At 40.6% G+C, this 144,179-nt stretch overlaps 1 protein-coding gene and 1 long non-coding RNA gene across 3 annotated transcripts; one reads left to right on the plus strand and one right to left on the minus strand.

Moving 5' to 3' along the window:
• Positions 1 to 28,852: 28,852 nt before the first annotated feature.
• CNOT6L (CCR4-NOT transcription complex subunit 6 like) lies at positions 28,853 to 103,274 on the minus strand. Of its 2 annotated transcripts, none has more exons than XM_060187911.1 (12): positions 103,142 to 103,274; positions 85,538 to 85,659; positions 82,194 to 82,380; positions 77,072 to 77,157; positions 64,573 to 64,662; positions 56,366 to 56,434; positions 53,973 to 54,130; positions 50,656 to 50,810; positions 43,208 to 43,359; positions 41,098 to 41,325; positions 38,883 to 39,082; positions 28,853 to 35,858 (listed from the first exon to the last, which is right to left on the minus strand). In XM_060187911.1, the coding sequence occupies exons 2-12, from the start codon at positions 85,647 to 85,649 to the stop codon at positions 35,646 to 35,648; spliced, it is 1,650 nt and encodes a 549-aa protein (XP_060043894.1). In that variant the 5' UTR covers positions 85,650 to 85,659; positions 103,142 to 103,274; the 3' UTR covers positions 28,853 to 35,645. The 2 variants fall into 2 exon arrangements, with proteins under 2 accessions (XP_060043894.1, XP_060043895.1); XM_060187912.1 differs by lacking the exon at positions 103,142 to 103,274 and adding an exon at positions 102,217 to 102,348.
• On the plus strand, positions 102,754 to 106,104 carry LOC132537540 (uncharacterized). The gene is made up of 2 exons (XR_009549007.1): positions 102,754 to 103,150; positions 105,821 to 106,104. It is a non-coding gene; the product is annotated as an uncharacterized LOC132537540 (long non-coding RNA).
• The last annotated feature ends 38,075 nt before the right edge of the window (positions 106,105 to 144,179 follow it).

Below are 144,179 nucleotides of genomic sequence, written 5' to 3' on the forward strand. Positions count from 1 at the left end.
CTATATGACAAGACAACAGCTAACATATTCAGTGAAAAACTAAAAGGCTTTCCTCTAAGATTGAGAACTAAAGGAAGATGCCACTCTCATATCTACTATTCATATTTTTGGAAGTCTTAGCCAGAACAATAAGACAAGAAAAAAAATTTAGAGAGTTGGGCGGCGGCGCAGCGGGTTAAGCGCAGGTGGCGCAAAGCGCAATGACCAGCCTAAGGATCCCAGTTCGAGCCCCGGCTCCCCACCTGCAGGGGAGTCGCTTCACAAGCAGTGAAGCAGGTCTGCAGGTGTCTATTTTTCTCTCCCCCTCTTTGTCTTCCCCTCCTCTCTCCATTTCGTTCTGTCCTATCCAACAACAACATCAATCATAACTACAACAATAAAATAACAAGGGCAACAAAAGGGAATAAATAATAAATAAATATTTAAAAACTTAAAAAATTGTTTGAATTGAGGTCGAGTGGTGGTGTACCCTGTAGATCACACATGTTATCATGTGCATAGACCTGGGTTTGAGCCCCCAGTCTCCACCTGCTCTGAGGGAAGCAGTGGAGACAGTGGGACACAAGCAGTGGGACAGTGCTAAAGGTGTCTCCCCTTTATGTCTACCTCTCCATCTCTCCCTATTTCTTACCAAAAATGAAAGAGAAAGAAAGACAAAGAAAGAGAGAGAAAAGAAGGGAATGAGGGAGGGAGGGAGGAAGGAGAGAAAGAGAAAGGGAAGGAGGAAGCGAAGAGGAAAGGAGGGGAGGGGTGAGTAGGGGAGAAGAGAGGCTGGGCAGTGACACACTTGGAAAACAGTGATAGAGGTGTCTTCTCTCCTTCATTCTCCCTTCTTGATTTCTCTTTATCTCTATCAAAAAATATATAAATATTATTTTTAATTTATTAAAAAGAATGACTCCAAACTCAGGAAATGAAAGCTAAAATAAATGGGATGACATTAAGTTAAAAAAAAAAAAAAATCTGTCATCAGGACCAGGTGGTGGTGCACCTGGTTAAACACCTACCTCACAGTACAGTGACCCAGGTTCAGGGCCCTGGTCCCCACCTGCAGGAGAAAGCTTCAAGAGTGATGAAGTAGGGCTGCAGGTATCTCTCTGTCTCTTTCCCTCTCTACATCCCCTTCCCCTCTCAACTCCTCTGTCTCTATCCAATAATAAATTAATTAATTAAAAAAAAAAGAAACTTTAGAGCACCAAAGTGAAAAATCTCTGGGTTGAGGGATAGGGCAGAAGTTCAGCTTCACTGGTGGGATGGGGGGATGGAGTGGGATGGGATGGGACAGTTTTTGGTGGTGGGAACGGTGTCTATGTACACTCCTATTAATTTGTAGTCATATAAATCACTATTTAATTAATATGAGAGGTGAAAATTGATTGAATGTCTCAAACTTTTTTTTGAATATTTATTTATTCCCTTTTGTTGTTATTGCTGTGTGTTGTAGTCACTATTGTTGTTGTTATTGATGTTACCATTGTTGGATTGGACAGAGAGAAATGGAGAGAGGAAGGGAAGACAGAGGGGGGAGAGAAAGACAGACACCTGCAGACCTGCTTCACCACCTGTGAAGCGACTCCCCTGCAGGTGGGGAGCCGGGGGCTAGAACTGGGATCCTTAAGCCAGTCCTTGTGCTTCAAGCCACATGTGCTTAATCCACTGCACTACCGCCAACTCCCTATCTCAAACTTTTTCTTAATTTTTTTTATAAAAAGGGAACATTGGGGGACCAGGTGGTGGTGCACCTGATTAAGCGCACACATTACAGTGTGCAAGGATCTGGGTGCGTTCAAGCCCCTGGTCCCCACCTGCAGGGGGAAACCTTCATGAGTGATGAAGCAGGTCTGCAGGTGTCTCTCTGTCTCCCTCCTGCACTATTTCCTCCTCCCCTCACAATTTCTCTGTCTCTATTCAAAATAAAGATTTTTAAGAAAAATTTAAAAAATAAAGGAGACATTGACAAAATAAGATAAGAGGGGTACAATTCCACACAATTCCCACCACCAGAACTCTGTATCCCATACCCTCCCCTGATAGATATTCTTTAACCTATTCTTTAACCCTCTAGGAGTATGGACCAAAGGTCATTGTGGGATGCAGAAGGTGGAAGGTCTGGCTTCTGTAACTGCTTGCCCACTAAACATGGGCAATGACAGGTCAATCCATACTCCCAGCCTGCCTCTCTCTTTCCATTAGTGGGGCAGGGTCCTGAGGAATCAGAGCTCCAGGACACATTGGTGGGGTTGTCTGTCCAGGGAAGTCTGGTTGGCATCATGCTAGCATCTTTCCAGATGCTGGTGGTTGAAAAGAGAGTTACCATATAAAGTCAAACAAATTGTTGACCAGTGTTGTTGTGCAGGCTGTGGAGAAGAGAGAGAGGAGGTCCGGAGTGAAGAGGGAACACAAATCTTTATTTGCGCTGGCACCTCAGAGTTGGGTGTTAGAGAAGCAGGTTGGGCCACGTGGAGGTAGCGAAAATGGCCGCCTCACGCAGTAACCTTTCCTGCGTCTGAACACTGAAGTGGAGCACTGGCAAGACAACGAGGTGTGGAAGAAGAAGGGCTTTTTTTTTTTTTAATATTTATTTTATTTATTTATTCCCTTTTGTTGCCCTTGTTGTTTTATTGTTGCTGTGGTTATTGTTGTTGTTGTCGTTGTTGGATAGGACAGAGAGAAATGGAGAGAGGAGGGGAAGACAGAGAGGAGGAGAGAAAGATAGACACCTGCAGACCTGCTTCACCGCCCGACTCCCAGAAGAAGGGCTTTTATAGGAGTAGCTTTCACGAGAATGGGAATGGGGAGGAGTAACCATAGAACTCCAGGATAGGATAATAACTCTCCTGAAAATGGGATGGGGGAGGAGTGACCAAAGCACTCCAAAATCAAGGGGAAATAGACAATGCCCTGAGGGCACAACATGGCGAGAAACAGGCACTCCAAGAATGTCCCAACTCTCGAGGGAACTAGCAGTAGCCTGAGGGGACAACATGGCAGATGTGACTGCATTTGCACAATTTCCCAGCAGACCAGGTCTCAAACTTTTTAATGCACAGACCATAGGCTGAGTCTTTGATATGTTGACTCTCTTAAAAGCTTAGACCAAGGAGAACAGAAACAACTGGTGGCACAGCTATATACAAATAATGTCAAAGGACATAAATTATGTTGATGTTGTATATGACACAACAAATCCTAATAAAGGGATTTTTCAAAGTTAACCCAATTGCCAAATAATGTGATTATAGCAATAACTATCTATTGCCTTCTTAAACCCTAAGATAGCAGGAACCTCCCACTTCCTCTATAGAACCTTTATTTCCCCCAGTCCTGGAACCTCTAGGGTAGGACTCACTTTCCTTCATACTTCTCTCAATTCATACCAAATGATATTGTATCCACTGATCCCAACCTAATCAAGGCAACGAGTACCACCTCAGCATACTTCACTTCAGACTGTGTCCAGAGACGTCAGATGTGGAATGTCAACCCTTTAGCCTCATTACTCAGGTGAGATTTTTCATTTCATAGGATTCTCTAGTTCTATTCCAGGTGGTTCACTTCCTAACAAAGTCCCAAAACCTAGATATAGACTAGGTCCCATGAAATATAATATATGTTCACATGTATCCATAAATTAGGGCAAAATATATACCTGAAAGCAATTTTATCAAATTTTAAAAAAGAAAGAAACTTTTTAAAAAATCTGTCATGTAGGAAAAGAAACCACCACAAAAAATGAAAGGCGATGTATTGCTTAGTTAAGCATAGTATACACTAGAGAAGTGATTAACACTCAAATTCTAAGAGCTCATACAGCTCAACTATGAGAAAAACATGACCCAATTTAAAAGGGGCAGAAATTTTGGATAAACACTTCAAATAAAACATACATATTGTAAACAGGCACAAGGAAGAAGAAGAGGAAAAGAAAAAAAAATTCGCTTTACTTATTATTAGGAAAATGCAAATCAAAACCACAGTACAGTATCATCCCATACCTGTTGGAGAGGGTGCAGAGAATAGGAGCGCTCAAGCACTACTGGTAGAAATCTACTAGTTCTCAATTTAAAATATTTATTCATTTGAGGGGAGTATAGCATAATGGTTATGCAGAGACTTTAATACATGAGGCTCCAAAGTACCAGGTTCAATCCTTTGTACCATCATAAGGCCAGCCTAAGCAGTGTTCTGGTTTAAAAAAAAAAATGAGAGTGAAAACATTGCACTGTTCAACTCTGTCTTATGATGGTGGCAGGGACTGAATCTGTATTTTCTGGCACTAAAGGCTGGTGTGCTACCTCAGCATATCACCCTGAACCCTGCTGGTAGAAACTTAAAGGGGCACATCTATAGACAGCAACATAGACATTCTTTTTAAAACTAAAAATGCGTGGTTATGCAGGGCTGCAGGCATCTCTCTGTCTCTCTCCCTATCTTCCCCTCCCCTCTCAATTTCTATCTTTATGCAATAAATAAATAAATACATAAATATTCTCTTTTTTTTCCTCCAGGGTTACTGCTGGGCCCGGTGCCTGCACCATGAATCCACTGCTCCTGGAGGCCACTTTTTTCCCCCCTTTTGTTGCCCTTGTTGTTGTAGCCTCGCTGTGGTTATTATTGTTGCCATTGTTGATGATGTTCGTTGTTGGATAGGACAGAGAGAAATGGAGAGAGGAGGGGAAGTGTTGTTAAAAATTCGGAGGCTCCAGCTGGCCGGGCTAGCTTCACGGGCGGGTAACAGAGACGACCAGAGACATACGGCTGGGCAGGGAAGCTGTATTTCTTTATTCAGGAACAACGATTCATAAACTAAACCAAACTAATCACCAAACAGAACTCTGCTGCCTCTTTCCCCCGCAGCGGAGCCAAGCACACTCGAACTCTGGAACTCTGGAACCCTCTCGGGGTTCCTAGGGGCGGGGCCAAGCGGGCCATGAAACTAGCAGGACTGATCCAATTTTCTTGGCGGGGGAGAGCTAGAACAACCCAATGTAAAGCATACAACAGGGAAGACAGAAATGGAGAAAGACAGACACCTGCAGACCTGCTTCACCGCCTGTGAAGAGACTCCCCTGCAGGTGGGGAGCCGGGGGCTCGAACTGGGATCTTTATGCCGGTCCTTGCACTTTGTGCCACATTCTTTTAACCCACTGCGCCACCGCCCGACCCCCATAAATATTCTTTAAAAGTCTATTGTGCAAGCGCAAGGACCGGCGTAAGGATCCCGGTTCAAGCCCCTGGTTCCCCACCTGCTGGGGGGTCGCTACACAGGTCTGCAGGTGTCTTTCTTTCTCTCCCCCTCTGTCTTCCCCTCTTCTGTCCATTTCTCTCTGTCCTATCCAACAATGACAACAATAATAATAACTACAACAATAAAACAACAAGAGTAACAAAAGGGAATAAATTAATTCATTAATTAAAAAAAAAGTCTACTGTGACCAGTATATTCTAAGACTCCAGGATAGAAATATCATCACATCTTAAACTTTGATCCTATAGAAGTAGCAGCCACTTTGATGCTCCAAAAAGGTTATTTTGAGAAACTGAGCTTTTATTTTTCCCCTTAATCTACTGTTGAGCAACTCAATAATTGTCTTGTGAACTAGAACAGTTTTGCTTTAGTGCTCATGTTTTTCCAGCTCTTCTTCCAGCAACAGCCAAGAAGACAGTTTGAATCTTACAAGAACCCTTAAAAGCATTAACAAGGATAACTGCATGCCAGAGACTCTGGTCAGCACATTAATTAGGATTAAGCGGTACAATGAGTATATATATATATATATATATTTGTCTCCAGGGTTATCTCTGAAGCTTGATGCCTGCACTGTGAATCCACTGCTCCTGGAGGCCATTTATTCCATTTTGTTGCTATTGTTATTGTGGTTGTTGTTGTTGGGTAGGACAGAGAGAAATCGAGAGAGGAGGGAAAGACAGAGGGGGAGAGAAAGACAGACACCTGCAAACCTACTTCATGGCTTGTGAAGTGACTCCCCTGCAGGTGGGGAGACCGGGTCCTTGAGCTTCCGGCCATGTGCACTTAATCCGGTACACTACCGCCCAACTTTAAACCGTATTTATATTCTTTTATCTCTAATCCATACATCAGAAAAGTCGAGCTTGGAAGGGCTAGATAGCTTTTGTCAAGAGACAAACAAAGCAGATACAGCTGACACTTTAACTGCAAAGTGTATGCATGGTCTGAACTATGCAGATGAGACTGCTTGCTGGGGCAGATGCATTTGATTAGTGACTGTACTGCCCAGTGTTTTGAGCACATAGGCATATAACTCGTCCTCCAAACCAGGACACTTTGCAAGTAAGAGAAACAGGGTTGATTATACCATGTATAAACCAAGACAGAAGTTCTCACAGCCCAGCTGGCAGTAATAGACCGCTGGAATGGTGCCCTCCCTGGCGTCTTTACGCACAGCTGTTGTCCACAGAGGAACACAACAGCTGCAGCAAAGCTCCTCCACAGTGTGTCTCCTGTTGACCTCATTATGTTTGGAAGCAATGTTTCTCTTTCCTCTTTCCTTTGCTTTTACAAAACTTTTTCTGTAAAGAAAGCTCTTATTCCAGGACGCCTTTGCCATAAGAATGGGACGCTATCGCCCTCTGGTGTTGCTAAAGAGTCAGCAAACAGCTGAACCGAAGTTTTAAAAATAAGTAAACCCTTGCATGTGTGACAGAAAGGGAAAGAGACAGAGATTCCTCAGAGTTTCTGCTTTTCTTATATGGCTTCTCTCACCTGTAATTCCCTTCCATATTTGCATTATTTTACTATATTCTTCATAAAAGTGTTTTTTATTTTTTTTAATTTTTTTTTAAATTTTATTTATTCCCTTTTGTTGCCCTTGTTGTTTTATTGTTGTAGTTATTATTATTGTTGTTGTCATCATTGTTGGATAGGACAGAGAGAAATGGAGAGGGGGGGGAAGACAGAGAGGAGGAGAGAAAGACAGACACCTGCAGACCTGCTTCACCGCCTGTGAAGTGACTCCCCTGCAGGTGGGGAGCCGGGGCTCGAACCAGGATCCTTATGCCGGTCCTTGTGCTTTGCGCCACCTGCGCTTAACCCGCTGCGCTACAACCCGACTCCCCATAAAAGTGTTTTTTAGGGGCCAGGTGGTGCCACACTTGGTCAAGCACACACATTACAGTGCACAAGAACCCAGGTTTAAGACCCCGGTCCCGCGTGCAGGGGTAAAGTTTCATAAATGGTGAATCAGGGCTGCAGTTGTCTCTCTCTGTCTCTTTCCCTCTCTATCATCCCATCCTCTCTCAATTTCTGTCTCTATCCAATAATAAATAAAAATATTTTAAGTCTTTTTATTTTTAACTTTATTTATTTGATAGAGACAGGCAGATATCAAAAGGGAAGAAGGAGACAGAGAGACACCTACAGCCCTGCTTCACCTCTCGCAAAGCTTTCCCTCTGCAGGTGGAGACCAGGGGCTCAAATCTAGGTCCTTGTGCATTGTAACATGTGCACTTAACCAGGTTCATCACCACCACCTGGCCTCCCAAAAAAATGTTTTCTTCTGTCTCCCTCGCCAGGACTTTGTCTCCCTCTTGTTTCTGAACTTCCTGCCACTTCTAGCAGTTTTCCTAGACACCTTGTATTACAGTCACCAGTGCCTGTAGTTCCTTCACTCAACTTGCACTACATAAGAAGCTACAGAGTTAGGCTGTCTCTTGCTTTTTTGACTCTTTTCACACCTCTGTTCCACCAAGCACAATGCATCACAAAGATTAGACACTCAAGAGCATTTACAGAACTGCCATGGACATTGGCTACTGTCCTTGTTGATATTTAATTCAACAAGAGAGTAAGAAACAGGATCCTCCAACTTGATAACATCCCCTGTCGCCTCTAGAAGAGTGAACTGGACATGTAAAATACCTAATAAGTTGGCAAGACCAAAGCCCACACACACTGCTTACAACAAAGGGTGGCAAACCATGACCTGGAGGTATGGCCTCCCTCCACATCATAAGTGTGGGAGTCGGAAGGGCAGTGCCCCGCCATCCTCGCTTCTCTCTCCCTCCATTTCCCCAGCCCCTCCTCCATATTTGGTTGCCATTCTGGGCTACCCTAGCACCCTCTACCCTCTCATTCAGTTGCTCCCTTAAATAGAGCACTCTGCTTCTTGCTTTCCCTACATGGTATTCATTAGTCCTGGCTCTGGTGTGTCATCTGTTTTCAGGGAAAAGTGACTAACCTCCTGACCTCTGATTCTGCATTAGACCAGCTGTCTTCACACAGGCCATGTATTAACCCCATTTAAGCAAGTCTTTAAATTCCTGGGACACACAGTAAGCAGCTTCATAAACAGCAGCACCATCTGTTAGGAGTTTAACCCCTGGTTCTCTGGACTTTTAACAGTGGAAATGGATTAGAAATCCAAATTTCCCTGTGTGGTTAAGTGTGACTCATGTAATTTCTTAAAATTCCAATTTCATTCTAAGTGTTAGCAAAGTAGTTTGAATATTAAAAGGGGGAAACTTTAATATATCTATGTTAATTTCAGTAACATATAGTAACAAAACATTAAAAGAATTTATAGTCATGGGTGGGGGTAGATAGCATAATGGTTATGCAAACAGACTCTCATGCTTGAGGCTCCAAAGTCCCAGGTTCAATCCCCTGCATCACCATAAGCCAGAGCTGAGTAGTGCTCTGGTAAAAAAAAAAATATATATATATATATATATATATATATATAGTCATTAGAAATGAAACTCAGCCTCATGAAAGCACAACTGAAACATTTTTTAATGACTACAATATTCTGTGGGGCTTTTTCGTTTTTTTTTTGTTTGTTTGTTTTTTGTTTTTGACAGGACAGAGAAATTGAGAGAGGAGGGGAAGATAGAGAGGAGAGAGAAAGATGCCTGAAGATGTGCTTCACCACTTGTGAAGCAATTCCCCTGCAGGTGGGGAGCTTGGGCCTCAAACAGGGATCCTTGTGCTTCATACTATGTGTGCTTAACTCAGTGTACCACAGCCCAGCCCCTAACATTCTGTAGTTTTGAAGTATATTTATTAAGTAAAAACATTTATGTTTAAAGTTAAGTGGAGAAGTAGGATATAAAAATCAAAAAGAGCAGCCATTTAAATGTATTTTCAGCCAATCATTCTCTCCCTACATTTATGTTCTTTAAAACATAAAGAGAAAAAAAAAACTGTTGTTAGTTTAAAAATCATTTTCTATTTTCCTAGAAATAACCAATCAAATGCAATAGCAATGCTATAGGTACAGTATAAACTCCCAGCCAGCAGGTAGAGTAAACTATATTCATTACTTCAACCAATTCCTGGAAGTTTTTCTCCTACTAACAATTCTTCAACATGATCACCACAAAAGAAAAAAAATTTTTTTTTCACTAATTTTTCTCCTTCTCTTTTCCCCCCAGCCCTTCCCTGGGCACCTCTCTAAAGCACTGGTAAGAGGCGTAAAAAAAACAGAACAATACAAACACTTGTCCTAATTCACATTTTCACCAAGACTTTCCTCTTGTATTCCTAAAGACACAGAACACTATTATTAGAGAACCAGCTGTCCATAAGAATTCCATTAGGGGAGGACTGTTCCAGGACTGCAGTTTTAGACAAGCATGATCAGAATTTGGTATAGTTGATGCCTAATTCTGTCAGAGAAAATATTACAGAGTGGTCCGAGAAGTAGTGCAATGGATAAAGCACTGGACTCTCGAGCATGAGGTACCGAGTTCTACCCCTGGCAGCACATGTACCAGAGTGATGTCTGGTTCTTTCTCTCTCTTCTCCTTTCTCATTAATTAAATAAATAAAATCTTAAAATATTTATTATAGATGATTTTAAAAGCTATAATGTAAGGTGTGCTCCATCTGTGGAGCATATGCTGAAAGGATTTCTTAGTAGTTCTCTCTCCTAAGTTTGTTTTCAGGGTGTGACAAGAGATGCTGAGCATCTATCTGACATAACATTTGTCCCTCCAGACAGCTGAGTATTTCCACAGAAAGACAATGGCATCTACTTGCAGGAATTTCCTTAGTACGTATTTGAATAGCAGGCGCTTAAAATGGCAGTTCAGTCACCCAGCAAAGAGTCATTTCCAGTCATTTCATTCTTATTTAGAATATAATCATGTCAGAGTATCACCCCTAAACAACACTAGACTGAAAGTGTTGGGCCAACAAAGTAACTCCCTGAGGCAGTGTGTCTGCTTTGCCATCTGCATGAGCCAGTTTCCAGTCCAGCCCCCACTGCATGGGGGGAAGCTTTGGTGCCATGGTGGCTCTCTCCCCTTTAAGTGTGTGTGTGTGTGTGTGTGTGTGTGTGTGTCTATGTGTGTATGTCTATGTGTGTCTTTCTCTGTCTCTCTCTCTCCATATAGATACCTAGAAAAGCCAGCCTGGTGCAGTGAAGCCCCAGCAACAACAAGAAGAAATAAAGTGGGAGTCAGGCAGTAGTGCAGCGGGTTATGGGCATGTGGCACAAAATGCAGGGACCAGAGCAAGGACCGGCGTGAGGATACTGGTTCCAGCCCCAGCTCCCCACCTACAGGGAAGTCACTTCACAGGCAGTGAAGCAGGTCTGCAAGTGTCTATCTCTCCCCATCTCTGTCTTCCCCTCCTTTCTCCATTTCTCTCTGTCCTATCCAACAACGATGACATCAATAACAACAACAATAAAAACAACAAGGGTAACAAAAAGGAAATAAATAAATAAATATTTTAAAAAATTTAAAAGGAAGAAATAAAGTGTCAGTATAGGTTAATAAACAAGTCCATCTGCTGAGAACATATACAGAGTAGAGGAAGAAGAGAAAGAGATTCAAGCAATTTCTTGATAGGTTTTCCATATTTATGAATTCCCACACTTATTGAGTTTTTCACTGTCCTTAATTATTCTAGCAAGCACACAGTACACCAACTTCAGCTGTGGAAATAAGCTCCAAAATGGCCACAAAATGGCAGAAGCTGAATTAGAGAAACTTAGTAATACAGTAAGGGTTGCAGACATTGCCTAGTATTTTACTTTTAGAAGCCCTTATAAATGAATGTTTAAAAAAAAAAAAAAAAATCTAGGGAGTCGGACAGTAGCACAGAGGGTTAAGTGCAGGTGGTGCAAAGCACAAGGACCGGCGTAAGGATTCCAGTTCAAGCCCCCAGCTCCCCATCTGCAGGGAAGTCGCTTCACAGGGGGTGAAACTGGTCTGCAGGTGTCTGTCTTTCTCTCCCTCTCTGTCTTCCCCTCCTCTATCCATTTCTGTCTGTCCTATCCAACAACAACAACATCAATAACAACAACAATAATAACTACAACAATAAAACAAGGGCAACAAAAGGGAATAAATAAATATTTTAAAATATATAAAATATATATCTAAAGAAAGGCTAACTGTGACTTTTTCTATGACTTAAATTAAATAATGAGTCTTAAATTAGTAATAATGAGTCTGTAGTTCATAAAATGAAGAAATGTATTAGCTATAAAATACCTTGATCTGTAACATATCTGATTTACCTCCCCAGCCCCCCATGGCTTCCAATCCTTAGATTACTTTTGACTTTTACTCACTCTCCCTAAGAAACCACAGGAGAAAATAGAATCAGTGATGGAAAGAGCTATTTACTTTTGGAATGCAGTGAAATTAAATAGGCCCAAAGAGGCACTCATAAATGAGAGATAAAAACATTATAATGGAAGTTGTAGCTAGAAGAATTAAGCAAAAATAAAATAAAATATAAAAGTAAAAAAAAAATTGGAAAGAGGGAAGTGAAATTATCTCTACAACAGTAACCTTAAATGTATGAAGTCTAAAAGTCCTACAGAAAAACTGTTTAATGAATGGATTCAGAAGAATAACAAAATACAGTAACAATGAACAATCTGAAAAGGGAATTAAGAAAACAACTTCATTTACAGTTGCATTAAAAAGAATACAATGTTTAGGGATTAACTGAAAAGGTAAATGGTTTAGATAATAAAACATCAAACTATTGCTGGCAAAAATATATAAAAGAATATTCCAAAAAAGAGAATATTCCATAGTCATTGATTCTAATATTTATATCATTAAGATGCCCTTACTACCCAAAGTGATCTAAACATTCAAAGCATTCCTACCAAAATTTCAATGGTATATTTTACAGAAATATAAAAATGTGCTGGGGCCAGGCAGTGGCACACCTGGTTAAGTGCTCACATTACAGTGTGCTAGGTCCTGGGTTCAAAGCTCCTGGTCCCCACCTGCAGTGGGAAAGCCTCATAAATGGTGAAGCAGAGCTGCAGGTCTCTCTCTGTCTCATTCTTTCAGTCTCTTTCCCTCTAACTTTCCTCTAACTCCTTTCCCTCTAACTTTCAATGTCTCTGTCTCTATCCAATAATAAATATTTTTAAAGGAGATTTAGTAGAGAGTATGGGGATAATATTAAAAATAATAATAATAAAATTAAATTTTCTAGTTTATATGAATATTGAGCAATATCAAGTAATCAAAATAATCTTTAAAATGAGGGAGTCAGGCAGTAGCGCAATGGGTTAAGCGCACTTGGCACAAAAGCGCAAGGAACAGCGTAAGGATCTGGGTTCCAGACCCTGGGTCACCTCACAAGCGGTGTCTATCTTCCTCCCCCAACCCACCCCCGTCTTCATCTCTCTCCATTACTCTCTGTCCTATCCAACAATGATGACATCGATAACAACAATAATAATAACTACAACAATTAAAAAAAAGGGAAAATAAATAAATAAATACTTTTACAAAAAAACTTTAAAAAAGGGAGTCTGGCGGTGGCGCAGCGGCTTAAGCACAAGTGGTGCAAAGCACGAGGACCAGCTTAAGGATCCAGGTTCTAGCCCCCGGCTCCGCACCTGCAGGGGCGTCGCTTCACAAGTGGTGAAGCAGGTCTGCAGGTGTCTATCTTTCTCTCCCCTTCTCTGTCTTTTCCTCCTCTCTCCATTTCTCTCTGTCCTATCCAACAACAATGACATCAACAACAATAATAACTACAACAACAATAAAAACAGCAAGGGCAACAAAAAGGAAACAAATAAATATTTAAAACAAAAACTAAAAAAAAAAAAAAATGAAAGGACATGGGCAGACGACCTCACCAATATATCCTGGAGCCCGCCTCCTCAGAGCCCTGCCCCACTAGGGAAAGAAAAGAGAGAGACAGGCTGGGAGTATGGATCCACCTACCGACGCCCATGTTCAGTGGCGAAGCAATTATAAAAGCCAGACCTTCCATCTTCTACACCCCATAATGATCCTGGGTCCATACTCCCAAAGGGATAAAGAATAGGAAAGCTATCAGGGGAGGGGATGGGATAGGGAGTTCTGGTGGTGGGAACTGTGCAAGAATTGTATCCCTCTTATCCTATGGGTTTGTCAACATTTCCTTTTTATAAATAAAAGGTTTTTTAAATAATTTATAAATAAAGCAAAAAAGAATGAAAGAAAAAAGTAAAAGGGCCAATTTATAGTACCTAACACTTCCTGATAACAAAATCTACTACAAAGCTGAAATAATAAAAATCCAGTAGTACTGGAATGCAGCTAGACAACGGACCAATGGAAGAGGAAACCCCAGAAGTGAAATCTTATATATGTAGTCAAATGATTTTAAGGTAGTGTTTTCAATAACTAGTACTGAGGAAATTATCTAATGTAAAAGAATAAAGTTGGATCTTTACCTAATTTAAAAATTAACTCAAGTTAATGAAATAGCTCATTTGGATAGTGTGCTGCTTTACCCCCCAAATATATATATATCAAAGTGGATTAAGGTTCTACATATAGGACATACAGTTTTAGAAGAAACACGGAACAAAAATCGTCATGACAGGGCTGGGGGAACTGGTATAGTGGGCTTCATGCCTGAGACACCAGAAATACCCAGGTTCAAGCTCTATCACCAACATAAGCTAGGGTGAGCAGTGCCCTGAAAAAATTTTAAAAAACAACTTCAAGACACTGAATTTGGCAATCATTTCTTGGCTATGTTGGGTAACAGAATGTTGGGCAACAAATGTAAATGTAAAAATAGACAAATTGGACTTCATTAAAGGAAAAATCTTCATGTACTAGAAGACACTACTGATAAGACAAAGACAATTCAGGTAGGAAAATACATTTGCAAATCACATATCTGATAAGTCATTGATAATCGGGATATATAGAGAACTCCTAAAACTCACTGCCACTAACAAATATATATATATATATATATATATATATATATATATATATATATATATTAAAAGGGCCGGGGGCCAGGTGGTGGTGCACCTGGTTGAGTGCCCGTGTTACAATGTACAAGAACCCAGGTTCAAGTGCCTTGGTCCTCACCTGCAGAGGGAAAGCTTCGCAAGTGGTAAAGCAAGTCTGCAGTTACCTCTCCGTCTCTCTCCCACCCTGTCTGCCCCTTCCCTCTAGATTTCTGGCTGTCTCTATCCAATAAATAAAGATAAAAAATTTAAAAGGGGAAGGGAGGCAAAGGACTCAAAAAAAAAAAAAAAAAACAATGATATACAAATGACTAGTAAGGTAATGAAAAGATACTCAAGATCATCAGTAACTAGGAAAATGCAAATCAAAACTATCCAGTAATCAAACCACTTCTAGTCAACAATTTGTTTGGCTTTATATGGTAACTCTCTTTTCAACCACCAGCATCTGGAAAGATGCTAGCATGATGCCAACCAGACTTCCCTGGACAGACAACCCCACCAATGTGTCCTGGAGCTTTGATTCCCCGGGACCCCACCCCACTAGGGAAAGAGGCAGGCTAGGAGTATGGATTGACCTGTCATTGCCCATGTTCAGCGGGGAAGCAGTTACAGAAGCCAGACCTTCCACCTTCTGCACCCATAATGACCTTGGGTCCATACTCCCAGAGGGTTATAAGAATAGGAAAGCTATCAGGGGAGGGGATGGGATATGGAGTTCTGGTGGTAGGAACTGTGTGGAGTTGTACCCCTCTTATCCTATGGTTTTGTCAGTGTTTCCTTTTTATAAATAAAATTAAAAGAAAAAGAAAAAAGAAAACCACCTCACACCCATTAGGATGGCTACTGTCAAAAAACAATTGAGCCATGTGATAGCTCACCCAATAGAGGACACACCCTCCCATACACATTACCTGGAGTTACATAGGGAAGTTCCAAGGATAGCAGAGTGGTTACGTGATGTCTTTTTCTCTCCTGTCTCTCTACCTCCCCAGTCCCCTTTTGGTGCAGGCTCCGCCATGCAAGCTGCTTGACACAGTATCTGCTTCACAGGAAGTTCAGCATGACTGGACTCTCCAGGCCAAACTGAAACCATCTTGCCTTTTGCCATGTATAGGGCTTGGGATTAAGCTCTGTGTGGTCTTAATATGCTTTACCTATGGCCAGGCTCAGAACCTGATCAATAACAAATATAATGACAAAACCTGCACTGTACTCTGTAAGATTGATCATAATGGAACAAGTAATATCAATAATGCAGAATTTTTCAGGAGACCCCCCCCAAGAGGAAGAAATGCTTCCCCCTTTATCTATACCACTTTCTTTAGTTTCCCACTAAAATATAGGGAAAGATTGGTGGTTCCCACAGTGGAGGGGCCACCTTACATAGCATAATTAATTAATGGAAAGTTATGGTACCCGCCTAGATATAGTGGGGCTTTTAATCTGCCACCCACCATTATGCACCCACTTCCTTATACAGGAAGGAATAGTACACGAGAACCTAGGTCACATAGTGAGCATACACAGAAGTTAGAGAGCTTAACTTTATGGAAAGGTTGGACAGGTCAGCACCACCCTGGTGCCTTCTCAGTAAGGAATGAAGTAAAACTCCTTGATCTAACAATGGAGCAGATTTTATGAAAAATGGGCTGCTCAGTTTGCTTAAGGCCCCCTAGAAACATAACAAGCTTGAACTTTCTATGAACCGTAGCTTCTGATGCGTAGCGACAAGAGGATGGCATAAACATACCGGTAGAATATTAATCTTAATCAATAGGACATTTGCTAGCACACAGGTACAGGAATAACAAAAGACATAGAAACTATGTTGTGATCTCTAGGGAGAAAAGTGCCCATGGAATGTGAATGTTCCACAAAGCAGGAAGTGTTCCCTACCTATGCTGTTCTTACTTGGTGATTTGTATATTAATAACCAAAGCCTTAGTGATTTATGTATTAGTGGCCAAAGCCTTGGTGATTTTTGTTTTAATGATCTAAGCCTTATGAGACTATAAAAATAAAGTTCTGCCTGAGCATGGCAGAGGTGCCTCTCTCCTGCTCCTGAAGCAGTTGACGTGTCTCTCATCTCATTCTCGCCAACGCCCCTAGTCTTTCAGGATACCCTAATAACCTGGTGGGGCTGGCCCCCGGCACCCTTTAAAATAAAATGAAAGAGCAAACTGGTCCAGGGAAGGCCACTCAGAGGCAATGTTTTGTATACATGAATTTACAGAGACACCCAGGAAGTACCAAGTGTCAATGTGAAAAAATAATCTCATGCCTACTAACAAGAATGTGAACTGAAACCACCACTGTAGGAAATACTATGGTGAACCCTCAAAAAAATAAAAACAGAATCATTATTCATATTGCTTCAGTAACTCCACCTGTAGGCAGGACTGAAAAAGAACTGAAGGGTGGTCCGGGAGCTGGCTCAGTGGATAAAACAGTAGACTCTCAAGCATGAGGTCTTGAGTTCAATCTCCGGCAGCACAAGTACCAGAGATGTCTGGTTCTTTCTCTTGCCTATCTTTCTCATCAATCAATAAATAAAATCTTTAAAAATCAAATATTTTTAAAAATAACTAAAGGACTAGAAGCAAGGTCTTGTAAAGATATCTGTATATCCATGATCACAGCGGTGTCACCATAGCTAAGATGAGGCAGTAACTTGAGTGTCATCAACAGATGAATGGATAAGCACAGTATGAATACGTGAAGTGAAATATTATTTAGCTTTAAAAGGAAGGAATATTACAATCTGCATCTACCTTGACTTCATGCTGAGTGAAATTAATCTCAAAAATAAAAAATACTGTATTCCACTCATCTGAAGTATCTGAGTAGTCAAATTCACTGGAACAGAAAACAGCAAGTAGCCAGGAGGCTTTGGGGAGGAACAGAGAGAGTTGCTGTGTTATGGGCATGCAGTTTCCGTTTTGCAATATGAAAAAGTTCAGAGATCTCCTGCACTCTAATGTGAACTAAACAATGAAAGGTTTTTTTGTTTTGTTTTATTGCCACCAGGGTTATTGCTGAAGCTGAGTGCTGACTTTATGAATCTACTGCTCCCAAAGCCATTTTCTTTCTTTTTTTCTTTTTCCTACTTTATTTGATAGGACAGAGAGAAATTGAGAGGGCAGGGAGGAGCTAGAGAGGAAGAAAAATAGAAACCTGCAAATTGCTTCCCCACACATAAGTATCCCCCTTGCAAGTGGGGAGCAGGTAATTGAAGCCGGGTCCTTGTATTCCACCAGGTACACCACAACCCAGCCCCAAACTAACTAACTAACTCTCTCTCTCTCTCTCTCTGCCTCCAGTCACTGGGGCTCAGGGCTTATTGCCTGGCACTAATTATTCATCACTCCTGGAGGCCATTTTTTCTGTTTTCCCCTTCTATTTTATTCAATAGGACAGAAAGAAAGTGAGAGGGGAATGGGATGATATATATATATATAAACAGATAGACAACTGCAGACCTGCCTCACCACTTGTGAAGCATCCCCACTGCAGGTAGGGAGCAGGGGCTCAAATTTGAGTCCTTGAACAGATCCTTGCAAATAGTACTATGTATGCCACCACCCCGCTCCCAATTCTGTTATTTTCTACAAGAAGAAATGACACAAGTGGGGCCATGTGCACCTGGTTGGGCGCACGTTACAATGCACAAGGACCTGGGTTCAAGGCCCCAACCCCCACAGTCCCCACCTGCAGGGGGAAAGCTTTGCAAGTGGTGAAGCAGTGCTGCAGGTGTCTCTCTGTTTCTCTCCTTCTCTATCACCCCTCCCCTCTCGATTTCTGGCTGTTTCTATCCAATTAAAAAAAAAGATAATAAAAATTTTTTTAAAATGACACAGGTAAAACTCATAATTTTTTAAGTGGTTGGAATCACAGAAAGTCTGTTGAATAGTAGAAACACCACTGTTTGCTGTTTGCTTGAGGCTTTGAAAAGTTCCCTCCCTCCATCTATTTTGAATGTGGCAAAGTAAGCAGCAGTTTTCAGACCTCTGAGTTAGGCACTTCTACATAGGTTCAGTGAAGGGCAATATGGCGGAAAACTGGAGGGAAAGTCCAGAGAAGTCTTTCTCCTTCTCTCACTGATGCTGATAGTGTTTCTACAAGATCCTGGGTCTTTTCTGTGGTCCCAACACACACACTCCTCCAAGACAGTGGTCCCTTCCTTTGAGATGCTAACCCCCCTACCACGGTTCTACGTCCTGATAGCAAAACCAACCTTTTGGAGCTGATGACCCCATCTCCTTCTTATTTCTGGTAACTTAAAGGTCACAGTTGGGGGCTGGGCATGACTCACTTGGTAGAGTATACACCTTACCATAAGGGAGGATTCAGATTTTTCTCTGGCCACCACACAGGAGCTCCACACAATATAAAGCTTCACAGGCTGTGGGGCTATGGTGTCTCTCTTTTGCCCTCTGTGTTTCTCCTTTATCTCTCACTCTCTGTCAAAAAAAAAAAAAAAGTCCACTAGGAGCATTGGAATCATGCAGGTATAAAACCCCAGCAAAGCCCTGGTAAGGAGGGGAAAAAAAATTACAGGGTTGTTGGTTGTTGCTTATCTTTGGTTTGCGCCACCATTCCTTGTTTTCCTCCATTTTTTAACTCGCTTCCTATAGAATATTCATCTTGACAGAAATAAAGTAACTTCTGACTTTTCAACAGAATCCTATCCTAGTTAATGCATTCTCTTATTTTAGACATTCTCTTATTTTATTTTAAGCCCAATTCATATGAGACCACAAACCCCACAGATCTCACTACTAGGTCTACACTGACCCTATTTAAAAAAAAAAAAAAAAAGGCTGTGGGGAGTCGGGCAGTAGCACAACAGTTTAAGTGCACTTGGTGCAAAAGCGCAAGGACCAGCGTAAGGATCTGAGTTTGAGTCTCTGGCTCCCCAGCTGCAGGGGGTTCGCTTCACAGGTGGTCAAGCAGATCTGCAAGTGTCTGTCTTTCTCTCCCCCTCTGTCTTCCCCTCCTCTCTCCATTTCTCTCTATCCTATCCAACAACAACGACATCAATAACAGCAATAACTATAACAATAAAACAAGAGCAACAAAAAGGGAATATTTAAAATTTTTAAAAGACCTTATCTTCTTTTTTGTTAAATGGTCTTAAGTGTTATACCTAAATATACATGTTCAATACATATACAAACATACAAGAAATATATACTATATGCCAAGTACTAGTTTTCCCCAGCAAGATTTCTATAATCGAGGAGCGCTAGTGTAATTGCCTGAAAAGAATGCAAAAACAAACAAAAAAAAGGTATAATTACCTGTAGTAAAGATCCCTCAGGAAATAGACGCTGAGATGAAGGATGTATACTCAGGATCAAACTTGAGAACTGAGGAAGGGGGACCTGGCGGTGGCATGCCAGGTTAAGTACACATACAAAGGCCCATGCAAGGATCCTGATTCGAGCCCCCAGTTCCCCAACTGCCTCACAAGAGGTGAAGCAGATCTGCAGGTAACTTTCTCTCTCCCTCTCAATTTCTCTCTGCCCTACCTCCCCCCCCAAAAAAAAAACTAAGAAAAAAAAAAGGGGCTGAAGGAGCAGAGCAGTGGACTCCTAGTGTAGGCACCAAGCCCAGCGATAATCCAGGAGGCAAAAAAAAAAAAAAAAAAAACAGGAAGCAATTCAGTCTCAACAAAGACTCCCCACTCCCCTGGGGGCTCTGGAGCTGTCCTGTCCCTTCAGAATGGTCACAGCTCTGCCCATCACTGGCAGCAGAGAAGCATTCTGCCCCGAATGAACTATAGCCCAGGATCAGGCAGCTGTCCCCACCTCCCCAGGCTACGGTAAGTCTCCGGTTTCTCAGGCAAGGGTCCCGCTCCCACGCTCCCACGAGAAAACCAGCAGTTCTGATGGGGTAATCTAGGCCGTACACCTCACCACCTGCGCCGCTTATCACCTGCGTCCTGTAACCCATTCTGAAAGTGTCTCCATTGCCGCCACGACTTGCAAGGGAGGATTAGTGAGATGAACCGCAATTCAGGGTTATAAATGATCTGTCTCCCTCCACTTTCCATTTAGGCTAGGCTTCTCATTTGATCTTGGTGGCTGATCTAGTCTAAAACTAGGTCATCCGAGGTCTGGCAGTAGCGCTGCGGAGTAAGTGCACTTGGCGCAAAGCGCAAGGACCCGCGTGTAAGTATCTCGGTTCAAGCTCCCAACTCTCCGCCTGCAGGGGCACCGCCTCACAGGAGGTGAAGCAAGTCTGCAGGTGTCTGTCTTTCTCTCCCCCTCTCCCGACTTCTCTCTGTCCTGTCCAACAATAATAGCAATAGCAACGACAACAATAATAACAGCAACAAAATGGGAAAAGATGGCCTCCAGGAACAGCTGATTCGTAGTGCAGGCACCAAGCCCCAGCAATAACCCTGGAGGCATAAAATAAAATCTAAAACCAGGTCATCACGCTCCTTGCAGGCCATGATTGTGGCATTTGTTAGCTTAACAGCAAAATGGACAAGGAGGTTCCAAAGAGTCGTCCAAGTGTGCCTCTGGGCTCCAAGCATATACCTCTTCCCTGTTCCCTGCAGCTGAGACTCTGACAGGATAGTTCTGTAGGGTCCCCATGGACCAGTGGGGAAGATCATTTTCTCTAGAGCCAGCTGTAGAGCCCTTCCTGTTTCCTGCTCCAACTTCATCAAGACCACACAACTATTTGGTTTCTTTTTTCTCTAGTATTTTACTCATTGAATAGATAGAAACTGAGAAGGAGTGGGGTTGAGACATCCACTGCACTGCTTCACATTTGTGAAGTTGCCCCTGTGCAGATGGGGACCCAGGGCTCGAACCAAAGTCCTTGCACATTATAACATGTATGCTCTAACAGGTGTGCCACCATCTATGCCCTAATATTGTGTTTCTAACCTGTAATATTAATTTCATCACCTGAATAATTAAGAATTATTGTGTGTTGTATGTTTATTGGGTTGTTGTGAAAATGAGTTATTCTATGCAAATAAAGCATATAAATAGTTCCTGGAATATAATATACCCTCTAGTAGTAAATTCCAGCTTTATATTGATTTACATACTTGATACGATCTACAAAAAAATAAAGGGATATATTTGCAGTATATATACTACACTGAGAAAACAACATTTGAACTTTACTAAGAATACCATCTGCTATAGTAATTTTTTTTTTAGATAGAGAAATTGAGGGAAAAATGGGGAAAGACACCAGCAGATCTGCTTTACCGATTGTGAAGCAACCCCCTACAGAGGGGAGGGGCTCGAACAGGATCCTCGTGCAGCTCCTTGTGCTTTATGCTATGTGCACTTAACCTGGTGCGCCACCACCCAGCCCCCTCCCCATTGCTATAGTAATTTTAAGTGTAATTTCCTTCAGTAGAAGTTCAAGATCTCTCAAGAAGTCAAATCTGAAACTTTCAATAAAAGCTGATTTTGAAGGTATCAATAAAAGTTCATTGTAGACATATGGATGAGTGACCTTTGACTTAAGAGGCTTTGGGAGTCATCAGATAAATCTCTTCTAGCCCTCAGATGGATGCCCTGTGAACATCTTACATGGTTCTCCTTAGGGTTCTGGGCAGGATCAAGCCTCAATTATCCACAAAGGTGATCAGCTTAAGAACTCACCTCTAAACTTGGCCTGTTTTCTTTCTGTTTGACTGTTCTCTGTCCCCATTGTTGTTTCCTGAGTTCACATGCTAAAATAAACTACCAGCAAAGAAGCCCTTTCAGCTCTTTTTTTTAAGTAGTTTTTTAAAATATTTATTCCCTTTTGCTGCCCTTGTATTTTTTTTTATTGTTGTAGTTGTTGTTATTGATGTCGTTGTTGGATAGGACAGAGAAATGGAGAGAGGAAGGGGAAGATGGGGGAGAGGGGGAGAAAGACACCTGCAGACCTGCTTCACTGCTTGTGAAGTGACTCCTGCATGTGGGGAGCCGGGGCTCGAACTGGGATCCTAATGCTGGTCCTTGCACTTTGCACCACCCCACTCCCTCAGCTCTGCTTTTTGGGGGAATAGACTAAAGTCAACAGACACTTGGAGTGGGGGGGGATAGGGAGAGGGAGGCAGAGGCTTAAGCAAAGCATAATGCTAAAGGACTGAATTGTCTGGTTCCTCAAAATTAACATTAGACACATTGAAAAACTGCTTGCAGACTCAGATCAATCAACTCAAAATATACCATGAAAGTCAGATATGTCTCAGACAGTGTTTAATGGCAAACAATACTAGATTAGGCTAAGGATCGCATTGAAAATAGCAGACCCATAAATAGTTTTACACACATAGTTTATTTAATTGCTCTTCAAATACTGCATTGTTGTTCTAACAAAGTGAAGGTTTGTAGCAGCTGTGTGTGTGCTCAGTCCCTAGCTCGGTCACAACTAAGGTGTGTACATTGTTTTTGTTTTGGGGGTAAACATAGCTTTTATAGTGGGAAATAAAGTGTTATGACTTGCTTTATTGCACCATTCACTTTTATTACTGCAGTCTGGAGCCAAACCCACACTCCGTGTGCTTGTTTACTTAAAGGTTGTGCATTCAAAGAGGGATTCAAACATAGGATGGGAAACATTTGGGTAGGAAAGATGGAGAAGCTTCAATCCCCATATGCCCTTAAGGCCCTCAGGGACCACTCCCTTGCTAGGGAGGCCTCCCTTTGCAACAAAATAAATGGATGGGACTATAAGTGATAATGCTAAGAGTACTAAGAATTGAAAGACAACAACCTAATGGTTTCACTTCTATGAATACAGCTAAGTAGCACAAAAGAACCTGCAAAAAAAAAAAAATCAAATTGTCTAAGACTGTGAGAACTGTGGTAGTTATGAGGTAGAAGGCACAGACTTCAGTGGGGAGTATGGTGAAGACCACATGCCATATTTGGGTGATAAACTATCCACTGAAAACTTAAAAGTTTAATCATTAGTAACTATTTCAAAAAAAATAAGAAAACTCTACCTGAATAACTTATAAAGTTCTAACTTGGGGCAGATGCTTGAGAATGATACTTACCCTTCTTAAGACCCACCCTGCCTCCTCTCAATGAACTCAAGAACAATAGTGACAACTCAAGATTAGTGACAACACAGCCTTAGAGGAAGATAGCACCTACACCAAAAAAATATAGCTCTTTCACTCAAAGAATTCGAAGGCCTCCCTTCATATTAGCCAGGAACCAAGAAAAAGCAAGGGTGAGTTGATCTTGAAAATACAGAGCCAAAGGCCTTAACAAGATTGCATAAGGGACAACTCAATGACATAGTGGCACTCCCTACAATTCAAGATTGAAGCTGTAGCAAGGAGCCCTACGGACAGTCTTAGTACACTGCTGGTCTGACACCGTGAAACTTGGTGTGACAGGTTGTTTTGTTGGAAAGCATACTTCTAAATGGAAATTAACGTGCAGGAAGCGTATTAGCAAGATCTTGGAATTATGGAATGGAATCAGGACTGGACTGAGGGAGTAACTGGACTACAGTGCAGTTTCAGTCAGAACAACTTGGGGGACTCGAGATGAGAATGACCTGTTAGACTTGCTGAAGTGGACTAAGATGAGGCCTTCATAGCCACACACTATCCAGGCACTGGCTGTAAGCTGCATCCACAGGGGTCATTTAGGGCTGACAATGCTGGCATAGAGTCATCACACACACCTGAGAAGGTAGAGTTACTGTTAAACAAAGAAGTGTGCCTGGAGCCCAAGGGATTCACTGGGCAGTTCTTGGTCTTTTCATGTCCAGGACAAAATGGGCAAACCTTCTCACAAGGACCTTGGGTCCATACTCCCAGAAGCTTAAAGAATAGGAAAGCTATCAGGGGAGGAGATACGGAGTTCTGGTGATGGGAACTGTGTGGAGTTGTACCCCTCTTATTCCTATGGTTTTGGCAGTTTCCTTTTTATAAATAAAAAAATAGGCAAACTTGGAAACCACAGTCCAACAAGCATAAAACATCTTGTTGGGACAAAGGTCTGAGTCACAGGGTCCTAAAGAAGCAACTTAGATCCAATGGTATGCTCTGGAATGGAAGCAGGAAGATGGCAAACACTAACTTGAGTCTCAGAGCCAGAAGTAGTGCTGAACCATCCCTTGTTCCATTCCGCTACTTTCTGAGGTTACAGCTTATGGTGACTGAAAATGAAGACATACAACAGTGGCCCCAACATCCCAGTGAATAGGCACCCTGGTCATACTCGTGCTTTGCCCTACATCCTCTCTGCTCACTTCCTTAACGCTCACCATTGTTTTGGCAACTAATGTTTGGGGCACACGTGTAATAGTCTTTACTTCCACAAATACTGCTCAGCTTTTGCACATACGTATGATTCTCCACTATTATTGCATGGGACATCTACCGAAATGAACTTGTTAAACTTGAAAGATGTAAAACTATGGATAGGAAAAGACATCAACACTTATGAAGTAACCTTTGTCTTATGGGTGGTGGGCGGTTAAGTCTCCCATCCTTAAGGGAAAAACATCTGAGATGCAATCTACTTGGCTGGTTTGTAGCTCAGTCAACCAAAGATGATCAGTAGAGACATGTGCCCTTGAGAAGGTCTTTCCTCCTTCCCTAGTTTATTCTAGTCCACTACTTTGCGAACACTTCCCCAAATGAGTTGCCTGCTGCAAACCCTTATGATGCAAACTCTTACTTTGCTACCTACTTGAGAGAACTATTCACGCACGGGGTTTTGCTCCTTACACTCGGGGGATTAATGAAACAGAAGGGGTTTTTAGAAGCATACCAACAGTGTTTTTCTAATTTTTTAAATATTCCCTTTTGTTGCCTTTGTTTTGTTGTAATTATTGATGTCTTTGTTGGATAGGACAGAAACTGAGAGAGGAGGGGAAGACAGGGAGAGAAAGACACCTGCAGACCTGCTTCACCGCCTGTGAAGTGATTCCCCTGCAGGTGGGGAGCCAGGGGCTCGAACCTTAGTGGATCTTGAAGAGACCAGGTTTCAGGGACCCTTACTGAGAAGTCTCTCCTAGGATATGACAATCAAGAAATTCACCATGTGTGCTGCATTCTCCTATCTTACCTTGGACAAGAGGCAGCCTGCTCCGCCCCCTCTCCTTGTCATACCCTGATTTTCACCAGTCACTTTTCTCTCCACCCTCTCTGTGTGCATCCTGTTCCCACCCTACTGGGCTAGTATATTTATAAGGACAAAATTGTTTGTGGTTAGTCTAGCTTAGCTTGGTATAGATTGTGCTGCGTCCTATATGAATAGATACTGCGTACAACCCAGCCATGAGTCCCGGGTCGTCTGTTACCCACCCGTGAAGCCAGCCCGTCGAAAACAACATATGGTGCTTACAACGTGGGACCGGACCTGCGCAACTCCCAGATAAGTAAAGACTTTGCCTACCTATGCACTATGGTCTTCTCTTCTGCTTATGAAGAGGTTTGCCAAAGCCTCTACTGTTTCATCATGAGACAGTTACTCTGTCTCTGGAACATTTTGCTCTGGGCCACACTTTGTTTCCCTGACCGGGAACTTTGGTTTCTTGTGTCCCTAATCATAGAGCTTGGGAGATGCATGGAGATTTCTCCTTGGACTATCTGGATTCCCTCTCCCAGGTTTCCTGAGGAAAAGGACTACATTTTGCTCCGGGCCACAATTTGGTTCTTTATGACCGTGATAGTAGACCTTGGGATATGCATGGGGATTTCCACTGGGACTTTCTGGACTTCTTCTCACATGTTTCCCATGGAGAAGGACTACACTAATTTGAGTAACGTTCTCCAGTACCCTGGCAGTCCCCAAGAATGGAGACGCATGGTTAGTTCTACTCTCCTGATTGGATTCTTTCTTCGATGGGAAGACACTTTCAAAAATGGGTGCCTGAGGGATTCGGGCGGTAGCGCAGCAGGTTAAGTGCACGTGGCGCAAAGCACAAGGACCAGCATAAGGATCCTGGTTTGAGCCCCCGGCTCCCCACCTGCAGGGGAGTCGCTTCCCAGGTGGTGAAGCAGGTCTGCAGGTGTCTGTCTTTCTCTCCCCCTTTCTGTCTTCCCCTCCTCTCTCCATTTCTCTCTGTCCTATGTAACAACAATGACATCAATAACAATAATAATAACTACAACAATAAAACAAGGGCAACAAAAAGAAAAAAAATGGGTTCCTGAAACAATCCAGCAGGAACAGTCAGAAGCACCCTAAATGGAATTTCGAGGAGCTTTTTGGACTAGGACACCCTCCGGGGACTCTTGATACTACATGGTGAGATCTGTTTCGTAAGAGAGTGATTTGAATGACTGAATTTTTGTTTGACATTGACTTAAAAAAAAATGCTGGACGCAGCCATGATTTCTAGAGACATCCAGAAACAATCCAAAAAATTGTTTTTTCCCTCCTTTGATTTCTTTTTTACGTCTTGGCATAAATCTGAAACGTTTAATCCTGAAACGGTATGAGTTATGGGTGGGGCAGATAATGCAATGATTATGTTAATTATTCTCATGCCTGAGGCTTCTAACCATGGTTCTTCTGTTTACCTTTCCACATTTTATTGAGTTTAAACTGTTTAAACCACCTTAAAATCATACTAGAAAGGACTTCCAATTATAATGGAGTTATCAATTATAGTAAACTTCTAATCTGCTACAAGTTTTATTTGACAAGTAAGTGAATTTCAGCTGTCAAGTCTTCACATGAAAAAGCATCTACTCAAATGGAATTCCCGGAAATCCATTTGGATCCTGTTCTCTGACATCGCCCACAAGATGGGATGACTACAACACACCCCCAGAAACCAATGATGTGACCTGGCACGACCTGAAGAAACAGATTCACAGACTCCAAAGATCACTCTCTACAGAAAAGCAGAATTCTGGTGGCCGACATTCCCCATCGAGACAGACATGCAGTGTTTCATCCCTTGGCATTTTCTTCTGTGGTCAGCTACTTTGGACTGACACCTCCATCGGACTTACTGGTACACGCTGCTGTGTTTCTCAAAGACTAACTTCAGCCTATTGCCTTGAGACTTTATAGACCATGTCCCCTCGCCCGTAGGCTCTGCCCCCAGAGACAGAAAACTCTCCCTCCTTATTAGGTTATGCCCACAGAGGCAGGAAACGCCCTTTGAGGCAAGAGATGCCCCCAGAGGCATGAAGCGCTCCCAGAGGCAAGAAATGCCCTTTCGCCTGCTAGGCCTTGCCTTTGAGGCAAGAAACGTTCCCCTTGGCATCACACTGGTTATTGCTGCTCGCCTATTTTGTTTTCCATGTCTTATGCCAGTTTTTTTGAAAACGCCTGTACCATATAGGTTTCTATATAGGTTCACCCCACAATTCTGATACTATGGCCATTAGTTAAAAAGAAAGGGGGAATTGTAGGTATGCTTCTAAAAACCCCTTCTGTTTCATTAGTTTAATCCCCCCTGCTTAACACTATTCTATTTACATAACCACTTCATGCTAGTTACATAACCTGTTAACAAGCACCATCTTCCCTCCAGGGCATTGGTGGTTTAATGGTAGAATTCTTGCCTGCTCCGCCCCCTCTCCTTGTCATACCCTGATTTTCACCAGTCACTTTTCTCTCCACCCTCTCTGCGTGCATCCTGTTCCCACCCTACTGGGCTAGTATATAAGGACAAGATTGTAGTGTAGAGTTCAGTTTAGCTTAGCTCAGTATAGATTGCGCTGCATCCTGCATGAATAGAGATACTGCATACAGCTCAACCATGAGTCCCTGGTCGTCTGTTACCCGCCCATGAAGCAAGCCCGGCGAAAACAACAAAACACTCCAACTCCCTTCTACCGCTCCCCCCCATAAATGACCTGGTCTGGTTTTTGGCCAGTGAAAGCCTATCTGTTGTCCCCTAGTGCCTTGTTCATACTAGATCCCTGAACGTTGAATAAATTCTCCAGGTATAGCCACTGAGTGGTTCCTTCAGTAACTCAGATTTGTGAGATACTTCTCTTTAGGATGGGCCAGATTGTGTCATTTATTTATTCCCTTTTGTTGCCGTTATTGTAGTTACTGCTGTCATTGTTGGATAAGACAGAAATCGAGACAGGAGGGGAAGACAGAGAGGGGGAGAGAAAGATACCTGCAGACCTGCTTCACCGCTTGTGAAGCAACTCCCCTGCAAGTGGGGAGCCGGGGGGCTTGAACCAGGATCCTTACTCCAGTCCTTGCACTTTGCGCCATGTGCGCTTAACCCGCTGCACTACCACCCGACTCCCCATATTAAACTTTTACTATGTTCAAGTCGATTTGGGTTTGGTCTCTCCCTCCCACTACTTGCCCCACAAAGGTCAGCAGAGCAGTCCTGTTCACAACATCACTCAAGGATCTTGTCACTCAACACCCTTCCAGGATGGCCAAGGAATGAATTACGGCAAATTGTAACATGGCTCAAATTCCTACTCAGAAGTGACACCTATCCCTCTGCTTAGATTTCTGCATCCAAAGCAAGGCTTATAACTATGAACATGTGAATCTAGTTAAAGCCAAATACCATTTAAGTAGTAGTGTGGTTTTTGTCAGAAAATGTTTAAATTTGTGGGTTTTTTAATTACTTGGACTCCTTCCATCACTTTGAGATGCACTGCCTTAAGTGTTTATTGCAGAGATGAGGCAAAAACCAAGACAAAGGTATGCAGTTGCAAAATGGCCATTTATTGCCTACAGGGAAAGGAAAGGGAGAGAGAGATGGGGAAGTACACAGGTGCAAGGAAACAAGCATATATTTAGCCCTATACATCATGTGTGAGCAGTACCCAATCTCCACAAATGAAAAAAAGTATTGTCATCTGACATAGTAGTTAAGGTTCTTAAGCACCTCCCTTCTGAGCTGCCATAAGGTTTAAAAGGCAGGACTGCTTTGTTTAGTCAATGTTCACATTAATGAAAACTACTACTCAATAATGTTCATTTGCACATTTTGTACAGTGTCTACTGTGAAAGCATCTCAGATGAGCAGCTGGTCAGGATTCAGACCTCATCAACTGTTTTTAATAAATAGGAAAATAAAGCAGCTGGTGATTTTGTCAGAGAGAATGTGTTCAGTAAGAGTAGAAATCACTTTCTCCAGGGATGACAGTATTAAATGATTAGACCACCACAAAACCAGGCTATTAAACATTAAACACCAGTAAGCTAGGATAACATGGCACTTCATTAAGCTCTTGAGTTAAAAAGAGTATCTTAAGATTTTAAATTTATTATTAGAACACAACAAATTGATTTAGTGCTTGGTGTTTCCTTAGGACACAAAAGCAAGGTAAATACACAACCTAAAACAATCTGTTTCGGAATAGTAGTATCTACCAAGTACTCAAGGAGACAATGAAAACATCTTACTCCGTTTTAAACTCATGTGCTTTGCTTTCCAACCATATTAGAATTACAAAGACAAAGGTCACACAGAATAAGTCAAATGTATGCAAAATAATGATTAACTTAAAGCCAAGATAAAAATATGTAACCTCCCCTATTCAAATGGAAAGGTAGATGGTCTCAAACAGTAAGCAACACTTGTGTTATGCTTAAATCACTATATAAAAGGGATGAATTAATCCATGGTGAATTTGACTAACACCTTGCCCTTTCAGAGAAATGCCGTATACACATTTTCTCTTTAAAAAGATTTCATTCCACACCATTTCACCCTCGAGACAAGAACCAAATATAAAACATTTGTTGTCCTTGAAATATTCCACACTCCAGAACTTCAAGTCCTCAGCTACTCCTAGATGAAAGAACTGCTTTGCATTTGGACAACTGTACGAATGCCCACAGTGCACTTCTCAGTGCTGCTGGTGTTTAAGATACTTGCCACTGACAACACTGAACAATTCCAGATCCAGTGTGCAGTAAGTTATCCAAATCCCTCCCTCCCCCAAAAGTTGGCAGAGCACCGCCCAGGAATTTCACAGGTAGGGAAATATATTTTTAGCAAGTTAATCACAGAGAAAAGGACAGTACAGTTGCTGAGCGAACACACACCCAGACTATTGCATTACTTACAGTATCAAGACCGGAGTAAGTAGCAGGAAACAGCCTGTTCAGTAAGAAGCAAAGCCACTGTTTAACATCAACACTGAGCCAACTGAGTTAAGATACCTAGTCAAATGGGATGCATATAACCACTGACAGCTTGAAAGTCCTAACAGATCAATATTAGAAAGTAACACAAAACTGAAATGAGCAAGGACTACTTCTGAGAGTACTACCACCATGACTCTTACACTTAATAAGTAACAGACTTACAAGCTGGAAAATTATCTAAATGGGGGGTTGGGGGGAACCTAATAGGTACCAAACTATGCCTCCTGAAAGTTTCTGAAGCTGAACATACCATGCCTTCTGTGCCAAAATCTCACTTGGCATTTGGATACATTTTCCGTGATATGATTTCTGATGACACTTCTCATTTCAGCACAATGCTATTGTGTATGCTATGTGTCATGAAAATGTTAATAGGCAGAAATGTCATTTCATATGCTTTGAAGGTGAAAGAGACTGTAAAAGCATTCCATTACTTCAGTGTCATGTGTTTGTTGACTAAAATCATAACATACTTGTTTTCCTTTGGTTCCAAGAATAACTGAAATTTAGCTAGACACAAACATCAACTGAAAATATTAACTAGGTTAATAAACCTTGCTTTTCCTAGTATCCCACCATTTCCTGCTGTAGGACTTGTGATTTAACAGAATTTTACATAAAAACTGAAAATTTTGGTTAAAAGAAAAAGGTTTACTCTCCCTTAATACCTTCCTTTAAAAAAAAGGTTTTAAAATTTTCTTTTTGTCAATCTTGTTTTAGAATACCCTGTAGTATAGACATTGGGGCTTTTTTTTTGCTTTTTTCAAGATATGCAGATCATTCTACAAAATAAAAATGCTTTTAACATCCTGCTTTTAAACATATCACAACTTTGGTAAATATGCCAGTTAAAGATGTTTTCACTTCCATAATTTTGAATTCAAATTTTGGTGGCCATGATGCTATTAAAGTTCAAATCACACAAAGCAATCCTAAGTATAAAAGTCCTCATGTGTCTACAAAGCAAACCTTAAGTTCTTGGTTTTGAAAATATTCTAGTTTTCCTCCTTAGAAAATTCCCAAAGTTTTAACAAGCATGATACAATTCAAAAGGAAAAAGCTAAAGCAAATCAGGAATATATCAGGAAGATGGTTGTGTTAAGGGGAGGGGAGGTGGAGAAGAATACAAATGTGAGGTTAACTTTTTGGTCAAAATTTAAATGTCAAGTATTTTTTAAATGAACCGTTAAGTTTTAGCTTGCTATAAAACCATTCTCATGGCCTGGCAACTGTATGAGAAAATCTGGTGTTTCTGGGGGCCAAAGCTACTGATCAGTCAGTGCACTCACTTTACAAAACTAGTAAAATCCCTCATACACTCTAAATGTAAGACCTTAATAACAAGTATTGGGGTGCTGTCTATTTCTACTGATTTAAAGCAGCCTTGTGTTAGGAGTGACAAACCTTATGCCCATGGTTCTATCAAATTACCCATTTTATACCCACTTAATCTGTCCTTTCTTGTGCTTTCTCTACTCCTCACTATTTGATTTTAAAGTATGGATGGCGTTGATTTTCGGAAACTTAGAAATGTAAATATGATTGTTTACCTATTGAATAATACATACTTAGGAGAAAACATTTAAAATGGAACACAGTATGTTTATGTGGCAAGTTGAGTGTGCCACATCCTCGATTCTGATGTGACCAACCCACAGTAGAATCAAGTGATGAGCTTTTAACTTTCCCTTGCTTCTCTGTAACTTAATATATAACTTTTAAAGACCAAACAGGGATAAGAGATGAAGCTTTATATTTCTGCAAACTACAACACTAAACCCAGTGGCTTCTTTAATACATTCACACAGGATGCTTATTAGTAAGAATTAAGTATCTGCCTATGAATATCAGAAAAGCAATCTGAAAAGAGCTTGGAGCAAGGCAAATGGGAGGGAGGAAAAGCTGGTCTCAGAACCCATTGTGCCATACCTGACTTTAACATGAGATATTCAAAGGAACGTTCACACGCCTTACATCAAAGAAAACGAAAATACTCAGCTACATTGTACAAAATTCTTTACATAAAACATCATAAATCTTAAACAGATGTACTACATCTGAATTCTAAAAAGTTGCCTATAGAATGGTGCTGGGGTTCTGTTCTCTGCTTGCTTTTAGGCAGTGCTGTTGCTTAAAAGTTGACACCAGGCACAATATTTTAAAGTTACAAGTAAGGAGCAGTAAGTGGATTTGAGCCTTTCCCAGATGTCAGTCCTGAGGATGCTGCAATATTCCCCATCAAAAATGTATAAAGCTATGAGGTGGATACTGATGCCTGAGAGAGCGGGTGAGTTGACATGCACTTCTAAGACTGCTGTAATGGCCAACAGTACAATTTTCCCTTCCTTAAACACTGTTAATAAATTTAAAGAACAATCCAGTTCTTAAGACAAATATCAGAAATCATATTTAACAGTAAAAAGTAACATCACTCTAAAAATGCCCAAATTTTCACCTTCAGGTAATATGCAGCAGCCCCTGGTATAAAGCTTATTAGCTTATTCTGAGAACTAGAAAGCATATGAGCATAAACATTTACTTTCGTTGAATATATAGACCATATGTCATTCACCTCTTCATTTTGGCTTCTCACTGCCAAAGTTCCAAATGGCATGCGGTTTAACAATACTGAGGAGAGCAGCATTTCTGATCATCTGAATTGGCAGCTCAAAACAGATACCACTCCTTTTACAAAGGGAACAAGGGGTGAAGGGTGTGTGAAATTTGGGCAGTTAGGTTAAGGGGAAACCGTGCACATGAAAGTTGGGTTACCATGCCCCAAGTGTGTGCGCCACTCAAAACATAACGCAATTACCTACTTCAACAGAGCTACTACCAACATTTACTAAAACCACATAAAAATACACAGGATAATGGTGTGAAAGAGTGCATTTGGAAGCAGAGAGAACCCAAGTACACACCTTCTTGCAACAGAGTGCCTCAATCATACACAAAATAAACTTAAGCTGTTTACAATGTTTCCCAATTTTTTTTATTTTTTCCCTCTACATTTAACTATTAAAAAGTTTTTATTAATAAATGGGCTCCTCTGTGGTTCATATACAATCATAAGTGAACTTTAAATTCCATTTTATACAAACATCTCAAAAAATATTGGGAGTGAAGTATGGTAGGAAATATTGCTCACACTGCTAATTAACATGCGTATATGAAAGGAGGAAAATGTTTTGTTAGTGCATATACCTCCAGAGCAGAAAACCCACCTAAAACAAAAGATTTAAAATAAAGCATACAGTAGCTGATTATTTTTTTAAAAGAGGGGAAAAAAAGGTGATGTCCACAAAATTAAGTTTTTCATGCTATTCTACTTTCCAGTACTATGCTTCAGGTAATCAATTTGCATGGCTAGATGTTGAATGCTTGAGGTATATAAGAAGGGATACCTGCACATTGAGGAAAATCTGTCATCTTAAGGGTTGTCTTTTATTTACTCTGAAACTTGAATGTGTTTTAAAAGACTTTTATTTACATCCAACTTCACTCAGCTACAGTGACATTCCAACTATAGTAGATGACAAAACGCCTCTATCACTAGGCACTTTAAAAAGGAGTTTAGGCTTTACAGAATCCTTCTGATGCAATCCTCTCCGATATCACATCATCCCACCACCCTCTTCCCATTAAAATTACCATTCAGGGGAAGTATCTTATATAGCCTGATTAATTCACTATGGAAAATTAGTATAAAATGACCAAAGGAAGTGTATCAATTAAGACTAATAAACAGCCTAACATGTCAGGTTTGAGGAGAAAAATTGTATATACTTAAAACTAATTAAATAATTTAAATTTGACCTGTATTTTATATATTACTGAGACACAAATATAGGCTATTTTCTTTTAAAATTTCATTCACATAATGGAAAATTTCTTGTTTATTAAAAATATCACATTTTGAGACTAGAAACAGTAAAGTGCATGAAAAGTTTAAAATATAAATTTCAGAAAACTCTTATAGCAGCAAAAAAGCAGAATAAAGAAAAACAACACAGACACAACCTTTTCCTGTTACTGTGTCATAATTAACATCAAGCAGCCAACCAATTTTTCCCCCAGAAATTGATATGCCTCAAGTCAGATTTTCAAGTGGCCCCTCGCCTGGGCAAAAAAAGAATTCCAACATATTTAAAGAGCATCATCAGTTGGGAATAAACCAGTAGCTTCTTAACTCAACCCTGACAGACAACTGAAAGATTAAAAGCATAGAATGGCCATTTGGCAACTAGAATCAGGAAAAGTTATCCAAGGTTGTCAACTAATCCCTGTTCTCCCATTCCCCCAAACCCTTACATTGTCTCCTCAAAAAAAAAAACACAAAACCACCTGACCTACTTTAGAAATAAATGAAAATTTGTATAGTTTCCCACCCCCACCCCCAAAACTTTGATTAGGGCCTTTTCTTTCACTAAACATTTGACCATAATAGCAAAAATATAGGACATAAAGTATCTGTTTTTCCAGCACAGCAAGGCAGATGGAGATAATGAAAAATACTGGACACAAAGTTTGTGGGCATCCTAAAATATACCAAATTCTATTTTCAAGATGTGTGGCAGTGGAAATTACCTGGTTACCCTATAAATAAACTGGAGACTGACGTAGAATTAATACTTCTAAATAAGATAATAACTAATGGGGGAGAAGGCAAAAATAGAGTGATTCTTCCAAAAACAAAACAAAACCAACAAAGCAATTGCCCAACAAACCCATGTGCTGTTAAATGCTTGATTTTGAAAGCATCTTGTGCAACCTTCTTTGATTCCTCAATTTTTCTTACTAAGGCTAGAGGCTATATCATAGTCTATGTACAAATCTAGCAAATTTAAGTGCTTTGTTAATGTGCAAATAACTTGGGGATGCAAAAATTTTGTTACAATGGAAAACAAAATTCAAGAAAGTTTTTCCTTCAAGGTATGCCACCACTCAGTTTAAAATCTTAAAGAGTTTTTAAAAATTGTCTTTTACAAAAATGGTTGGCTCACTTGAAATCACTTGAAAATGTTCATTTTGAGAAACATACACTACTGTTGGGCCTCAAGTGGGTGATTTTCAATTATGAATGTTGACTTCAAATATAACGGAGAGGGTCTAATTTAAAAACATGAAATTAAAAGTCTGGGAAGAGTAATACTTTGGTTCCAGCCCTAGTGCCAAATGATACCAGTATGCACACAAATGTACAAAATCTTATAGCAAACACATAATGAAAGGAACCTGAAGAAGCAGCTTAAGGATGGCCATACTTCACTCCTACATACTCTGATTTACAACTGTACAGGTCCATAGCAACAGATCCCCGTCTTTGCGGGGCAGTACTCCACTACCTCCGATTAGGCAAGTGAACACCATTGACAAGAGGCAGGAGTGGAGGGTGGAGTTCAAGTTGTGTTAACAGTGAGAAGTGGTCTGAAGGGATGTGAGGGTGTGGACACCCAGTGATGTTGTTCTCAGCCAGCCATTGAGGATCTAAAGGCCCCATGACACCAAGCACGTTCATATGAGTCTTGGAATAGAAAATGTAGTCAATCACGCCCTGGAAAGAGATTGGGGGTTGGGGAAGGGAGGAAGTAAATGCTTAGAAAAAAGAAATTCAAGATAAAAACAATCGTAACTTGCCAAATAATTAAATAATTAAACAACTTATACTTCTGGTACCTGTTGTCTTAACAGGTCAAGGAGGGCTCAATGGGTATTGCATGAAATAAAGGTAGCATAACAGAAACAGTACCCTATTTAAATCATAAAGCCTTGCAATTCGAGCCTAAGTACAAAAAAGAAGCTAAACAACAAATTATGTCTATTCATCTTTAGAATTTGCAATGTAAAATCAACAAACTCAAATCTAACAGTATAAACATAGAAATAACATTGTTGGGGCCAGGTGGTGGTGCATCTATCTGATTGAGCGCACATCTTAATGCACAAGGACCCATGTTTCAGCACTTGATCCCCAACTGCATGGGGAAAGCTTTCCAAGTGGTGAAGCACTGTTGCAGGTGTCTCCCTCCCTCTATCACCCCCTTTCCCTGTCCATTTCTGGCTGTCTCTATCCAATAAATAAAGACACTAAATTAAAAAAAAAATCACAGCTACAAGTTAGCAGAATAAGAATTTTGTTAAGTACATATGTAAATATATGATTCAAATTCTTTTTCATGATAATTATTTTTTAAATATTTATTTATTCCCTTTTGTTGCCTGTGTTGTTTTGTTGTAGTTATTATTGATGTCGTCGTTGGACAGGACAGAGAGAAATCAAGAGAGGGAAGACAGAGGGGGAGAGAAAGACACCTGCAGACCTGCTTCACTGCTATGAAGCAACTCCCCTACAGGTGGGGAGCTGGGGCCTTGAACTGGGATCCTTATGCCAGTCCTTGCACTTTGTGCCACCTGTGCTTAACCTACTTCACTACTGCCTAACTCCAATTAACATTATTTTTAAATATTTGTATTTCAAGATATCAAACACATTTGAGCAAAACCAGTAATGCTTATTTTCAGATTTGCTAGCCCTAGGTTCTGTCTTCAGATTTGCAATCCAAAGCATACCAAATACAATAAATTGATACCTTAGTTCAGAATACTCATTTTCACAAATCTTAGTATACAGCAAATCTGGATTCCAAGCTCCATAACACCTTAATAAAAGTCAGTCAACATCTCAGGTAGATGATTTGTACTATCTATAAATTTCAAAGTATATTTTTCTTGTTCCAGATTGTGTGTAAGGGTAGAGTAAAATTTCTTATCCAATTCCAAGAGTGAGTTCAAACCTCTGAGTGCCTATTGGCAATGAGTTCAAGCTAATGTTTTAAATGATTCTACAGTGAAATTAAAAACTTTAAAGAAAATTTTATAATATGAATTTTTTTTAAATACCTCACTATGCTGATTTTGACATGACCAAGACCAAAACTACAAAATAGCTGCTCTTTTGAGGAAGAGGGCCTTTTCTAATATTACTTTACCACAAATTACAGAACTTATTTAAATACAGAAAAGGACTTTCTTCTATTAGTATTCCAAGTCCAAGTAATCAAGAAATGATAGTGATATAGTTTACATTTTGGAAAAGAGTTAATGTGGTCAGGGTAGTTTTACTTTTCTTTATGAAATTACTCTTTGCTTGAATTACAAACACAAACTAAATATTCTCACTACTTACATGGAATAAAACCTTCTGTATTTTTTTCACTACTAGATTTTCATTAGGTATATCAGCTGCTAGAGCTATAGATCCTTTGCAAAGATATGCCTTCAAAAAAGTCAAACACTCCAAGAAAGTACGACTTTATAGGAGACATCACATGTAACTATTTTCTTGGTTGAAAAGTGTAAAACTTTGGAATATAGAAGTATTTTGTGGAGCTGGGTGGTGGTGCACCCAGTTGAGCACACACATTACCATGCTCAAGGATCTGAGTTCAAGCCCCTGCTTCCCAACCTGCAGAGTATGTTTTATAAGTCATGAAGCAGTATTTCAGGTATCTTTCCCTCTATCACCCATTCCCCTCTCAAATTTCCTCTGCCTTATTAAATAAGAACACTTTAAGTATGTACTTCATAGTATAAAACTCTACTTGGCTATGAACTGCTCAAATACTAAGGGAAAAAATGTTTATGCTCAGGCAGAAGTTGAAAAACAAGATCAGAAAAGAAAACACAAGTAGAACCTGAACAGGAATTGGCATACTGCACCAAAGTAAAAGACTCTGGAGTGGGTGGGTGGGGAGAATACAGATCCAAGAAGGATGACAGAGGACTTAGTGGGGGTTGTATTGTTATATGGAAAACTGGAAAATGTTATGCATGTATGTACAAACTATTGTATTTACTGTTGAATATAAAACATTAATTCTCCAATAAAGAAATTTTAAAATAAAAAATAAAAATAAAAGTTTATGGAGCTGTGTATAAAGTCTGAACAATCAAGTTTCCCACCTTCCAGCCCCTTACATGGCATCTTGTATTTGATGTTCCCTATCCTTTTTAAGACTGCCTTCGCTACTGACTTGTCGCTAATTATGTGAAATGCCTTGTATCAAATCACAAATTTACTATCCAATATTTGGAATGAAATTTCAATTATATGTAGTTAGGTGGCCTTAAGTTTGTTCTCTGGAAATGCTTTTTCCATTCTAGTCCACAATCTCATCCCATCCATCTTATCTAGTCAGTCTATTTCCCACACTTACCTCTCTGATAATTTATTACACTCCGTTGAATGCACACATTACCAAGTGCAAGCAACCAGGTTTGAGCCCGTCCCACATCTAACAAAGCCTTGCTAAAAATCAGGAATGTCATTAACAAGTCAAAATCAACTATATTAATATTGCTATGACCAGTATAATTTGAAATGTAAACAAATGAAGTGTGAAAAGAATTCTCCAGTCAACAGTAAGAATCACTAAAAAATAAGCTTCCTTACGTTTAAGTACAAACTAAGCCAAAATATTCTGAAAGTCTTAAAAATTTTTCCCCAAGAGTACATATACATATTTCTTGTCTCGTGTCTATTAAAAACAAATTTTCCAGCCTAGTGGCTGCTACTCACTTTGAAATCAAAGGTGTAATTGGTGTAAGGCATCAAGTTTTCATAGGCGCTCTTCAGTTGGAAGCCATGTGTGATTCTCCCTTCTGAGCTTCCATTCTTTCCATTGCAGCTGAAATTCATAAGACACTCGTTGTATCTTAGTTCCTTAAAGTCTTTGTGGTTGTCAGCTACTCCTCCACTGCTTAAATATTCCACAACACCTAGTAAAATGAAGAAACACTACCATTTAGACCTTATACAAAACTTCACAACCCAAATCTAACCTTGAAGCAGATGCACCAGATTCAGTGGTTTCATTACATTGGGTCATATGAAAACTGTCTTGTTTCCTTCCACCACATCCACCCCACCCCCGAAAATCAAGTATCAACAATCTCGTATGATTTGGTCAAACTGAAGGATATTAGTCTATTTCAGAGTAGTGTATCTGGAGCACCCAGAATACCCACTTTTCTTAAAGGTTCTTCATATTTGAAATTATTCCTAAGGCCATTTTAAGATAGTGAGAATGTTTTCGGTTTAACACTAAAATGAATGTGATATGCTACAGGTATACTACTTGGTCAAAAACAGGTAAATCTAAAGCACTTTCTGAAAAGAAGAAGCATTCAAGCCCACTTAATATGGAAAAAAGTCACTGATTTGTCTTTGTGACTAAAAAATAGCGGCATATTTTGAGTAAATGATGGATGTAGTATCAAGATTTGTGAGTAGTTGAAAAGGAGCTATCATTTGCCTAGCATTTATTATCTATCTGCCAAGTGCTATTTTAATTGTTTTACCCACTTGAACCTCACAAACAATTCTATGATGTGAATAATTATGAGTAACAGTCACAAATATTACAGCTCAAAGGTGGTGAAACCAGTGTCTAACCCTGATATTCTGACTCCAGAGTCAGATCACTATGCTATGTTGCCAAATAATAGCTCAATGGCTTAAAATGAGATGTGAAGAAATGTATTTGAGAGCAACTAAGAAAGGCAAGACTTGGTTAGGGTGATAGAGAAGCTTGATAATGAACTCAAACTTCTGTATAAGAATGATTTTTACATCTACATACTGAGGCAAAAAAGCAAAGATGATTTATAGCTTCATGTTTTTGATTATAGGGTTATCACTGGGGCTCTCTGAGAGCACTATGAATCCACTGCTCCTGACAGCCATTCTTTTTTTTTTTTTAATTGGACAGAAATTGACAGGGGAGGGGAAAAGAAGGGAAGGTACAGAGGAAGAGACACACCTGCAGACCCGCAGGTGGGAAGCCAAGGGCTCAAACTGGGATTCTTGTGCTTCTTACTATGTGCGCTTCACCATGAAGCTAGGGGGCTGGGCGGTGGTTAAGCTTCATGGTCTTTAAGAACAGAAAGATTTTTAAATTGTTTTAGAATATAAGATTGTTTAGGAGAATTCAAGAAACAATGTGGAATGCTAGTTATGTTATTCCTTTGTACCTAAATAGCTACTAATTTTATGAATGCACTGAAATTATCAGCATTCAACTAAATAGATAGCTGTGCTAATACTATGATGTGATACCTTTGATCACACTTCACTGCACTTTGTCCCTCAGGAGACTGGCTGACCTTGCATCATTTGTAAGCCAAATTTCTCCCTCTAGTTGTATTTGCTTAATAGCAAGCACAGGTAGATCAGAGAACAGTAGAGTTAGTAGGGATATATTCTCTGGGCTCCCTTGAGCCCACTGGTCTTCCTGCATAACCCACCCCTTACAACTACTTCTCCCAAGTTCTTATTGCTCCCACCACAGTCCCTTACAGGGGGGTAAGGTGAGATAAAGGGTCCTCAACTCCCCTACTGGCAAACTGCTGTAAGTAATTATTCTCTGTCCCTTAACAGAGAATAATTACTTTAATGGGTTCTTTGATAATAGCTCTTTATAAAGGCCCCAGTTTTTATCCAAAGCAGGCACCTCCCTTGAGGACACCCTCCTGTTTCTTTGTGGGAGCCTCTCCTCACCTTTCTTCCTAATCCTCTCCTCCCAGGGAGGCTATTCTACTAATAAGCTTGCCCTGTAAAACCTAAAAAAGGAAATAGCTGTTTTATTAAACTCTGCTCAACTATGCTATGGCCTATCCCTGGGACTCCTACGGGCATACTCCATGAGTGAGGATAATTCTCACTGGGAATCAGCAAGCCTTTCAACTAGGAGTAAGAGTAGGATGGAAAGCCAATAAGGGAATGTTATAAATACCTGAATCTGGCAATGAGTTAAGATCTGCACATAGCACCAGCGGGATGGAATTAGGATCTGCAGTTGGGCTGCCAGGCCTACAAGAGGCTTTCTCCAGAATGTTTTTAACTTCTGAGACAAACATCATGGTCTGGATGAGTTTCACATCAGAATACTCAGGGTCCCAATGCATGTGGGCATTTGCCACTATAAGCAGCTGTTTGTCTGCAGCATGAATAGGCTTCATACCTAAATTTAACATTAAAAAAAAGAAGTTATATTTTTATTTATGTTTTGTCCCCAAACCCTCAGTCACTTTATTCTTTTCCATTAATTTATCTTCCAATTTATGTCATATAAGCTAGTGTTCAGTTTCTGATAATCCAAAAATAAGAACTACTCTTTGTAGATTGAGGTGAACTGCAGCCCATGGACTAAATTGCCTCTCAGATGTTTTTATACAGCCCATGGGCTCACAGTGGCTCAACACTTTTAATTAAAGGAGGTCTATAAAAAAAAAAAAAAATGTTGTCTACAGAGTCTAAAATATATCTCAACTCTTATAAAAGGGCGATGGATAGATTACGTAATGGTTATGTAAACAGACTCTCATGCCTGAGGCTCCAAAGTGCCAGGTTCAACCCATAAGGCAGAGCTGAACAGTGCTGGGGGGGGGGGGGGGGCACGCGGATGGGAGTCGGGCGGTTCCCCACCTGTAGGGGAGTTGCTTCACAAGTGGTGAAGCAAGTCTGCAGGTGTCTTGTGAAGCAAGTCTGCAGGTGTCTATCTTTCTCTCCCCGTCTTCCCCCTTCCCCATTTCTCTGTCCTATCCAACGACAACATCAATAACTACAACAATAAAACAAGGGCAACAAAAAGGAAAATATTTAAAAACAATTTTTAAAAAATGAGAGGGAAGAATAGGAGGAGGAGGAGAGCACACAGTGATACAGAACAATGTTACCTCAAACACACATGGTCAGCAAATAAATACATAGAAAAGTTAAAACTGGGAGGTGGCAAAACTGTTATAGAAGTTTACTATTTCTATTCTACATGCCCAAATTAGAAATTATTCCATAATTTAATCAATGTTTGATTGGCGTATCTTAATTTGATGAGTAATGGGGGCTGGGAGGTGGCGCACTTGGCTGAGTGCACATGTTACAATACACAAGCACCCAGGTTTGAGGCTCCAGTCCCCACCTGCAGAGGGAAAGCAGGTCTGTAGGCGTCTCTGTCTCTTTTCCTGTCCATCTCATCTTTCCTTTTGATTTCTGGCTGTCTCTATCCAATAAAGATAATTTTTAAAAGTTAAAAAAAAAATGAAAAATAAGAAAAGGAGGTTTGATACTATTCATTCGCAGAACTTTCTCAGCTGTTAAATACAGGAAAATAAAGTAAAATGAAACCCCTGGTGAGACTGATTTAAACTTTTTCCTTGGTTCTTGCCTTAAAAATAGTTAAATAAACAAAGGTATGCATTAGAAGGTAGGCAGCCTGGATATGCAAATTATGCAAGTTTCTGACTTAAAAGGAATCTATAAATAATCTAAAATGCCAAGTACAAGGCAGATAATAGAATCTATTCCTAATCTAACAATGACTGGGATATAACAAAGGAATCAGAATATGTGTCAAGTACTTAACCTTAAAGACAAAAAGATTTCATATTCAAGAAGCTAAAAATATAGCTAAAAAGAGAACCAAGTCATCATAATTTCTAAATTCAACCTAACTAAAACATTTCCTATTTAAAATAACCTTTTGAAACTAATGGCATGCTCCCTTCTACACATTACCTGGTAATATCCTAAGAAATATTTCAATGTTTTACATAATTATAGCTATTTTACTGCCATCTCTCCTAACTTTCCTCAAAAAAAACAATAACTATACACTAATGCCAAGGGTTGGAGAGATAGTTAACAGGCAAAAAAAAAAAAATCTTTCAAGCCAAAGTCACTAACGGTCCAAATCCCTGGCACCACCACAAATTAGACTTTAGAGGTGCTTCTGGTATAAGGTTAGTTTTAAGTAAAATAGAAATAAGTAATGCCAAGTCTGCGTTTGACAAGGGAAAACTTGGGTTAGTGTTACCTTTTAATAAAATATTTTCTAATACACTCACCTGCTCCAAATAATTCTTTGTGGACCTCTAATACCACAGCAACACCAATATTATCTTTTGTCATTACTCTATTCAGCATAGCTTCGGATCCATCTGAATTAGCCATTGCCACTTGGTTAAATTCTACTGTATGCTTCTGCACCAATGTAAATCTAAAAAAGATCAAGACTTCAATTATTTCAATATTAGGTACTTGAACTACTATTCCAAAAGGCAGTAAGTACAGGGAAAATAAGATTCAAACACTATTCTCTTTTGTTTTCATTATCTTTCCAGCTGTGGTATAGTTCATGTAGGGGGGGGAGCTGATCACTGAGAATTCTCTTGGAAGCAGCACCTAGAAAGATGGAATAAACCCCTTCATTTATACATTTGTCCACATAGACAGCAACATGAGAGAGAAGTCAATTCACTATATATGAGGAAGTAACTGAGTCAGTTCTAAAATGCCATTTCTGGGCTTCTTGTGAGAAAATTAGCCTGTTCCCATTTGTGGAAACTATTGAGATTTTCTAGTATTTAAACACAACAGTAACTTAGTGATAAGAACAGAATGGTATCTACCTATCCTTTATATAGTTTCATTCTTACCAAGAGTTTCGTCAAAAAAAATGGGAGTGATACACCCTTCCTTTGCTAAAACAGTAATTTGTGCATTTGGTTTTTTTACTATAAAGCTAAAAATCAGGTGTATATAAGTATATAGAAGAAAACATTCTATAAGAATGGTGGGCCAACAGAGAGCTCCAATGGTAGTGAAACACTCATGAATGAGACAGATCCCTGACACCACTGGTCAACATTAAGCAGTGCCCTAGTTAAGTAAGTAAGTACACTGCAACACAACAGGTCCAAGAACTCAGAAACAGTAAGGTGGATGTGGACAGAAAGGGAACTCAGATTATCCAACAATGATGACATTAACAATAATAACTACAACAATAAAACAAGGGCAACAAAAGGGAATAAATAAATATTTTTAAAAAAAGGGGCACTCAGAGCAATCTGGTGGAGGAAAACGTCAGTTGGTGATGGGTAGGGTTTACAGACTCCTAGCACTAGACTAAAAAAAAAAAAAAACTACACATCACAAAGCCTATCTTATAAATTATTTCCCCAATAAAAAAATAATACCCTCACCAAAATAATTTGCCAGCTAAAGGAGCAGTGTGTAGTCTAGTATACAGAAATAAACAATCAGTTTTTCTAAACCACATCTCAGCACTCTTAAATCTAAGCCAAATAGATTTTAATTTTATATTCAACATAAGATGCTGAAAAATGTGTTCTTGAGTCCATATCAGTAATAACAGCATCAAAAAGGTCAACTTAGAAATAGGACAACAGAGGCTGGGTGGTAGCGCAACGGGTTAAGTGCACATATCGCAAAGTGCAGGCACCGGCCCGGCGTAAGGATCCGTTTGAGCCCCCAGTTCCCCACCTACAGAGGGTCGCTTCACAAGCGATGAAGCAGGTCTGCCTGTGTCTTTCTTTCTCTCCCCATCTTCCCCCTCCTCCTCTCTTTATTTCTATCCTATCCAACAGCAATGACATCAATAACAATAAGAACTACAACAAGGGCAACAAAATGAGGAAAATGGCCTTCAGAGCAGTGGATTTGTAATGCAGGCACCGAGCCCAGGCGATAACCCTTGAGGCAAGAAAAAAGAAAGAAATAGAAAAAAGAAGGGGAGTGGATATTCACACACTACTCTGCACAACTGTTTTATTTTCTGAGATAGTTTCACATCCTTGCTTATTTTTGCCCTGTAAGAAATCTCTGAAGTTAGGTGGAATCATTAAAACCCATGAGAAATGTTAAGAACTGTGTCCAAAGCAAAACTTTTATATTCAGCGTTAAATTAAGGTCAAAAATTAATATTAGAAACCAAAAATCTTTGGTGTATTGCACCAACCAAGTAAAAGACGGGGGGGGGGGGGGGGTGTTTCAGATCCTGGAACATGATAGCAAAAGAAAACCTTGAGGGGGTTGAATTGTTATGTAGAAAACAGAAATGTTACATATATACAAACTACTGTATTTTACTGTTGATTGTAAACCATCATTACCCCAATAACGGGGGGGGGCACCAAAAACATCAATTTTTTAACAACAATTAAATTCTAAGTGCAATCACTGCATATGGCAGAGAAATAACTGAACAAACCAGAGAAAAAATTGCAAGAAATTATTTTGGAATGACATTGTAAACTGTAAGTGCCTTCTTCTTAAGCCCAAAACTACCTCTAACAATACAGAAGCTAAAAAGCAAGGATCTGACTTGACCTGGTACTTCTGAAACTGAAAACAAGTTATAAATAGGAGGCAATATAGCAATGACTATTCACCATGGCAATTTACTTGCCAATCCTGCAAGTGACTGTCCTTTCACAGTGTAACAAAGACAGCTCTAAAACTGTTCTCATCTTTCCCTTTCTCAATTTAAGACAAAGCAAAGCAAATCAAATCAGAATTGCAAACACTAGAAACAAAATATAGTGTCCAGGTCTGCTTTTATCTCCATTTCTTTCCATTCTGGATTTCTTCAAATTGTATCTAAACTCAATATACAATTTGTACTAACTGAAGTTAACAAGAGAAAATATGGCAAAAAAAAAAAAAATCAAATTTTTGTCTCAAAACTTAACTGTAATATTTTTTGCACACAAACAAAACGTATACATTATGAATTTTATAAATTGAAACTTCTTGGAACTTCTGTTTTCTGGCACCTTTGTACATCGAACAACCCAAGAAAAATTATGTTCTTAACAACCAAAAAGTATCTTTCAAGTGCTTTCTGAATATAATGCCACAAGGGTATATAAAAAACCCTACAGTATGATGTATTTATCTTGTGTACACCAATTATCTGAGTATTGATGAATCTATATCCTGGTCTTCCTTTATCGTGATGTGTAAGAAATGATTGTACAGGGATGGTAGATAGCACAGTGAATTGTCCAACACACTGTCATGCCTGAGGGATTAGAGATCCCAGGGTCATTGCCCAGCACCACTATATACCAGAGCTGAGCGGTGTGCTGGTTAAAATTTAAAAAATAAAAACCACAGTGTTAACAATTCACTCTTATGAAAATGTCATATATCAGAAAGAACAGTAACAACCAACAATGGAAAAGTGCTAGGAGTAAAGGAACCCTTTTACACTGCTGGTGGTAATGTAAATTGGTCCAAGCACTGTGGAGAGCAGTCTGGAGAACTCACAAGGCTAAAAATGGACCTGCCCTATGACCCAGAAATTCCTCTCCGAGGGATACAAACATACTCATCCAAAGGGATCTGTATATACCTATGGTCACAGCAGCACAATTTGTATTAGCCCAAACTTGGAAAGAATCTAGATGTCCAACAATAGATGGGTGGATAAGAAAGTTGTAGCATATCGGGGGCTGGTGGTTGCGCACCTGGTTAAGCGCTCACATTACAGTGCACAAGGACACCCAGGTTCAAGCCCCTGGTCCCCACCTGCTGAGGGAAAGCTTCATAAATGGTGAAGCAGGGCTGCAAGGTATCTCTGTCTCTCTCCTCTATCTCCCTCTCCCCTTCTCAATTTCTGTCTCTATGCAATAATAAAGAAAAAAAATGTTTAAAAGAGTTGTAGCATATGTGCAGAATAGAACATTTGATAGCTACTCAGCTATCAAAAATGTCACGTTCACCTCATTTTAGATGGTGCTTGAAGGAATCATTGAGTTAAGTCAGAAACAACTCAATGGGATCGAATATGGGATGATCTCACTGATGGGCAGAACTTGAACAGAAAGGGAAACACGAAGTAAAACTTAATACTGGGTTTGGTGTATTGCACCAAAGCAAAGGAATCTGGAAAAAGAGGACAGAGAAAAGAAAGAGTAGGGAGAAGGAGGCCTTTGAGGCTCTAATAAATGATGATGGAAAAGGGCCTAAGCTGGAGATGAGGTTGTTTTGCAGACACCATATGACAAAACAGGAAACTGTACCTATGTGCCAATAACTGTACTGTAAACCATTAACCTCTCGAAAATAATTCAGGGCTTAGGTAGGTAGTATAATGGTTATGCAAAAAGACTGACGCCTGAGGCTCCAAGTCCCAGGTTCAATCTCTCGTACCAACATAAACCAAAGCTGAGCAGTGTTCTGGATGTAAAAAAAAAATTACACTTTACTAAAAATAGTTCTACTTTTCCATTTTTTGCTATTTACAATTTTTTTCCATTACTTTTTTCCACAGCCCTGTTCTGCTCTGGCCAATGGTAGTGTAGGGGATTTAACCTGGGCTCTTGGATGCTCAGGCGTTAAGTCTTTTTGCATAGCTACTATGCTATCTCCCCTACTACTATTTCACTATTTTCCATGAAGGCAGAAGTGTCATCAATGAAGATTAGAAATTATCAACCCCTTTTTTTTTTTGAAGAATGAAAGACTAAATTTAGAAAATAACTGAAGTACTTTTTCACAACTATCTCTAGATTTTCTAAGTTTTGGAAACTAAGGAAATTACCTTAACAAGCTAATATAGAAATATACACAGATAGGGCTGAAAGAATGACTCATATCCAAGATTTTATAGCTACAGAAGAACCACATGGTTTCTAAATGATCTTTTCTTTGTATATTATCACTCCATTCTGAATGGGGAAAAAATAAGTGGAGGGTAATATACCTTGTGTTATATTACAAGTAGTGTGGCACTGGACAATTACCTAATGATAACAAGGGTTTGGTAATCTTTTGTATAACACTCCAGGTCTTTGTCTTACTGGGTCCATGTAATTGGGCAAAAAGAGTTAAGAGGGCCAGGTGGTGGCACACATGGTTGAGTACAGGTTACAATGCACAAGGACCTGGGTTCGAGCCCCAGATCCCCAGCTGCAAGGGGAAAGCTTAGTGGAGTGGTGAAGCAGGACTGCAGGTGTCTCTCTCCCTTCTATCTCCTACTTCCATCTTAATTTCTGGCTGTCTCTATCTAATAAAGATAATTTTTTAAAAAAGGTTAAGGAAGGGGAAAAAATTCAAATGATACAGTATTTCTCATTTATTCACTTAACTATTTTACAGAATTGTTAGTAATTCCTTATCAGTTTCCAACTACTTACTATTAAAGTTTCTTAACTGAAAGCTTTAACTGCTGGATCTAACCTTCACTAATGATAGAACACTACTGAGGAATTCTAGATTTTCTCACAACATTCAAGGAAGACAGATATTTTCTGTATTATCTCTTTCAGAAAGAAACAATAAAAAGGGGATGGAGGAGATAATATATAGGTTATGCAATTAGACTTTCATGTCTGAGGCTCCAAAGCCCCAGGTTCAATTCCATAAACAACTATAAACAGCTGGGCAGTGTTCCAGTTTAAAAAAAAAAAAAAGCTTACTGTTAGATGCCTAAATGTCATCAGTACATTTTGAAAATCAGAATTCTTCTAATGTGTACCATTACTATTAACAAGCTCAAACAAGAAGACTAAAGAGTCCATTTGCTATTGTGACTGAACAGCAATGACTATAAAGCCAGCCACTCTCTATCTTGGTTTACTAGTCCATTAAGAGAAATGAAGGAAAAGCTCTATCCCTGAGAGTTCCTTTAAAACTGAGTATGTTCTGCCCTCAATTAGTGCCCTTTACCACTAACCAAAATGAAAGTATCTCTACTAGAAACTGAATGTGTGTGTGTGTGTGTGTGTGTGTGTGTGTCCGTCCTTCCATCAGTCTCTCCGCCATCCCCCCCAAATATGTTTACAAACTCACAGGAAGTTAAGCATAAATAAGTAGGCCAAATACTAGAAATATGCCTGTATTAGTAAAAACACATAACACTGGTTGTAATATAGTTATTAAATATTGCAAAACTATCAAAAAAGTGTGCTCAACAGAAGTAGGTGACTCCCTATTTAATGTGTCAAGACCAAGTAATTAATAGGATTCATTATCAGATGTCATGTGTTTCATTCTGTTGGATTTTTCTTTCAGTTTTCTATAGACTGGTATTCTCTCCTGACACAATTTCAGTCATCAATATAGAAAAAAATTTTAAGTGGTAAATATGCTCCTCTATTTTCCTCAAGATAACCACAAGAATCTCTCTCACCATTCACTCACATGCAGGTAGCACTAAGAGCCTCCCAAACATGTTATAGCTGCGTACTACTCAAAAAGGAAACAGTTCCTAATCCAGTGTACACAATGCAGTAAACCCATTGATGAGAAATTCTGACATCACAAAGGACCAACTGGGGAAACAAATGGCAGTAATATATTCCCATGACACTTGTTTATAAAGTACCTCTACACTCATTACTTCTCTTAATTGCTGTAACTACCTCTGAGGCAAGTTACCTGGACAGGTACGTTTTCCATGCTATACTTTAGGAGAGTAAAGCACAGAGGCCTCTCTACAGGATTATTTAAGTATGTTAGTAAGCGTTCATAATATTCTTATCCCTGCGCTGTAATTAACTATCTTAACAGTCCAAAAAAAAAAAATTAAATGAGTCATTTTCTGTATGCTTGATAATGGTTGCCTTTTATTGTCCTGTCAATCATTTAATTCCCCAACTTCCATAACTACCTCTTCTGATATGTAAGTATCTTTCTATCTTAAACATACTGTGCTGTGACTTACATGCCTACTTCATCTTATTAGACTAGAGCTCTGAGATTATAAATCATGTCTATCTCTGTTACCTACCTTATCATTTGTCACAAAGAAAATGCTTAGAAAATATTTACTGGGAGTTGGGCAGTAGCGCAGCGGGTTAAGCTCATGTGGCGCAAGCGCAAGGACTGCTTTAAGGATCCCACTTGGAGCCCTGGCTCCCCACCTGCAGGGGAGTCGCTTCACAGGCGGTGAAGCAGGTCTGCAGGTGTCTATCTTTCTCTCCCAATCTGTCTTCCCCTCCTCTCCCCATTTCTCTCTGTCCTATCCAACAACAAGGACATCAATAAAAACTACAACAATAAAACAAGGGCAACAAAAGGGAATAATTAAATAAATGAATTATAAAAAAGAAAATATTTACTGAACAAATGGCTAAATAAATGAATGCATGGACTGCTAACAGATCTAGGGCAGGGATAGACAGCATGATTATGCAAACTGACTCTCAACCCAGGTTCAATTCCCCAACTCGACCATAAACCAGAGCTGAACAGTGCTCTGGGGAAAAGATCTGAAATGATTATAAAGTGAATTGATACAGGAGGTCAACTATTAAAAAAAAGTCATCACAGAAATTCAGACCACTTATTTCTAAGCTTTAAGGCAAATACCTTAGTTTTCACACCAAAATTAGCATTTTACAAAATGAAAATGTACTTAGAAATATGACTGTAACACCATATTCACTTTAATTTCTCAGGATGAAACCAAAGAATTTCTTGTCTAGAATGTGGGAAGTGAGAAAATAAATATGTACAGTAATATGCCATTTTCTCAACTCACTTTTCTGTTTTGAAGAATATTGCACAACCATCCACATGCTTTCTCTCCTGCTCAGACATGATTTTGGCACGTGACTTTGGAGAAAAAAATCCATCATATCCACGCTCCTTCAACGCTGGCAGAAAGAGAGTAAAATATTGCTCTGTTTCCACTTCCTGATATGAAAAAAAAAATTGTCAACATGACATGGGAAATTCTGCTTAAGGAAAAAAGCTCAGAATTCAGAGTAAGACATAGTAACAACTGACTGTGGCAGTTTTTTAAATTTGAAAGAATCAGAAATGATACATGATTTTTCTCTCTCACTTAAGTCAGCTTAAGTCCCAGGTGGTTTGCCTACTAATTTAGAATTTATCCCACTATAAGTATTTTTTTTTCTTCATTACTACCTCCTGATAACTATACAAGGAAAAAAAATAAACAGATCAGATAGGGAACAGTGAAATTTATGTATAAAGTAATATATATGACTATTATCTTTCTCAGTTGTGGTGAAAAGGAAGGATATCCAGAAAAACTAAACAAAAACTGCTTTAGGATTTTTTTTTATTATTGGATAGGACAGAAATTGACAGGGGTGAGGGAAAGATACAGAGACACACCTGCAGACCTGCTACACTGCTTGTGAAGTGACACCACCCCCCCACTCCCCCACCCCACCCCCGCCATAGGTAGGGGAAACCAGGAGCTCCAACCAAGATCCTTGCAAGTCCTCTCACTTTATACTATGTAACCTGGTGTGGCACCACCTGGAACCCAGCTTGAGGAATTTCTATGTATCTGAATAACAAGCATCCAATGGTCTCTAGCACTTACTGTGTTAGACTACTCCATATTAGTATGTTAGACTATATTACTATCTTAAGACTATGTCCAATTACTATGTTAGACTAATCCATAAAATATTTTGAATCAGTCCAAATGAAATTAAAGTGTAAAGATAATCACCTTAGACTATGTCCAATTACTATGTTAGACTAATCCATAAAATATCTTGAATCAATTCAAAGGAAAAATGTGAAGATAATCATATATGTATAATACAATACATGATGTTGTAAGAGTAAAAACTCAGTCTAAATATCCAACAGTGAAGATGTTAACGTAATATATATTTATATAATTAGCTTTGAAAAGTTTTAACATGAAAAGCACATTAAGTACAATGAACACAAATATGTAAAAAGTATCTCAACTTTATTGTGAAGATTTATCAAAGCAAATACATGAATGTTTCAAATGTGAACAGGAATTTTAAATAAATAGCTATCTCTGGAGTACATACTAAGTATTTTCCTCCACTCTTCAGATTTTTCTCAAAATTTAACTTCTCTAGAATAAGCATTTACTATACAGCATATAAGACAAGAAAATGTTTTAATTGTGATGTTTTCATACTTCAAAACACCATTAGTATGAGTGTAAGATTACTGTTGTTACAAACACTAGGTCAAAAAGAAAGCAATTAAGTAACTATAAAAGGACTTTCTTTTGTTTCTTCCTGCCCATATTGTTAGTTCTCGGGGTTTAGAAGAAAATTAAGATTTTTGAAAAATTTAATTTGTTATATTCCAGGAAATTATATAAGCAATGGACAACAAAAATAATTACCAACCTATTATTATAAAAGAAAACTTTCTACTAAAGCTGTTCTTTAAATAAGTAGTATGGAGAGTTGGGCGGTAGCACAGCGGGTTAAGCACATGGACCTGAGTAAGGATCCCAGTTCGAGCTCCAGGCTCCCTACCTGCAGGGGAGTCACTTCACAGGCAGTGAAGCAGGTCTGCAAGTGTCTATCTTTCTCTCCCTGTCTTGCCCTCCTCTCTCCATTTCTCTCTGTCCTATCTAACAATGATAACATCAATAACAACTACAACAATAAAAAAAAAACAAGAAAAGGGAAAATAAATATTAAATTCTTTTTTAAAAAAGAGTAGTATCAAATTATGATTTCAAGCTTTAAAACACCTTTAAGATTTAGTAGGCCTAAAAGTTGCTAAGGAAAGCGATTATTTAAATCTGCCCACTAAACCTGGGCTTTTCATTAACAGGTTTGAGGGGTGAGGAAAAGCAATAAAACATGTACTTTAATGATAAACAACTACTTGTATTTAAGGCATTAAAATCAAGTATTATAAAACTGAAAGTCTAAATTTCAGGTTGCTTTCTAGAAAAAGGCAAAAATGCATGGATCCCAGATGGGAAGGTCCAATAGATTTAAAAAAAAAAAAAAAAAAAAAAAGCCTGGAACTCTCAAAGCAAGAAGTGACAAGTTCTATCCCTGACATGGAATATGCCACTGTGGTAATATGGCTTCCTCCTCTTTCAGTAATAATTGTGTTTTCTTTTAATTACAAGCATGGTTTATCATATATTTTTCAATAGTTAAAATGCTTAGCAATGTAGCCTGGGAAATAGCTCAACTGGTAGACTACAGCACTTCTGTGCTGTAAACCCAGGATTGAATCCCTGCTGTAGTTCTATCAAGCTTCTTTCTCTCCTTCTGTCTTTGAAATATCTCATCTGGAAAAAATATTTAAAATAAAGTGTTTATCATAAAGAAACAGTGTGCACTTTTACAAGTTCCATTAAAATTAAATTAATATTCCTCAAAGAGGGGGCGGAGGATAGATAGCATAATGATTATGTAAAAAGACTCTCCAGCCTGAGGCTCCAAAGTTCCAGGTTCAATCCCCTGCACCACCACATGCAAGAGTTGAGCAGTGCTCTGGTATACAAAAAATATATATTCCACAAAGGCAAAAATCATCTATAGTTTTTTCTTTTAGGAATATCAATGATTTGTTCATACTGTTAATATGAATAATGAGTAAGACTTTTCACTTTAGGGAGTCGGGCAGTAACGCAGTGGGTTAAATGCACATGGCACGAAGCACAAGGACCAGTGGAAGGATCCTGGTTCGAGCTCCCAGCTCCCCACCTGCAGGGGAGTCGCTTCACAGGCGGTGAAGCAGGTCTGCAGGTGTCTCTCTCCCTGTCTTCCCTTCCTCTCTCCATTTATCTCTGTCCTAACAATGATGACATCATCAACAACTATAAAAAAAACAATGAGGGCAACAAAAGGAAAAAATAAATATAAAAAAAAATTTTTAAGATTTTTCACTTTAGTAATGAGTCTACATAGATTGCTTTATTAAGCAAAATAAATTCTTTTCATTCAAAGTGCTTATTAAAATTGACTTTGTACGTTAAAGAGGAAACAATTCTGTTGTTCTGCTTTGAATAGATTCTCTCCCAATGGTAAAAATCACCTTAAGTTCACCTTAAGTTAAAGATCATTTAATTTCTAATGTTACCTGAAGACTAATGATATCTGCATCACAGTTAACAATTTCTTCCATAATTCCCTTTTTCCTGTATTCCCAGTTTAATGCCCAGGATGGACAGTAGCCATAGAGCTGCCGGGTGGCATATTTATCACATAACACATTGTAACACATAACCGTGAATGATGCTATGAAGTGGGAAGAAAAATAGACAAATGGAAAAAATTAGCCACACATTTTACAAGCCCTATTTTTTATCAGTAATTCTGTGTCCTGGTTGCCCATTAGAAGCTTTTTTTTCTAAATTAAGTTATACCTCTACATGAAACTAAAGCAATATATTACGGTGTGGGTATTAATAAAAATTACCTCACATGATTAAAATGAGCAGTCATGATTGAAAATTATGTTTTAAATAAAGAGTGAATAATTCCAAGTAATGAAGCTAGCACTTGATTGAAGCTGTTTAGACACAGATGAAAGGGAAAGGTATTTCTGGGCACACGATCTCACCCATCACCTCTGCCGAGCCCTACCCCCACTAGGGAAAGATAGAAATGGGCTGGTGGCGTGGATTAAGCTGTTGACATTATGTCCAGAGGAGAAGCAATTACAGAAGCCAGACCTTCAACCTTCTGTTCCCCATAAAGATCTTTAGTTCATATTCCCAGAAGGATGAAGAACAGAGAAACTTCAAGGGGGGGATGGATGGGACATGGAACTCTGGCAGTGGTAATTAAATTGTTTAAATTAATTAAATTAATTGTTTGGAATTCTACCCTTCTTGTCCCACAACCTTGACAATCACCATTATATCACTAACAAAAAATGCAGAAGAAAAGAGCAACTCAGCTCTGTAGCCCGAGTGGGATGAGAGCTGTATTGTGTGCTGGAATTTTTTTTCATTTTGGCTATCTGGCACTGCTTCTAACACAATGTAGTCATCATTGTAGTTTTGTGACTAGAAATCATACTCAACTATTAGTCATTATATATGTCCCTATCCATTAGAAGTAAAGGCATTTTTAGTATCATTTTTCAGTACTCAAATTCTACTCTGGGAAGTACCACATACTCCAAGAAAAGGCATCACTTGTTTGTCTGTAACCCAGTAACATATTACATTGAGAATCTTTCTTTTCCCCTTAAGTGAAATGTACGTATGCAGTATTAGGGAAGCTTTTCTTCACAATTACGTTCACTCATGCTCAAGAAGAGAGATTACTTCAAGAAACTACAAAGTGGTGTTCTTAAGGAAAAAAAATCAATTTATTACACACTAGGGAAAGTTAAATATAAAATACACCTAACTTAAGGCTGTACAAAACAAAACACTTGGTATTCATTTTACTCAAAATGTGCATCCCAATAACAGAAGTATTTATCATGGTAAATACACTGGTACTGTGGCTCCAGAGTGTGGTGGTTTGTAATTATTGTTACCAAAAAATAAACATTGCGAATGACAGTATTTCTGATGTTTACTATGCATAAATTTTCAACATTACAGTAAATCATTTTAAGTGAATTTCTTAAACACATAGAAGGGTCTTGTATTGTGATACAGTACAATAAATTGAGGCTGGATGGTAGCACACCCAGGTGAGTGCACATGCTGCCATCCTCAAGTGCTGTGGTTAAAGTCCCCAGTCCCCACTTGCAGAGGGAAAGCTTCGTGAGTGGTGAAGCAGTGTCACACACATCTCTTTCTCCCTCCCTTTTTTCCTTTAAATTTCTGTTTATCAAATAAAATGTTTAATTAAAAAGGTGACACTATCCCTTTTTTAAATAAAGCCACAGTACAGTAAATTTTATGTACTATATTAGTACTCAGTAATTTGTTTAATCTTTAAAGAATAAAACTTCTACTTGATATTAAAGTGAAAACTATTAAATATATTAAAAAGAAGGCATCGGGAGAATTAACAACTCATGCAGAATTCTCAATCATTATGTCTAAGTAGTAAGAAGTCCTATAAATGATGCCTATCTTCAGAGTTTTTTCATATTACTGAAGCTTTATAATGATAAACCATAATATCCATTAAATTGTTTAAATACTCACCTGTACTACATATTTTGTTTCCAACATAGCAAATAGACTCAGATTATTCTTTCACAAGTGTTATCAGTCTACCTGCTCAAAAAAAAGTATCTAGGTAGTTTACATTTTTTCAGATGAAAAGTCACTGTTAGTTTCTTAAATCACCTAGTACCCTGTGTGAAGACTCCATCTGGAAGACATGTTTGCATGACTGAAGTATGCAAGATTTTATGTACAAGTCTTAATGTGGATTTTTAAGCCTATATATGACTATCATTAAACTCATCTATCCACTGGACAAGCAAAGGCCTGTTCATTACAAAATCCAAATGGTATCTCTATGAGTGAAAGAAGTCAAAGGAGAATAAACACTACCTACCTGATGGCAGAATTTGGTCTCGTTCTTTTAATGTAATCCATGGCCTCTGAGGAAGCTGCTCTGGATGAACTGAAAAGTTAACAAGTTAATGTCATGTGTGTTTAAAATCAGTAGCCTTTAGTTTAAGTCAACAACTTCCTCAGTTCACAAAGTAACTTTAAAAGTTGAATAATGAAATAAAATAACTTTAGAAGCTGAAGAAATCCTAAAAGATCTAAACAGGAATCATGTACCTAATACTAAGGGGAGAAAAAAAAGCAGGGGGTGGGCATTAGTGCAGTGGGTTAAGTGTACAGGGCACAAAGCACAAGGACCAGCCTAAGGACTAGCGTAAGGATCCTGGTTCAAGCCCCCAGCTCCCCACCTGAAGGGGAGTTGCTTCACTAATGGTGAAGCAGGTCTGCAGGTGTCTATCTTTCTCTCCTCTGCCTTCCCCTCCTCTCTCAATTTTCCTCTGCCTATCCAACAACAATGATAGCAATGGCAACAATAACCACCAACACAACATGGGCAACAAAATGGGAAAAATAGCCTCCAGGAGCAGTGGATTCCTAGTGCTAGCACTGAGCCCCAGTGATAACCCTGGAAGCGCAAAAAAAAAAAAAAAAAAAAAAAAAAAAGCCAACCATTAAGATACTCATGCTAATTGGAAGGAAGGAAGGAAGGAAGGAAGGAAGGAAGGAAGGAAGGAAGGAAGGGAGGAAGGGAGGAAGGGAGGAAGGGAGGAAGGGAGGAAGGAAGGAAGGGAGGAAGGAAGGAAGATAGGAGGAGAGAGAGATAGTAAGAGGAGAAATATCAAGCACTGCTCTACTGTTCATGAAACTTCCCTTGTATAAATGTGTCAATGTAGTGTGGTTGACTGCATCTCAATTTTGAAATGAACCATTTTTGAATTTGTCATTCATAAATTTACCCCTAACTCTTAAAATACAAAAAAAAAAAAAAAAAAATTCATGCCACTAATACTTACACAGTACTTCTAGAAAAGTACCTTTTTTAAAGGACCAGGTGGTGGCAGAGCCAGTCAAGCACACACATTACCCGTGTGCGAGGACCCAGGTTTGAGACCAGGCCACCATTTACCATCCTCACAGGAAGTAGGTGGATTGCTATTACAGGCACCAACCCCCAGTGATAACCCTGATGGATGGAGGAGAAGAGGAGATGGGAGGTGAGGGCTTGTTTTTCTTTTTATTAAATAGGACAAAAGTTTGAGGGGAGTAAGGAAGACAGAGAGGGAGATATAGATACCTGCTTCCCTACAATGAAGCAACCCTGCTCAAGTGGAGAGGCAGGGGCTCAAACCAGAGTCCCTGCATATGGTACTAAGTGTACCGCCACCCAGCCCTGGAAGAAGCTATTTCAAAGATGGCTGTTAGGGAGAGGAAGATAACAGAATGTTTATGCAGAAGACTAACGCCTGTTGCTCCAAAGTCCTTAATTAAATCCCCCACACCACTATAAACCAGAGTTGAGGAGTGCTCTGGTAAAAATAAATAAAATTCAAGAATATTGTCATATCTTAATTATACATGCAAACTGGGTTAGTTCAGCCTTGTTTCCTACTTTAAAAAAAATGTTTTAACATACTGAACAAAAATACTCTAATACTTTTAAATAGAAAATAACCCATATGAATGCTTAATAATTTTTGTATTTTTTAACTATTTATTCATGAGAAAGGAGGAGACAGAAAGAACCAGACATCACTCTGGCACATGTGCTGCCAGGGATTGAACTGAGGACCTCAGTATTGAGAATCCAATGCTTTATCCACTGTGCCACCTCCCAGACCACAATTACTGGATTTTTAACATTAGGCAAAGGAAACCCCAATAATCTTTTATAATTTCAATGCAAACCTAGAGATTAAAATGACATACCACGAGTGGTCCGGGAGGTGGGGCAGTGAATAAAACATCGGGCTCTCAGGTATGGGGTGCCAAGTACGATCCCTGGCAGCAGCACATGTACCAAGTGATGCCTGGCTCTTTCTCTCTCCTCCTATGTTTCTCATTAATAAATAAATAAAATCTTTTTTAAAAAATTACATGCAGAAAAGCAAAAAGATACTGATTCAACAACAATTGCTCAAATACAATCATCAACATTATGGGACCAAATGTTATCTAATTATTACAATAACTACCCCTCTTATATTCCTCCATTTAAAACAACATCTGAGGTGGGGGTATATAGCATAATTGTTATGCAAAGAGACTCTCATGCCTAAGGCTCCAAAGTCCCAGTTCCAATCCCATGCGCCACCATAAACCAGAGCAGAGCAATGCTCTGGTAAAATAAAGAAATAAATAAAATAATAAAACAACATTTGAGAGTAACACAACAGCTGAACTATAGAAAACAGCAGAGGGAAGAGATAATACAATAAATGAGGCAGAAAACAGAATTAGCAAGATGGAGGACAAATCAGAGAAAACTAAAAAAAGAAATCTCAAAGAGATTAAGAGATACTGAAAATAACATATGGGATGACTTCAAAAGAAATACCATACACATCCATCCAAGAGGATTTGTGTGTATCTATGTTCACAGTAGAACAATTTATAATAGCCAAAATCTGGAAGCAACCCAGGTATACAACAACAGATGAGTGGTTGAGCAAACTGTGATGTATATACACAATAGAATACTACTCAGCTACTAAAAATGGTGATTTCACGGTTTTCAGCCCATCTTGGATGAAGCTTGAAGAAATATTGAGATAAATCAGAAACAGAAGGATGGATATAGGATGATCTCATTCACAGGCAGAAGTTGAAAAACAAGATCAGAAGTGAAAACACTAAGCAGAACCTAGACTAGAGTTGGTGTATTGCACCAAAGTAAAAGACTGAGGTGGGGGAGGGGGTCAGATCCTGGCAAAGGATGACAGAGGACCTAGTGGGGGTTGTATTGTTATGTGGAAAACAGAAATGTTATACATGCTATTACAAGCTATTGTATTTTTTGTCGAATGTAAAACAATCCCCCAACAAAGGGGGGGGGGAGAAAAAAGCTGTAATATCTGACTTTCAAAAAAAATAAAACATCTGCAACTACAGAACAATTTGACCCAAGATTATGAACTTAGTCAAGGTGTTAGATGTTGACATACACATTCCTTGAAAGCAAAAAGCAACTTCAGTCAAAGAAATCATAAAAGTTGACTTACTTGTTTATTCATTTATTAAGACAAACCTACTCTAGATATGTGTTGTGCCTGGGATGAAACCACAGTTGACCATTCACTCTACTTTTAGAGCCACTTTTCAGACCCTCACTCACATATTTTCACAAAAAGAATCCTAGATTACAGGGGCTGGGATACAGCTTCAACAGTACAATGTGTGTATCACCATACACTAGGCACAGGCTCAATCCCCACCACCACAAAGGAACAAACCACCAAAGATTAAGTCCACTGCTGTGGTGTTTCTCCCACCCACCCCACCCCCCAATATTTACAGTATGAATTAAAACCAAAGAAAACGTCATTCCAAGAACTGAATATGACGGAGTTCCTGGCACTGCAAAAGTCTATCTTAAAATATTCCACTTTACTGCCATTGTCGTGTTCCAAACACCTATGGATATGTTTTGGCAGCCATCCTGATCATAAATCAAAACAAACTATGTTTCGTATTTCTGTATGTTGCTGGGAAAGGAATGAAGCTTACCATGAGATAACATCCATGCAGCTGACTTGACTTGTTGGATCCTGGACAGTAATTTTTTTTCCTTTTTTTTAATATTTATTTTCTCTTTTGTTAACCTTGTTTTTTCGTTGTTGTTGTAATTATTATTGTTATTGATGTTGTTAGACAGGACAGATAGAAATGGAGAGAGGAAGGGAAGACAGAGAGAGAAAGACACCCGCAGACCTGCTTCACCGCCTGTGAAGCGACTCTCCTGCAGGTGGGGAGCCAGAGGCTTGATCCTTAGGCCAGACCTTCGGCTTTATGCCACATGTATTTAACCCACTGCGCTACCACCCAACTCCCCCTTGGTCAGTAATTATGCCTGTTTGGAATGCCATGCCAGAGCTACAGCAACTATCTCAAAAAATGGGATGCCCAATAGGTAAGTATAATAAAAACTAAGCGGGGAGTGTGGGGGGTGCAGGGCCGCGGGTGGCAGCACACAGTGCGAAGCACAAGGACTCGCCCAAGGATGTTGGTTGGAGTCCCCGGCTCCTTCCTGCAGGGGGAGTGGGAGGTCGCTTCACAAGTGGTGAAGCAGGTCTGCAGGTATCTGTCTTTCTCTCCCCCATCTTCCCCTTTTCTCAATTTCTCTTATCCAACAACAACAGAAACAAGATGGCCTCCAAAAGCAGTAGATTCATAGTTCAGGCACTGAGCCCAGTGATAACCCGGGAGGCAAAAAATAAAAGCTAAACAGTTGTTTCTAGCTACTGGCATTCCTATTGGCAAATAATTAAAAATTAAAATAAAGTTAGCAAGATGGTATCAATGTATGCATGCTCATTAAATCTTAACTTATTTAATATTTTAACTAATAAAACACTATCATTACATAACAGTCTATGGTATAGTAGGATGACAGATTGGTGGAAGATGATTAATACCGGCATTTATCTTGAGGAAATGTAAAAATTTAACAAATCAGTATTCGCTCAATAAAGTAATACTGAAAGTCGGAAAACATAACAAAAAAGAAATACCACAGAGTAGTCGAAGAGAGTAATCATGAAATAAAGTTATATGGAAAACTTAAGACAAATATGAAATAAGACTAACAATAATAAGCACAAGGATGGTTAAGTATCCTGGTTCGAGCCCCCGGCTCACCACCTGCAGGGGAGTCACTTCATAGGTGGTGAAGCAGGTTTGCAGGTATCTACCTTTCTCAGGTGTCCTATCTAACAATGATGACATCAATAGTAACTACAACAACAATTTTTTAAAAAACGTAGTGCAGCAGGTTAAGCACACGTGGTGCAAAGCCCAAGGAGAAGCATAGGATCCCGGTTCGAGCCTCCACTTCCCACCTGCAAGGAAGTAGCTTCTCAGGTAGTGAAGCAGGTCTGCAGGTGTCTGTCTTTCTCTCCCCATCTTCCCCTCCTCTCTCCATTTCTCTCTGTCCTATCCAACAACGAACGACATCAACAACAAGAGTAATAACCACAACAAGGCTACAACAACAAGGGCAAGGGGGGGGGGGGAGGGGGGAGAGATGGCCTCCAGGAGCAGTAGATTCATGGTGCAGGCACTAAGCCCCAGCAATAACCCTGGAGGCAAAAGGGGGGAATGGTGCAACAAAAGGGAAAATATAAAAAATAAATTTTAAAAAACCAACAATAATAAATAGCAAAAGACAATGAAAGGACAGTCTAAGTAGAAACAACAAAGGCTGGAAAAGCTGTGTAGCACTGATAGGAATATAAACTGCTGCAGCCTCTATGGGAAATTATATACACTTCTTTAAAAACAAACAATGAGGGGGTCGGGCGGTGGCGCAGTGGGTTAAGCGCATGTGGCGCAAAGCGCAGGGACCGGCGTAAGAATCCCGGTTTGAGCCCCTGGCTCCCCACCTGCAGGGGAGTCGCTTCACAGGCGGTGAAGCAGGTCTGCAGGTGTCTACCTTTCTCTCCCCATCTTGCCCTCCTCTCTCTATTTCTCTTTCCTATCCAACAATGATGACATCAACAATAATAACTACAACAATAAAAACAAGGGCAACAAAAGGGAAATAAATATTTTTTTAAAAAATTGCATCTTTCTATTCCTAGCAACATGATTCATTATAGATTTAGATTCTAATAAATGCCCAGCCAGCAACAGATGATAGACCAAAGGCGATGTAGAATAAGGTTGGGGACATGGTTAAACAAGTAGAAAACAAGTTTTCCATGACCTCTCCATTCTGCTTACCTCCTCCTTTCCCTCTAGAAACTCTTCTCCCTTACCCCCACCACACACACACACACACACACACACAACCTAGTGAAAGTCTAGGCTCATTTCTCAACACTGCGTAAGTGCACCAAAAACAGAAATAAATAGCGGAAAGGTGCCTGGGGGTGGGTGTATTATCAAAATTAAAAAAAAAAAAAATGAAAAGTGGGCCAGGGAGGAATCTCAATAACAGAAATAACGGTAAGAGGCATTGTGTTCAATCCTTGACACTGAAGAGAAAAAAGTAGTTTTGGTAAATAAATTCAATGATTGCTAATTAGTTTAAACAAAAGAACTAGAATGCATATGCTAAGTATGAAAGTAATGGTTCTAAGAAGTGGGATATAAATGACCCAAGTAAATGAACTGTCAGAACAATGAAAGTAACTCTTGGACTGGGGGGAGGGGTAAGGGAGAGGGGAGTTTCTAGAGGGAAAGGAGGAGGTAAGCAGAAGGGAGAGGTCATGGGTTAATAACCAATTAAGAGTTATACACAGGGGAGGAGTAGATAGCATAATGGTTATACAAACAGTCTCCCATGCCTGAGGCTCCAAGGTCCCAGGTTCAATTCCATGCACCGCCATATGCCAGAGCTGAGTAGTGCTCTGGTAAAAAGAAAAAAATAGTGGTCTGGGAGTGGCGCAGTAACTAGGGCACTGGACTCTCAAAGCATGAGGTCCTGAGTCCCATCCCCAGCAGCACATGTACCAGAGTGATGCCTGGTTCTTTATCTTTCTCATTAATAAGTAAATAAAATCTTAAAAATAAACAAAAGATTTATATACACAAACACCAATTTCAGTGAAGGTTATTGCTCTAAATTTCCCAAATAAAAAGCAAGTTTTTAAGTACCATAGGAGAATACATGAATGACCCTGGAGTAGAGAAAAAAAAAACCCTTAAAGCTGACAAAAGCAGTATAATGTAGTAGAAAAGATCAATATGAGCCAGGTGGTAATGCATCTGGTTGATCACACGTTACAATGCGCAAGAACCCAAGTTCGAGTCCCCAGTCACCGGCTGCAGAGGGAAAGCTCTGCAAGTGGTGAAGCAGTGCTTCAAGTGTCTCTCTCCCATTATCTATACATTTTGATTAAACTCTTCCTGACTGGGGAGATAGCATAATGGTTATGAAACAAACCAATGCCTGAGGCTCTAAGCTCCCAGGTTCAATCCCCTGCACTAACATAAGCCAAAACTGAGCAGTGCTTTCATAGCTATCTTGAATGCTCCAGCTAATTATATATATTTGTTGTGGGGGTGAGGATATAATAATGGTTATGCTAAGGTAAGACTCATGTCTGAAGCTCCCAAGTCCCAGGTTCAATCACCGTTACACCATAAACCAGAGCAGATCAGTGCTCTGGTAAAAAGGAAAAAAAAAAAAAAAAAAAAAGATATTCAGCTTCAAGCAAAAGAATTTGTCAAATCTTCAATCTTCTAGTATAAAGAGATTTTCATATCCCAATTACATCACAGTAAAATTGGAAGTTTCCCATCAGGAACAACTTTTAATCAAATTAAACTGGCATTACAAATTAAAATCCAGCTTGCACATTTTCCAAAAATATGTAATGGATTTCATTTATGAAAAAGCATGTACAGTAGATGCATTTCAAATACAACAACTGAAACTATGCATTCTTGTGCTTTAAGAGCATGATAATCTTAGGTTCTAATCTCTAGCATTAATCAACTCTACAACTTTGAAAAATGACTGTGTTCCATCTCAGAATCTATCTGTACAATAATGTTAGCAAATATTCCTACTCTTATTCTTAAAGATTAAAGGAAGCAATGTAACAAACTCCTTGATAAATAAAAACAAGCAGTATATGAAAAGGATACTTCGGGAGTCGGGCTGTAGCACAGTGGGTTAAGCGCAGGTGGCGCAAAGCACAAGGACCGGCATAAGGATCCCGGTTCGAACCCCGGCTCCCCACCTGCAGGGGAGTCGCTTCACAGGCGGTGAAGCAGGTCTGCAGGTGTCTATCTTTCTCTCCTCCTCTCTGTCTTCCCCTCCCTCTCTCCATTTCTCTCTGTCCTATCCAACAATGACAACAACAATAATAACTACAACAATAAAACAACAAGGGCAACAAAAGGGAATAAATAAATAAAATAAATAAAAAAAAAAAAAGGATACTTCACTACCATAGGACATACTAATACCAGGAACTACAATCCCATAAGCAGATATACAAAAAGTAGTCAGATGTCCTTCTGTATGTGTTGTATTAGTCAATGTAATTGTCTTGTAAAGTTTACTGCTTTGTCATTGGTAATTACCTGCAAGATTGTCAAGCATGAAGTTCAGTAGCTTTCGGGTTCCATCTGGGTCCTGGTATAAATTGAGAATATCCTGTGACAAAGGATTGCCTAAAGCAGAAGACATGAATAAAATTGGTAAATACAAGACAAATGTACAGTGTGCAATAAAATACTAATTTTAATTTTCCTGCCTTCAATTTGCTACAAAAATTTAAAGGCATGGGCTTAAATACTCCAGCAAGTTATTCATAGAAAAACTTCAAAGATTGCTTCTTCCCAGATTTCACTGACAATACTGTCCACTTATGATTTGGCCTTATCAAAATCACTTCTTTGCATACATGCAAGAACATATCAATCTTGGTGAACTCTGAAGTAATATCATAAATTGGCTACTTGAAGTAATCCTATATTCTACATTTATCTTTGGAGACAACATTCTAACTGAAGGACAACAGCCCTGTGCAAGGGGGGGAAGGGGTGTTGAGTATTTCTTTAAAAGGTCCATCCTAGTTAGAATATTTATTGTAATTATTCCATATGGAAAAGAGACAATACATCAAATAAACAAAATCTATTATCAAGATGAGTTAACATAATATGAAAGCAATATGTTTTTACAGTTATCAAGTCTAAGAATACAGACTTAAGACGAAAAGGGGGAGTCACGTGGTGGTAGCGCAGCGGGTTATGTGCACATGGTGCAAAGTGCAGGACTGGCGTAAGGATCCTGGTTCCAGCCCCCTGCTCCCCACCTGCAGGGGAGTCGCTTCACAGGCAGTGAAGCAGGTCTGCAGGTGTCTATCTTTCTCCCCCACCCCCGTCTTCCCCTCCTCTCTCCATTTCTCTCTGTCCTATCCAACAAGGACAACAGCAACTACAACAACAACAACAACAAAAAAAAAAAACAAGGGCAACAAAAGGAGGAAAATAAAAAATAAAATAAAATAAAATAAAATAAAAAGGAGAAAAGGGGCAGTGGATGACACTCAGAAGTACCAGGTGAGACTTGTGGAGAGAAGGCAGGACCATAGAAAAAAATGGGCAAGTATATATGAATATAGTTACAGAAATAGTCATAGGGCACAGGTAGATAGCACAATGTTTTTGCAAAGAGACTCTCATGCCAGAGGCTCCAAAGTCCCAGGTTCAATGCTCCACACCACCATAAGCCAGAGCTGAGAAGGCCTCTACTTTAAAGAGGAAGCAAGGAAGGAAGGAAGGAAGGAAGGAAGGAAGGAAGGAAGGAAGGAAGGAAGGAAGGAAGGGAGAGAGGGAGGGAGGGAGGGAGGGAGGGAGGCGGGCGGGCGTAATAGCCAACATATCAACACATATCTTTGATCTTGTGAGAATTAATGCTATTTCCAATGGAGGCATAATGGGGAAACAACTCTGGTGGTGGGAAAGGTGTCTCCTGTCATCTTACTGATTTTGTAAATCAGTAGTAAATCACTAATTAAAAATTTAAAAGAATACAGATTTATGATATATTAAATGCACAAGCTCTTCCATGATGGTTATCTTTGGGAGGTGGGAGGGTAGGATACAGAACTTTGGTGATGGATGTGGTGTGGAGCTATACACTATAATCTTACAATCTTGTCAAACTTATCACAAAAAGAAAAAATTGAAAACAATCTCCTATAAACAAGGAAAGAATTCATTAAAGCAAGTATGTCATAAGACTTGTAAACAAATTGTGAAAATATGGAAATGAAATAAAACAAATCTTTATTAGTATTTTATGATATATAGATCGGGCAATCAAGACCAGAGCACTGTTCAGGTCTGGCCTAAGGCAGTGCTAGAGATGGGATATACAACCTTTGGAGACTCGGACATGCAAGTTTTGGGCTCTAACTTATCTCCTTGATCCCAAACAACTCAATGCTAAGATTCATAAAACATTACAGAGCTTAAAGAAATGTGGACTCTTACTAAGTAAGTGGTAAACGCATGAAATGTTACTACCTCTATCAGAAGCCAGACCTTCCACCCTCTGCAACCCACAAGGACCCTGGGTCCATGCTCCCAGAGGGATAGAGAATGGGAAAGCTATTGGGGAGGGGATGGGATATGGAGATTGGGTGGCGGGAATTGTGTGGAGTTGTACCTCCCCCCATCCTATGATTTTGTTAATGTCTCCTTTCTTAAATAAGTAAATAAATTTAAAAGAAAAGAAATGTTGACTCTTACTAAGTGGTAAATGCATGAAATGTTACTACCTCTATCCAGGCTTATGCACTGAGGCTTCTGTTTCTATTGGGCACTGCAATCTACTAGAAACCTGTTATGTTTAGGGCAGCAATTTACTTATGACCTTTACAAACTCTTTAAAAGCATTTTCAAAGTTGTGCTTTTTTAAAAAAAAAAATTTTTTTTTTATTATCTTTATTAGATAGAGACAGCCAGGAATCAGGAGAGGAGGAGGAGACAAAGACACAGCCCTGCTTCACCACTCACAAAGATTTCCCCCTGCAGGTGGGGACTGGGGACTTGAACCTAGGTCCTTGTGCATTGCACATGTGCTCTCAACCAGGTGAGCAACTACCCAGCCCCCCTAAAGTTTTTATTCTTTATTAATGAGAGGCACACAAGTCAGTAGCATTTGAGCACATGCAATGTCAGGGGTAAAACTCAGGACATCATGCTTAAAGGTCCAGAGCCTTATGCAGAGCGCCACCCCAGCAGCAGTTTTCTGTTGGTTGTTTGTTTTGTTTGTTCTTTATCTCTTTTTTTTTTCGACACCAGGGTTATCAGTAGGGCTCAGTGCCTACATGACAAATCCACCAGTCCTGGAAGCCATTTTTTCCTTTTTCTTTGATAGTATAAAAAATGAAAGGGTAAGGGAGAGGAGAGACGGACACCTGCAGTACCTGCTTCACCACTTGTGAAGTGCTCCCACCCCTTGGGTGGGGAGCAGGAACCCCATGGTAACATGTGTACTAAACCAGGTATGTCACAACAGGGTACCGCCAAACAGTTCAAATTTTATAAAAGTTCTTTATTCTCTTAAAGTGAAAATCTGGCAGTTCCAACTGACTTGAGAGTTAACCAGATTTCTGCAGCTTACAGAATATCCATCCACTTTTATTTCTTCAGGAAATATATACAGGATAAATTTATGGTATTCCTGGACACTACTACTAGTAGATTAGTTATATACGAAATACTAAAGGGGTTGTTTTAGGCTGAAAAGGCCACTGAACTGTAGTTTTTTTATGTGAAAATTACAATGTGACAGGAAGAAAAAGAAGCTATGTTGAGTAAAGAAAGACCAGTCCTGACTGTCTAACTCACTTCTAATACATGGAACAAATGCAAGTAATTCCAAGTCTATACTGATTAGCACACAATTATGAAGATAACACTTGCAACAATAAGAGAATCAACCCAAATCAAATTGCTAAAAACTAATGTGTAACCTCTAGATTAGTCTAACAAAATAACTCATTTAATTTAAAATAAGAAATATGAAATTTAAACTGATACAGTAGGAAATGTACCTCTACCAAAAAGGAAGGCAGTTATGGAAAAACAGAAAACATAAAAAACAAAATGATAGACAAATTCTACTTTGTCAGCAAACATACTAAATGAACAGGACAAAAAACAAAGCATGAGTCACTCACTATATGCTATCCAAGAGATCTTAATAACCATGATGTGAGAACAAGTTTAAAATTAACAGAAAATCTAAATGTAAACTCCTGCATGGACTTGAATTTAGTTAAAAATTTAAAAAAACATGTAACATAAAAATACTTATACCAAAACAGTAATAAAAATGTTTTGAATTTTGTCTGGGAGGTGGTGCTGTGGATATGGCATTGGACTCTCAAGTATGAGTGAGGTCCCAAGTTCAATCCCCCGATACATATGTAGCAGAGTAATGTCTGGTTCCTTCTCTTTCCTATCATTTCTCATGAATAAATAAAATAAATAAAATCTTTATAAAAAATTATATAGGGGTCAGGTGGTAGCACAGCAGACTAAGCAGACTTCGTTCAAAGGGCAAAGATCAGGGTAAAGATCCTGGTTTGAGCCTCTGGCTCCCCACCTGCAGGGGGGGTCACTTCACAGGCAGTGATGCAGGTCTGCAGGTGTCTTTTCTTTCTCTCCCCATCTTCCCCTCCTCTTGATTTCTCTCTGTCCTATCCAACAACACCATCAATGGTAACAATAATAAGAACAGCAATGGTAACAAAATGGGGAAAATGGCCTCCAGGAGCAGTAGATTCATAGTGCAGACACCTAGCTCTCGCAATAACCCTGGAGACAAAAAAAGAAATGTTTGATGGGAAAAAATTTCTACATCGGCAGTCAGGCAGTAGCGCAGCAGGTTAAGCACACACGGTGCAAAACCCAAGGGCCAGCTTAAGGATCCCTGTTCGAGCCCTCAGCTCCCCACCTGCAGGGGAGTCGCTTCACAAGTGGTGAAGCAGGTCTGCAGGTATCTGTCTTTCTTCCCCCATTTTCCCCTCCTCTCTCCATTTTTCTGTCCTATCCAAGAAGGACAATAAACTACAACAATAAAACAACAAGCGCAACAAATGGGAATAAATAAAATAAATATTTAAAAATCAAAGCTGTGGGGTACAATAACAAAACAAATCAGAGCACATAGAGCCTCAAATGCTTATATGTAGAAATAACTAAAATTATGAATAAACCATATACCTAACTTTAAAAAGGAAAAACAAATTCAGGCTAACAAAAACAAAAAAGAACCAGTTTAAAAAAAAATAATGGGGTCAGGGGATAGCACAAGGCCTAGGGTTTGAGCCACAGCACTACAAGAGACCACCATGAACAGTAGCCGTGAAGTTCTTTGGATGGGAGAGCCATGATATCTCTTCTCTTTCCTCACCTTCTCTTAACAAAGAATAAGGAAGTGAGCCAGGAAGGACACTCAAAGCTATTGTGTACACTGAAGTACTCGGTTCTTCGTCCAGAGCCAACATAAAAAGTAGCACTGATCCATTTTCTTTTTTTTTTTAATATTTTATTTTATTTATTTATTCCCTTTTGTTGCCCTTGTTGTTTTATTGTTGTAGTTATTATTGTTGTCGTCGTTGTTGGATAGGACAGAGAGAAATGGAGAGAGGAGGGGAAGACAGAGAGGAGGAGAGAAAGATAGACACCTGCAAACCTGCTTCACCGCCTGTGAAGCGACTCCCCTGCAGGTGGGGAGCCAGGGTTTGAACCGGGATCCTTATGCCGGTCCTTGTGGTTTGCGCCATTTTCTTTTTTTTATCTTTATCTGATAGAGACAGCCAGAAATTGAGAGGAAGGGGGAGACAGAGAGACACCTGCAGCCCTGCTTCACCACTTTTGAAGCTTTCCCCCTGCAGGTGGGAGCCAGGGGCTCGAACCCGGGTCCTTGTGCACTGTAACATGTGCACTCAACCAGGTGCGCCACCATCCGGCCCTGACAAAATAGAAAGTAGCGTTGATTCATTATTTAAAAAATAAATAAACCAGGGAGTGGACAGTGGCGCAGTGGGTTAGGTGCAGGTGGCGCAAAGCACAAGGACCGGCATAAGGATGCTGGTTCGAGCTCCCAGTTCCCCAGCTGCAGAGGAGTCACTTCACAAGCAGTGAGAAGCAGGTCTGCGGGTGTCTATCTTTCTCTCCGTCTTCCCTTCCTCTCTCCATTTCTCTGTCCTATCCAACAACAACGACCTGACATCAATAACAACAACGTTAAACAAGGGCAACAAAAGGGAAAATAAGTAAATATTTTTAAAAATTTACGAAAATAAAATAAACCTAAATGATAAAATTTCTAGTGAAACTAAATCACATCAAAAAATGAGTAATAAAAAGAATGTGGGGGTGGTGGTGGTGGTACACCCAGCTTAAGCATGCATTAACATGCACAAGGACCCACATTCAAGTCCCACCCTGCTTCCCACCTGCATGGGGGGGCGGGGGGGTAGGTAATAGCTTCATGAGTTGTGAAGGTTTGCAGGTGTGTCTCACTACCTATCTTCTCCCCTCTCAATTTCTATTTGTTCTATCAAACAGAAAATTTAAAAAAAAAAAAAAAAAAGGAAAGAAAAATGCTCCCCAACAGTGGATTCGCTGCGTGGGCACTGAGAGCTAGTAATAATACTGACGGCAAATTAAAGAAATAGACAACAATAATCTTAGGAAGTGATATCACTATAAATAGAAAACACTACAAGATATCAACAGTTTTGAAAACAAAAAGCTGATAAATTCTAATAAAGTAAATACAATCCAACAAAACTTACCAATAACAATTAGTATTAGGCTCAACAATTATTATAACAATATATTAAGATTCTGATATATTCAAGGTGAAAATAGTTAAATACCTTCCACAGAAAGAACACCAGACATGGATAATTTTATAGAGATGTTCTATCAAAATTTCAGTGTGTGGATTTTAATCTTTTAATATGAGCTCAAAGAATTGAACAAGAATAGCACAGATCTTAATCAAGAACTTATGAGACAATCTTTGTAAGATAAATGAATACCGGTAACTAAAGAAAACAAATGGGGAAGAGAAGGCCAATAACCACAAACTTTTCAGACTTAGTGAGAACTATGGTGGTTATGGGTGATGGGAGCACACAGGACTTTGATAGTGGGTGCAGGGATGTACATACATGTGTACTTGGGATGAAATGGTACCTCTGCAGCAATTTTCTAATTAAAAATTCTAAAAATAAATCTGTCAGGTGACTTGAGTAGATGGATCAGCTTTTAGAATGCAGAATTTACAAGCCTTGACTCTCCATCTGATCCCCAGCACTGTGTATGCTGCCTCAAAATGCGGAACTAGGTTATCATGAGAGGTTGGGAGCTGAGGAAGGGGGTTGCCAGGGTAGAGAGCTGGGTCCAGTAGTGCTTTGGTAAGAGGTAAGGTGTGGTTAACATTTTGAAGATGCAGGAAACTTTTTGAAATACAGTCACGTAAACCAAGGTTACATCAAAAATAAAACTCTTAAAAAAGAATTTCTTGTGGTCCAGAAGGTGGCGCGGTAAAACGGCTTTGGACTCTCAAGTGAGGTCCCGAGTTCAATCCCTGGCAGCACATGTGCCAGAGTGATATCTGGTTCTCTCTCCTATCTTTCTCATAAATAAAATATTAAAAAAAGAAGAAGAACTTCTAATGGAAGTTTAAGGGAAAAAATTGCTTTTAAGTATTAAAAAAGAAATATGGTCAAAAATGTATTAAAAGTTATCCAATCATGTTAAACAGGGAGAAAAATACAAAAAATTTAAAAATGTAGTATGCAACCTGTTTCTGAGACTGACAACTATCATTGAGAGGGCAGGGACATTTAACTTTGGTGATGGTGCAGTACAACTATACCCTGTCATAATCTTGTAAGCCACTATTAAATTACTAATAAAAAAACTGAGAAATTTTATTAAAAACAAAAACTTGTTTTTACTTTGTAGAGTATTTAAGGCAGAAGAACTCTGGGGTTTCCTTGTTTCTAAACAGTTTCCTGTTCATTTGTACTGGGTCTCCTGAATATAAAGTGTCATCTGTCAGACAGATTCTCATAGAAAAGGATAGCAGTTATTATCCAAAGCACAAATTGCCGTTTAATGAAATGAAATTTACCCATATGCATGAACACTTATGTTGACACAGAGCTGGTGTCTAATCTGAAAGGATAGAGATCTAAGAAAAGATTTTAACAAGTATCAATCAGTAAGCAAAGGACACTATGATGAAATGCCATCCAAAAATAGTTTGGAAGATGAGCATTTTAGTAAAACAGAATGAAGAACTAAGGAGATAAGAGATAAATACTCAATGATTCATTCTGTGGATACTTAGTATAAATATTCTGCTAACAAGTCTTTACAATGCTGCATGAGAATTAACAGTAAGATGTGTCAGATTTGCTTTTTCAGCAAAGTTCTAGAGTAGAAAGGGTAAGTAAAACCCAGTGTAATAGTGTATTTATAATGGATATGTTTCCCAACAATGTATGGGGAGGGAAAGCATTTTCTAGTAGATGTTGATTATGGTTATTATGAGACAAAAATATGCAATTTGTTTTTAGTATGGAAGTGAATATCCCATGTCTTGAATATAAGATTATATTTTAAAAATGACAACCAATGCATAATTTTTTCAAGAAAGAAACAGATCTGTCATTGCGTCAAGTTTCACTATGGAGCTAACTGAATGACTGTACAGTAATAGGATTTGCTATGTAGAGTGTAAGATGAAATGTTCAATAGCTAAATTTCTTTTTTTTTAATATTTATTTTATTTATTTATTCCCTTTTTTGCCCTTGTTGTTTTATTGTTGTAGTTATTATTGTTGTTGTCATTTTTGGATAGGACAGAGAGAAATGGAGAGAGGAGGGGAAGACAGAGGAGGAGAGAAAGAGACACCTGCAGACCTGCTTCACCGCCCGTGAAGCAATCCTCCTGCAGGTGGGGAGCTGGGGTTCGAACCGGGATCCTTATGCCAGTCCTTGTGCGTTGCACCACCTGTGCTTAACCGGCTGCGCTACAGCCCGAATCCCTAATAGCTAAATTTCAAATGCCCTCAGTTACTACTTAAAAAAAATATTTTAGATATAAGTATCCCTCCCTCTCTATCAACTTAATATGATAAATCAAACTTAAAAAGTCAAAAAGCATGAGAACTACATAATTTATATAATCAAATCTATGAAGGGTCAGCTGTATAATGCCAAAACATTTCAACTAGTCATGTCAGCACTTTTTCTATTTTTATTTTCAAGTTTAATTCTTAAACAAATGTCACACTATATGACATAAGCCAGTGTAAACAATCATTCATGGAAGCAGAAAATACAAAAGTATATACCTTAAAATGCTTAATACTTTACAAAGCTTTCAGCTATAATCACAAGCACAGAACAGAAATGTTGCAAAGGTAGAGATAGTATAATGGTTATGCAAAGGCTTCAAAGTTGCAAGTCCCTGCAGTACCAGAAGCCAGTGCTGAGCAGTGCTCTGGTGGGAAAAGAAAAAGAAAAAGGGGCCCCACACCTATGGGCATCTAATCTTTGATAAGGGGGCCCAAAGCATGAAATGGAAGAAGGAGGCTCTCTTCAGTAAATGGTGCTGGGAAAACTGGGTTGAAACATGAAGAATGAATTGAACCACTTTATCTCACCAGAAACAAAAATCAACTCCAAATGGATCAAAGACCTGGATGTTAGACCAGAAACAATCAAATACTTAGAGGAAAACATTGGTAAAACAGTTTCCCACCTACACCTCAAGGACATCTTTGATGAAATAAACCCAATTGCAAGAAAAACTAAAGCAGAAACAAACCAATGGGACTACATCAAATTGAAAAGCTTCTGCACATTCAAAGAAACTATTAAACAAACAAAGAGACCCCTCACAGAATGGGAGAAGATCTTCATATGCCATACATCAGACAAGAAACTAATCACCAAAATATATAAAGAGCTCAGCAAACTTAGCACCAAAAAAGCAAATTCAAAAATGGGCAGAGGACATGAATAAAACATTCACCTCAGAGGAGATCCAAAAGGCTTAACAAACGTATGAAAAACTGCTCTAGGTCACTGATTGTCAGAGAAATGCAAATTAAGACAACATTGAAATAATACCTCACTCCTGTAAGAATGGCATACATCAAAAAGGACAGCAGCAACAAATGCTGGAGAGGCTGTGGGGACAGAGGAACCCTTTTGCACTGCTGGTGGGAATGTAAATTGGTACAGCCTCTGTGGAGAGCAGTCTGGAAAACTCTCACAAAGCTAGACATGGACCTTCCATATGATCCAGTAATTCCTCTCCTGGGGTTATACCCCAAGGACTCCATAACACCCAACCAAAAAGAGGTGTGTACTCCTATGTTCATAGCAGCACAATTCATAATAGCTAAAACCTGGAAGCAACCCAGGTGCCCAACAACAGATAAGTGGCTGAGAAAGCTGTGGTATACATACACAATGGAATACTATATAGCTATCAAGAACAATGAACCCACCTTCTCTGACCCATCTTGGACAGAGCTAGAAGGAATTATGTTAAGTGAGCTAAGTCAGAAAGATAAAGATGAGTATGGAATGATCCCACTCATCAACAGAAGTTGAAGAAGAAGATCTGAAAGGGAAACTAAAAGCAGGACCTGACTAAATTGAAAGTAGGGCACCAAAGTAAAAACCCTGTGGTGAGGGGTAGACATGCAGCTTCCTGGGCCGGTGGGGTGGTGGGATGGGACACAGTCTTTTGGCGGTGGGAATGGTGTTTATGTACACTCCTAGTAAAGTGTAGTCATATAAATCACTAGTTAATTAATATGAGAGGGGAAAAATTAATTGTATGTCTCGAAGTTTTTAAAACACAGACTGAGTCTTTTTAATATATAGGCTGCGTATTTGATATGCGGACTCTCTCAAAGGCCTAGACCAAGTAGATCAGAAGCAACCAGTGGCACAGCTACTTACAAGATACTGGGTATTATACAGCAAACCCTAACAAAAGGACTTTTCAAAGTTAACCCAATTACCAAATAATGTGATGATAATATTAACTATCGATTGTCTATTTGAACCCTAAGACAGCAGGAACCTCACATCTCCACTACAGAGCCTATATTTCTCCCAGTCCTGGAACCTTAGGATAGGGCCCACTTTCCCGCATGCCTCTCCCAATCCATATCAAATAATATTGCATCAGCCAATTGCAACCTAACCAACACAAGGATTGCCACCTCAACATGCTTCAGCTCAGACTGTCCAGAGACTTCACGTGTGGAATGACAACCCTTCAGCTTCATTACTCAGGTGAGACCTTTCATTTCATAGCATTCTCTAATTCCATCCCAGGTGGATCACTTTCTAACAAAATCCCAAAGCCCAGATATACTCCAGGTTCTGTGAGAGAGAGCATATGTTCACACGTATCCATAAACAAGTGCAAAATATATACCTGAAAGCAGAAGTACACTAGAGTTTGCAGTGAGTACCCCCCCCCCAACACTTCCTCTCCACTATTCCAACCTTTGGGTCCATGATTGCTCAACAATGTTTGGCTCTGTATGTTAACTCTCTTTTCAGCCACCAGGTTCCAGATGCCATCAGGATGCCGGCCAGGCTTCCCTGGACTGAAGACCCCACCAATGTGTCCTGGAGCTCCGCTTCCCCAGAGACCCACCCTACTAGGGAAAGCGAGAGGCAGACTGGGAGTATGGACCGACCAGTCAATGCCCATGTTCAGCGGGGAAGAAATTACAGAAGCCAGACCTTCCACCTTCTGCAACCCACAATGACCCTGGGTCCATGCTCCCAGAGGGGTAGAGAATGGGAAAGCTATCAGGGGAGGGGATGGGATATGGAGATTGGGTGGTGGGAATTGTGTGGAGTTGTACCCCTTCTACCCTATGTTTTTGTTAATTTATCCTTTCTTAAATAAAAACTAAATTAAAAAAAGAAAAAAGAAAAAGGGGGGGAATATTTAACGGTACACCTATATTTATTTAGTCCTCTAAACAAAAGTAAGTATTTCTTCCTATACTATACCATAAAATAAAATTAAATGGGAGTTAGGCGGGTTAAGCACATGTGACGCAAAGCATAAGGACCGGCATAAGGATGCTGGTTCGAGTCCCCGGCTCCCGACCTGCAGGGTGGTAGCTTCACAAGTGGTGAAGCAGGTCTGCAGGTGTCTATCTTTCTCTCTCCCATTGTCTTCCCCTCCTCTCTCCATTTCTCTGTCCTATCTAACAATGATGACATCAATAACAATAACTAGAACAATAAAAACAAGGCAAAAAAGGGAAAATAAATAAAACTTAAAAAAAAATAAAATTACACAAGTCAATATTTATCAGAGTCTTACTTTTACCCCAAACTCATTGAAGTAAGATTAGAAAACATACACTTTGGGCTGACATGTATTTAAAAATTATACTTTCTAGAACAACTCTATTGTTATACTTCATCTCAATTATAATAACATGTTAATACTATTCTACTAACTATCCAAAGCTGACATGGTACATCCTTACTAAGGTTAAGGTCTATTAAGTTAGGTGATTCTTTAAAAACAAAAAAATTTCAGAGGGTAGATAGCATAATGGTTATGGCAAACAGACTCATGCCTGAGGCTCCAAAGTCCCAGGTTCAATCCCCCACACCACCAAAAGCCAGAGCTGAACAGTGCTCTGGTTTTAAAAAAAAAAATTAAGGACAATGGGAAAACATTAAAATATTAGCTTAAAAGGACTCTAAGGAACATCAAGTCATTTTTTAAAAAAAGCAAAAGGTAAAATGATACCAAAGCAAAATGAACATTTTTCACCATACAAGACTTAAAATAAAGGTAGCAGAAATTCTGAGATACATTTGTGAGCAAAGAATCACTTTTCTTTCTAGAGGCATATAATCAGTCTCACAATAAGTACTAAAACCCTACTTATGTTACAACCAAAACAGGCTTCAGAGACTCTGTATATCTTAATACTGAATGTTAACACTATTGTCTTAAAAAAAAATCACTTACCTTTCAAACCTAGTGTTTGCAGCTGGAAAAGCCGACCAAGTTCATAAGGCAAAACCCGTAACAAATTGTTATTTAAAAGCAATTCCCTGTTAAAAAGAAAGCATATCTCAGATCACACAAGTATCTAAAAGTGTCTATAGTGTCATAAAGTTTGCCAACTGCCATAATTGTTAACAATGCTCCAACTTATTCATTCTCTAGTATAACTTATTAATGGATTAAGAATTGCTTATGGACTTCCGGAGGCGGAGCTACGAGCAGCAGATCGCTTTCTCTCCTCTCCTCTCCTCTCCTCTCCCGGATCAACTAGGAATACCAAAGGAGACCACCCGAACCGAAACAAGACAGGACTAGAATGACCACAGAAACCCAGTAAATCACCCGTGAGTACAAACACGTGTGGCTGGTGACAGAGAGGAGAGAGGGGCCTAAGGAGAGATTAAGTGACTGCTAACAGTTCGACAGTCTGTCAGTGGAGACACCACCTCCAGTCTGCTCCACCAACAAGGGGACAGCTGAAGGGAGGAAAGGACTCCCCAGAGACTCACCAAGTACAACTCTGAGTCTCCATTGCTACTACCCTCAGAATCTGGAGCAGCAACAGGGAGGGACACCAGGGCACAGAGATCTAACCGGGAAACTCAGGAGAAGACCTATACCTCGGTGGCATAGCTAAAGGGCTGTGAAAGTCTCTTTGCATAACCACTGGATTATCTCTGCCACACCCTGCTTTATCTCTTGGTCAGGAGTCATTGATTAAGCCAAGAAGCCTATTGATAGTTTAAAAGCCCTCAGGCTACCATAGCCTACAGGGGAAAAAAAAAAAAAAGGCTTTTACACCACTGAACTCCAACTCAGGGATTGAAAAAACTGTTAACTTATATAAAATGGTTAAAACAACAAGAAAAAATAATGGAGACTCGAACCAGGACAAGAGTCCAGCTAAAAGTCCTCCAGAGGGCGAAGCACAAAACAACGAGTTCAACATCCAAACATTAGCTAAGGAAATAATAACAGGAGTGAGTAAAGAATTTGAAAAAATTGTAATCAGAACTGCAGGAACAACAAATGAGAATATGGAAGAAAATTCTAATAATCTCATGGTTATTAGAGAGCTGAAAGTTGAAATTGCTGAGCTAAGAAGGCAACTAGCTGAACAAGCTAAAACAGTATCAGAGCAGGGCAACAAAATAGATGAACTCCAGAAAGCAGTAGAGGGCAGAGAGAATAGAATCAATGAGGCTGAAGACAGAATTAGCAAGATTGAGGATGAATTAGAGACAACTAAAGAAGAAGTAAGAGATCTCAAAAAGAGATTAAGAGATGCTGAAAACAACAACAGAGTCCTATGGGATGACTTCAAAAGAAACAATATACGCATTATTGGCTTACCAGAGGAAGAAAGAGAAGGGGAGGAAGAAAGCGTTCTCCAGGCCATAATAGCTGAAAATTTCTCTAGTCTAGACAACACCAAAGACATAAAGATTCAAGAAGCCCAGAGGGTCCCAAACAGAATTAACCCAGACCTAAAGACACCAAGACATGTCATACTTAGATTGGAAAGGAATAAGGATAAAGAAAGGATCCTCAAGGCTGCAAGAGAAAAACAAAGAGTCACCTACAAAGGAAAACCCATAAGATTAGCAGCAGACTTCTCCATACAAACACTACAGGCCAGAAGAGAATGGCAAGATATCTATCGAGTGCTCAATGAGAAAGGCTTTCAGCCAAGAATACTCTATCCTGCTAGATTGTCATTCAGACTAGATGGAAGCATCAAAACCTTCTCAGACAAGCAACAGTTGAAGGAAGCAACCATCACCAAGCCTGCCTTGAAAGAAGTTCTGAAAGGTTTCCTATAAACAACCAGACCACCACAAATAGAACACATATCAAAACACTCTAAAACTCTACAAGAATGGCGTTAAAATATCTTCAATCTTTGATATCAATAAATGTGAATGGCCTGAATTCACCTATTAAAAGACACAGAGTAGGAAGATGGATCAGAAAACACAACCCAACAATATGTTGTCTACAGGAAACTCACCTAACGCAACAAGACAAACACAGACTTAAAGTGAAAGGATGGAAAACTATCATTCAAGCCAATGGCCCACAAAAAAGGGCAGGAACAGCTATTCTCATATCTGACATGATAGACTACCCTATGATCCTGCAATTCCTCTCCTGGGGATATATCCTAAGGAACACAACATATCTATCCAAAAAAAATCTGTGTACACATATGTTCTTGGCAGCACAATTTGTAATAGTCAAAACCTGGAAGCAACCCAGGTGTCCAACAACAGATGAGTGGCTGAGCAAGTTGTGGTATATATACACAATGGAATACTACTCAGCTGTAAAAAATGGTGACTTCACCGTTTTCAGCCAATCTTGGATGGACCTTGAAAAAATCATGTTGAGTGAAATAAGTCAGAAACAGAAGGATGAATATGGGATGATCTCACTCTCAGGCCGAAGTTGAAAAACAAGATTAGAAAAGAAAACACAAGTCGAACCTGAAATGGAATTGGAGTATTACACCAAAGTAAAAGACTCTGGGGTGGGTGGGTGGGTGGGGAGAATACAGGTCCATGAAAAATGATGAATGAAATAGTGGGGGTTGTATTGTTGAATGGGAATCTGGGGAATGTTATGCATGTAAAAAAAAAAAAAAGAAGTAGAAACGCAAAGCAGAAATTGACTGAGTTTGGAGTATGGCACCAAAGTAAGAAAGCAGAAGTACACTAGAGTTTGCAGTGAGTACCTCCCTAATACTTCCTCTCCACTTTTCCAAGCTTTGGGACCAGGATTGCTCAACAATTTGTTTGGCTTTGTATGTTAACTCTCTTTTCAGTCACCAGGTTCCAGGTGTCATCAGGATGCCGGCCAGACTTCCCTGGATTGAAGACACCACCAATGTGTCCTGGAGCTCAGCTTCCCCAGAGACCCATCCTACTAGGGAAAGAGAGAGGCAGACTGGGAGTATGGACCGACCAGTCAACACCCATGTTCAGCGAGGAAGCAATTACAGAAGCCAGACCTTCTACCTTCTGCAACCCTCAATGACCCTGGGTCCATGCTCCCAGAGGGATAGAGAATGGGAAAGCTATCGGGGGAGGGGGTGGGATATGGAGATTGGGCGGTGGGAATTGTGTGGAGTTGTACTCCTCCTACCCTATGGTTTTGTTAATTAATCCTTTCTTTAATAAAAAATTAAAAAAAAAAAAAAAAGAATTGCTTATGTTTCCAATATATCCACCCTTGTTTCTGTCACTCAAAATGATCAGTTACAAATCAGTGATCTTCATTCTTGCCACTTTTTTAAAGGTTATTTATTAATTTGGCAGAAATTCGGAGGGAAGGGATAGAAACAAAGGGTAAGAAATATCCATAGCACTGCTTCACTGCTGAAGTTTTTTCCCTGACAGTAGGGTCTGAAAATTTGATCCCACATCCTTGTGCATTATAATGAATACACTTAAGCAGGTGCGCCACTACCCAGTCAGTCCAGAGATATATTCTTAATAGTGAAAGATAGTAGATATATCCTATTTATTCTAATTCACAAAGTAAAAAAATTTTTAGACTTTAGAATCAAAAATTAAGTTATAATGTAAAGGGCACTCAAATTTCTATAACTGATCACAGCTGTAATAATCCAATCGACTTACAATACATGATATCTAAAACAGAACACAGACATTAAATAAAGCACAGACAGTACAGACAAAAGTCTAATTTGTGAAATGTTGAGGACGAAGAAGCAAGCCACACTCATTAAATAACCAAAAAAAAGGTTTAGTTTTTCTTGTTTTTAAAAGAATCAACAGGTTAAGAAAACTTTCATGGGAGTTTCATAATGCAGTGGGTTAGGCACACGTGGTGCAAAACCGCAAGGACCAGCCTAAGAATCCCAGTTCAGTGGTCCAGGAGGTGGCGCCGTGATAAAGCTTTGGACTCTCAAGCGTGAGGTCCGAAGTTCGATCCCTGGCAGCACATGTGTGCCAGAGTAATGTCTGGCTCTTTCTCCTATCTTTCTCATAAATAAAGTCTCTTTTAAAAAATGAATCCCAGTTCGAGCCTGCAGCTCCCCATATGCAGGGGAGTCGCTTCAAAGGTGGTGAAGCAGGTCTGCAGGTGTCTTATCTCTCCCCGTCTTCCCCTCCTCTCTTCATTTCTCTGTTCTATCTTACAAGAGCAACATCAATAACAATAACTAAAACGATAAAAAGGTCAAAAAAAGGGAAAAATATTTAAAAGAAGAAAAAAAGAAAACTTTCATGCCTGAGGCAAAGGTTCTAATTTCAATCTCCAGCACCAACATAAATAAAGCATATAGTAAGGAAAGGGTAAGAACAAGATTCTAAAACAAAAAAAAAAAAAAGTTAAAGAATTTTTTTTTAATTATTACTCAAAGTACAAGAGTAATCCTTGTTTTTCACTGGGAATATTTACATAAGCCATAATAGTCTTAACATTTTTCTTCTATGAAGAAATTTTTGAAGAGGTCTTGAACTAGAAATAAATATGACAGGACTTTATGATTTCTTTAGGGAACAATGATATAAATGTATACCCTGCCCTATTAAACAATTATTAAATAAAAGGTATTCATTTATTTAATAAATAAATTTTTATAAAGTTTTATTTAATCATATTGTGACAGGGAGGCAGCATAATGGTTACACTGAAGACTTCCATATCTGAGGCTCTGGCTCAATCCCTATCACTATAGACCAAGCTGACCAGTGCTCTGGTCAGGGTTTCTTTCTGTCTCTCTCTCATTAAAAACACAGTATTTAAAAAAAAAAAAAAATCAAGCCTTTCCCAACAACTTATGAACATTCTAAATGACAGCAGTTAACCCCTTTGAGCCTAAAGTGAGACTTAGCCCCAGTCCAATTCAAACCTGTCAGAAAAGACTACTACTACAAGCACACATTAAATTTAAAGGAAGAAATGTTTGATAGACACCAACTTAAGCACTTGCTTTACCAGTTAATATCCGGTGATTTTCTCATACACGGAAATCCTGTATGAGTAACGTCCCATAATCTTTTCATTTGGCAAATTTGGGACTAAATATAGTGAGTCATCTATCATATTTACTCACCTGAGAGACACCATGTTTCCTAGTTCTGCTGGTAAACTTCTGAGTTTATTGGATGACAGATCCAGGTAAACCAGATTATGAAGCTTGGCAATATCAGGTGGAATGCGACTAAGGTAATTGTCATTTAGGTGCAGCGCTGTCAAGTGTGTCAATGACCAAAGTGATGTACTTAAACTCCGCACTCTACCTAAAAATCAAAATAGTAAGCATTAAACTCTCAAGTCTAAGACAAACACTAAACAAGGACTAAAAAGAGGTAAAAGACTATGCAAAATTAAGGCATGTTTATATAAATACATCTTTAAGATTTTTAATTTTGTATTTAATTCCATTTGTTTGCTTCCAAAAATGCCTAGGGTCCATCTTTAATTTCAAGTCACTTTTACCTGACAACTATTCTTTCTCAAGGGCTGTCCATGTGCTAATGAGATGTGGCATAATGAGAACACTAATACTTAAGAGTTAAGAGTGATCTTATGATGTCTCAAGGAGAAAGTGTGGGATCGAACTGAGCTTCTGTAGCAGAATAGTCTCAATTGTTTTTTTCTAAGGTATGCTCCTTTAACAAAAACAATTCTGGGAATCGGGTGGTAGTGCAGGTGGCGCAAAGCATAAGGACCGCATAAATCCTGGTTGGAGCCCCCGGCTCCCCACCTGCAGGGGGGTTGCTTCACAAGCAGTAAAGCAGGTCTGCAGGTTATTAACCTTTCTCTCCCCGTCTTGCCCTTCTCTCTCCATTTCTCTGTCTTATCCAACAACAATGACCAACAATTAAAAAAACAGTTCTAATACACTGCATGAAGATAGCAAAAGGAAAGACTGATGGTAAAACACCTGGTTAACTACACAAATTACAGTTTGCAAGGACTCTGGGTTAAGTCACCTACAGAAAGGCAGCTTCAAGAGTGGTGAAGTAGTGCTGCATCGCTCTCCCTTCCCTTGTAGGGCTCTTCTCCCTCAATTTCTCAAGTCTCTATCCAAAATACGTAAATACTTTTTAAAAATAAAATAGTGCAAGGTTTATGTATTTTAAAATACTTTTAATATTTATTATTTTTAAATAAAATATATTTAATATTTATTCAGACAGAAATCAAGAGGGAAGAGAGATAGGGAGATAAGACACCTGCAGCCCAGCTTCACCACTTGTGAAGTTTTCCCCGTACAGGTGTGTGGGGGGGGGTGTGAGTAGGATCCTTGAGCACGGTAAGGTAACAGGTATACTCGACCATGTGCATCACCACATAACCCCCACAAGGTTTGTGTATATTGAGGATCTGAATTCGTCTATAAATTCAAAGTAGACTAAAGTAATTACTATGAATTAGAACAAACCTTAGATCAGCTACCAAGAAAACCTTTTATTTTTGCCTCCAGGTTTATCACTGGGGCTGGTTGCCAGCACTATGAATCCACTGCTCCTGGTGGCCATTTTTTCCATTGTTGTTGCTGTTATTGTTATTGGATAGGACAGAAATTGAGGGAAAGGGAGTCGGGCGGTAGCGCAGCAGGTTAAGCGCAGGTGGTGTGAAACTCAGGGGCTGCAGTAAGGAACCCGGTTCGAGCCCCCGGCTCCCCACCTTCAGAAAGTCCCTTCACAGGCAGTGAAGCAGGTCTGTAGGTGTCTGTCTTTCTCTCCCTCTGTCTTCCCCTCCTCTATTTCTCTGTCCTATCCAACAACGATGACATCAACAACAACAACTCCAACAATAAAAAACAAGGGAAACAAAAGGGAAAATAAATATAATTAAAAAAACTTTTAAAAAGAAAAAAGAAATTGAGGGAAAGACTGAGTTGGGGGATAGAAACTCAGACCTGTTTTTATTTATTGGATAAGAACAACCAGAAATCAAGAGGGAAGGGGGTGATAGGGAGAGAGACAGAGAGACACGTGCAGCACTGCTTCACCACTCACAAAGCTTTCCCCCTGCAGGTGGGGACCAAGGGCTTGAACCCGCATCCTTGCGCATTGCAAAAATTGTGGTGGCTCAATCAGGTGCACCACCACCTGGTGCCAAAAACCATTTTTTATATCCCATTAAGAAACCAGCTCTGGGGTGGAGGGTAAATAGCATAATGGTTATGCAAACAGACTCATGCCTGAGGCTCCAAAGTCCCAGGTTCAATCCGCCGCACCACCATAAGCCACAGCTGAACAGTGCTCTGGTTAAAAAATTAAAAATAAATATTTTAAAATAATAACAATATTCAGAAAATCTTGTTCAGAGTTTTAATTTTTATGTGTTTTGCTATAATCCTAGATAAATAAGTCTCAGCTTTTTTTAAATATTTATGTATTTATTCCCTTTTTGTTGCCCTTGTAGTCTCAGCTTTTATAAAATAAGGCATTATCCTAATTTACAAGACATTTTGTAAACTTTACAAAAATTTCCTCTAGTCTGAGACAATTTTAGTCTTGTTTTCATTTACTTGACACATTCAAAGATTGTTAGGTATTTTTATAAAGCTTCCTTTTAGACTGTTAAAGGGTTTTTGTATTTATTTATTTATTCCCCTTTGTTGCCCTTTTTATTGTAGTTGTTATTGTTATTGCTATTGTCATTGTTGGATAGGACAGAGAGAAGTGGAGAGAGATGGGGAAGACAGAGGGAAAGAAAGATCGACACCTGCAGACCTGCTTCACCGCTTGTGAGGTGACTCCCCTGCAGGTGGGGAGGAGGGGGCTCAACCCGAGATCCTTACTCGGGTCCTTGTGCTTTGCGCCATGTGCACTTAACCCACTGAGCTACCGCCTGACTCCTTCCGTTAAAAGTTTTTAAAAATCATATTCTAAAATCAAACCTTAAACATGTAATATCATGTCACATAGTTAACATATTAGCTAGAATAAACTAGATAGTGTCTGGGTTTCCTCTCCTCAGTACTGGCATGGCAGAGATTGTGGTTTTCAAAAATTAATCTGTGTGGTCCAGGAAGTGGATGATAAAAGCACTGGGCTCCCAAGCATGAGGTTCTGAGTTCAATCCCTGGCAGTTCATGTACCAGAGTTATGTCTAACTCTTTCTCTCCTATCTTTCTCATTAATAAATAAAAATCTCTTAAATTAACCTGCAATAGCTAACAAAATCTATTATATCACAGAATGTTTTTTTAACTTAGAAACTGAATTCCCAATGTCCTCAACTACAGATATCTGGCTCAAGGTATTAATATAAAGGTACAAAAAATAGGAGCATTTAGTAGCTGATATAGCCGAGTGTGAGAACTATAGCAATTCATTTTCTTGCTTAATTTAATATGTACAAGGCATATCTATTTATAGCAATATTCAATATCAAAGTCTTGCTCACTATTGCTGGATTAAGCATTCTTATTTCACTCACCCGAGATTTCTAATTCTGCCCAGTGAGATTTTTTCCCATTGGCTACCTCCTCTGCTGACATGATGGTATAAACTCTGCGAGGATCTGGAGGATCATATTTTTCCTTTGGCATCCCTATTAGTCTGTTAAAAAAAAAAAAAATTCAACAATTAATACAGCTTTGTAGAAAAAAATAGGATGTTATATTTCTTTTTCTCTCATCCCTTGCCAGGTTACCCATTTTACTACAGGTTCTCACAAGGAAAACACAGCTGTAGTATGCTACACTTGTAGGACCTCGGTGACAGATGCCCATGGAACAATGCAAACTGGCAACAATGGATTTCACAGTGAACAGTGACTGGTTCTTGATCATTTTCTCCTCCCCTTTCATTTAGGTGCCATTTTTACCAAGAGTTTTTAAAAATCGTATTATAACACATCAACTCCTAAACATGCAATGTTATATAGCATGATTATTAACACATTATGCTAGAATAAAAGATTGCACATTTGCCGATTGGATTCTGACTCGTCTAAAAGAAGCAAAGCATCCCTATTCTCCTTGATTGATATTTAGGCACAAAAAATACACACTGTAAATGTAGCAACAGTTTTCACAACTATTCAAATATGTAAGCAACTCCTGAAAATACATAAATGGTGAAACTGATATTTAAACACTATTAAACAGACAAACACTATTCAGCAACAAACGGATTGAGTTACTAATGCACACAACATAGGACATCAAATGTGAGGCCAGGTGGTAGCACAGTGGGTTAAGGACTGGTATTTAAGGATCCCAGTTCAAGCCCCCAGTTCCCCACCTGCAGGGCATCACTTCACAAGTGGTGAAGCAGGTCTGCAGGTGTCTATCTTCCTCTCATCCTGTCTTCCCCTCCTCTCTCAATTTCTGTCTATCCAACAACGATAGCAAGAACAATAAAACAAGGGCAAACAAAAGGGAAAAAGTGGCCTCCAGGAGCAGTGGATTTGTAGTGCAGGCACAAGCAATAACCCTAGAGGCAAAAAAAAGAAAAAAGAAAAAAAATCAACTGCATTGTGATAAATTAAAGACACACACTCAAAAAGCTGTATACAACACAGCTCAACATAATTAAGGCAAAGCATGACAAGAACACAGTGAATAACCTTTTAACTGATGAAAAGTTCAGTACAAAAGGATGATCAGTACAAAAGGATGACCACTTTTCTTTAAAACTAGAACACTGCTCCATTCTGGCTTGTAGTAGTGTCAAGAATTAAACCTGAGACCTCAGAGTCTTATTAGTATTGTGGTTATGCAAAGACACACATGCCTATCTCCATGGCCCAGAAGGAGTAATTGTTACAGAAAAATGACGGGGGGGGGGGGGCAGCTCTGAACTCCAATTCCATCACGATTCAGGGGGGGGGGGGGATGAGATCACTCAGAAGAGAAGGCAGGACCACAGAAAATATAAATATTCCCGGGCCCTAGTCAGAGAATCCTGGGATTCCCATACCAACATGATGGGCCTAGACCTCTAACAGATCCCTCTCTCCACTGTCACTGGTCATCTCTATCAGGAACAACATAATGGACCCCTTTGTGGGCCCCTATAGGACCTTGTTCTCAATGTGGATCAACAATGGTAGGGAATGTTCCACTCCCCAAAGGGAGGTTGGGCTCTGCCATATTGAGAAAGATGGGTCCTGAAATCAGTGCAGCCTAGAATGTCCCTAGGCCATGACCACAGAAGGCAAGCTCAGATCTACAGGGATGCAGAGGTTACACAGGCTCCTGTGACGAATATGGGTCCAAGATCAATCCATGGGGTTTACAGTTAATAGTTATATATGTTTCCCATATTTGGGAGCAACTCTTCCCTGATCAGCTTTCTAGTCCTATTTCCAACTCTGACACCACCTCCCCCCTGCATGTTAGCTGCTGGACTCAGGCAAAAATTAGTAAAGTCATGGGCTTCTTGGGATATACTTAAAATAGACCTACTAGCCTTTTCCAAAATGGAGACCAAATCTCATCTGCTATATATAGTCTTACCTTTAGATTCCTGATTAAAACTATTTGTTTATATCTTAATGGTTTTTCAGCCACCAAGTTCAGATGCTACCATGACACCAACTTGACTTCACTGGACAGATGACCTCACCAATGTACCCTGGAACCCCACCTTTCCACAGCCCTACCCTCTAGGTAAGATAAAAACAGACTGTGATCCAGGATGTGGCACAGTGGCTAGGCACTAGACTCTCATGCATGAGGTCCTGAGTTCAATCCCCAGCAGCACATGTACCAGAGTGATGTCTGATTCTTTCCCTCCTATCTTTCTCATTAATAAATAAATTAAATCTTTGAAAAAATAAAAATAGACTAGGAATATGGATTGACCTGCCAATGCCCATGTCTAGCAGAGAAGCAATTACAGAAGCCAGAACCTTCCACCTTCTGCAACTTGTAATGATCCTGGGTCTATGTTCCTAGAGGGATAACGAATAGAAAAACTTTCAAGGGAGGGGATTGGATACGGCGTTCTGGTAGTGCGAACTGTGTGTACCCTCTTATTCTATGGTCTTGTCAGTATTTCCATTTTGTAAATGAATGTTTAAAAAAGAAAATATGGGGGGGGCAGGTGGTGGCACACCTGGTTGAATGCATGTATTGCAATGCGCAAGGACCCGGGTTTGAGCCCCCCCGCCCCCCGTCCCCAACTGCAGGGGGAAAAGTTTTACGAGTGATGAAGCAGTGCTGCAGGTGTCTCTCTGTCTCTCTTCTTCTCTATCACCCCCCTCCCTCTTGATTTCTGGCTGTCTCTATCCATTAAATTAAGATTAAAAAAATTTAGGGAGTCAGGCGGTAGCGCAGCGGGTTAAGCACACATGGCGCAAAGCTGGAGTAAGGGTCCTGGTTCGAGCCCCCGGCTCCCCACCTACAGGAGGTCACTTCGCAAAGTGGTGAAGCAGGTCTGCAGGTGTCTATCTTTCTCTCATCCTCTCTGTCTTCCTCTTCTCTCTCCATTTCTCTCTGTCCTATCCAACAACAACAACAGCTATGACAACAACAACAACTACAATAAGAACAACAAGGGCAACAAAATGGGAAAAATAGCATCTAGAAGCAGTGGATTCGTAGTGCAAGCCCCAGCAATAACCCTGGAGGCAAAAAAATAAAAAAAAATTAAAGGGGATTCGGGCAGTAGTGCAGTGGGTTAAGCTGTAGGTGGCGCAAAGCACAAGGACCAGCATAAAGATCCCAGTTTGAGCCCCCTGCTCCCCACCTGCAGGGGAGTTGCTTCACAGGCACTGAAGCAGGTCTGCAGGTGTCTATCTTTCTCTCCTCTTCTCTGTCTTCCCCTCCTCTCTCCATTTCTCTGTCCTATCCAACAACAATGACAATAACTACAACAATAAAAAAAGAAAAAAGAAAATATAAATATAAGTAGGTATAGAAATAATAGTGAATCTATATTTGTGGTCTTAGGGGAACTACTGCAGTTTCCAATGAATGGAATGGAGACACAGAACTTTGGTGGGAAATGTATGGAATTATACCCATTATCTTATAGTTTTGTAAATCAATATTAAATCGCTAAAAAAATTAATAGTGATTACAATGTTGTGTGATCTCCATTTTTAAAATGTCATATAGTTTTTCAAAACCTGAGGTATACCTACAAATACAGAGGGAGGGTGGGGGAGCAGCCATAACACGTTAAGTGAAAAAGCAAGTTTTTGAAAAACAGTATATACCCTATAGTATGGAAATACTATACACAATCTGTCCATATGATCCTCTGCTCCACAACCTCATTATCCATGTTTTAAAAATGTAATCCTTTCCTGCCCCCCCCCCAAAAATGTAATCCATTGCTGGCATATTAAGCTGCAGTTTTCTGACCCTTGAGCTAGGAGATTTACATGAATTAACTTCTTAGAACCCTGATAAAACCAGTAGTAATACAACTGAGGAAACAAACTTGGAGAAATTTGAGGAACGTCATAGCCAGTAAATGACTGAAGTACAGATTTTGGTCACTTGAGTTCCTAAACATGTGCTAGTCCCACAATATCCTAGTTCTTTTTTAAAATAGTTTATTTGGGTAGAGACAAATTGAGGGGGATGAGGAGATAAAGAGGGACAGACATACACTGCAGCACTGCTTCACCACTTGTGAAGCTTTCCCCCTGCAGGTAGGGGCCTGGGGCTTGAACGTGGGTCCATGTGCATTTTAGCATGTGCTCTCAACCAGTGCGCCACCACCTGGCCCCAGAACATCCTACTCTTCACAACTTTTAGAATAAAATGGATTATGTCTTATGAAAAGTCCTTCATAATTTGTCTAATGAAAAATCAATAATCTTCTCCCAACTGTCTTCACTTTCTGAAGTATTTTAAAATAAAACCTGTTTGAACACAAAATGTGAGTGCTTAAGGTTCCAGAGGATGCAGGTTCAATCTCAGGCACCAGCTTACACTAGAACTTGTCCGTTAACTGGCATCAGTGTCTGTCCATCTTTATCTCTGTGCCTCTACCCTTTCTCGTGTGAAAAATGCCTAGGATCCAGGAGGCTGTGTAGTGGATAAGGTGTTGGACTCTTAAGCATGAGATCCTGAGTTCAGTCCCTGGAATCACATGTGCCAGAGTTGACACTCTCAGTAATTAATCAAAGGGGAGGTGGGAGGAGGAAGGAGGCAAGAGGAAAGAGAGAGAAAAAAAATGGGGGCCATGTTTGCATCATGGTTATATAAAATATTTTCATGCCTAAGGTACTAGAGGTTCAATCCCCAGCACCAATCAGCCAGAGCTGAGCAATATTATGATGAAAGAAAGAGGAAGGGAGGGAACCTGTCAACTCCCACACTTGGCATATACATAGTAAGCAATCAAAATACAACCACCAGGGTATGGAAGATGGTTCACCAAGCTAAGTGTACACTTAACCATGTGCTAGATCCTCAGAGCCTCCAGATTCACATGGAACACCATGTAATAGAGAAGCTTCTGAAATTTAACAAGAATGACAACTCGATTCAATGTGGAAAGAAGTTTCATGAGCAGGGAAAACTGTTGTGGTGTCTGTGTCTGTCTCTATCCCTGTTTCTTACCTGTATCTAAAAGAAAAGGTTCTAGTAGTACAGTCCTTGGTGGCAAGTAAAAAAAAAAAAAAACTAAAATTAAAGGATGTCAGGTAGGGAATTTAAGTTGTGTCAAATTACACAAAGGAACAAAAGCTAAAGGAGCCAGGGCAGGGAGTTATGGTAGAAGAGAGCCCCTCACCATGTGTGAGGCCCTGGGTTCACGCTCCAGTTAACACATGGGAGCCCCATGGACAGTACTGGGGGAGCTCCATGGATAATGGAGTGGTGTGAAACATGACCTCTCTTTCAAAGAGATGGGGAAGGTGGGAGAGAGGGGTGAAGGAGGAAAGGAAAATTATTGAGTGGGAGGCTGCTCAGCAGTATCACACATGCATGAGCCCCAGCGTAGCCCCCATAGCCATATCGCCCCCCCTCAGCTGTACCCCCCCATAGTATTAAAAATGGGCATTTGGGGTGGGCAGTAGCGCAGTGAGTTAAGCGCACATGGCGCAAAGCGCAAGGGACCAGCTTAAGGATCCCGGTTCGAGCCCCCAGCTCCCCACCTGCAGGGGAGTTACTTCACAGGCAGTGAAGCAGGTCTACAGGTGTCTATCTTTCTCTCCCCCTCTCTGTCTTCCCCTCCTCTCTCCATTTCTCTCTGTCCTAACCAACAACAAACAACATCAACAATGGCAATAATAATAACCACCATGAGGCTACAACAAGGGCAACAAAAGGGGGAAAATAGCCTCCAGGAGCGGTGGATTCATGGTGCAGGCACCAAGCCCAGCAATTACCCTGGAGGAAAACAAAAATGGGCATTTGGGAGAAAGTTACAGTAATACTTTTCCTTCCTTCTCCAAACCCACAAAGATCAAGTCAAATTCTAGCATCTATATCCCTAAAGATTACATACATACTCCAATGTAGAACTTTTTAAAGTCTGTTTTTGGGGTCAGGTGGCACACCTGGTTAAGTGCACACATTACAGTGCACAAGGAACCCAGGTTCAAGCCTCTGGTCCCACCTGCAGGAGGAAAGCTTCAGAAGTGCTAAAGCAGGGCTGCAGATGTCTGTCTCTTTCCTCTCACTCACCTTTCAGTGTCTCTATCCAATAATAAATAATAAAGTAAATAAGAATTTAAAAAAGAAAGTCTGTTTTCACTTGTTTGCTATTTATCCAGGCTTAAATCCCCAAAGTAAATAGTATAGGGATCAACAGACCCTGCTTTAAATATATTTAAAACTCGCAGTAGAACATGTCTAATCATAAGAAATACAGCAAATATTGAATTTCCCAGGGTTTTTGTTTGTTTTTTTAATATTTACTTTATAATAGGGCAAGGAAGTACTGCTCTAGAAAATGCAGCACCTGGAATCGAACCTGGGATCTTAAACATGCAGGACCTGTGTTTTACCTGCTAACTCACTAGCCTGGCTATCAACTACATACTGTTCTAGATTCTTTTTGTCTACAACCATACCATCATGAATGTGTCATATTTCCTCTGATCTCAGAGGCTAAGCAGAGTCAGATCTGGTTAAGTATTTGAATGGGAGACTGTTTTAAGCATTTTGTATTACATCATGTAAGTCTCCTAACTCTAGGACCACAAGTATGTTCTAGAGGATGAAGCAAATTAAAAAATTAAATGAAAAAGCAAGAAAAGTTAAATAAATTTAAGAGCTAGAAAGTAAAGGACCCAAGGCTTACAGAGTCACGGGGGGGGGGGGGGGGGGGGGGCCCAGGTGGTGGCACACCTGGTTGAGCACACAAGTTACAATGTGCAAGGACCTGGGTTTAAGCCACCAGTCCCCACCTGCAGGGGGAAAGCTTTGCAAGTGGTGAAGCAGGGCTGCAAGTGTCTCTTTGTCTCTCTTCTCCATCTCCCCCTTCTCTCTCAATTTCTGGTCTAGATTTCTGGCTGTCTATCCAATAAGTAAAGACAATTAAAATTTTTAACTAAAGAAAAAAAGGGTAGATAAAAATGGTTATACAAAGAGACTCTCATGCCTGAAGCTCCAAAATCTCAGGTTCAATCCCCCACACCACAAGCCAGAACAAAATCTCAGGTCCAATAACCCTCACCACAAGCCAGAACAAAATCTCAGGTTCAATACCCCTTACCACAAGCCAGAACAAAATCTCAGGTTCAATATCCCTCACACAAGCCAGTGCTCTGGTAAAAAGAAAAAAGTTACAGCAAGGGCTACACTCCTCTGGGTTAACTTTTACAGACAGAAACAGATGAGGCAGGTGGGGGTAGATAACATTAATGGGTATGCAAAGAGACTCATGCCTAAGGCTCCAAAGTCTAAGGTTCAATACCCCTCACCACCGTAAGCCAGAGCTGAGCAGTGCTCTGGTGAGAGAGATAGAGAGAGAAGAAAAAGAGATGGAGGAACAGATGGGGCCGGTGAAACAGTGAGCTATTCTTACCACGTATGCAACTCAGGTTCAAGCCCAGCCCCACCACACTGAAGGAAACTTTAGTGCTGTGGTCTCTTTTACTCTCTACCTCTGCCCTGTCAGGAAGGAAATGAAATACCAAAGCTTCCTCCAATGCAGTGGGGTGCCAGGTTCACTGAAGCTTATATTTTTTGTTGCCAGTTTTGCTTTTGTTTTGTATCATTTTATTGGCATGGATTAGTGGTTATTAACAGTACAGTTATTGACACATAGGTATTTTTCTCATCTTTCCCTGATAGGTGTCTGTAAAACACTCACCCCCCACCACTGGTAGGAGGGAAGTTTCATGAGCCCCCAGTCCCTAACTGCAGGGAGAAAGCTTTGAGAGTGGTGAAGCAGTGCTGCTGGTTGTCTTTGTCTCTCCCCTTTCTCTTTCCCTCTCAATTTCTGAATGTCTCTATCCAAAAAATACATTTTAAAAAATTTAAAATCTTTAGGTTTCACAGATGTCCCTTCTACTTTCATATTTCTCTTTATAACTGAGCATGATGGGTATTGAATAAACCCTCAAATAAGTTTTTTATTTTCAATATACAAAATAGTATTAACCAGGAAGAGAACGGATTGAAAAAACTTCCTCTTGGGAAACAGTTATAGATATATACACACACAACTGGGACCAGGTGGTGGCACCCCCCTGGTTGAGCGCACATTTTACAATGTGTAAGGACGTAGGTTCGAGCCCCCAAGTCCCCACTTGCAGGGGGAAAGCTTTGCAAGTGAAGCAGGGCTGTAGGTGTCTCTGACTCTCCCTCTCTATCACCCTCTTTCCTCTAGATTTCTGACTGTGTCTACCCAGTATAATAAATAAAACATACACACACCCCAGACCCCTATCCAAAGTCACAAAGTAAAGGCGGACACAGATCCGAGCTTTCATACTTTAACAACCCTAGGCAATAAAATAAGCGATTCAAGTTGGGTACAGAGATATCATTTAATGTATTCGAGTTTCAGTGGTACAGCAGTTTGTCAAAGTCATAGTATTTTCAACATGAAACACAGCCACAAGTTAATAATTATACTTCTGTTTACTTGATGGCTTTATTGTTCTTTCTGAGTTGAGGCTCACATATATTAACTATAGTAACTTTGTAATCACAAAAATAGCAACAAAACATAAAGTCCACCAAAATACTTTTAAGTATCTATAGTAAGAATGCTCTATCCCAAAAAGAAAATTCAAGAAATGTCTTCTGTAAAGTTATCACAGTAACTGAAATCTTAAACTCAACTGATTTCAAAGTACAAGGAGAAATAAATGCCAGAACCCAGAAGACCACAATGACTCCACAGTAAAGAAACACTGTAAATTATAAAATTCAATTGGAATGTCCTGTACAAAAGTTAATCTTTAAATAGTTTACTTGTCATTCATACTCCCATTTAAGAGGACTCCTCTCCAGCACCCTTCCCTATTTCTTAGTCTGAAGTTTTTTGTTTTGTTTTTTTTTTAACCAGAGCACTGCTCGGCTCAGGCAGTAGGGAGTATGGGGAGTAGGGGGTACCCTGGAGCCTGTTTGCATAGCCATTATGCTATCTACCCCTGCCCTATTCTGCAAGGGTTTCTGTTTGTTTGTTTTTTAGTATTTTATTTATTAATGAGAAAGATAGGAGAGAAAGAATCAGATTATCACTTTGGTACGTGTGCTGCCGGGGACTGAACTCAGGACCTCATGCTTGAGAATCCAGTGCTTTATCCATTTTGCCACCTTCTGGACCACCTGTAGGTTTTTTTGTTTGTTTTTTAAGACTATATATGTGGAGAGTAGAGGAGTGAGAGTACCAAAGCATTACATTAGCACGTGATGCCAGGGACCAAACTCAGGATGGACTTCATACTTAAATCCTCAGAACTCTAGCCTCTGTACCACCTCCAGGGTAACCTCTATAAAGATTTTTAAAGCAATTTTCAATTACATTCACCTTTTGTCAAAATTTTATACATATATATATACATATATATATTATCATTAAGTGTCACAAACTGTTCACCATCCCACCTCTCTTACATTCAAATAAGGTTCTGTGGCAAATTATCACCAATGAAATAGGGGCAGATGTTTATCATTTAAGTCTAAGAATTTTTTTAAATTTTTTTAAATTATCCTTATTTACTAGATAGAGATATTCAGAGAGGGAAGGGGGTGATAGAGAGAGACAGACAGACACCTGCAGCCCTGCTTCACCTCTAATGAAGCTTTCCCCCTGCAGGTGGGGAACAGGGGCTAGAACCCAGATCCTTGCACACTATAATGTGTGAGTTTAATCAGGTGCGCCACCACCCGGCCCCAAGTCTAAGAATTCTTAAGTGGCTTTGTGGGTAGCTGGCAGAGCTCTAAGGCCCTGGGGAATAGTGAAGTCACAAGATTGAAGGATCCTTGGACTCAATCACTACATTACATGAAATCCCGTTTGCTAACCAGAAGCACCAAATCAAACTGTTAAGGTGGGCAAAATATGAAATATGTAATAAGTCACTGATATTTTAAGTATATTTATTACCCTAATTAGCATTCCAAAGTAATGCATGCAAAGTCTTAACTATTTTAATCCCCCCCCTTATTAAAGGGGTATATATAATGGATGTTATGAAAGACTAAAAATCCATTTAACATTACTAGAACCTAGCAACCTTTTTTAAGATTTTATTTTTATTTGTTAATGAGAAACACAGGAAAGAACCAGACTTAACTCTGGTACAAGCTGCCAGGGATTGAACTCAGGATTTCATCCCTGAAGAGTCCAATACTTTTAACCACTGAGAGCCACCTCCCAGACCATGAACTTAACTTTCCACCTTTGATTCTGTTGTACCAGTTCTGTTAGCTTAGATAATGACAGCATAAGCAATTATAACATCTAAAATAAATTTCACTGTACAAATATCCTATTAGTTCTCTACTACCTATTTTGAAACTAATAGAGAAATGTTTCCTCAGTTTCTCCAAATCTAAGTGTTTTTAAAATACTGTTAATTCAGAATGTCTAATGAAGATATTTAGATAAAAACATTTTTGGTTTTGAAATATTTATATTATTTACAGTTGTTAGAATTTTTCCTTTAAATACCACAGAAAATCCTGATTATAAATGTACACGTACCCATAAAACACCCTAGCATAATCCTGACACTTTGCTTTTTTTTTTTTTTTTTTTTTTTTTTTACTATTAATGACCAGAGAGAATGTGAGAACCACATCACTCTTGGCATATGCACTGATGGGGACTGCACTCCAGACTTGACACACACAAGTTTAGGATCTACCCACTGTGCCACCTCCCAGAATAAGACACCACATTCTCAAAAAGTTCCCTAGTGTCCTTCATAGATGTGATATTTTTCATAGTTTATTACGTTTTATTTTCAAGTTTAACATTGACATCAAAATGACTATGGTCTAACTGGGAAATCTAGCATCAATCAACAGACACTACAAACAAACCAATAAAAAGTCTCCCATAATAACAACAAGGGCAATAAAAAGGGAAAAAAGTCTCCAGGAGCCATGGATTCATAGTGCAGGCACTGGGCCCCAGCGATAACCCTGGGGGCAAAAAAAGTTCCCTATAGTCTCTTCACCCTGCCATTACCCAAAAAGAAAAGAAAGAAAAAAGAGGGTAGGGAGGTAAATAGTTCAACTAGCAGAGCACCAAAGTTGCATGCCTAAAGTTCCTGGTTTGGCCCCTGGTACCATAAGAGCCATAGTAGTACTCTGGCTTGTGTCTCACACCTCTCCTGTAGTAAACTTATGTCTATATGAAAGAAAATAGCTGGGCAGAGGAGATAGCACAGTAGACAAAGAGACTCATGCCTGAGGCTCTAAAATCCCAGGCTCAATACCCTACACCACCATAAACCAAAAATAAGTAGTTTCAAAGAAAGGAGGAAGGGGCAGGGGGGCATCAGGTTGGGGAAGAAAGCGTTAACAGTTATGTGAAGAGGCCAAGTGGTGACACACCTGGTTGAGGGGTACATATTACATTGGACAAGGACCACCCCTGTGGAGAACTCTCAGAAGGCTAGAAATGGACCTACCTATGACCCTGCAATTCCTTTCTTGGGGATATAGCCTAAGGAACCCAACACACCCATCCAAAAAGATCTGTATACACATATGCTCTTAGCAGCACAACTTGTAATAGCCAAAACCTGAAAGCAACCCAGGTGTCCAACAACAGATGAGTGGCTGAGCAAGTTGTGGTATATATATACACACAATGGAATACTACTCAGCCATAAAAAATGGTGATTTCACCGTTTTCAGCCTATCTTGGATGGAGCTTGAAGAAATCATGTTAAGTGAAATAAGTCAGAAACAGAAGGATGAATATGGGATGATCTCACTCTCAGGTAGAAGTTGAAAAAACAAGATCAAAAGAAAACACAAGCAGAACCTGAACTGGAGGTGGCATAGTGCACCAAAGTAAAAGACTCTGGGGTTGGTGGGGGGGGGGGAGGGTGATGGGAATACAGGTCCAAAAAGAATGATAAAGGACCTAGTGGGGGTTGTACTGTTATATGGAAAACTGGCAAAAGTTATGCATGTAGAAACTATTGTATTAAAAAAAAAAAACTATTGTATTGACTGTCAAATATAAAACATTAATTCCCCAATAAAGAAATTCAAAAAAAAAGAAAACACAAGTAGAACCTGAACTGGAATTGGCATATTGCACCAAAGTAAAAGACTCTGGGGTGGGATTGGGGGTAAGGGGAAAATACAGGTCCAAAATGGATGACAGAGAACCTAGTGGGGGTTGTATTGTTATATGGAAAACTGGGAAATGTTATGCATGTACAAACTATTGTATTTACTGTCGAATGTAAAACATTAATTCCCCAAAAAATTTTTTAAAAATGGACAAGGACCCAGGTTTAAGCCCCCGTTCCCCACTTGCAGGGGCAAAGCTTTGCAAGTGGTGAGGCAGTGCTGCAGGTGTCTTTTCTCTCTCCCCCCTATCTTCCCTTTCCCTCTCAATATCTGGCTCTCTATCCAATAAAAATAATGAAAAATTATAGTTATGCCGGGCAGGAGTAGACAGCATAATGGTTATGCAGAGATTCTCATGCCTGAGGCTCCAAAGTCCCAGGTTCAATCCTTACCACCATAAACCAGAGCTAAGCAGTGCTCTGGTTAAAAAAAAAAGAAAGACTCCCCACCTGCAGCTGCAGGGGAGAAGCTTCACAAGTGGTGCAGCAGTGTTGCAGGTGTCTCTATCTCTCTCCCTCTCTATCACCCCCCTCCCCTCTCAATTTCTTGCTGTCGCTAATAAAGGTAATAAAATTTTTTAATAGTTGTGAAAAGACTCTCATGCTAGATGTATTCAAGGTTCCAGGTTCAATCCCCAGCACCTCCAAAAACTGGAGCTAAACAATGCTCTGGTGGAGAAGAAGAAAGGGAAGGAGGAAAAAAATCTTGCAACCTAGGAGGCATAGTGAACTACATTAGAACCTAAAGCATGGGGAGGTAGATAGCATAATGGCTATGGAAACAGCTCCCATGCCTGAGGCTCTAAAATTATTATAGATTCAATCCTCTGCATCACTGTAAGTCGGCTATAAAAAAAAGAAGCCCGAGGTCAATCCTAGCATCACATGTGCCAAAGTGATGTTCTCATTCTTTCTTTCTCAGACAAATTATTTCAACTTCTGTTGTCTACCAAAATATACTAAGATTCAATGGACAGCTCACTAAACACAGAAAATAAAAATTAATTGTTCGAGTTTTTCCTTCTATTGAAGAAAAAACATTCCAAGAGGTTTTCTTTTTACTATTATTTATGTATTTATGAGCAAAATAGAGAGAAAGTAGAGATCACTCTGGTACATATGCTGCTGGCGATGGAACTCAGGACCTCATGTTTGAAAATCCAATGCTTTATCTACTGTGCCACCTCCAGGGCCACCCAAGAGGTTTTCTTTACCAGAATTAGTCAACATAAGCTAATAATTGTACAGCAATCCTTGTGACACTTATATTTTGTGGAACTATGTAAACTTTTTTTTAACCAGAGCACTCATCTGGCTTATGGTGGTGGGGGGGGGGGGTTGAATTTACTACCTCAGAGCCTCAGGTATGAAACTCTTTGCATATCCATTTTTTTAATTTTTTAATTAATTTATTCCCTTTTGTTGCCCTTGTTTTATTGATGTAGTTATTATTGATGTTGTTGGATAGGACAGAGAAATAGAGAGAGGAGGGGAAAAGAGGGGGAGAGACACCTGCAGACCTGCTTCACAGTTTGTAAAGCAACTCTCCTGCAGGTGGGGAGCTGGGGGACTCCTGACTTAACCTGCTGTGCTCCTGCATATCCATTTAGTATCGACCCCTGCCCTCCTTAGACCTTTTTTTAAGATTTCATTTATTTATGAGAAAGACAGGAGAGAAAACAACCAGACATCACTCTGGCACATGTGCTGCCGGGGAATCGAACTTGGGACTTCCTCATGCTTGAGACCAAAGCTTTATCACTGAGCCATCTCCCGGACCCACCTTAGTCCTTTTTAATGCTTCATTGTATTGGAACATACTTTTGCATTATATACATTTTTTTCAGGAATATATAGCAAGAATTTATGAAAAGAGTAATAAAAAGATAACCTAGTCAAGAATTTGGGGAAAATTTTTTAAGTATGACAATATAAAAAACTATATACTCTAAAAAAATATAAATAAAAATAACATATACTCTAAGTTATCTAAGTTTTACTCCTAGAAATACATTAAAACAGGTTTATAACTCACTAGTCTTGATTTTGTTGTTGGGTTTTTGTTTTATGCTGGAGCTTCCAACCCAGGGTCTCACACATGAGAAATCAAGTTGACTAGTCTTTTAACTCGGATAATGGTGTCAGTGAATTTTTGTAATTAAATGTTTTTCTAATCCCAGCGCCACCATAAAACAGAGTACTAAAAATAAAACCAGAGTACTGCTGAGTTCTAGATTATGGTGGTATGGGACATAGAAGCTGGGACTTCAGAGCCTCAGGCATGAGAGTCTCCTCGCATAACCATTATGCTATCTTCCCTGCTCTCCTCCCAAAAAATGTTTTTCAGCATCCACAGTCAGAGGTGCAAGAGGAATATTTAAGCATCTACTACATAACATTGTTTGCTCATTCTATCTTCACAACAGGCTAACTGTAAAGCTATTACCTCCTTGTTACAAATGAGGAAGAAAGTCTTACACATATTAAGCACCTTGCCTAAAGTCAAGAGAGTTAAGAAAATGGCACCTTAACAATGTCAACAAAAGGGAAAATATTAAAAAAAATTTTTCTTCAAACAAAATAAACAGAAAATGGCACCGAAGTTTTGAGGTTTGCAAAAAGTTCTCCATGGTCTGAAAGGTGGCGCAATGGATAAAGCACTGGATTCTCAAGTATGAGGTCTTGAGTTCAATCCCAGGTAGCACATGTACCAGAGTGGTATCCGGTTCTCTCTCAATATATAAAATATTGGCTTTTATTAAAAAATGGTTTCTCATCTCTCCTATTCTCCCCGCAAACTTCCCTGCAAAAGATTCTTTGAGACAGGATTCAGAAAGGATTTTCTTGTCATAACTTGGCCTGCAAGGCCGGCATCTGCCTCGAGTTTGTTAGAGGAGCTAATTCGATGCAGATGGCAAGAGGGCACAAGTCACGTCCTCGACAATTACCCAAACACCAGAGGTTCTGAAATGCATCCGCGGTTCTGGAGGTAGTGGGTATGTCTTTCCAGTCCTTTGAACTCTACATTCCGCAAGGTGAACACACTAAAATAATAGAGGCTGCCTAATTTAGCTTTGGGAGTTCTAAGGGAAAATGTGTTTGCTAGTGCAGGGCTACCTTGATTGACAATTAAGATAACGAGGGGCTCCAGGTAGCAGTCCTGCTTCCTGGTGTGTACACACAGCCCAGCTCGCACCCCGGCCGAGCGGATGACAGCTCCAGGACTTCTTCCCCGCGACCTCCCAGCCCCGCGCCTACTCGCCGTCCCCTGCCAGGAGACAGGATGCAACCATTGCACAGGCACAAATCCATCCAATCCCGCCACCGCCACAGGCCGGGGAGCCCATTTCCACCCTCCCCCGCCCTCCCCCCGCCCCGCGGAGACACACAAAATGTCTTGAGAAAAATTGAAAAATTGCAAAACAGCTTATGAACGAGGATGTGCTTGCGACCAGAAAAAATAAATAAATAAATAAATGGAGATGAGCACTTCAGCCGCCTCCACACGGTCCAGAAGGCTCCCAGGCCGCATCGCGTCCTCAGCTCCCGCCCCCGCCAGCCCGGGGCCAGGCACCTGGGTCCCCCAAAAGTGCGGCCGCGCCCCGCCCGGGCCCCCGCCGCCGCTGCCGCGCGGGACGCCAAGTCCCGGGAGGCGGGAGACGGGCGCCGAGGCGGTTAGGCCGCGTTGCAGGCCGGCGCGCTTCCTGCCGCGGCCCCGACCTGCCGCTCCCCAGGCCCGGCCGCCGCCGGGGGCCGCGCACACCTCCCTCCCAGCCGCCGCCGAGCAGCCCTCACCGGCGGGGCGGCGGGGCGGCGGGGCGGCGGGGCCTCGGCCACAAAGGGGCCCGGGACGCGCCACTCGGCGATCCGGGCCACAGGGAGCCCGGCCCGGGAATCCCGGGGCCTAGGGAGCCTCTCCCCCTCGCCCGACACACACACACTCAGACTCCGGAGCCCGACGCCGCGGCGGAGACGCGGGGTACGCCCCGCACCCCACACACACCCACTCGCCGCGGCGCCCAGGCCGCCTCTCCGCCCGCCAAGTCCCAACTCGCACACCCACACGCACGTCCGTCCCGAGCCCGCCAGCTCCCGGTCTCCACACCCGCCCCGACTCGGGAGCCACGACGACAGCGTCTACCTCATTCCCCTCCTCGGGCCCAGAGGGAGCAACAGCAGCCATTTCCCCGCGGCCGCGGAGACGCACGCCCCGCGCGCGCGCACCAGGCCCGCAGATGCTGCCCCTCCGAGCCGCGGCCGCAGACGCAAACAAACACCCACGGGCGGGCCTCGCTCGCAGCTCGCTCCCTCCGCCCGCCCACCCGCCCGCCCGGGAGCCGAGAGCCGCGAGCCGCCGTGGCCCGGTGGCCGGCCGGGAGGGCGGGCTCAGGCCGCCGGGCCGGGATCCCCGCGGGCCCGCGCCCCCTCCTCACCTGCATTCAGCGCGCCGGGGTCCGGGCGGCGGCGGCGGCGGCGGCGACGGGGCGGCTGGTGCTGGTGCTGCGGCGGCGGGGGAGGCGGCGGCGGCGGTGGCGGCGGGGCTGAGGGCAGCAAAGACATGCAGGCAGCCCGCCGGGGGGAGAGGCACCGGCCGGAGGGGACGCGGGGCGGGCGGGCCGGGCCGGGTCGCCGGAGGGACAGCAAGAGGCGGCGGCGCAGAGGGCGATCGAAGGGGGCGAGAAGAGGACCGTGGAAGGGCGGGGAGGGGGCAGAGGACCGGGGACCCCGGACGCGCTGGAGAGGACCCGCGGCCGCCGACGCGAAGACCCCCGCAGGAGCAAGCTGCGCCCCCGCAGCCGCCGGAGCCGCGGCTGTTACTCGGAGAAGCACGCAGAGCCTGGCCTTGGCCTTGGCCTCCTGGCGCTCGGGCTGCTGCCGCTGCGGGACTCGCTGCTGCGCCTGCTGCTGCCGGGGCCCAGGCTGCAACACACCGACGCCAGCTTTCGGTGCCTCTGCGCTCGCTCACACACGTTCACGCCCCCCAGGGCCGGGGGAGAGAAGTCCGAGAGATATCGGGATTGAGATTAATAACAAGGTGCAGAGTACGAGAAGGAGGAGGAGGAGGAGGAGGGCTGATTGACGTGGAGGGGCTGGCGGGAGCCGGTCACTCCCCTGCGCCGAGGGGAAGGGTGAGAGAAGGGGGCGGGGCTGCGGCGGCGCGCCGAGGCCCCGCCCCCAGGGCGCTGCGCTGCGCGTGCGCGCGCGCCCGCCAAGAACCTTGCCTGTTTGTCTGCTTTACGCCTGCCTTGTTCTCTTCGCTGGGCTGGAGTGAAGAGCCGAGCCGGGACGGCTGGCGGCATCTCAAAACCCCACATCCCACCCAGCCACGTGGGGAAGAGACTGGGGAGCCCGCCTCACCCTCTGTCGGTGCGTTGACCGGGAATCCCCTGCGGCCTCGCTTGGAAGCCCAGTACTCAGAGCAGAGGCGGCGGGACCGGAAGAAATATCTCCGGACGCCTTCCTTGGCTCTCCCTTTATAACCTGTAACATCTGTATATGGGGCCGCGAAATGTAAATGAAAAAAACCTGTGGCGCTCTCGGCCTAGTTCCTAATTCTCCTTCTCGCGATAGGATTACGTCTGAGGAACTGGGCCAGCTGCGGGATGGAGACGTCAAAATATCAACTAGAAATAGTCCTTCCTGGGTGAACGTAGCCTCCGCATTTTCAGTTTATGGGATTCGTTTTTATTTTTTGTTTTGATATGGGTCAGTTTAGCGTTTACCACAACAAAGTACACTACACCAGATCTACAGGTAGCAGACTGCTGTCGCAGTTTTTCAGGGTTTAGTCTCAATGCACGCTCTAGGTTTGTGTGCTTAGCAGTTGGTTAAGGAGGTAACAGCAGTTTTCAGTAATTACCACACACACACACACACACAGAGGGTTGGCGCATTAAGCTTGTTTTGTTGATTGTAGTTCATCTGAAAGCCTATTACTGAATGGTAAAAGATCTTCACCTGGGAGGAAAAGTGTGGTAAAAATGTATCTTTTTATCATTCAGCCAGAACTGATCAGCTATTAAGAGACCACTTAAATCCACTGCAAAGTTGTTCTGCAGAAGAACAATTGCTACTTTGATCTCTAATGTTTTTTTCTCTTTCCTTCTTCCTTCCATCCTTCCTTCCTTACTTCCTTCCTTTCTTTACTTTTACCAGAGCACTTCTCAGATCTGGCTTATGGTGGTTGAGTGACAGAGACATAAGTGAAAGGGAGAGAGGGCAGCCCCTCAAGACAGAGGCCCCTCTGACTGCTTTGTTAAATTTCCATTTTCTGTGGTCTGAGAGGTGGCAGTGGATAAAGCATTGGGCTAAATTAGGGAATGTTATGCATGTCCAAACTATTGTATTTACTGTTGAATGTAAAACATTAATTCCCCAATAAAGAAATTTTAAAAAATAAAATAAAAGCATGAGGTCCTGAGTACAATCCCCGGCAGCACATGTACCAGAGTGATGTCTGGTTCTTTCTCTCTCCTATCTTTCTCATGAATAAATTATTTTTAAAAAAAAATTCCATTTTCTGCACTAGGAATACCATCCTTTACAGTTTCTAATCAATGTCCAAGTAGCTTTAACTTTAGCAGAAGTCCCACCCATTCCTAATGATCTTGAGTAAAGGCTGACATATAATGAATAATTAATTAGTCAGTCTTTGACTTTGTAAGCAACAGAGCAAAACAAATCATTTCAGGAGCCCAAAAATAGTAAACCTGCTTCAGTGGCATCTTGCCACAGCAATTCTCCTTGGCAAACAAACACTCTTCCCCAAGGAGAAATAATAACAGATGTTGAGGAAAAGAGGGATAAACACCTGAAAGGTATCTTTAAGATACCTAGATTCAGGCTTCCTCAACACCTACAAATGTATAGATTTCTGACTACACATTCATATATAATAAACAACCATGGAAGGTGAGTTAGGCTCCAGACATTCTATTTGGCATCGGAGATAAGCACAGAGCAAAGCACTGGTAGGCTTCTTAAGGAGCTCGCAACTGTTGTATGGGAAATAGACACATAAACAGGAAATTCTCACAGAATAAAACAGAAGTGAAAGTCTGAAAGATGACACATAATTAATAGTCACAACAATGCTGAGGAGGATAGGGTTATTGGCTCTGGCATCTTCCTTTGAGCCATTTATCTGCCATACTCACAACTACTAACAGAAGGAAAAGGAGAGAACCTTTGTGGATGTGAGAGAAGCACTAATAAATGGTGAGGCATACTAGTTTTAAGGCTTTTATAGGGGATGTTTATTGTGAACCTCTAGACCTTAAGTAATTAATATGTCTCAATCCATCGATAATAGTAATTGAAACATTGAGAGTTGAGAATAGTGGGTTTTACTACTAAAAGTTCAAGTAATTGCAATTTAAGCTTAAATCTCCACTCTCAGGAATGTTCTCTTTAGACCACAGCAAATAAATTGACTCACTGAGAGCCAGAAAGATAACATAATGATTATGCAAAAAGATGTTCACCCCTGATTCATTCAATCCCCTGCACCACCAAGAACTAGGGCTGCTCCAGTAATATATATATATATATATATGCGTATGCGCAGGGGTAGACAGCATAATGGTTATGCAAACAGACTGTCATGCCTGAGGCTTCGGAAGTCCCAGTTCAATCCCCATCACCACTGTAAACCAGAACTGATCAGTGCTCTGGTAAAAAAAATATATATATATATATATATATATATATATATATATATATATATATATCAGGTGGTGGCACACCTGGTAGAACACACACACAAGCGTACACATGCATTACAGGGACAGGGACCCAGAACCAAGGTTCAAGCCCCCAGTCCCTATCTTCAGGGGGCAATAGTCTCAAGTGGGAATGAATCACTGCTACAGGCCTCTCTCCTACCCCCTCCCTCTCTCCCATTTCCCTCTCAATTTCTCTATCCAAAAAAAAATAAATAAATAAAATATTTTTTAAATTGATGGTTGACAAAGTAAATTTTTGTATAATTACAAGTATAACTATATCATCCAAAACTTGTTTTTCTCGGATGTGAAGGTGATCTGGCTGCAACATCTGTCACCCAGATGATCGCCAGGGTTGATTCAGCTGATCTGGCTGGCTAGGCCAGTGTCCCCTTCCTCCCTCACCACTCCATGAGCGTCCCTCCCAAAGCTTCACACTCAGTTGAAGATGATGGCCTTCCCCCAATAGAGAAGGACTGGTCTTCGGTTGAGGGTATACGAGTAGCTGCGCTCCCCTGCTAGAACCTCCAAACAAGCTCTCGAAATTTTTTTTCTCATTTGCACTAAAATTATGATTAAAGGAATAATTTTCAAATACTTGGCACTGTATAGTTACTGGAATTTAAGTCTTCATTAATACCAAAATAATATTTCAGGAGGCCGAGCGATAGCACAGCGGGTTAAGCGCACATGGCGCAAAGCGCAAGGACCCAGGTAAGGATCCGGGTTCCAGCCTAGGCTCCCTACCTGCAGGGGTTGCTTCACAGGGGTTTAAGCAGGTCTACACGTATCTTTCCCCATCTCGGTTTTCCCCTCCTCTCTCCATTTCTCTCTGTCCTATCCAACAACAGTAATGACAACAACAATGATAACGATAAACAAGGGCAACAAAAGGAAAAAAATGGCCTCCAGGAGCAGTGGATTCCTGGTGCAGGCACCAAGCCCCAGCGATAACCCTGGAGGGAAAAATAAAATAAAATAATTTAAAAAAAAGAAATATATATATTTCAAAAGCCTCCCCCATAAGATTCCAAAAGACAGTTCAACAAGTGGTCCAGGAGGTGGTATAGTAGGTAAAGCACTGGACTTTCAAGCATGAGGTCCTGAGTTCAATCCCTCACAGTACATGTACCAAAGTGATGTCTGGCTTTTTCTCTCCCTCTCCTCCCATCTTTTTCATTAATAAATAAGATCTTTCAAAAAAATTAAAATATTTATATAAAAAAAAGACTTTCTGAGCAGGGATAGATAGCATAATGGTTATGCAAACAGACTCCTATGCCTGAGGCTCCAAAGTCTCAGGTTCAATCCCTGCACCACCATAAACCAGAGCTGAGCAGTGCTCTGGTAAAAAAAAAAAAAAAAAAAGAAAGAAAGATAAGACTTTCCAACAAGAGTAGTATTTACATCCATTTTCACAAAAGAGTTTTGTAGCAGAGTAAATTTTTAAAAATATTTTATTTTAATTTTGAGAGAGATCAGAGAGAGAGACACAGAGAGAGAAAGAGAAACACCAGAGCACTGCTCAGCTCTGGGTTATGGTGGTGCAGGGGACTGAAGCTGGGACTTAGGAGCCTCAGGCATGAAAGCCTGTCTGCATAACCATTATGCTATCTCTCCCGCCCAGTAGAGTAAAATTTGCAAGTGAATAGTAACCTGTTTTTGGAAATTGTTCTTGTTTGTTAGAGGGTTTTTTCTTTGTTTTTGGGAGGTGGGTGTTTGTTCCTTCCTTTGTTTTACTGGAGAAACACCTTGTGTATGTTCTATTTCATTGTTCCTGTGCCACTTCCCTTCTTTTTTTTTTTTTTTTGGTACCAGTACCAGAGCACTGCTCAGCTCTGGTTTATGGTGTTGCAAGGGATTGAACCTGGAACTTTGGAGCCTCAGGCATGACAGTCTATTTGCATAACCATTATGCTATCTACCCCACACCCACTTTCTCTATTGAAATCGAGACAGGGAGAGATAGTCTGGGAGGTGGCGCAATAGATAAAATATTGAACTCTCAAGCATGAGGTCCTGAGCAGCACATGTACCAAGTCTTCTGTCTGATCCTTTCTCTCTCTCCACCTATCTTTCTCATCAGTAAATAAATAAAATGTAAAAAGGGGGGGGTCGGGCAGTAGTGCAGCTGGTTAAGCACACTTGATGCTATGCGCAAGGACCTGAGTAAGGATCCCAGTTTGAGCCCCTGCTCCCCACCTGCAGGGGAGTCACTTCACAAGCGGTGAAGCAGGTCTACAGGTCTCTCTCTCCCCATCTTCCCTTCCTCTCTCCATTTCTGTCTGTCCTGTCTCACATAGACAACAGACATCAATAACAACAACAGTAATAACTACAACAACAATGGAAAAAAAGGGCAACAAAAGGGAAAATAAATTTAAAAGAGAGAGAGAGAGAAAGGGAATGGGGTAAGCTTCCTACATGATACTGTGGTTTAATTCTGGGCCTTGTGCATGGCAAAGCATGCATCCTACCCAGTGAGTTCTCTCTCCAACCCAGATACTGCAATTTTTAATTAAGGTGAAAATAATAGAACATTAAGAACATCTCTTTAAAGAAGTGATTTATTGGCCAGGGGTAGATAGCATAATGGTTATGCAAAGAGACTTTCATGCCTGAGGCTCCAAAGTCCCAAGATCTAATCCCCCACCCCACCATAAACCAGAGTTGAGCAGTGCTCTGGTTAAAAAAAAAAAGAAAGAAAGAAAGAAACGTCCTACTAGCTAAGCACCACTATTGTCAATAAGTATCTGCTTCAATTTACCAAAGACTTGCGGAAACCTACTTGATATCTAGTCAATTACATCAATTATGTTAATGCTGCCTTTTATAAAGTCTAATTTGGGTCTTCAACAATTTGATTCAAAGTCCACAGGGTAAGGACTTGGTTGGTGGCACAACCAATAAAGCATATAAATTAACATATGTCAGGACCCAGGTTTGAGCCTCTGTATCTACCTGCAGGAGGGAAGCTTCACAAGCTGTGTAGCAGGTGTCTCTCTCTTTCTCTCTCTGTCTCCCCCACTGGTCTCAGTTTGTTTTTGTCCTACCAATTAAAAGCAAGAAAAATAATAATAAAGCTGGGACAGGGAGTGGGGACGTAGTATGGTTATGCAAAGAGACTCTCATGCTTGAGGCTCCAAAGTCCCAGGTTCAAGTCCTCATATCACTGTGAGCAAGAGCTGAGCACTGCTCTGGTCAAAAATAAATAGTGACTGGGTGGTGGCACATCTCATTGCACATATTTCAATACACAAGGACCCATGTTCAAAGGTGGTCACCCACCTGCAGGTTGCGAGTGGTTAAGCAGGGCTTCAGATGTCTCTCTTCCTCTCTTTCTCCCACTTCCCTCTTGATATCTGCTGTCTCCTTTCAATAAATAATACATAAAAATAATTTTAAAATAAATATTTAATATTTTCTCATTAAAAATTTGAGGGTGGAGGGTACATAGCATAATGGTTATGCAAACAGACTCTCGTGCCTGAGGCTCCAAAGTCCAAGGTCCAAGCCCCTGCACCACCATAAGCCACAGCTGAACAGTGCTCTGGTATAAAAAAAAAAAGAAAAAGAAAAATGCATACCCATCCAAAAATATTTGTGCATACCAATGTTCATAGCAGCACAGTTTGTAACAGCCAAAACCTGGAAGCAACCCAGGTGTCCAACAACAGGTGAGTGATTGATCAAGTTGTGGTATATATACACAATGGAATACTACTCAGCTATTTAAAATGGTGACTTCACCTTCTTCACCTCATCTTGGATGGAGCTTGAAGGAATCATGGTAAGTGAGATCAGCCAGAGAGAGAAGAAAGAATATGGGATGATCTCACTCATAGGCAGAAGTTGAAAAACAAGAAAAGAAGGGAAAACACGAAGTAGAACTTGGACAGGAGTTGGTGTATTGCACCAAAGTAAAAGACTCTGGGGGGGGAAGGAGGGTTCAAGTGCTGGAACATGATGGCAGAAGAGGACCTAATGGAGGTTGAATTGTTATGTGGAAAACTGCAAAATGTTACACATATACAAACTATTGTGTTTTATTACCAGATATAAACCATTAAGGAAATTTAAAGGGGACAAGCAGTGGTGCACCTGGTTAGGCACACATATTATACTGTGTAAAGACCCAAGTTCAAGCCCCTAGAACTTTCCCAGAAGCTTCAGGAATGGTGAAACAGGGTTGCAGGTGTTCTCTTTCCCTCTCTCCCTCTCTATCTTCCCCTTCCCTCTCAATTTCTCATTTATCTTTTTTTTTTTCTTAACAGAGCACTGTTCAGCTCTGGCTTATAATGGTGCAAGGGATTGAACCTGGGACTCAGGCATGGGAGTCTGTTTTGCATAACCTCTATGCTATCTACCCTCCGCCCTCAATTTCTGTCCTTATCCAATAACAAATAAATAAATAAAGTTTAATAAAGAAAATATAAGTAAAAAAATTAAGGGAGGGAGAATGGGCCAAAAAAATTAATTAAAAAAAATTTAAAGGAAAAAAGTGTAATGGCTGTTGGGAACAGTGGATTCACCATCTAGTAACCAAGCTGCAATGATAACCCTGGTGGCAAAAAAAAGGTTACAAGGTATACTAAGTAGACCAATAACGTGTTGCCTCGACTAGAAAATCCCTATCTGGGGGCAGGCGGTGGCGCACCTGGTTGAGGGCACATGTTACAGTGCTCAAGGACCAAAGTTCAAGCCCCCAGTCCCCACCTGCCGAGGGAAAGCTTTGCAAGTGGTGAAGCAGTGCTGCAGGCAGGTGTCTCTTTTTTTCTCTCCCTCTCCTCTCGATTTCTGTCTCTATACAATAAGTAAAGATAATAAATAAAAATGGGGCCAGGTGGTGGCGCACCTTCGTTAAGCACCCACATTATAGTGCACAGTGACCCAGGTTCAAACCCCTGGTCCCCCCACCACCACCTGCAAAGGGAAAGCTTTACAAGTAGTGAAGCAGGGCTGCGGGTGTCTCCTGTTTCTGTCTGTCTGTCTCTCTCTCTGTGTATCTCTGTCTCCCTATTTTCCCCTCAATTTCTATCTCTATCCAATAATAAATAAATAAATAAAATCTACTCTTACCAAATTAAAATAATAATAATAATAATAATAATAATAATTTTTTAAAAGAAAGTCTGTATCTCAGGGGCCGGGTGGTGGTGCACCTGGTTGAGTGTATATGTCACAGTGCTCAAGGACCTGGGTTGGAGCCCCTGGTCCTCACCTGCAAGGGAAAAGTTTTGTGAGTGGTGAAGCAGGGCTGCAGGTGTCTCTCTGTCTCTCACCCTTCGGATCACCCCCTTTCCTCTCAATTTCTGTCTCAATCTAATAAATATATAAAGATTTTTTTTAAATCTCATCTTTTTACATGTTAGCCACAATTTTGTCTGCCAGGTAACTACTTTCCCTCCACCTCCTCCTTCTTTTGAGATTTATTTATTTATTTATTTTTCACAAAAGAGAGGGTGAGACATGAGAGAGAGGAGAGTGTCATAGAAAACAAACAGAGGGGGGCCGGGTGTTAGCTAAGCGGGTTAAGTGCATGTGGCGCAAAGCCAAGGACAGGCGTAATTATCCCGGTTCAAGCCCCGGCTCATATCCCAGTTCGAGCCCCGGCTCCCCATCTGCAGGGACGTCTCTTCACAGGCAGTGAAGCAGGTCAGTAGGTATCTATCTTTCTCTCCCCATTTCTGCCTTCCCCTCCTCTCTCGATTTCTCTCTGTCCTATCCAACAATGAACGACATCAACAATAACCACAACAAAGCTACAACAAGGACAACAAAAGGGGAAAAAAAAAAACCAAAAACCCAGAGTTCTTCTCAGCTCTAATATATGGTAGTGCCAGGGAATGAACCTGAAAATTTTGAGTTGCAGGCATGAAAATCCTTCTCAACCTTCATAAGTAACACTACTTTCAAATGAAATTATTTATTATTATTATTACCTTTTTTTTTTTTTTTTGACCAGAGCACTGCTCAACTCTGGCTTACATTGGGGGAGTGCAGGGGGATTGAACCTGGGACCTTTGGAGCCTCAGGCATGAAAGTCTCTTTGCATAACTTACCCCCTGCCCAATAATGCTACTTTTCCTTTTTTTAATATATTTTCTAAAAGATTATATTTAATCCAGCAACACATGTACCAGAGTGATGTCTGGTTCTTTCTCTCTCTCTTCCTATCTTTCTCATTAATAAATAAAATCTTTAAAAATATATATTTATTTATGTATTGGATAGAGACAGCCAGAAATCAAGAGGGAAGAGGAGATAGAGAGGGAGAGAGATAGAGAGACACCTGCAGCCCTACTTCACCACTCCCAAAACTTGCCAGTGGGGACCAGGGGCATGAACCCGGGACCTTGCGCACTGTAATGTGTATGCTTAACCAGCTGCACCACCCCACCTGGCCCCTTTTCTTTTATTCCTTCTCTTTTCTTGGAAAACCATTCCTTCCTGTACTCTATTATCTATTTATTTTCAATAGAGTCATAGAAAAATTGAGAGGGGAGAGGGAGAGAGAGAGTGAGACACCTGCAACACTGCATCACTGCTTATGAAGCTCGTCACACACACCCCCATCACTCCACAGAGGAACCAGGGGCTTGAACCCGGGTCCTTATGCACTGTAATTGAGGGCTTAACCAGGTACACTACCACCTGGCAACTCCTCCTTCCTGTATTTTATACAAGTGATTTTGCTGACAGCTGCAGTTCAAGAGAGTGCCCAAACTCACTAGACCCAGGGTGGGTAAGATAACTCAAGCATAGACAAGCAAAGTTCCCCACACCCACACCCACCCTCATCAGAATATGGACCATAGGGAAGAAAGACTGTTCTACCCTATTTGGCCAACTGAGACAATAAAGAAGGTAGGAAATAAGAAACTCTTGAGAGGGATTAGTGACCACATGCCAGCTTGTGTGGAATAAAGCCATGACACAGAAATGAGCAGGTTGTGGTGGGGACTGGCCTAAGGGTACAGCTGTAGACAATGCTGTCTTGCATGTAGACTAATTCAACTTAGACCTCTGTAACCAAAGCATTCAAATATAGTGTATGTCTAATAGATTGCATAAAAATTCTTCTAGAGACAGTTCACAGCTGCTAAGGATGTTTGCAAATGAGATAGTGAACTACAATAAAGCATTACTATTGGTTGAATCCATCTACAAAACCTTGAAGGTCACCTGATGTTTACTTCCTTGTTTCCCACATGAATAAACCTAGGACAGCGTAACTTGCTGAATATCATCCAGGAAGTCATTTGCAAAGTCAGTATTCAAAACTGATCTCTAGACACCTATAATTCTGTTTTCTTCATTACACTAAGTCATCACTTTAACTCCTCCCAGTGGTATTTTAAAAGGCAATCGCTTAGAGATACACCCTTAGCCTAAAGGAATAAATCACAATGACGGTGATTTTAGACACTGACTCCCCAGTGGGAAAATATTTGTTGGCAGAGAAGTCATTGTAGACCTATTTTATTTTTTTTTAATTTTTTATTATCTCACTTATTTGATAGCGACATCCAGAAATGGAGAGGGAAGAGGGGTGATAGAGGGAGACTCCTGCAACACTGCCTCACCGCTCACAAAGCTTCCCCTTGCAGGTGGGGACTGGGCGCTCAAACCCAGACACTTGTGCATTGTAACACGTGTCACCCAACCCCTAGATGCATTGTTTTTAATGTTTTAACTTTTTAATATTTATTTATTTATTTTTCTTTTGTGGCCCTTGTTTTTTATTATTGTTGTTATTTATGTCATTGTTAGGACAGAGAGAAATGGAGAGAGGAGGGGAAGACAGAGAGGGGGAGAGAAAGATAGACACCTGCAGACCTGCTTCACCGCCTGTGAAGCGACTCCCCTGCAGGTGGGGAGCCGGGGCTCCAACAGGGATTCTTCCCAGGTTTTTGAGCTTTGCACCACGTGCGCTTAACCCACTGCACTACCGCCCAACTCCCAACCCCTTTTCTTTGAACTCCTCAAGTGGTTCATATATGCCCCAAGTACTTTATTTGAGTCTTAGATAGCAGATCTATAAGTTTAGCTGCCTACCATCTGTGCTAATTGCTCCCAAGTCCACATGCCTTATCCAAAATTCTCAGCATACATTCAGACCTATATTACTAATTTCTCCCTGAGTTTTATTATTATTATTATTAGTAGTAGTAGTGGTAGTAGTAGTAGTAGTGGTAGTGGTAGTGGCAGTAGTAGTAGTATTGGTGGTGGTAGTGGTAGTAGTAGTAGTATTGGTAGTGGTGGTGATAGTGGTAGTGGCAGTAGTAGTAGTAGTAGTGGTGGTGGTAGTGGTAGTAGTAGTAGTAGTATTGGTGGTAGTAATGGTAGTGGCAGTAGTAGTAGTAGTAGTGGTGGTGGTGGTAGTGGTAGTGGTAGTGGTAGTAGTAGTATTGGTAGTGGTGGTGGTAGTGGTAGTGGCAGTAGTAGTAGTAGTAGTAGTCTTAGTTGTAGTAGTAGTAGTGGTAGCAGCATTACCAGAGCACTGTTCAGCTCTGGCTTCTGGTGGTACAGGGGATTGAACCTGGGACTTTGGAGCCTCAGGCATGAGAATCTCTTTGCATAACCATTATGCTATCTATCCCTGTCCCCCCTCTTTTTTTAATTCATGAGAAAGATAGGAGGTGAGAGAAAGAAACAGACACCATGCTAGTACATGTGCTGCTGGGAATTGAACTCAGGACCTCACATATTAGATCTAATGCTTTATTCATTACACCACCACCCGACTACAAGTACTTTTTTTTTTTAATTGGATAGAGACAGAGAGAAATTGAGAAGGAAGATAAAGACACCTGAAGCACCACTTCACTCACTGCTCATGAAGCTTTCTTTCTGTATGTGGGGACTAGGGATTTTTTTTTTTTTTTGGGGGGGACTAGGGATTTTGAACCTGGGTCCTTATGCACCGTAATATGTGCACCTAACCAGGTACACCACCACTGGACCTTCTTCCTGAGTATTACTTTTTTCTTTTTTATGTTTTCTTTCTTTTTCTTTTCTTTCTTTCTTTCTTTTTTTTTTTTTTTAACCAGAGCACTGCTCAGTTCAGGCTTATGGCAGTGTGGGGATTGAACCTGGGACTTGAGAGCCTCAGGCATGAAAGTCTCTCTGCATAACCAGTATGCTATACCCCCACTCTTCTTTCTTTTAAAAATTTTGTTTACCAGAGTGATGTTCAGTTCTGGTTGATGGTGGAACTTTGGAGCCTCAAGCATGAGAGTCTCTTTGCATAACCATTATGCTATCTACAACCACTCCAGAGCAAGAACTTACTGCATTTGTAAGCATGGGCTCACCTTTATTTTGGGGGGGAGGGGCTCACCTTTTAATTCTGTTTAGGGCGCCAAAGAGATCATGTGAGGTATTATGGACCCCGGGTTTCCAGATCACCCATCTATCTTCCTACAAGGGCAAAAAACACCTCCATCTCTAAGTATTGATCTTCAGTTCCCCTCCCAAAACTGCTTGCTTCCATTTCGTTGACCAAAACTTTTCAGTGGGCCAGAACACACTGGCTGAAAGGCAGTACAATATAAAACAGAAAGAATAAATAAATAAATAAATAAACAGGAACCAAAACATAGGAATAGAGCAGATAAGAATAGGGATCTTAGGGTGAAAAGAAGCTAGGAATTTTATTTTAGGTATGTTCCTAGGGGCCTATGATTCTAGTACTTTTTTGCTTGAGCTTGATATCTAACATGGAGGTGAACTAAAAATATTGTCTGAGAAGATGGTGTCAGAGTTGAGAATAGGGCTAGTAAGTTGGATTGGGGGGTCAGGTGGTGACAAATCTGATTGAGCACACTCATTACAGTGTGAGCCCAGGTTCCCACCTATAGGGGGGAAGGTTTACAAGTGATGAAGCAGTGTTGCAGGTGTCTCTCTGTCTCTATTACTGGCTCTCTCTATCCAATAAATAAATAAAGATTTAAAAGGAGAAGGAAGAGAAAAAGGAGGAGGAGAAGAAAGTTAGGTTAGGGTGGTCCAGGAGGTGGCATAGTGAATAAATTGTTGGATTCCCAAGTATGAGGTCCTGAATTTGATCCCTGACAGCACATACACCAGAGGGATGTCTGATTCTCTCTCTTTCTCTCCTCTCTCATTTATAAGTAAATTTTTTTTTTTGCCTCCAGGGTTACTGCTGGGGCTCAGTGCCTGCACCATGAATCCACTGCTCCTGGAGGCCATTTTTTCCCCTTTGTTGCCCTGGTTGTTTTATAGTTGTTATGGTTATTATCGTTGTTATTGATGTCATTGTTGTTGGATAGGACAGAGAGAAGTGGAGAGAGGGGGAGAGAAAGACACCTGCAGACCTGCTTTACCACCTGTGAAGTGACTCCTCTGCAGGTGGGGACCCAGGGGCTCAAACCGGGATCTTTATGCAGGTCATTGCACTTTGTGCCTCATGAGCTTAACCCACTGTGCAACCGCCCAACCCCCAATAAATTTTTTTTTTCTACGCAGCTATTAAGAACAATGAACCCACCTTCTCTGACCCATCTTGGATGGAGCTAGAAGAAATTATGTTAAGTGAGCTAAGTCAGAAACATAAAGACATAAACAGAAGTTGAGAAAGAAGAACAGAAAGGGAAATTCAAAGCAGGAGTTGACTTAATTTGGAGTAGGGCACCAAAGAAAAAATCCTGGGTGGAGGATGAGGGTGAATGTTCTGCTTCAAGGGGTAGGTAAGGGAGGTGGGGGTGGGGGGGAGGGGATGGAACACACTCTTTTGGTGGTGGGAATGGTGTTTATGTACACTCCTATCAATTTGTAGTCGTATAAATCACTATTTAATTAATTTGAGAGGGGAAAATTGATTGAATATCTCAAACTTTTTAAAGCACAGACTGAGTCTTTTTAATACATAGGCTGAGTCTTTGATATGTTGACTCTCTTAAAAGCTTAGTCCAGGGAGAACAAAAGCAACTGGTGGCATAGCTATATGCAAATAATATCAAAGGACATAAAATATGGTCAGGGTGTGTATAATACAGCAAATCCTATCAAAGGAATTCTTCAAAGTTAACCCAATTGCCAAACAATGTGATTATTGCTGTTGTGAAATTGTGAGGATGTGATTGAGCTTGGCAGGGTTTTAACTTGAGGGATGCGACTATCCTGTTAGTCTCTCTCTCTACCGAGAGGTTGAGCAAGAAGGGACAGTAGTAACCCCAAAGGTGTGCCTCGTCCTATCAGACTCCCTGCCTCACAAAGCATCGCACATTCCTGATACTATGGCAATTAGATAAAAAGAAAGGGGGAGATGTTGGCCATTAAGCCAGCCCCCCCTACATTGCTGATACTATGGCCTATTTACATAATCATTGTTTTGCCTAAAAGATCCCCACCTATCCCATTGATCTATCTTCTTTCTACCTCAAGACCTGCCCTGCCTGCAGGGTAACATTAATCCCACCAATTAAAACCGTCACAATAGTTACTAAGGAAGCTTCTACCTTCCCAGCATGCTTTTTCCTTTCTCCACCCCCCTTCCTAGCCATTTCTGTTTCTGACTTGCCACTTCCAGTTTTAAGCTATAAAAGCATTGGCTCTCTGATCAATCGATCCTTTTGCATTACCACACTGCTATGAGTTCCTGAGTCATCTATCTCCTGCATTGCTGAGTGAGTAGCAGCCCAGGCTGAGTCCAGTCGAGTTCTCTCCAACCCAGAGAGCACGAACCTGGGGAAGAGGCACCCCTATGCTAGCTTGGCACTTTATAGTAAGGACAAGTTCCTGGTGTGGCCCACAAGTGGGTTTATGAGGACATTCCTGATGAAATTGACTGGTGATGGTGGAGAGTGGGTCTATTAGAGGTCTAGACCCATCATATCTATGTGGGAATTCAAGGATTCCCTGACTAGGGCCTCAGATAATGGGATGGTCTGATATGGACCCAAAAAACCCATCATTAAGTGAGGCAGTCTATCTGCCTTTATCCAGCTTTTGTAGTCTTTATTTTATCTGACAAGCTTAGACCTTCCCCCACTTGTTAAAGTATTCAGTGTCATTAGTGATATCCAAACTGGCATTAGGTTTATGGGATCTGCCTTCCTTAGGGCTTTCTACTAGACTGCCAAGCTTATTAAGTCTAAGTCTAATCTGTTAGAAGATGCCTCCTTTTTAAAAAAAATTTTTATTAGTGATTTACAAAATTACATGTCAACAGGGGTATAATTCCAAACCACTCCTACCACCAGAGTTCTGAATCCCCAGTCTCCCCACCTGGTTTAGTGCTCATCTTTTCTATGTTTTCTTTTTTTCTTTCTTATTTATTTACTTATTTATTTGCCTACAGGGTTATAGCTAGCAATAGGTGCCAGCACTACAAATCCGCTGCTCCTGGAGGCTATTTTTTCCCATTTTGTTGTGGTTATTATTGTTATTCTTGTTACAGCTGTTGTTGTTGTTGTTGGATAGGATAGAGAGAAATCAAGAGAGGAAGGGAAGACTGAGGGGGAGAGAAAGATAGACTCCTACAGACCTGCTTCACCACTTGTAAAGCAATACCCCTGCAGATGGGGAGCAGAAGGCTGGAACCTGGATCCTTACAACAGTCTTTGTGCTTTGCGCCATTTGCGCTTAACCTGCTGTGCTACCTTCTTTTTTTTAAGTATTTATTTATTTATTACCTTTGTTGTTTTATTGTTGCAGTTATTGTTGTTGAAGATGTCATCGTTGTTGGATAGGACAGAGAGAAATTGAGAGAGGAAGGGAAGACAGAGAGGGGGAGAGAAAGATAGACACCTACAGACCTGCTTCACCGCCTGTGAAGCGACTCCCCTGCATATGGGGAGCTGGGGCTCAAACCGGGATCCTTACAATGGTCCTTGCACTTTGCACCACCTGCACTTAACCCACTGCGCTACTGCCCAACTCCTTTTATTTATTTATTTTTTATAAAATTTATTTATTCATGAGAAAGATAGGAGGAGAGAGAGAAAGAACCAGACATCACTCTGGTACATGTGCTGCCAGGGATTGAACTCAGGACCTCATGCTTGTGAGTTCAACACTTTATGCACTGCCGCCACTTCCTGGACCACATGCTCATGTTTTCTATCACCTCTTTCCTCTGAATTTCTGGCTGTTTGTATCTAATAAATAAGATTAAAAAAAAAAAAAAGAATGGTCAGCAAACAGGTAAAGGAGTTTTCTTCTTTCTTTTTTTTACCAGAGCACTGATCAGCTCTGATTTATGGTGGTACAGGAGGATTAAACCTGGGACTTTGGAGCCTCAGGCATGAGAGTCTCTTTGCATACCTAATAACTATTATACTATCTACCCCCACCCTAAAGCAGTTTTCTGTTTTCCCCTGCTCCCCCCACCACCTTGTTTTCTGATAGCACACCCTGACCAGCTTCACAGCATCAACATATTCACCTTCCTGCTTATTTCCTTGGAACAGTACAGGACTTGTCATTGTCTGGTGACTTAAATTAAAAATTTTCCCCTGATCAAGTCCTCTGCTAGATAGATGATATGCTAATGCTGGGCTGACCCACATAACTGCTTCACCAAAAATACCAAATGTCACTGTGTTCTCATGCTACAAGCATTGAGGAAGGATGTGCTGTTCTGTTTATCTTGCTCTTGTTTTTCAGAGCAACCTGCAATTTTGTGTAGCATGTGTGTGTGCTAGAGATTGATATCACAGAAAGATTATTTGAAGACAGCACAGCCACATACTGATAATGGATTCTGTTAATAAAGTCAGCCAGTTGCTATAGGGAGGATTTTTTTTTTTTTTTGATGAGACATTTCCATGTAATTCAAAATTTCCAAAAGAATAGCTATTATTCCTTTTAATTTAGTTTTTTAAATATTTATTTATTGCCAGAGAATTGCTCAGCTCTGGTTTATGGTGGTGCAAAGGATTGAACCTAGGACTTGAGAGCCTCAAGGCATGACAGTCTGTTTGCATAATCATTATGCTATCTACCCCGGCCCTTAGTTTAGTTTTTACTAAAATTAAATTAGGTTTGTAGACAGCAGCATAATGATTATTAAAGATCTTTGGGAGTGGTAGCGCAGTGGGTTAAGCACAGGTGGCCATGGCACCAAGGACCAGCGTAAGGATTCTGGTTCGAACCTCCAGCTCCCTACCTGTAGGGGAGTCGCTTCACAAGCAGTGAAGCAGGTCTGCAGGTGTCTAACTTTCTCTCCCCCTCTGTCTCCCCTCCTCTCTCCATTTATCTCTGTCCTATCCAACAACAATGACATCAACAGCAGCAACAATAATAACTACAACAATAAAACAACAAAGGCAACAAAAGGAATAAATAAGTTAATGTTTTTTTTTTAATTAAAAAAAAAAAAGATTTTCATGCCTGAGACTTTGAGGTCCTAGGTTCAAGTCCTAGTATCACCAGAAGCCAGAGCTGAGCAGTGCCCTTATCTCTGTATCTTTCTCTCTGTATATCTCTTTCATTAATGATCAAAATATTTTAAAATAATTTAAAATACAAAATAAAAAACTCTTAGGATAGGGGGTAGATAGCATACTATGCAAACAGACTCTCATGCCTAAAGCTCCAAAGTCCCAGGTTCAATCCCCTGCATTACCATAAGCCAGAGCTGATCAGTTCTCTAGTGAAAAATAAATAAGTAAATAAAATATTAACACATTCAGTAGAGAAGTAGGAGGAGCACATAAAGAAACAAAGTGGAAAGACAGTGTACATTTCTTCTTTTTTTAAATGTATTTCCACTTGGAATATCTTTTTTTCTTGATAAAGACAGGCAGAAATTGAAAGGGAAGGGTGAGATAGGGAGAGAGACAGAGAGACTCTGCTTCACTACTTGCAAAGCTTTCCCCCTGCAGGTGGGGACCAGGGGCATGAAACTGGGTCCTTGGGCAGAGGGTAGATAGCAGAATGGTTATGCAAACAGACTCTCATGCTTGAGGCTCCAAAGTCCCAGGTTCCATCCCCTGCACCACCATAAGCCAGAGCTGAACAGTGCTCTGGTAAAAAGAAAAAGGAAAAAAAAACTGGATCCTTGTGCACTTAACTAGGTGTGCCACCACCTGGCTCCGACAGTACATTATTCTACCAAGATCTTACAACCTGGCATGCTTTTCTGAAAGCATGCGGCTGCTAGGCTTATCCTAAAGTTTTGTGGGGCATTGGTATTAGGCATGCTTTGATTTTTTAATTTTAATTTTTTTTTCTGCCAACTGAAGACATTCATGATAGCCTTGAAAAATACATCCTGAACTGGGGAGACACCTTAGTGGATATGCCAAAAACTTTCATGCCTGAGGCTCCAAGGTCTCAGGTTCAGTTCCCATCACTACCACAAACCAGAGCTGAGCAGTGTCTCCCTGTATCGCTCATTAAAATAAAATAAATGGGGCGGAGGGTAGATAGCATAATGGTTATGCAAACAGATTCTCACGCTTGAGGCTCCAAAGTCCCAGGTTCAATCCCACGCACCACCATAAGCCAGAACTAAATAGTGCTCTGGTTAAAAAAATTTAAAAAATAAAAATAAAAAAATATATATATAATAAAATAAATGAAGGCAGAGGTAGATAGCATAATGGTTATGCAAAGAGACTTTCATGCCTGAGGCTCCAAAGGGCCAGTTTCTATCCCCTACACCACCATAAGCCAGAGCTGAGCAGTGCTCTGGTAATAAATAAATAAATGGAAGGAAGGGAGGGAGGAAGAAAGCAGAAAGAGTAGAACTTAAATTATTTCAAGTTATGTGTCTGATTTCACAGCAAGGGATTCGATCCCACAGCAACAAAGATAGCTAATTGGCTAACTGACCCCATCACATAGAGAAACTGAAAAGGCAGAGAGAGGCAGGGGTGGAGCACTTGGGGTGGGGGTGGGGAAGTGGTGGCCAGGCAGCTATAGGTGGAACACAGAGAAAGATAGACTACATCCTCCTAGTGGTAAACATGAGGAGGTACTGCCCAAAGTACTTTGGACTAGTAATCATTAAAAAAAAAAAAAAGGAGGAGGAAAGAAAAGAAATGAAATGAAATGGAAGAATGCGTTGTTTCACTTTGACCTAGGAACCTAAATCAGCAAACTGTTTTCCAGTGAATGTCAAACTGCACAGTTTGCCACTTCTGTCCTACTTGGTTGCTAGTAAGGAGGCCAACAGAGAAATAGCTGACATTCCCTTGAGCAGAGAGAGGAGCTGAAGTCTTCTTCTCTGTCACTTTGGGAGACAAGAAGATTGCTAGATATGGGCGTTGGGGGGAAGACTCCTAGAGATGTAGTTAAAACTAGGGGGAAAACGGGGCGGGGCAGAAGGAGTTTGCAGGAGACAGGAGGCTCACTCATCCTTTTCCTTGAAAAAGTCAGACCCTCAGGTGCACCTTATGGTGGTGCAGAGGACTGAACCTAGGACTTTGGAGCCTTAGGCATGAGAGTTTGTTTGCATAAACATATGCTAGCTATCCCTGCCAACTAGCAGCCCTTTAAGATATCTCTCCTCCTCTCTTCCTGTCTTCCCCTTACCTCTCAATTTCTCTGTCTCTAACCAAAATAAAAAAGTATTAAAAAAAAAAAAAGGTACGACACCATCTTAAACAAAAAAGAAAGACAGACCTTTCTGCAGACAACATAGGGAGATGAGAAACTCTACCCAAGTGTCAACAACTATATTGTAAACCATTAGTGCCCTGCAATAAAATGGAGAGAAAAAAGTCAGACCCAAGAAAACTTGGCTTTTGTTATATTACTTCTCTAACATATTGCCTAATAAGTCATAAGGAAATTTTTCCCTCCTCAAAGATTATACATTTTGTCTTTGTCATTTTTAATGTTCCTTTACTAATGGATTTGCTTTTTAGACAATATAAGAAAAAGAAAAACATTAACTTTCCATCAGCCCCCCCCCCTTCTATTTGCTAGGGCAGAAAGTGAGGAGAAGAAGGGCATAGAGGGGGATAGAGAAAGAGAGACACCTGGTCCAGGCGGTGGCACACCTGGTTAAACTGTCACATTACAGTGCACAAGTACCTGACTTCAAGCCCCTAGCCCCCACCTACAGGGGGAAGTTTCATGAGTGGTAAAGCTGGGCTGCAGGTATCTCTCTCCCTCTCTCCCTGTCCCCTCTCAATTTCTCTCTGTCTCTGTCCAATAATAAATGAATAAAGATTTTTTAAAAAGAGAGAGAAAGAGACACCTGCAGACCAATTATGAAGCTTCCCCCTTTTGAGCGTAGAGTGGGAGCTTGAACATAGGTCCTCACTCAAAGTAAAGTGTGCGCCCAACCAGGTGCTCCAACATCCAGGCCCCACATTACCTTTCCACTATATTTAGCACCTTAGTGCTTTATATCTTTCTCTTTCCTTGCCTCTCGCTCTCTTTTTTAATATTTATTTATTTATTCCCTTTTGTTGCCCTTGTTTTATTGTTGTACTTATTGTTGTTGATATTGATGTCATTGTTGTTGGATAAGACAGAGACAAATGGAGAGAGGAGGGGAAGACAGAGAGAGGGAGAGAAAGATAGACACCTGCAGACCTGCTTCACCACCTGTGAAGCAACTCCCCTAGCAAGTGGAGAGCTGGGGGCTCAAACTGGGATCCTTATGCCGGTCCTTGAGCTTCAAGCCACATGGGCTTACGTTGATGTGCTACCGCCCGATTCCCAAGTCCCTTTCCCTGTATCTTTACATAGATATAACAAAATGTGCTGGGCTAGTGTGGGGGTGCCTCTTCCCCGGGTGTGTGCTCTTTGGGCTGGAGAGAACAGGACTCAGCCTGGGCTGCTACTCACTCAGTGACACAAGAGATAGATGACTCAGGAACTAGTTGCAGGGTGGTATGCAAAAGGATCTATTGATCAGAGAGCCAATGCTTTTATAGGTTAAAACAGGAAGTGGCAAGTCGGAAACGGAAATGGCTAGGAAAGAGGGTGGAAAAAGGCAAAAGCATGCTGGGAAGGTAGAAGCTTCCTTAGTAACTATTGTGAGGGTTTTAATTGGTGGGATTAATGTTACCCTGCAGGCAGGGCAGGTCTTGAGGTAGAAAGAAAATAGATCAATGGGATGGGTGGGGATCTTTCAGGCAAAACAATGATTATGTAAATAGGCCATAGTATCAGCAATGCAGGATGGAGGGTGGGCTGGCCTAATGCCTGACAAACATGGTGCAGGAGGAGGTAGCATAATGGCTATGCCAAGAGAGTGTCATGCCTGAGGTTCTGAGGTAGCAAGTTCAATCCCCTGCACCATCATAAGTAAAAGCAGCTGAAAGCAATGCTCTGATTAAAAAAAAAAAAAACCATATATGATATTTAGAGCCTGTTTTTAATCCTTCAACATACTCCTATTAAGGTTTTTTATTTTGTTTTCTTTTGTTTATTACCAGAGCACTGCTCAGCTCTGGTTTATAGTGGTGCAGGGAATTGAACCTGGGACTCTGAAAACTCAGGCATAAGACTCTCTTGGCATAACCATTAATTATGCTTGAGAGTTCAAGGCTTTCTCCACGACAACACCTCCCAGGCCCCAACCATGCTATCCACCCTCACACCCCCATTAAGTTTTTAAATCTAATACAGAATATAGTTTTTACAATCCCCCTTCCTGTTTGTTTGTTTGTTTACCAGAGCTCACACTAACCCTAACCCTGCCAGAAATGGAGTCTTTTACAGACATTGACCCATTTAAATATGGCCATTAGATAAAAAGAAAGGGATAGATGTCCGGGAAATTGTGAGGATGTGGTAGAGCCTGGCAGGGGTTGACCTGAGGAGTGCCTCTATCCTGTCAGTCTCTCTCTCTACCAAGAGGTTGAGCAAGGAGGGATAAGAGTAACTCCAAAGGTGTGTCCCATTATCAGACTGCCTCACAAAGCACCCCAAATTCCTGATACTATGGCCATTAGATAAAAAGAAATGGGGAGATGTTGGGAAATTGTGAGGAACCTCACAAAGCACCCTGCATTTTTATGCCTCCAGGAGCCTGGTATTCCTTAAACATTAATCCAGCTCCCCCTGCTCCACCCTGCATTCCTGATAACTATGGCCTATCTATATAATCATTGTTTTGCCTGAAAGATCCCCACCCATCCCATTGATCTATCTTCTTTCTACCCTCAAGATCCTCCCTGCCTGCAGGGTATTAATAATCCTACCAGTTAAAACCCTTGCAACAGTTGCTAAGGAAGTTCCTACCTTTCCAGCCCCTTTTGCCTTTCTCTGCCCCTTTCCTAGCTATTTCCATTTCCGACTTGCCACTTCCAGATCTGCCCTTTAAAACCCTTGGCTCTCCGATCAATAAAGAAATTGCATTGCCTCACCACTGCCATGAGCTTGGTTCCTGAGTCATCTCCTTTGCGTCGCTGAGTGAGTAGCAGCCCAGGCTGGCTCTGGTCGAATTCTCTCCAACCCAGAGACTATGCTCCCAGGAAGAGGCACCCCCACGCCAGCCTGGCAGAACCTAGGACTATGGAGTTTCAAGCTTGAGAGTCTGTTTATCTACCCCTAACCCACTGCTCCTTTTTTAAAAATTTTAAATTATCTTTATTATTTATTGGATAGAGACAGTCAGAAATCAAGAGGAAGTGAGGGATATAGAGAGTGAGAGACAGAGAGACATCTTCAGCACTGCTTCACCACTTGTGAAGCTTTCCTCTTGCAGGTAGAACTGGGGACTCAAACCTGGGTCCTTGTGCATTACTATTTTTTTAAATTTATTATTATTTTTATTTTATTTTATTTTATTTTTTGCGCGGGCCGCGGAGAAGAGAGAGGGGGTCCGGAGCGAAGAGGAAACACAAATCTTTATTTGCGCTGGCACCTCAGAGTTGGGTGCTAGAGAAGCAGGTTGGGCCACGTGGAGGTAGGGAAAATGGCCGCCTCACACAGTAACCTTTCGTGAAGCAAGAGAGCGAGGTGCAGAAGAAGAAGGGCTTTTTCTTTTTTTTTTTTTTTTTTAAATAATTTATTTCTTTATTGGGGAATTAATGTTTTACATTCAACAGTAAATACAATAGTTTGTACATGCATAACATTCCCCAGATTCCCATTTAACAATACAACCCCCACTATGTCATTCGTCATCTTTCATGGACCTGTATTCTCCCCACCCACCCACCCACCCCAGAGTCTTTTACTTTGGTGTAATACTCCAATTCCATTTCAGGTTCGACTTGTGTTTTCTTTTCTAATCTTGTTTTTCAACTTCGGGCTGAGAGTGAGATCATCCCATATTCATCCTTCTGTTTCTGACTTATTTCACTCAACATGATTTTTTCAAGGTCCATCCAAGATCGGCTGAAAACGGTGAAGTCACCATTTTTTACAGCTGAGTAGAATTCCATTGTGTATATATACCACAACTTGGTCAGCCACTCATCTGTTGTTGGACACCTGGGTTGCTTCCAGGTTTTGGCTATTACAAATTGTGCTGCCAAGAACATATGTATACACAAATCTTTTTGGATGGATGTGTTAGGTTCCTTAGGATATATCCCCAGGAGAGGAATTGCAGGGTCATAGGGTAGGTCCATTTCTAGCCTTCTGAGAGTTCTCCAGACTGTTCTCCACAGAGGTTGGACCAATTGACATTCCCACCAGCAGTGCAGGAGGGTTCCTTTGACCCCACACCCTCTCCAGCATTTGCTGCTGTTCCCTTTTCTGATGTATGACATTCTCACAGGAGTGAAGTGATATCTCATTGTTGTCTTGATTTGCATTTCTCTGACAATCAGAGACTTGGAGCATTTTTTCATGTGTTTCTCGGCCTTTTGGAGCTCTTCTGTGGTGAATATTCTGTCCAAGTCCTCCCCCCATTTTTGGATGGGGTTATTTGTTGTCTTGTTGTTGAGTCTGGCAAGCTCTTTATATATGTTGGTTATTAAACTCTTATCTGATGTATGGCATGTAAAGATCTTCTCCCATTCTGTGAGGGTCTCTTGATTTGGGTAGTGGTTTCTTTTGCTGTGAAGAAGCTTTTTAATTTGATGTAGTCCCATAGGTTTATACTTGCCTTAGTCTTCCTTGTAATTGGATTCGTTTCATTGAAAATGTCTTTAAAATTTATGCGGAAAAAAGTTCTGCCAATATTTTCCTCTAAGTATCTGATAGTTTCTGGTCTAACATCCAAGTCCTTGATCCACTTGGAATTTACTTTTGTATTTGGTGAAATACAGTGATTCAGTTTCATTCTTCTGCATGTTTCAACCCATTGTTTCCAACACCATTTGTTGAAGAGACTCTGCTTTCCCCATGTAATAGTCTGGGCCCCTTTGTCAAAGATTAGATGTCCATAGGTATGGGTATTTTTTTTAATTTAATTTACTTATTTTCCCTTTTGTTGCCCTTGCTGTTTTTATTGTTGTAGCTATTATTGTTGTCATCATTGTTAGATAGGACAGAGAGAAATGGAGATAGGAAGGGAAGACAGAGAGGGGGAGAGAAAGATAGACACCTGTAGACTTGCTTCATCGCCTGTGAAGCAACTCCCCTGTAGGTGGGGAGCTGGGGGATCGAACCAGGATCCTTACGCTAGTCCTTGCACTTAGTACCACATGCGCTTAACCTGCTGCGCTACCACTCAACTCCTGGTCCTTGTGCATTATAACATGTGCTCAACCAGGTGTGCCACCACCACCACCACCACCCACACACACATTGCTCCTTTTTTTTTTTTTTTTTGTAGCCATAACTTGTAAACAGAACCTGAGAAATTGTTCTGGAGAACACCACACTTTGGGATTTGTGTAATTGCTGCCTTGTAAGGTTATCATTTGGTTGGTTTGATGACCCTCTGTTTTCTGTACTCTGGATATTATATTCAAGGGCTTATTAGATTCAGATGAAATGTGGGGAGGGGGTAGAATACATCATAGGTAAGCTCTATGTGTCATGTTGTCTCCTGTCAGAAGACACATAATATCTGGTTGACTCACAGTAAGCAATACTAAATATGGATGCTGGATTAGAGTGACAACACCTCCTTCCACTACCCCTGAAATCTAGCTCAATAACTTGTGCATATAGAGACTTAATAATTATCTGCTAAATATAGACTTCTGTATTGTTTTTGACCTTAAGGATTTTACACATTAATTAAGACTGAATTTGAGGGTGGAGGAGATACTATTGTAGTTATGCAAAAGGACAAGGATTCAAAAAGTCAGATTCAATCCCCCACACCACAACAAATCTACACTGTGCAGTGTTGGGAGAGGGGAGAGGTGACTGAATTTGATACTAGAATACATTATACAATGGGGTTAAGTTTATTTTTCTCTTGAATTTACCTTCCTGATGAAATTTCACTTTCTATGCTGTTAGAATGAGCTTTCCAACATCCTCTTCTATAGGAAACTGTGGGCTATAATCACAGTGAATGGCACAACAAATAAGCAAGATGTTACAAGTAAAAATAAAAACGAAAAAAACTTGCAACAGTTATTCCATGAATAAATAATCTGCATCTGGAAATTTGAGATTTATAAAATCTAAAATAACTCTCTGAATGTCAAACATTAGAGCTTTTTTTAAACTAATGCCAACTGCTGACACACCTACACAAAACAAATTCAGTGAACTTCCACCAGCTGACCTTTAACTAATCATTAGATATGGGAGTTATGCTCTGTTCAGCAACAGCAATTAGCTCATTATTGTGTTCTTTCCACAATTAAACTCCACTGTTCTAGTTAGTTCATCTGTACTGACAACCTACTCTCCCCCATAGCCAGAAAAGCACAATGTTTGTAAAATTTCAAATAGCTATGTCTTCCTGTTTCTTTTTTTTCTTTTAAGATTTTATTTATTGGGTGGGGGTAGATAGCTTAATGGTTATGCAAAGAGACTCTCGTGTCTGAGGCTTCAAAGTCCCAGGTTCAATCCCCCCACACCAACCCAGAGCTGAGCAGTGCTCTGGTAAAAAAATAAATAAATAAATAAATAAATAAAGATTTTATTTATTTATAAATGAGAAAGTGGAGGAGAGAAAGAGCCAGACATGACTCTGTCTGTTGCCAGGTGTTGCCAGGGATTAAACTCAAGATTTCCTGCTTGAAAGTCCAATGCTTTGTCTACTGGACCACTGTCTTCCTATTTCTTTTTTATTTTATTTTTCCCTTTTGTTGCCCTTGTTTATCGTTGTTGTTGTTGTTGCTGTCATTGTTGTTGGATAGGACAGAAAGGAACTGAGAGGAGGAGAAGACAGAGAGGAGGAGAGAAAGATAGACACCTGCAGACCTGCTTCACCGATTGTGAAGCAACCCTCTGCAGGTGGGGAGCTGGAGGGCTCAAACTGGGTTCCTGATGCCGGTCTGGGTCTGTGTGCTTTCTACCATGTGCACTTAACCCGCTGCGCCACCGCCCAGCTCCCCCCATTTCTTTTCCACATGTAATACAATAGGTTTTCCACATATGCACTGTTGATCTAAACTGTGATTTTTGCTTAAAAAAGAAAAAGAAAAAAGATGTTTTCAGTTATCAGAATCATTATAATTTTTAACTCAATAGGCGTATCACACTCTTTATTTTCAGCATTACTTTGTGAAACAATAATCATCTGATGGGGCCGGGTGGTGGCACACCTGGCTGAGTGCACATGTTGCAATGCACAAAGACCCAGGTTCGAGCTCCAGGTCCCCACCTGCAGGGGGAAAGCTTTGCAAGTGGTGAAGCAGGGTTGCAGGTGTCTCTCTGTCTCTTTCCCTCTCTGTCTTCCGCTTCATCTCGATTTCTGACTGTCTCTAGCTAATAAATAAATAAAGATAATAAATTTTTTTTTAATTGTTTGATGGTCCGGGAGGTGGTGCAGTGGATAAAGCGCTTGACTCTTAAGTGTGGGGTCCTGAGTTCAAGCCCTGGCAGCCCATGTACCAGAGTGATGTCTGATTCTTTCTCTCCTCCTATCTTTCTTATTAATCAATAAATAAAACATTAAAAAATATCGTTTGATGCATTCTTTAGTCCTAATATGACTCATACTTATCACACATTTGAATCTATTTATTTGTTAACCTTTTCAGTTTCCTCTTTCCCTCAACCTAAACTTTCAAGTTCAAATTCCAGCACAGAATGTGATTTAAGAGGAAGACTACACAAAAGGATTTTTCTCAAAATGTGTTATAACCCCTGACAATCATAGAGATTCAGTCCTTTGAAAACAAAAAGTTTTCTAAAACACTATATTAAAATGCAAATAATTCTGGAGCATCAAGAAGAAGTAAGAATACCACCATCTTAACCAAATCCAAATACTTGTGTTGCATTGGGGGCCCTATGCCTCCATCCTTCCATCTCTTCAACTCATGAGCTCGAGAACCTTGTCCAAGAGGAAGGCTACTAGCAGATGCTGACGGAGATAAAGCAAGGCAATATGCTAAACCTATTCCTCCAAAGTTAGTGGCTAAGCATACCTATACTCCCGTACACAAACCCAAAAAGGAGAGGAAGTACTCAAAGGGAGATTCTGGTGAGATGGGAATAGTATAACGGAACACAATGCCAAAACAGACAAGACACAGAAAACTGAGGGTGCAGGAGATAGTAAGTGAAATGTATGCATTTACTAGGAAATTTAAGTGTATTATGAGACAGTCAAAACATCACATCACTGGCATACATAGTATGAGACCTCATGCTTGCAAGTCCAATGCTCCAGCCACAGTGCCACTTCCTGGCTTTTGTGTATAGATTCTGATATAGCTATGTACTTCTGGTAACTGTACAGCTGGAATGCTGTTTTGATTTATCTTTAATATACTTTAATATTGTTTGATATATTTTGTTTCACTTTAATGAGGAAGATGCAGATACACAGAGAGAAAGAGACAGAGAGGAGACCAGAGCACTGCTTAATTCTGGCTTATGGGGATTGAACCTGAGACTTTGGAGCCTCAGGCATAACTATGAGGCTATCTCTCCAATCTTAGAATGATTATTTTTTTTGCCTCCAGGGTTATTGGCGGGGCTCAGTGCACCGCTATGTTCCATTGCTGGGGAGCCAGAAACGACCTGAACTGCCCCTGCGGCTACAGACAGACTATGACCCACATAGTCAACGACTGCCACCTCTCCAGATTCAAAGGAGGTCTCGAAACTTTACATCAGGCTCAACCTGACGCTGTTGAGCCTGACGCTGTTGACTGGCTACGGAAGAAGGGCAAACGCTAGAAGAAGAAAAGTGCCTGCACTAAGAATCCTCCTGTGGTCATTTTTTTTTTTTTTTCTATTTTATTGGACAGAACAGAGAGAAAATGAGAAGGGCCAGATGATGACCCAACTGGTTGAGTGCATATGCTACAGTACACAAAGACCCATGTTGGAGCCCCAGGTCTCCACCTGCAGGGGGAAAGTTTTGTGGCTGGTGAAGCATTGTTGCTGGTGTGTCTCTCTGTCTCTCTCCCTTTCTATCACTCCCTTCTCACTCGATTTTTGGCTGTCTCAACCCAATTAATAAACAAAGATAATAAAATTTTATTTTATTTTTTAAAGATTTTATTTATTTAATTTATTTATTTATTTTTATTTAAGAAAGGATTAATTAACAAAACCATAGGGTAGGAGGGGTACAATTCCACACAATTTCCACCACCCATTCTCCATATCCCACCCCCTCCCCTGATAGCTTTCCCATTCTCTATCCCTCTGGGAGCATGGACCCAGGGTCATTGTGGGTTGCAGAAGGTGGAAGGTCTGGCTTCTGTAATTGCTTCCCCGATAATAAAAATTTTAAAGATATTTTTAATATTTATTTTATTGCTGTAGTTATTATTGTTGTTATTGATGTCATTGTTGGTGATTAGAGCAGAGAGAGATGGAGAGAGGAAGGGAAGACAGAGGGGGAAGAGAAAGATAGACACCTGCAGACCTGCTTCACTGCCTGTAAAGTGACTCCCCTGCAGGTGGGGAAGGGGGGGGGAGGCTGGAACCGGATCCTTCTGCCTCCTTAAGCTTCATGCCACCTGCGCTTAACCCGCTGTGCTACTGCCCAACTCCCTCTATCTATCTATGGTTATCAGTATGACAGACTAGTTCTTTCCAGTGTCACCTTGGAGATGTCAGCCCTCGAAAAAGCAGCAACTCCTTTTCTTTTTTCATTGTGAATTTTCACATTGACTAGCCTGCTATTTTCTTTTTTTTTTTTTGTATATATATATTTTTTTATTTAAGAAAGGATTAATTAACAAAACCATAGGGTAGGAGGGGTACAATTCCACACAATTCCCACCACCCAATCTCCATATCCCACCCCCTCCCCAGTAGCTTTCCCATTCTCTATCCCTCTGGGAGCATGGACCCAGGGTCATTGAGGGTTGCAGAAGGTAGAAGGTCTGGCTTCTGTAATTGCTTCCTCGCTGAACATGGGCGTTGACTGGTCGGTCCATACTCCCAGTCTGCCTCTCTCTTTCCCTAGTAGGGTGGGTCTCTGGGGAAGCTTAGCTCCAGGACACATTGGTGGGGTCTTCAATGCAGGGAAGCCTGGCTAGTATCCTGATGGCATCTGGAACCTGGTGACTGAAAAGAGAGTTAACATACAAAGCCAAACAAATTGTTGAGCAATCATGGACCCAAAGCTTAGCCTGCTATTTTCTTATGATAGGTTGAGTATCAAGGCCATTCTGCAAAAAATTTAACTAGGGAGTCTGGCTGCACTTAACTCGCTGCGCTACAGCCTGACTCCTGAGTTAAATTTTTTGCAGAATGGCCTTGATACTCAACCTATCATAAGAAAATAGCAGGCTATGTGGCTATCCCACAATCTTGTCCATCATTATTAAATCATTAATAATAATAAAAAAAGAAGCAGGGAGTCGGGTGGTAGCGCAGGGGGTTAAGCGCACGTGGTGCAAAGTACAAGGATCCGCTTAAGGATCCCGGTTGGAGCCCCTGGCTCCCCACCTGCCTGGGGTTGCTTCACAGATTGTGAAGCAGGTCTGCAGATGTCTATCTTTCTCTCCCCCTCTCTGTCTTCCCCTCTTCTCTCCATTTCTCTCTGTTCTATCCAACAATGACAACAATAATAACTTCTTCTAGCGTTTGCCCTTCTTCCGTACGTAGCCAGTCAACAGGTCAGGTTGAAAGCTGTCAGGAGCTGCTTGTTGCTGGCTTTGAAAGTGACTGGGATCCATGTGGATTCAGTCGGCTAGGAAGGATCGTCAGTTTCCCCAATGAATGGGGACTCACGGGATGCACCACGAGGAGGTCGATCCAATGCATCCCACAATAATAACTACAACAATAAAAAAAACAAGGGCAGCAAAAGGGAATAAATATTTTTTTAAAAATTAACTCATGCGCTAAATGTGAAATCACTCACTCCATACTTTTCCCCTGCTCTCGTGAAAAGATTTTGTTGGGTTTTGTAGTCACTTTCTGATGTGGGTGATCCATTGAGGAAGGGAGCTTGAAAACTTTATACTGTTAATGATTATACATGTCCCGCCTGAAATATCAAGAAAGTTAATTTAAAGTATGTTCTTCTCCTTCCCCCCAACCCCCACCCCGGAGCACTAAGCACTGCTTAGTTCTGGTTTCTGTAGTGTGCTGGATTGAACCGGGGAGCTAAGAATCTTAGGTATGAAAGTCTTTTGCATAACTATGTTCAATCTTTTCAGTCCTTAAAGTATCTGTAAGAAACTTTGAGAGTGAGGAGATAGTGTAATGGTATGCAAAAAAAAAAAAAAAACCTCTCTTGCCTGAGGTTCCTAGGTTCAACCCCCAACACCACCATAAACCAGAGCTGGAAAGAAAGGAAGTAAGAAAAGAGAGAAAGAGAGAAACCTATGGTCATTTAACCTTTGACAAATGTGCCCAGACTATTAAAAAGAGAAAGGAGAGTCTCTTCTACAAATGGTGTTGGGAAATTTGGGCTAAGACATACATAAGAATGAAAGTGAACCACTACATTTCACCAGACACAAAAGTAAATTCCAAATGGATCAAGGACTTGGATGATAGACTAGAAACTGTCAAGTACTTAGAAAATATTGGCAGAACTCTTTTCCATCTAAATTTTATTTATTTTTTAAAATATAAAATTTTAATTTTTAAGATATGTTATCTTCATTTATTGGATATAGATGTTAGCGAGCATAAATCAAACCACCATCCACTGTAAGGAAGCAAAGATGTTTATTGACGAATTGCAATCCGGGCCGAGATGGTGACTGGTGTCAGTCTACCAAACTCGACCCCGAACAGGGCTCAAACCATACAATTTATAGGAATTCAGACTACACTCAGGGAGGGGGAGCACATCACCTTATCAACCTACATCCAATAACAGGCTATAGCAAACACAAGATCCAATCATTTCAAACTTAGCAAAAGCATGATCCATTCAAAGCAAAGCGCGGGCTAGTTTCAAATATAGTAAGATCAGACAACCAATAGAATTCAACCAGGCACATCCTCCTGCCATCGGCTATGACCACCCATCCGGTAGACAGCACACCACAAAGTCTGTTCAAAGGTCCTGATAAGGCTTGTCCCCATGTAGGGTCCTTCGAACAATGGGTGGCCTTCACTGATGAGGTCCTGATAAGGCTTGTCCCCAGGCAGGGTCCTTCGAACAATGGGTGGCCTTCACTGATTAGGTCCTGCTTATTCAAGGGGGAAGGGGCAAGGAATTTTACACCTCATACTACAAGCAACTCATACTAAAAGCACTTAACAGACAACTGCATAAAAAGGGAATTTCAAGGCTACTGCCTTTTACAATAGACAGCCAGAAATCAGAGGGAAGGTGGTGATAGACAGGGAGAAAGACACCTGCAGCACTGCTTCACCACTTGCAAAGCTTTCCCCTTGCAGTTGGGGACTGGGGACTCGAACCTGGGTCCTTGTGCATCCATCAAAATTTTAAAGGTATCTTCAATGATGCAAGCCCAATTACAAAGGAGGCTAAAACACAAATAAGCCAATGGGACTACATCAAATTTAAAAAAGCTTCTGTACAGCAAAAGAAACCCCCTTATAGAATCGGAGAAGAGCTTTACATACCATACATCAGATTAAGAAGCTAATTATCAAAATATATAAAGAGATCACTAAACTAAAGAAAAAAAAAGTCCCCATCCAAAAATGGGGAGAGGATATGAATAGAATATTCACTACAGAAGAGATACAAAAGGCCAGCAAACATAGGAAAAAATGTTCCAAGCCATTGATTATAGAAATAGAAATGCAAATAAACTCCCCACCTGCAGGGGAGTTGCTTCACAAGAGGAGAAGCAGATCTGCAGGTCTGCAGGTGTCTATCTTTCTCTCCCCTTCTCTGTCTTCCCCTCCTCTCTCCATTTCTGTCTGTCTTATCCAACAACGACATCAATAACGACAATAATAACTACAACAATAAAACAACCAGGGCAACAAAAGGGAATAAATATAAAATAAAAAAAGAAAGTAAAAAACAGAAATGCAAATAAAGACAACAATGAGATACACTTCACTCCTGTGAGAATGTCATACATCAGAAAAGATAGGAGCAATAAACGCTGGAGAGGTTGTGGGGTCAAAAGAACCCTCCTACACTGCTGGTGGGAATGTCAATTGGTCCAACCTCTGTGGAGAGCAGACTGGAGAATTCTCAGAAGGCTAGAAATGGACTTACCCTACAATCCTGCAATTCCTCTCCTGGGGACATAGCCTAAGGAACCGAATACACCCATCCAAAAAGATTTGTGTATACCTATGTTCATAGCAACACAATTTGTAATAGCGAAAACCTGGAAGTATCCCAGGTGTCCAACAACAGGTGAGTGGCTGAGTAAGTTGTGGTATATATACAGCTATAAAAAATGGTGAATTCGGGAGTAGGGTGGTAGGTCAGCAGGTTAAGTATTTTTGGCGCAAAGTGCTGGGACCTAAGTAAGGATCCCAGTTCTAGCCTCTGGCTCCCCACCTGCAGGGGAGTCATTTTACAAGCAGGGGAGTTGCTTTACAAGCGGTGAAGCAGATCTGCAGGTGTCTATCTTTCTCTTCCCCCTCTGTCTTCCTCTCCTCTCTCCATTTCTCTCTGTCCTAACAACGACGATGACATCAACAACAACAACAATAATATCTACAAGAATAAGGGCAACAAAAGGGAAAGTAAATAAATAAACATAAAAAAATTTTTTTTTAATTAAAAAAAAATTTTTTTTTAATTCACCTTCTTTAGCTCATCTTGGATGGAGCTTGAAGAAATCATGATAAATGAGGTAAGCCAGAAAGAAAAGGATGAATATGAATGATCCCATTCATAGGCAGAAGTTTAAAAATAAGAATAGAAAGGAAAACAAAAAGCAGAATTTGGACTGGATTTAGTATATTGCACCAAAGTAAAGGATCTTGGGGTGAAGGGGAGTGTTCAGGTCCTGGAACATGATGGCAAAGGAAGACCTAGGTTTGGGGTTAGAGTGTTATGGGGAAAACTGAGAGATGTTACACATGTACCAACTACTGAATTTTACCGTTGACTGTAAATGATTAATCCTCACAATAAAGCAGTGGGTTAAGCACATGTGGCCCAAAGTGCAAGGACCAGCTTAAAGATCCTGGTTCAAGCCCATCTCCTCACCTGCAGGGGGGTTACTTTACAGGAAGTGCAGCAGGTCTGCAGGTGTCTATCTTTCTCTCCCCCTGTCTTCCCTCCTCTCTCCATTTCTCTCTGTGCTATCCAACAACAGTGACAGCAATGACAACAATAATGATCACAACAACAACGATAAACAACAAGGGCAACAAAAAGGAAAAAAATAGCCTCCAGAAGCAGTGGATTCATAGTGTAGTCCCACAGATAAACCTGGTGGCAAAAAAGAAAAAAAAAAGAAAAAAGAAAAATAAATCTCTAGCTCAGAGTAAATGAAGGGAATTTGAAATAAGTTACATTTGAGTATGTAATCTGAATAAATATAACTGCAAAAAAAAATTCTCCCCACCTGCAGGGGAGGAAGCTTCATGAGTGGTGAAGTAGGGCTGCCGGTGTCTCTCTGTCTGTCTCCCTCTTTAACTCTCCCTACCTCATGATTTCTTTTTTTTTAATTTTTATATATTTATTTATTTTCTCTTTTGTTGCCCTTGTTTTTATTGTTGTTGTAGTTATTACTGTTGTTGCTATTGATGTCATGTTGTTAGATAGGACAGAGATAAGTGGAGAGAGGAGGGGAAGACAGAGAGGGGGAGAAAAGACACCTGCAGACCTGCTTCACCGCCTGTGAAGCGACTCCCCTGCAGGTGGGGATCCGGGGGCTCGAATGGGATCCTTACCACAACAACGACAACAACAATAATAACTACAACAATAAAACAACAAGGGCAACAAAAGGGAATAAATAAATAAAATAAATATTAAAAAAAATTTTTTTTTAAATTAGTCATCACTCTGGTACATGTGCTGCTGGGGATTGAACTCGGGCCCTCATGCTTGAGGGTCCAATGCTTTATCCACTGAGCCACCTCTCAAGCCTGTCTCTCTCTCTCTCTCTCTCGTCCTGTGTCTTTTTATCTGAAGAATTGGCTACTGGGTGCGTAAGAATTATGCAGGCACTGAAACCCAGAACTAACCCTGGTAGAAAAAAAAAATACTGCTGCAGAATTTATTTATTTAAATTATTTGTTTATTTATTTATTCCCTTTTGTTGCCCTTGTTGTTTTATTGATGTCATCATTGTTGGATAGGACAAAGGGAAATGGAGAGAGGAGGGGAAGATAGAGAGGGGGAGAGAAAGATAGACACGTGCAGACTTGCTTCACCACCTGTGGAGCAACTCCCCTGCAGGTGGGGAGCTGGGGCTTCCAACCCGTCCTTGTGCTTTGTGCCATGTTCGCTTAACCCACTGCACTACTGCCCAATTCCCATACAGAATTTATTTTAAAGATTACTTAGCACTCCATTGAATTAATATAGCACTAGTGGATTTCCAATTCTTCAGTAAATCTAAGGACACAACATTCACAGAATTATCATAATAGGAACCAGTTAGAAAAAGTTCATAGTGTCCCAGACGTTTTATTTACATTTGCTGGGCTGGGTGCTGGTGCACCTGGTTGAATGCATACATTACTGTGCACAAAAACTTATCCTTTGCTTGTTTTGTCTTTGAACCTATTATGTAAGGGTATTATTGGTATTTCCCCATTTTATAGATGAAAAGCCTGAGATTAAAAGCTGTCAATAAAATTCTTCAAGGGAGCCAGAACCCAATTTTAGAGTCCTTTCCTTCTTTTCTTCCTCCCTCCCTCCCTTCCTTCCTCCCTCCCTCCCTTCCTTCCTTCCTTCCTTCCTTCCTTCCTTCCTTCCTTCCTTCCTTCTTTCCTTTCTTTCCTTCTTCATCTCCTCCTCTTCTTCCTCCTCCTCCTCTTCCTTCTTCTTCCTTGAAAATCCAGCACTTTATCCACTGTGCCACCTACCCAGCCACCTCAGGTATTTTTTGATGTTAAAGCCCTTTTTTAGCCACTATATAGTGGCTTTTATACTTCCTAGAGTAGTCACTCTACCTCTGTTCAACGCTCTTCTTACCTATCCAACACAGTTTTCTTTAAAAATTACTTTTCTTTTGTGACCTTTCTTTTTTTTTTAATTTCTTTATTGGGGAATTAATGTTCTACATTCAACAGTAAATACAATAGTTCGTACATGCATAACATTACTTAGTTTCCCATATAACAATACAACCCCAACTAGTTCCTCTGTCATCCTTCTTGGATCTGTATTCTCCCCACCCACCCACCCCAGAGTCCTTTACTTTGGTGCAATACGCCAATTCCATTTCAGGTTCTACTTGTGTTTTCTTTTCTGATTTTGTTTTTCAACTTGTGCCTGAGAGTGAGATCATCCCATATTCATCCTTCTGTTTCTGACTTATTTCACTTAACATGATTTCTTCAAGCGCCATCCAAGATCGGCTGGAAACGGTGAAGTCACCATTTTTAATAGCTGAGTAGTATTCCATTGTATATATATACCACAACTTGCTCAGCCACTCATCTGTTGTTGGATACCTGGGTTGCTTCCAAGTTTTGGCTATTACAAATTGTGCTGCTAAGAACATATGTGTGTACAGATCTTTTTGGTTGGGTGTGTTGGGTTCCTTAGGCTATATCCCCAGGAGAGGAATGGCAGGATCATAGGGTAGGTCCATTTCTAGCCTTCTGAGAGTTCTCCAGACTGTTCTCCACAGAGGTTGGACCAATTTGCATTCCCACCAGCAGTGTAGGAGGGTTCCTTTAACCCCACACCCTCTCCAGCATTTGCTGCTGTTACCTTTTCTGATGTATGACATTCTCACAGGAGTGAAGTGGTATCTCATTGTTGTCTTTATTTGCATTTATCTGACAATCAGAGACTTGGAGAATTTTTTCATGTGTTTCTCGGCCTTTTGAATCTCTTCTGTGGTGAATATTCTGTCCATGTCCTCCCCCCATTTTTGGATGGGGTTATTTGTTGTCTTGTTGTTGAGATTTGCAAGTTCTTTATATATTCTAGTTATTACCCTCTTGTCTGATGTATGGCATGTAAAGATCTTCTCCCATTCTGTGAGGGGTCTCTTGGTTTGGGTAGTAGTTTCTTTAGTCTTTTGTGATCTTTCTAGAAGAACTCTTTACTGGAAAGTTTTTCCTTTCTTTCTTTCTTTCTTTCTTTCTTTCTTTCTTTCTTTCTTTCCTTCTTTTTCTGGAAATTTAAGGCTGTCCACCACCTCTCCTCCCTCTCCCTCTGTCTTTTAGAGTAGAAATCCAAATTCAGATCTGTTACAGTTGGTTCTAATTAATGTCTCTACCCTCAGGCTGTCTCTGAATGAGTAACTCAGCAGAACTGAGCAACTTCAATTTTTTTTCAATCTTCAAATATTTTTTATTGGAAGGCCATGCATTGCCTTCATTTATTATATTTCAAATCACTGTACATTTACTTTTGTGAAAGCACTGCCTGCATTTTTTAGTACCAAAAAAAAACCCTAAAAATTGTTTCAGGAATGTAGAGAAATATCCAACTTAAATAGTGAAAAAGTGCACCATAATTAATGCTGCACTGCAGTCATTTCTGCATTTTCTGTGTTTCTTAAATACCTATCTTGTCTGATAACACACAATATAAATGAAAAACAGACATTTACATACACCTCTAAAGTCTTATAGAGAATATCCTGTTGGCATTGGATAGTCAATCATAAGTGAAGCACACTTCAATTTTTAAAGGAGCTTGAGAATTTGACCTGTACCAAGATGTCTTGGGAGTCTACTATCATCACTATCATGCGTTCATTGCCTTTAAAAAAAATTTTTTTTGCATTAAAAAAATTTTTTTAAACTTTAATTATTGGATAAGGACAGCCAGAAATCAAGAGGGAAGGGGGTGATAGGGAGAGAGACAGAGAGACATCAGCAGCACTGCCTTCACCACTCGCAAAGCTTTCCCCCTTGCAGGTGGGGACCCGTGGCTCCAACCCGTGTCAATGCGAATTGCAATACATTCGCTCAACCAGATGCGCCAACACCTGGCCCCCATTGCCTTTTTTAAAATTATATTTATTTATTTGTTTGTTTATTTATTCCCTTTTGTTGCTTTGTTGTTTTATTGTTGTAGTTATTGATGTCATTGTTGGATAGGACAGACAGAAATGGAGAGAGGAGGGGAAGACAGAGAGGGGGAGAGAAAGATAGACACCTGAAGATCTGCTTCACCACCTGTGAAGTGACTCCCCTGCAGGTGGGGAGCCAGAGGCTCGAACCGGGATCCTTATGCAGATCCTTGTGCTTTGTGCCACCTGCGCCTAACCCACTGAGCTACTGCCCAACTCCCAGGACATCTATTTTAAAATTCAGACTTTACTCAGTGAACTGGTTAAATATTTTTAAACTTAACCTACTATTTCCCAGAGGTGTATCTGCTATCTTGACTCTAGTTTTGTTTTGTTTTTTTTAAAAAACCAGAGCACTGCTCAGTTCTGGCTTATGGTGGTACATAGGATTGAACCTGGGACTTTGGAGCCTCAGGCATGAGCTTCACTTTGAGTAACAATTATACGATCTATCCCCACCCTATTAGCACATTTTCTGTCTGCCTTTTGTACGTGCGTAGGCCTCATGCATACATAATTCCACTGGTCTCAGGTGCTTTTAAAAATTTTTTTTTCATTTTGGATGGAGAGACACACATAGAGAGTGAAAGAGACACTATAGTAACAGTGCCATCTTCGTTATGTGGCACTCCAATATGGTGTAGGTTGCATGAATTCAAACTGTATGCAGAGCAAGGCACAGGTCTACCAGGTGAGCTCTCTTCTAGCCCCTAGCATATATTCTTTATTCATTATTTACTAGTGGACACTTCGGTTGTACCCTGGACTTAGCTATTACAAATAATGCCACAATGGGGCCTGGTGGTGTAGTACCTGGTTAAGTGCATATATTACAATGTGAGTGACCCAGGTTCAAGCCCCCGGTCCTCACCCGCAGGGGAGAAACTTTGCAAATAGGAGTCGCTTCACGAGTGGTGAAGCAGGTCTGCAGGTGTCTATCTTTCTCTCCCCCGTCTGTCTTCCCCTCCTATCTCTATTACTCTCTGTCCTACCCAACAACAAAGACATAAATAACAACAACAGTAATAACTACAACAATAATAAAAAACAACAAGGGCAACAAAAGGAAATAAAAAAAAATTTTTTTTTAAAAAAGACACTCTCATAAGTGCATACTTTTCACCTTAAGTTTTACAAAAATTTTATTTATTTATTTGGTAAACAAAAAAATTTTTTTTTAAAAAAAGTGTTCTTTCTTATGCTTTTCACATAAGACCAAAACCCAACTAACAACTAAACTTCTCCCCAAGAGTTTATTTTTAAGATAGTTGTCTAGCACCTGCTAACAATCTAACACTAATGTCATGGGATGCTTGTGAATTGTTTGTCACTCAGGGAGCAGGACAATATCAAAAGTAGGGGAGAAAATGAAAAAAAATCATCTGAGATGTGGATGAAAATATCTTATCAGCATACTTCTATCACATTTTTATACTTAAGATTATATAGTCATAGACTAGGATGTAGCCTAGAGCAAAGACTATATTAGGATAGAAATATATCAACATCAATTTTTTCATATTATTGAGACTAGAGCCTGATTCATGATACTTAATGAATGTCATGGGCTCTTCCTATCTTCCTAGGATTTAGCTGGTTTTTTTTTTTTTTTTTTTGGTTCTGGCTTCTGGAAAGTCTTTTGATCTCAAATCTCTTCTGAGCAGCATAAATGGGTTATATGAAGTGTTTTTACTCAGGTGGAGACTAAATTGTTCATCTTACCTTTGATGTTCCCTGTTCTTGCTCTATTTTTTCTGCTCTCAGTAGTGCTTTTATGGAAGTCTTGGAGGACTGTGAAGCAACAAATCATGCCATATTTTGTACATTAACTACAAAATGTCCTTCCTCCCACCTCAATTTAAAAAAATTTCTTGGTTGGGAGTCGGGTGGTAGTGCAGCGGGCTAAGCGCAGGTGGCGCAAAGCACAAAGACCGGCATAAGGATCCCGGTTCGAACCCCGGCTCCCCACCAGGCTCTAGTCTCGCAGGGGAGTTGCTTCACAGGCGGTGAAGCAGGTCTGCAGGTGTCTATCTTTCTCTCCTCCTCTCTGTCTTCCCCTCCTCTCTCCATTTCTCTCTGTCCTATCCAACAACGACAACAACAATAATAACTACAACAATAAAACAACAAGGGCAACAAAAGGGAAAAAATAAATAAAATAAATATAAAAAAATTTTTCTTGGTGAATATACATGTCCTGGGAGTTTCTTTCCTTGTTGAACCCAATCATGGCTACAGACCCGAATTCTGAGCTGATTCTGCCTGACCAGCCAGCTGTGTAATATGGGATAGAGTTACTTCACCTTTGGCACCCCAGCTTTCTCATCTATTAAATGAAAAATTTGACCATGATGTCCTCTCAGGATATTCCTCTTTAAATATTCATTCACATAAAATGAGTGTTCATAAAGACTCATTGTAAAAATCATTATTAGCCTGTTTTTTTCGTTTCCATATTTGTCCAGAATTATGAAAATCTGAGGCATCAACAGAGTGAGGGAACTAGCTGGGAAGGGGCAGATATGTTAAAGACTTCTGTGCTGGGAATATCTAATGTGTGGTGGCTTGCAGTCCAAGTCTAGGACTCATTAATAGGACAAGCTAAGGCCCTTTGGATACAGTGATCATTTTTAAGTTTTTGTGTTTCTTTTTTTCCTTTCCTTCCTTTTTTTTTTTTTGCTCAGCTCTGGCTTATGGTAGGATGGGGGATTGAACATAGGAGTTGAATCTTTAGGCATGAGAGTCTTTTTGCATAACTATTATGCTACCTCCCCCACCTATCACTTTCAAGTTTTCAACTTTTGCTTTACTTATTTATTTATTCCCTTTTGTTACCCTTGTTGTTTTATTGTTCTAGTTATTATTGTTGTTGTTATTGTTGTTGCCATTGTATAGGACAGAGAGAAATGGAGAGAGGAGGGGAAGACAGAGAGGGGGAGAGAAAGACAGACACCTGTAGACCTAATTCACCGCCTGTGAAGTACTCCCCTGCAGGTGGGAAGCTGGGGGCTTGAACCAAGATCCTTCAGCTGGTCCTTGCGCTTTGCACCACATGCGCTTAACCCCCTGTGCTACCACCTGACTCCCTGCTTCTTTTTTTTTTTATTAGTGATTTAATAATGATGGACAAGATTGTGTGATAGGAAGGATACAATTCTATTTTTTTCTAAGATTTTATTAATTTACTAATGAGAAAGATAGGAGGAGAGAAAGAACCAGACATTGTCAAGCATTAAGCCAGCCCCCCCCATCCTGCATTACTGATACTATGGCCTATTTACATAATCATTGTTTTGCCTGAAAGATCCCCACCCATCCCATTGATCTATCTTCTTTCTACCTCAAGACCTGCCCTGCCTGCAGGGTTACATTAATCCCACCAGTTAAAACCTTCACAACAGTTGCTAAGGAAGTTTTTACCTTCCCAGCGTGCTTTTGCCTTTCTCCAACCCGTTTCCTAGCCATTTCCGTTTCCAACTTGCTACTTCCGGTTTTATCCTATAAAAGCATTGGCTCTCTCATCAATAGATCCTTTTGCTGAGTGAGTAGCAGCCCAAGCTGAGTCCCGTTGAGTTCTCTCCAACCTAGAGAGCACATGCCTGGGGAAGAAGCACCCCCACGTTGGGCACCAGATGCCAAGAAAGGCAAAAGCATGCTGGGATGGAGCGGAGGAGGAGGCTGGCTTAATGCCCAACATCTCCCCCTTTCTTTTTATCTAATGGCCATAGTATCAGGAATGCAGGGTGCTTTGTGAGGCAGGGAGTCTGATGGGACGAGGCACACCTTTGGGGTTACTACTGTGTCTCCTTGCTCAACTTCTCAGTAGAGAGAGAGACTAACAGGATAGATGCAACCCTCAGGTTCCAGCCCTGCCAAGCTCAACCACATCCTCACAATTTCCCCACAAGACATCACTGATACATGTGCGGCCAGGGATTGAACTCTAGACCTCATGCTTGAGAATTCAGTGCTTTATTCACTGTACCACCACCCAGACCACTTTATTTTTCTTTTCTTTTTTTTCTTTCTTCCTTCCTTTCTTCTTCTTCTCCTCCTCCTCCCCCTCCCCCTCCCCCCTCCCCCTCCTCCTCCTCTTCCTCCTCCTCCTCCTTCTTCTCCTTCTTCTTCTAACCAAAGCACTTA

This window comes from Erinaceus europaeus, chromosome 3 (genome assembly GCF_950295315.1).
Source record: "Erinaceus europaeus chromosome 3, mEriEur2.1, whole genome shotgun sequence".
Taxonomy (NCBI): domain Eukaryota; kingdom Metazoa; phylum Chordata; class Mammalia; order Eulipotyphla; family Erinaceidae; genus Erinaceus; species Erinaceus europaeus.

What these genes read in the sequence shown, in the direction of transcription:
- CNOT6L (XM_060187911.1), bottom strand. Translation starts at nt 85,649, where the DNA reads ATGCCAAAGGAAAAATATGATCCTCCAGATCCTCGCAGAGTTTATACC. An exon ending in CATGCTTGACAATCTTGCAG is followed by an intron (nt 56,435 to 64,572) that starts GTAATTACCAAT and finishes TTAACTTTTCAG; the next exon opens with TTCATCCAGAGCAGCTTCCT. An exon ending in ATTACACCTTTGATTTCAAA is followed by an intron (nt 35,859 to 38,882) that starts GTGAGTAGCAGC and finishes ATCTCTTTCCAG; the next exon opens with GGCGTGATTGACTACATTTT.